General features: G+C 37.6%; 1 protein-coding gene across 2 annotated transcripts; it reads left to right on the top strand.

Annotated features, from left to right (window-relative positions):
- Positions 1–33,852: 33,852 nt before the first annotated feature.
- LOC123322577 (limbic system-associated membrane protein-like) lies at positions 33,853–101,453 on the top strand. 2 transcript variants are annotated; one of them, XM_044910521.1, is made up of 7 exons: positions 33,858–34,108; positions 51,883–52,104; positions 60,926–61,047; positions 61,108–61,249; positions 64,968–65,240; positions 73,538–73,870; positions 101,287–101,453. In XM_044910521.1, exons 1-7 carry the CDS (start codon positions 33,940–33,942, stop codon positions 101,439–101,441), a joined length of 1,416 nt encoding a protein of 471 aa, XP_044766456.1. In that variant the 5' UTR covers positions 33,858–33,939; the 3' UTR covers positions 101,442–101,453. The 2 variants fall into 2 exon arrangements, with proteins under 2 accessions (XP_044766457.1, XP_044766456.1); XM_044910522.1 differs by lacking the exon at positions 51,883–52,104 and having other exon boundaries at positions 33,853–34,108.
- The last annotated feature ends 42,726 nt before the right edge of the window (positions 101,454–144,179 follow it).

Raw genomic sequence — 144,179 nt, 5'->3', positions numbered from 1 at the left:
GCCCTCGTACTGAAAAACACTTTTTATTTTTACACGCATTCAGTGGCTGTGACACGACTTCTGCGCTCTTTAGAAAAAAAAAGACCGTTACTAGAGCGATGGAAAAAATTCCCAATTTGGACTAACTGGTGGAAGTATTTCAACAAGAAAACTGCCCCGTACAAACATCATTTGAAAATGAAGTGCGCATCTTGTTGGCACTATACAGGATGAAAACTATTTAGAGGGGGACTACAGGGATATAGAAAACCGTTAGAAATACAGAGTAGCTTGAATTACAAAAAAGTTGCGTTATTTAGGGATCAGTGGGTTGGTGTAAATAGTTCCAAAATATCTCTGACGGTTCCTGAGATATCTTGAGAAAACTGAAAATCAAGATTATCATTTTTTCTTCATAACTCATTTGTTTTTGGAGATAACTACACGAAATTCTGTGTGTAGTAATAATCCTATATAGCGATTATACTGGTGTACTACTTTTTTGTAATTTAAGCCACCCAACGGTTTTCGATATTCCTATAGTGAGCCTCTAAATAGTTCTAACCCTGTATAATGCTCAAAATCTGAGGACAACATAAATCATCTTTTCCGTTACACACAATTCGTCAAATTAACGAAAAGAAATAAACCTTTATAATTGTCAACACTTCCACCAACAAGTGTAGTGCAGCTCATCAACATATAAATCGTGTGTACTACCAGATTCAAACTTGGTTAGGGAAAAACTTAGAACCTCAAGAATGGGGCTGGATGCTTGAGAATGAAATCCTGGAGTCCATAAGAACTTTATTACCTCCACAACCAGCCGAACTACTGAACATAATTTTTTGCATTTGCAAAAATGGTTGTGGTTCCCGCTGTGGATGCGTAAAATAAGGACTACAATGTTCTTTAGCTCGTGGCTAGTGCAATTGAAAAGCTTGACTCAACGCTCCGTCATGTACCGGTGTGAACCTAGCACACCGGTCCAACATGTACAAGTAATCCCGATGAAAGCACATACGATCCAGATATTCTGGAAGGTTTGGAGATGAATCTGACCGATAATGAGGATGATGACAATGAATTCAATATTTTTGAGCGACAAGAAGAAGAAGGATATGATTATCATCCATTCACAATTCTATTATGAATAAAAACCAACAAAACTTAATAATATACAATAGTATAGTTAAATAGTTAATTGTGAATAATTAATAGTTAGTACATATTGTTTAATAATTATACTTTTTCAGTAAATAATTGACTTTATGCAACGTACTGAAAACCGTATCTCCTGCTTCACCTTGCATTAGCCCATATATTATGACTGTACGCTGCGCACTCTTCGCGCTCTACTCCAAACACGGTTGATCGTCTGAAAAAAATGTTTAAACAAAAGTTGTAGACAATATTTTTCATAATGAAGACAAATCTCATTTAAGCAATAGGAACCGAGATAATTTGCGATAAACCAATTTTATGACCTTTGACCTTCAATATCTTAAGACGCGGACACGATAGCATTGGTGACTTTTGAGACAATATTCAGGACGACTAAACAATAGTTTATACCAATATACAGCTCATTATCTTTCATTCCGAGGTAAAACGTCAATATGACTGGGATGTGTGAGGCAAAACTGTAGAGGTAATCTTTCATCTTGTTATTATTCATAATTTGCAAGGGAATTGAATGAGCAGAAGGAGAGCATGAAAACAAGAATGTTATCGCGAACTTCTTCATCAAAATACTAAAGGTCAAATTCTGGAGAAATATAAGTAGCAGTACCCAATCTTGTTTATAACTTATAACTAACCGAGCAAACCCGACTATTTCGCTGATAAGCTTTACGATGACACTTGAATCCTCCGGGATGATTCATCAAGCGTGGCGACAGGCCGTATTTTGGAACCCACATGTTCCAACGTCTTGGGAAGAACTATTTAACAAAATCAGCTAGAAAAAGTTTCTTCAACTATTTTCATGTTCATAGTTTTTTTGTTCTTTATCGCAAAAGTATTGAGGTTGGAAAGAAATTGCAACATTATAGACTGACCACTCGGCTTGGAAAACTCAAAAATGCACACGGCAAGAAAGGACTGTTATACCTCCACTGCATGGAACAAAAGGAATGGCATACACAAAAAGCCGAAGCAATTGCCGACTCAATCGAGAGAGAAGCTAGAATGAAATAGAGAAATGATGATGACAATAGAGATCTAAAAGAAGAAGTGGAGGCAAACGAAATAATGATGATAGAAACACCGGAAACCGAAACCATTCCGAAACCGACATCACCAAGAGAGATCAAAGAGATCATCATGAAATTGAAAAACAGGAACATATTATATGTTGAAGAAATTGCCTAGAAAAGGAATAGTAACCCTGACAAATATATGGAAAAGTATAACGAATGGAGTGATGAGGATGGAGTACTATGCAAATTCCAAAGAGATGGAAAACTACAGATATGAAAGTTTTCTGCAAGCCTTGGAAGGAACGGAAGTTCCCTCCAGCAGGCCGATCAGCCTGCTATCCGCACTAGGAGAAATCGTCGAGAGAATAATCGCAAGAAGGCTGAATGAGGAAACAGAAGCGCTTAATATAGTACCACCAGAACAATTAGGATTCCGACGAAAATATTCGACTGAACTCCAATTGCTACGGCTCATAGAATACGTCACAGGAGGAATGCAGAATAAACAAGTTACACGGGATTAGTTTTGATGGATATTGAGAGGGCTTTTCGATAGAGTAAGGAAGGAAGGAAGATGAAAAAATCAGGATATTCGATCAGGCTGTGCAAAATAATAAGGAACTATCTGAGAAAAAGAAACTTGTATGTGAAGATAGATGGAGAAACTTCTCAAACTAGTCAATTAGAAGTGGGATTTCCACAAGGATCATTACTTGGACCTCTGCTTCACATCATCTACGTATTTGGTATCAGAAAGATTGTTAGGAATATGCTAACACTATAAGCAGGTGACACAGGAATATCAGTCAGACATCGACGCCCAGAAACCATATACGACAGACTGCTGGAAACCATAGATGAGTTACTCGAATGGTGCATAAAATGGAAAATCCACATAAATGGAAGAAACATTCAAGCAATACTACTGCAAAAGAAGAGATTGAGGATGAAAGGAAACCTTGAAGTGGATGGAGAAGAAGTTGAATGGAAAAATGAAGCCGCCAGGTTGTCTTTATCAACTTGAATTATGCAGTATTGATGACGGCAAATGAGCCAACCAGTCTGCCTGTTACTCTTGCCATCGATGATGACACGTTCCCTGCAACTGACTACTCAATTTAGATTTACACTATTCCATTTTCGTTATTTGTCTAATTGTTTATATCTATTAGTCCAAAAACGTATCCCCAGGAACATATAGGTACTTCCAACGAGGGAGCCTAGGAATGTATAGTAGCCTACAATTCCGAAATGTTTTGATTCAAACGGATCAGATTGTAGGTATATCAGATTATTGGTATCTATTAGAATTCTTCAAAAAAATCTGGACGCTACTTGTATCCAAAAATTTGTGGATCCATGTTCAGCAACCTGATAAAAATTTTCTTGAATCGATATAAATTGAAACGAAAACAAAACGTGAAATTGAATGTAACTGTTAGTTTCATTGACAATAAAATAAGATGTAGGGAATGAATAGATGAATAAACCAAATTACTCCGCGAATGCCGGATATCTGAATTAATGAGTGCACAATAGAAATAGGAAATTATGCGGTCTATTCAGAAGGAGCTCGACTCATTGTGCCAATGAATTGTGTGAACGTTCTTGCTCATCTTGAGATACTAATATAATACTTGTAGGTTTTCATTTTCTTATGATATATATACTCAAAGACGAGATGGGAGAACGCGGTGAACTGAGGAACAGAATGTCCTGTTAATGCGTGTTCATTACATTGCAAAGGAATTGGAACTGAGGGAAAATTAGAATTATAGACAGATACTCACCCAAACCTGGAACGAAGTTAATCCAGAAAAACATTCTTACACGAATCTTTTGGCAAATAGAGTTAAGTGGCTGCTAAACAACGACAAGTCCACTTCCATCAAACTCAACAACATCAGGCTTAGCTGTTACCCTCGAGGTACAGTATGTGACCTGTCTGAACAGCTCACGGTTGAGGATTCAACTCAAGCACCAGAAACGAAGGAAGACAGCACAGGCAAACACTCTAAACTGGAACAAGATTTTCAAAAAAACTTCCTTTCGTATGCAGGAATACCGCCTGAAAACAGACCTAGAATCCCTAGAATGAAAGGGTCAAAAACCATGTTACAAAAGGTACAAGAAGTAATATTCAACTATGTAGTGGCAAAGAGGACAGGGGAAATAAAAATCCTTAATGAGATGCCGACGTTTCGACCTTTATTTCTGGTCTTTTTCAAGGCTGGAAACAGAACGATATTGAAAATATGGGGCGTAACATAGGGCCATAATATAAAAAAACAGTGTAATCTAGTAGGTATAGAAATAAAATACAATGTACAATAAATCACAATACAATATACAATAGAGTAATATAAAAAAAAACAAACTCAAAAACACATACCTATTCATATGGATTATTCCTCATAATATTCTGAGATGGACATAAAACTGTGTAGTCAATTTTTTTAAAAACTCGATATATAGGTCCATTTGTCAATAGATAAAATTATTCAAAATCTTTCATTAGAATTTTAGGGTGTTGAAAGACATTTCCTACAATAAACAACTGAACCAGTTTCCGTATTATCTGACATATACAGAGCATCGAGCTTCATATGGTAATCTAATATCACAGAAAGCAGGTATGTTCCTGAAATTCCTCAAGAACGAATCATCCGTTTATACCTCTCTAAAATGTTGTGATATATTGTGCTCAAATTCTGTACATCAGTCCTCAAATTTACCGTCTCGTTCAAAGAAATATGAACCATCTCACCGATACATCTCCTTTTATAATTTTTTTCCTTTTCTAAGATGGTGACGTTCTCGAAATCGAAATTGTGGTTTTCGTTGAAGTGATGGGCAGCTAGAGCGGTTTTTTCATTTTTATCTTTATTAATGGGTCTACAATCATATCTGTGCTGGTAGACTCTATTTTTAAGATTCTGTTTGGTCATACCTATGTAGCATCTGCTGCAGTCTTTACAAGGGATTTTGTATATTAAATCCGACTGCAAACCATCTGGAGTTTTATCTTTGATTTTCGAGAAGAGGGAACTGACGCATTTCAGTGGATAGAAAGCCAGTCTTGTAGAAGGGTTAGTTTGTTGTAACGCTCTACTCATGTTTTCAGATAAACCCTGTATATAAGGAAAACGGTAATATCTGGTTCGTTCATCACCTCTCGAGCCTGCATTGTCAGTGAGCACTTTTCTTTTATATTGATTAAGGACACGTTTGACCAAGGTTGTTGGGTAATTATTTTTTGTTAGTAACTCCTAAATTCGCAATACCTATTTCCCCAAGAGAATGTCCTATACCTACGCTAATCAAGGACATCGAATTCTGTATTGGTGATCAAGTTGAATTAACCGAAGTGGACAAAAACGTTTTAAGAGGCATAACCACTAACATCTTGACTAACTATTTGGCTCGATCTGCTAATGAAGGTCCATGTATGAAACAGACATACCTAAATTATGTATTAACAAGTAGGTTCCTCAAACAACATCCGGATTGCATTGTTATGCGAGCTGACAAGGGAAACTCCACAGTTATCATGTATAGAGATGAGTATATCTCATATATGGAGAATTTATTGTCTGATACAGGAACATATAAAATAACGCCTAGTGACCCAACAAATAAATTTCAAACTTTGGCCAATGAAATCGTGAAAGAACTTAGGAATGTGGGCGCCATTGATGAAATGAAAGCGAAACATCTAAAATGTCATAACTCGGTTATTCCAAAGTTATATGGCCTCAGAAAAACTCACAAGGAGAATATTTCCATCAGACCTGTGGTCAGTTGTATAGGTGCTCTATCATACAACCTGTCCAAATATATTCATGATATTTTATCTCCTGTCACTACATCATTCGAATACAATACAGGGTGATTCCGGAGGAGACCGTCAGATTTTATGTGAAGTATACACTAGTCAATATAGTTTCAGAACAATGTTGGGTTTATGGTTCGGGGCCTTTATTGAGAGTCTACAGGGTGATTTGTCCGATTCGACCGATTTTTCTTTTATTCATAACTTTGGTATGGCTTGATCAATCATGATGAAATTTTCAGTGTAGAACAATATGATTATCTCCTTTCAATAATTCCAACTCTTGTTCAAAAATACAGGTTGGGAATTATGATAAGTTCAGATTAAGTATGCAGGTTGAAAAAACACCCTGTACATTCCGTTTTCAGAAATTTTCTACTTGCTTCAGATTCTACCATAAGTTTACATTACTGGAGCGTTTTTATTTTTTTTGGCACACGTCCATTTTGCCTAAAAAAATTTTTCAAAGATGAACAATATCGTTTTTTCGCTCCAAGGCATTGAGAATATTCTGAACTAGATGGTAAAGCTGTATCGTCCAATAATACAAAGCTCTTCCTGAGTCCTAAAATAAATTTTCCAAATTCGAAATTCATTTTTGATCGCTCATATTCAGATGTATAAAACCATTTAATTCAAAAAATTTCTTTATACGTACGTGAACCAAAAAAATCTACATACTATTACTACAAATACAGAATAAACATTCGAAACATATGGAAGGCAATATTATGGATTAACATAAAATTGAGTCATTATTCAGGTGATTTTCGGCACACTTTCGGTTTTCTATGAAGCGAATATTCTTAAAACATAGTAGTTTCGTTCAAAAATGTACTCACTTATGGCGGAAATTTAGTTGGCCCTCACATTTTTGCGGAAAGATTAAATGGTGAAATTTACCTAGATTGTTTGGAAAATATTTTACCAAATTTATTGGAAAATGTACATATCCGCTCTATGTACTTTCAGCATGACGGAGCACCACCTCACTTTGCATTGAATGTGAGAAATCACCTGGATGTAAATCATCCGAACAGATGGCAATCCATCTGTTCAGATAATTTACATCCAGGTGATCTCCACGATCACGACCACGACCAATGTCGTGGAAGCCCTATTGCTTGGCCACAAAGATCGCCTGATTTGAACCTTTTAGACTATTTTGTGTGGGGATTTCTGAAAACAAGAGTTTATAAGGTTGAAATTAGAAGTAGAGAACACCTAGTTGAAAGGATTTTCGAGGAATGTAGTATCTTGAAGCAAAATCAATCCCTCATTAGAAGGTCAATTGGAAATTTAATAAAAAGGTCTCGAATATGTATTCAAAAAAGGGAAAATCATTTCGAACATTCTATGTAAATTTTGTGTTAATCCTTAGTTTTGCCGTTCATGATATGTTTCGAATGTTTATTCTGTATAAGTTGTAGATTTTTTGGTTTAAGTAGGTAGGTATAAAGATATTTTCTGGATTAAATGATTTTATACATCAGAATATGAGTGATTAAATATGAATTTCGAATTTGAAAGAACTACTTAAGGACTCAGGAAGATCTTTGTATCATTGGATGACACCGGTTTACATTCCAGTTCAGAATATTCTCAATGCCTTGCAGCGAAATAACGATATTGTTCATCCTTGAAAAATTTTTCTAGGAAAACTGGATGTGTGCCAAAAAAATTAAAAACGCTCCAGTAATGTAAACTTATGATAGAATCTGAAGCATGTAGAAAATTTTTGAAAACGGAATGTACAGGGTGTTTTTTCAACCTGCAAACTTAATCTGAACTTTTCATAATTCCCACCCTGTATTTTTGAGAAAGTGTTGGAATTATTGAAAGAACACAATCATATTGTTCTACACTGAAAATTTCATCAAGATTGATCAAGCCACACCAAAGTTATGAATAAAAGAAAAATCGGTCGAATCGGACAAATCACCCTGTAGACTCTCATTAAAGGCCCCCAACCATAAACCAAACATTGTTTCGAAACTGCCTCAACTAGTGTATACTTCACCTAAAATCTGACGGTCTCCTCCGGAATCACCCTGTATATCGAATTCCAAAGATTTTGTAGACTTCGTCAAGGAAATTAGAGTACCTAAAGAAAGTGAATGGGTGTCACTAGACGTTGTATCGTTATATACCAATATTCCTAAAGCCCTAGTTTTGCACATTATAAAGAAACGATGGCAGTATATATCTGCATATACAACAATACCACAAAATTTATTTTGCAAAATAGTTGAGTACATTTTTGACTCTAGTTACTTCTCCTTTAACGGTGTAATATATGTGCAGATTGATGGCGCAGCCATGGGAAATCCGGCTAGCGGCACACTAGCCGCCTTGGTTATGGATGAAGTAATAACGATAAGCTCAAGAACGCTAACCTTTGATGTCCACTTCATTAAATTATATAAATCTGACGAATTACTCCTCAAATTCAACAACGTTCATCATAAATTGCAATTCACCATTGAACGGGAGTCCGAGGCAACAATACCATTTTTAGATATACTGTTGATTCGGAACGAAGATGGAACTATAAGCACCAATTGGTATACCAAACCCACCTCTGGTAGAGTCTGGTAGAATGTTGAACAACCGATCACAACACCCCACATCCCAAAAGATAGCAACGATAACAAACTTGATGTTCCGTGCTATTCATTTGAGTGATGAAAGATTTCACAGAGAAAATGAACTGAAAATAACTGAGTTACTAACAAACCTTGGTCAAACGTGTCCTTAATCAATATAAAAGAAAAGTGCTCACTGACAATGCAGGCTCGAGAGGTGATGAACGAACCAGATATTACCGTTTTCCTTATGTACAGGGTTTATCTGAAAACATGAGTAGAGCGTTACAACAAACTAACCCTTCTACAAGACTGGCTTTCTTTCCACTGAAATGCGTCAATTCCCTCTTCTCGAAAATCAAAGATAAAACTCCAGATGGTTTGCAGTCGGATTTAATATACAAAATCCCTTGTAAAGACTGCAGCAGATGCTACATAGGTATGACCAAACAGAATCTTAAAAATAGAGTCTACCAGCACAGATATGATTGTAGACCCATTAATAAAGATAAAAATGAAAAAACCGCTCTAGCTGCCCATCACTTCAACGAAAACCACAATTTCGATTTCGAGAACGTCACCATCTTAGAAAAGGAAAAAAATTATAAAAGGAGATGTATCGGTGAGATGGTTCATATTTCTTTGAAAGAGACGGTAAGTTTGAGGACTGATGTACAGAATTTGAGCACAATATATCAGATAATACGGAAACTGGTTCAGTTGTTTATTGTAGGAAATGTCTTTCAACACCCTAAAATTCTAATGAAAGATTTTGAATAATTTTATCTATTGACAAATGGACCTATATATCGAGTTTTTAAAAGAATTGACGACACAGTTTTATGTCCACCTCAGAATGTAATGAGGGATAATCCATATGAATAGGTATGTGTTTTTAAGTTTGTTTTTTTTATATTACTCTATTGTATATTGTATTGTGATTTATTGTATATTGTATTTTATTTCTATACCTACTAGATTACACTGTTTTTTTTTTATATTATGGCACTATGTTACGCCCCATATTTTCAATGTCGTTCTGATTCCAGCCTTGAAAAAGACCGGAAATAAAGATCGAAACGTCGGCATCTCATTAAGGATTTTTATTTCCCCTGTCCTCTTTGCCACTACATAGTTGAATATTTAAAAAGTCAGCACACGAATACCAGTGATGTACAAGAAGTAAACAAAATCATAGAGAAAAACTTACCATCTACAGGGTCCCTGGAACAGATGACAGACCTCGTGTACGCAGGTGCAATTACTGTTTGCACTGATTTGAGAATGAAGATCACAGAGGCACAACAGAGGAAACAAGAAAATACGCCACCTTGGAAACACCGCCTGGAAAGAAAACTTACAGATATTAGAAAAAACATTGGTATAGTGCATACTGACCTTAACATGCCATCACCATCAAGTAGGGTCGCGAAACTGACGCGCCAGAATGTATCCGAATTCAAAATAAAAGCCCGGAACAACTGTTTCAAGGATAGTGTGACCGTAGTACATGATAGGCTGAAACAAAAAAATAAAGTGTTAGGAAGTAGGCTTCAACGTTATAACGAGAGAGTCAAAAGATACAAAAATCAACAACAGTTTTTCCGCCAGCTCGAACATGAAACCTCTGCAGAGGAAAACCCGCCCACCGAAAAAGACATGCACCAGTTCTGGAAGGATATAGGGGAGGAAGAAAAAACCCACGATGACGGTGCACACTGGATTAAAGACGCCGAAAAAGAGTCATCAAAATACCGTATGGATGACGTTAACATCACAGAAGAAGACATCAGGGCCACCTTGAGGAAAACGAACAATTGGTCGGCCCCCGGCGTAGATAAAATCCAAAATTACTGGTGGAAGCACTTTTCAACAACGCATCAACACCTTGCAAAACTGTTCCAGGAGGCCCTTGAAGACCCTACCAAAATCCCAGACTTCTTTACTCTCGGGATCTCACATATGTTACCAAAAAGCAATAATGCAGCAAACCCGAAAAACTACAGACCTATAACCTGTCTACCTACAATCCATAAAGTATTCACCGGAGTATTGACGCGACATATTTGGAAGCATGTTAACAAAAACGATATACTGGCACACGAACAGAAAGGATGTCGACGAGATGCCCGAGGGTGCAAGGAGATGTTGGTCACGGATTTCATTATAACGAAGCAGGCGAAGAAGAAGCAAAGAAATATGTCGGTAGCGTGGGTGGACTATAAGTGGGGTGTAAGGGGGAAGGATGCGTTTTATAGCCTCTCCTCTCAAATGCCAACCTCACCTACTCGCGGTGCACCCTGTTCTTACGAACGAGGCTCTGGCGACCGAACATGAGCGGTATAACTCTGTTTCCCACAATTACGTAGCCTAAACATTGGCATGAGCAGGAAATGGCTCTCTGCGTTGCTCAAGTTACGTCTCAGACCTTGTCGTCTCAGGATACCTGTGCCACAAGATAATCTAGTCGTAGCCGCAACCAAAGTTGCACTGACAGCGTTACCAGTGCAGCTTTTGAACACCTTCTAACGCAGCTCCTACAAAAAGATGGATCAGTCGAACAGGACAAAATTCGTATCCGGAGGTAAAATACCCTCCCATTCGGATCTCCGGGGGAGGGTGCCTGAGCGAGTGAATCATCGAACAAACACCAATGAAAAGCACATAGCTTTTTGGAACGTCAGAACCTTGCTAGACAACCCCAAGGCCGACCGACCAGAGAGGCGTACTGCCCTAATCGATAAGGAATTGCAACGAACATCCATTGCAATAGTTGCTTTAAGCGAAACACGCTTTTCGGACGAAGGTAGCTTGGTAGAACAAGCGTATACTTTTTTTTCTGGAAAGGCTTGCCGGAAGGCGAAATCAGACAACATGGCGTAGGCTTTGCCATTAGAAACGACTTGGCCGCCAAACTTACCGAAAATCCAGTTGGTATCTCAGAACGTTTAATGACCCTACGTTTTCCTGCAGCGAACAACACGTTTGTGAACATCATTGCAGTATACGCACCCACTTTGAACTCCTCTGACAACTTGAAGGACACTTTTGACGAAACACTCGTTGCTACATTAAGAAAAATCCCAAAACGGGAACGAATTATTCTCCTTGGAGACTTCAACGCTAGAGTGGGCAGAGGTCAAGACTCAGAACTATGGCCGGGAATAATAGGGAAACACGGCACAGACAGCATTAATTCGAATGGAGAACGTCTGCTGGCTCTTTGTGCAGAACACAATCTGTGCATAACGAACACCTATTTTATTACGAGACCCAATTCAAGGGGGACCTGGCGCCACCCGCGCTCAGGGCATTGGCATACCCTCGACTATGTGATCGTGAGAAGGAAAGATCTGGAGTGCTGGACTGATCATAGGCTGGTAATCTCGAGAATGAAAATCTCAATGCGCCCAAAATACCAACGCAAGCCGAAGTATCTAAGAGAGCGCCTTCAAATATACAAACTACAAAACCCTTCTACAAAGGACAGATTCACAGCTGCCGTCAAAGATAGCCTAACACCACCGGATTATAACGACGACATTGAGACTCATTGGCTCCGTTTCAAGTCATCCCTTACAAATACAGCGAAAGAAATACTGGTCACAGAACGCTCCCGAAAATCCCCAGACTGGTTTGCCGACAGTGAAACTCATATCGCACCCCTTTTGGACGCAAAACACAAAGCGATGAAAACCGCAATTAACAAGCCTGGCGATGTTGCAGCCCAAATAAGTTTCATAAACATAAAACGCGAGGTCCGTCAAGAAATAAGAAAAATCAAGGACAGCTGGTGGAAAGAAAAAGCTAGGGAAATACAAGCTTACGCCGATAACCATGACTACAGGCGTTTTTTCGAAGCTATTAAAACTGTTTACGGTCCAAGCAGAAAAGCTAGCTTTCCTATAAGAGATGCTCATGGAGCTATTCTAACTGATGATAGAAAAATTCTCGAAAGATGGAAGGAGCACTACTCACAGGTCTTGAATCAAAATAACGACTCGGATTTAACCATTTTAGACCTGCTCCCCGCGTATAGTCCGATGACATCGCTTGATGACGAAATCTCAATGTCGGAAATCATAAGTGCGATTAAAAATATGAAAAATGATAAGTCACCTGGTCTAGACGGCATTCCGGCGGAGATATTCAAAGCCTTGGATGAGGACATTGTCAATAGTCTCCTAATACTACAATTCCGCAAAATCTGGGAACAGGGAGATGTGCCACAAGACTTCAGAGACGCTTTAGTTATCAACCTCTATAAGAACAAAGGCGATACGTCGAATTGCAACAATTACAGGGGCATATCGTTGCTTAATGTGGCCGGGAAAATTCTCTCGAAGATTATGGCTAATCGTCTGGTTCCACTCTTAGAGAAGCTTTTACCTGAATCCCAGTGCGGCTTTCGACCAAATCGAGGTACGGTGGACCTAATTTTTACACTGCGACAGCTACAAGAAAAGGCCCGTGAACAACAATCAAGGATTTATACAGCCTTCATCGATTCAAGCAAGGCATTCGACCCGGTGAATCGGAGAGCGCTATGGAAAATCATGGCACGTCTAGGAGTACCCGAAAAATTCCTAGCAGTGTGTAAAAGCCTTCATACCAACAACACCGCTAGAATACAGCATAATGGCTCTACAACCGACCATTTCTCAACCAACTCTGGAATAAAACAAGGCTGCGTGTTGGCGCCTTTGCTGTTCAATATTTTCGCCATAGCTGTATCGATAATTGCTGACATGAGCATGCCCGTAAGAGGTGTTGGGATAAGATTCAGATTTGATGGAGGCCTGTTTAACCTGAAGCGCCTCAGAGCAAAAACCCGTACCAAGTTTATCACGGAACTTCAATATGCAGAAGACTGTTCACTCATCGCTAGCAGCTCAGAGGATCTACAGATAATGATGGACACCTATAAACATATATACGAAGCTTTAGGCCTTAGAATCAATATTGACAAGACCAAAATCCTGGTGAGTCCGCTAGAAAGCCTTCAAACAGATATCAGCCTGGACAATGAAACTCTAGAACAGGTCGAGCAGTTCAAATACTTGGGAAGCTTCATAAATACTAGGGCTAACCTTGACACGGAAATACACAACCGTATCAATTCGGCATCACGGGAATTCTGGAAGCTGAAGGACAGAGTGTTTCAAAATCAGGACCTCAATCTGAAGACCAAGACAACTATTTACAAAGCAGTGGTCCTCCCAACGCTTCTTTACGGAAGCGAAAGCTGGACGCCCTACAGGCGACATATTAAACAGCTTGAACAAATGCAACAACGTCATCTAAGACAGATAATGCACATCAGATGGTTCCACAAAGTTTCGAATGCAGAAGTCTTGCAGCGCGCGAGTTGTACAACAATTGAGACTCAAGTAACGAGGGCCCGACTCAGATGGAGCGGCCACATTCTGAGGATGCAAGACACAAGACTCCCCAAAATAGCTCTATACGGCGAACTCACTGAGGGAGCCCGGAAACCAGGAGGCCAGTATAAGCGGTTTAAGGATACACTACATCAATCCCTAAAATCAGTAAATGCCAATCATAACTGGGAACAACTAGCGTTAGACAGGTCACAGTGGAGGTCTTTGGTACACAGTTATAATGGAGAATCGAGAAGGATACAGCGGCGGCCAGATCTGGTTGGTGACTATCCATGCCCTGAGTGTGGAAGGATCTGCAGGTCACGGTTGGGTCTCTTTAGTCACAGGAGGGCACACAGTCGCAACTAGCACTGAGAAATTACAAGTCTGTTCGATTTTTTTTTTTTTCTTCTTCTTCTTTTTGTAGAATTATTCCCGGTAACGGGATACAGCAATGAATGAAATGATGATAATGGACTATAAGAAGGCCTTCGATTCGGTACCGCACTCCTGGCTAAAAAAAACACTCCACCTATACGGAATTACAAAACCAGTTATAGCTTTACTAGGGCATATGATGAAGACCTGGCAAACGCAACTGATAGTTAACACAAAAAACAAAAATTATAAGACCAGTCAAATAAAAATCCGAGGAGGTATTTTTCAGGGCGATACGCTCAGTCCGCTCTGGTTCTGCTTAGCATTTAACCCTCTGAGCAAGCTGTTAAAGAACCAAACCTACGGATACATCGTCCACAAAGCACGGAATATAAAAATTAGTCATCAGATATATGTGGACGATCTGAAGCTATATGCTGCGAATGAAGAACAGATGAAGCAACAGCTTAAAATAGTGGCATCATTCAGTGAAACGATAGGAATGGAGATGGGCCTTGAAAAGTGCGCGGTGATACGTGAAAAGGGGGAAAATACAGAAGGGTGCCGGTCTGCGGATGATAGAGGATGTAACTATTCCAGGGCTGGGACCAGAAGAATCCTATAAGTATCTAGGAGTACAACAAGCCCTAGAAATAAAGACCACTGAGATGAAGAGCGTGTTCAAAGAAAAATTCTTAACGAGACTCAAAAAAGTACTCCAAAGCAAGTTGAACTCCAAACCAATGTTTGACGCCATAGATATCTGGGACATACCTTGCATAGAGTACTCCTTCAGAGTAATTAAGTGGTCGAATGCAGATCTAAAAGACCTTGATCGGAAAGCAAGAGCCCTCCTAACCAGACACGGCGTACACCACCCACACGCATCTGTGAACAGATTATACATCCCAAGGAACGAAGGGGGAGGAGGAATGAAAAACCTGGAGATAGTGCACAATGACGCAGTTTCCAACATGAGAGATTATTTTCTATCTTAACACTCACCTTTTATGCAGACTGTGTGTCAGGAAGATGAGAATTTGAGCCCGTTGAACCTGGCAGGCCAGCTGGAACCATCCCGAAACACTCTTTAGAGAATGTTCCAGGAATGGCTAAGTAAGGCATTACATGGGAGATACGCTGGAAACCTAGAAAAGAACGAGGTAAATAAAAAGGAGTCACTTACTTACCTGAGAGCCGAATATTTGTTCCCCGAAACGAGAGGTAGAATGGTCGCAATACAAAATCAAGTGATCCCAACAAGATCTTACATAAGAAATATAACAGGGAGAAATATACCAACAGACAAATGCCGAAAATGCCTATATGCGACCGAGTCTGTGCAGCACATCACCTCATCCTGTCTCGTGTTGGCACCAACGGACTACACACAACGGCACAACGCTATGGCAAGGGTTTATCACCAGGCAATCGCCAAAAAATTTGGCCTAATACAAAAACTAATAAAACCCGTCGAATACCTATACTTCATTCAATTTTATTTTAGCAGTCGGTTGGCCATGGAAATTTGACACATTTCACTCTGTATAGTACGAAAATGTGGGGTTATGAGGCTCGTCAAAACATTTTTGTGTTTTAAATCAACGCTAGGTTGCCCGTTCTACGTAAAAGTTTCTGTTATTACGTATTCCATCACAATGTCGAATCTCTTCGGAAAATATGTGACGAACATAATTGAAGTTTATACAAACTGTTTGAAGCCATACCAAATCCAGTTATTTGCATGGAAAATACAAGATATCAGTATAATATCTTAATATGCACTAGCTTGAGGAGAGTTAATGTTCGTTATCTTCTTTGGCTTACATCATTTGTAGATTTCAAAAATATTAACCCGAAGATGAAATGCATATGATGCAGTGGTTGGGAATGGGTATCTCCCGAAGGAATTAACAGATAATTACAAGAATGTTAAATTCTTCAACAAAATTCATCTTGCATCAATATAAGTAAAAGGAATTGAAGGAAGTTTCAAGTTAAGATGCAACTTCACCGTTGAACAAAAATTTTACATGAATAAATAAGTAACAGGACAACTTGCGCATATTTGTGGCTATTCATCTTAATACATAATAATTAGGTATTTATTAGTACCTTAAGACATTTACATTGTATAGGACAAGTCAAATGAAAAATACAAAAATACATTTTAGGGAACTTATTCTCCGATGACATTTATCGAAAATTCTGTAGTAAACTTTTCGCCCTCTAATACCCAAGTCCGCCTTGAGACTGGTTGCATATAAGTGGATACAAAATTATGTGAGAACAGGTGTTAATGAATATCAGTTAACTATTTGCGAAAAAAAGATTTGGATAACATAAGCTGATTTGAAACTATACGGAAATAATTATAAAAAAGGAAAAAAACTTGGGCATTAGAGGGTTAATTCACTCAAACATGAAATTCTCAAATCACCACTTTTCTGGGTCTCCCAATAGAAGGAAATTCTTTGTCATCCTCTTCATTCACAATCTTTCTGATTGTGGAAATATCCAGCTGAAATATAAGTCGTTTAGATTCAGATGAAACATTATATAAATTCTCTTACATTGAATATGTTCGCTACCGTCTGACGTATTGTGGATTTTAGAATATCAGGGTATAACTATTTGAATGAGCGGACCAGAATTCTAAATAGCACTTCCTGAAACCCTGTCTCTTTTTTCAATCACTTTCGGCATTTTCGAATTTTCGTAATAAAAATTAATATTAGTTGTGGCAACGGCGTTATGACATTAACGACATTTCATGGGTGCCAACATAACTTCGTTCTAGTTACAAATAACTTGAGAAAATTATTTCATGGCCAACCGACTGCTAAAATAAATTTGAATGAAGTATACCAGCCAGTATTCTAGAGAATAACAACTACAAACTCTACTGGGACACATTCATCGACACCGATAGGCCCATTAAACATAATAGACCAGATATGGTGCTCTTTAACAACAAAGAAAGATCGGTCCAAATTCTAGACGTGACAATCTCGGCCGATGACAATCTATACAAAGCATACGTTGAGAAGACGACAAAATATCAGGATCTGGCCTTCGAGTTGAAAACCATACACAGCCTCAAAACAACAACAATAATGCCGCTGATAATCTCTACCAACGGGTTGGTCGAAAAACATCTGGTGGAGAATACCCTCAAATTAGGATTAGATGGGGACCTCATCAGCACAGCACTGAAGGAGGTCATACTCGCGAATGTAAGAACGGTCAGGAAATTTCTTACAACAATCTGACATGCCATGGCAAAACAGTTTGCCCGGCACTAGGAACTGCCAACCCTTCAAGGTGATTTAAAAAAAAAAATCTACAAAAAAACCCAATAATGGCGATTGAAAAAAAATATATATAATTTTTTTTTCTTTATTGAGTACTGCCAAGCTTTCAGCCGGATCGGTTGACACATAATTGTTCTCTATTGCTTTATTGGCTGTCAATATTTTTGACTGATGAATCTGTATTTGTTAGCATTGTCATGTTTCTCGTGGATAATCTGTGTTCTATCTTTCTTTGAAAGATTTTTTATATTTCGTTTCGTGGTTTTAAATTTTGGATTGTTCCCTGATGTAATAAATAGGAATATTGACGAGATATATATGCTTATAGAATATTGGGCTAGGAAATTCTTTCTCGGGCTCTCAACGTCCAAGATAATTGAAAATAAAGGTTTTGATGACAAGCGTATGAATGATAATTTTCCACTCGGAAGATAAGTGTCGAAGAAGTAGAGTTTCATGTTGGACATGAGGCCAATTTTAAGTTAAAAGGAAAACGGTTTAGTTTAGATAATAACTCGCCCATAAGAGCTTATATATCAATTCAATATTCGAAGATAATTGATTCGGCGTTGTAAGAATTAGCAGGCTCTTGAGTTTTAACCGGCTAATTCAATTAGTTCAGAAAAATGCAAGGTTAGCGCGTCGTGGAATAATTGGGGATACATCCACGAGAGGTGGAGAGGAAATTTGGGTTTTTGGTCTAAGAAGGGGAATGATAAAAAGGAACCAAAAAAAGGGAAGGGAGTTAGTTAGTTAGTGGGAAGTTGGTCGAAGAAAATATACGTCGGGAAGACGGAAGTAGAATCCGGGATTCTAATAGGGTAGATTTGGAAGTCCGAGAGTAGATTCGGCAGTTCGAGAAATTTAGAAGTATTTTTCGGAGTTAGGTCTCAAAAAGGGAGACGGGTACAAGCTATTCGGGGAATAGTGTAAGAGAATTAGTACCGTGGTTAAAGTCAGTTCAGGGCGTAACATTGTTTCTATTTGAGGTATAGATCGGATATAGGATTTTAGGAATTTCGTATAGAGTCGAAACGAAGAGCGTTAATCGTTGACGACGGAAAAGTGCGGGTAGTGCGGTTGAGTGTAAAGAATTCGCCGTACTGTGCGAGGAAAGTCTGGTGATCGAAAAGTTCACCAGCAACCCCAGGCGAACGACGGTCGCTGGTCGCAGAAAAAGGTAGAAGGTTCCAATTTTTGTTTGTCCAGAGTCCTGAAAGCTCCTCTGAAATTCATTTGATTTTTGATAATACTCTTATTGTTGTTGTGGTGCAATTGAAAAAAGAGAATTTTAATCCAAGATTTTATTGACGGAATTTTAATGTTTATTGATTTGTGTACTTTGCATGTGTGAAAGTAGTTGAGATTTTATTTTGGTCGTGTCGACCAAATACATGCTTGTAAAGAAGTATTCAAATATCTGGAATAGATTTATTCGTTAAATTTCAACAGAGTTTCATTTAAATTTTCTCCCCAGAAAATATAGAAAAACATCAAAGTCCTGTCCTTCGCGCGACGGGCCGAATCCACCATTTTTGCCTTTAAAAGGGCCTTCAATTTTGTGTGTTAACATCTTAAAAATAATCACCCCTTGTTCAGTGGAAAGCCGCTCTTCCATTGATTCCAGATAAGGGGTGTTTTATTTCACTGGTGACAGCGGTGGGATGATGTTAGTTGATTTTTCTGGGGTGGAATACTAAATTCTATTATATGAGAAGTTTGATTTTCAAAGTTTTGGTTGTTTTTGGAGCGAGTTAAATTGAATCTAATAATTTGCTAGGCGTCATCGTAGAAGTGAAACGTATTGGGAGAATTGCGTTTTTAGAATTTTTTTGTTGTTGATTCATTGAGGGTTTTCGAGAGAATATATGATGTTTTGATTATCAATGAATTTGAGGAGGACTTTCAGATTAAGGAACTGTGAGTTATTTTATTGCCAAGGATAATTTAAGTTTTCGTCGGTTTTAGTTCATTTTAAGAGGAATTTAGGGAAAAGTGAAAGGTACAGTTGCCAACAGGATTTTTTTTTTCTCTCTTTAAAGTTTAGCTGCGGAGATATTAGGGAAAGTTGAGTAGAGTTGGAAAAAGTTATTTACTCTTCTGTGAGTTGGATAAGAATTTTATTTGAAAATCGGAGGTATTTATCAAGTTTTTAATCGGGCTATAATTCAAAATTTTATTTGCGAAAAGCATTGGTGTTCTTTAATTTTGAAAGATTTGATTGATGGAAACCTTAAGAAGATTTAATAGTAGTTGATTATATTGAAGATTGAAATTTAATTTTTCGCAAGAATTTTACTGTTTAAGGGTGCATATTCTTGGCTGATGGTGAAAGATATTTTTTTCTGTTTGTTATTTTCAGGATATTTGCATATTACTGTGTGGTATTGAAATTTTGAATTTGTATTTGTTTGATGGTTTTGAAGTGAATATTTTGAAAAAAAAAAAATTTTTTGTTGTTGAGTATCAAATACGTAGGATTTAGAACGTAGAGTTGATTGATCGGTTATTTTCGTAACAAAAAGCGGAGTCGCAAATTAGTTTGTTTCTTTCAAAAAACTTTTGCGAAATTATGATCAATTTAGTTAACGCGAATATGGAAAATTAAGAATTTTTTTTTTGTGTTGTTTTGTCAGAAGTTGAACACGGAATCAAGAGTGAGATCCTTTCAATTAAATATTTTCATTTTTCCAATTTGGACGTTAGAATATTTCGGAATTTCGGTCATTTTAATTTAATTGTTTAAAATCAAGTGAACGTCGGGATAATTTGGAATTTTAAGTCGGTTTGATTTAATTTTTCTAATTGATTTGATTTAAGGAATAATTCGGAATTTAGGACAAAATAGGGTAGCGACAGGAAAATATGTAAGATTGACCTGTCAGGAGAGTTGAATCGACTCCTGCCCTTTCGCAGATTCCAGGGGCTCTCACTGACCCGGAGAGCCACAACCTGAATAGGGTCCGTTTTTTTGGGTAGTGGCAGGACATTTTTGCTGACAGTCCTGAAAAAGGAATAATCGACCTTTCCCAGTCCACAGATTATAGGTAGAATAACAAGTAGGTCCGCTAATAATGAGTCATAGTGAGGGAACTATGACCGGTATAAAGAAGGGTTTCTTAATTTTTTTTTTTCGTCAGATGGGCGCTAGGGCTGAGTAATCTCCGGAGAAACCCTTAGTCATTATATAGAAGTCAGTTTATTTTCATTCAGATTGAAATCATTCAGGTAGCGGTCTTTGCTCTATTTCAAGAATTGAAGTTTTGGTAGAAATGTTGTAGAATAGATATATTTTGAGTTAAGCTGGACCTAAAGTCATTATGAGGGAATAGATTTCATAGAAGCAATGTACTATGTGTTTCTGTTAGGACATTCATGTTGGAAGTGAAATTAACGATAAGAGGGTAATTTTGATTTGCTTACTAATGATATTGAGTAATAATGAAGTACATATATCGGAAAGAGATAAATTGTCTGATAGAAATAATCCTGGTCGGAAAAGGATTATGAGGAAGCGTTGTGGTCGCCCTTCAATGTGAGCACAACGTTCTGCATGCCATTTAAGATAAGATTTGAGTTTCGCTGAACTAGTTATGATAGGTCTTTTATGATGATTGTTTTCACCATGATTGTATTGTATGCTTATGGGAGAGGGGTCGTTGTTGTATGTTTTTGCATGCGTTTTTTTTGTTGTTGTTATTTCTTGTAATTAGGTTGGTTTGGTTTTCATCCAAACCAAGGAATCTTTGAAGACAATCCAGGGCAGGTTTTCAACTAGAAGGAAGGTAAATCATCAGATCATCATCAGTGGATTAACCTCTGAATGGTGGTTGGCCTTAGTTACCAGGTGGCGACGACGATAGTGAACCAAAGTGCGGCTAATAGATCGGAAATTACGGCAATTTCATTCGCAATGTTGAGAAACTTTAAGAACTCGAAAAGGTTTGCGCCAATCAACTTGAAAGTTCGGAAATTTTTCGTAAGAATGGGACTGACATTCAATTTAATATATGGACTTGTGCCTCCAACGGTACCCTGAACTGATCTAGTGCGGAAAATGGGACGATGTCGGTCCGTATATAAGCCTCGAAGTTCATGACCCTGAGATGGTAATTGTCATTATTAGAACGACGATGGTTCAGCTTAGAAGGAAGGTTCTTCGAGAGATGCGAGTAGAAGGTATCCAGAAGAGACTTCGATAAGGGACGACGGGGCATCAACTGTCCACCATATACCTTGAAGATCAAGAAGCAATGGAGTAAGCTTAGTGTACTGCGAATAATCCAATACATCACTCAGTAGAGAGTTTTACCAAGGGCGAGTAAGTGCGAGCAAATCCATCTTCGAAAGTACGATGCCAAAAACGTTGAAGAATAACCATCTTCAGGGTTACGTCCATTTTACCCATATTGTTACCACACTGAATTGAAACACATAGCCAGTAAACGATGTGCTAAGTAATGTGCCGCGTCAAGAATTTCGAACTGAGCAGAAGAGTGTATGGCCAGATGATCATACGAAACGGACACTAGCACGGGTTGAACACTGGCGTTTCGTGTAAAGAATCTTTTTCCACCTGAGGTAACTTTTGGTTTTACCACCTGAAGAGTTATGCCATATGATTTCAAGGATGTCGATGATTGAATGAAAATGTTCGCGATAGTGAATTTGAAATCCGAATAGTGGACCTAAAAGACTCCATGCTGGAGAAGTGCAGTAGCAGACGAATAATGCATTTTCCAAGAACTTGATTAATGATTTTTGCATTTTGCATGTTTTCATTTCAATGATACTGATGCTTGATTGATTTTGTTTAAGTTAAGTAGATAAGGTATTTCCATAGTTGTAAAGAAAATTTTATTACTATTATTTTATAATGCTGTTTCAGTTTTTTTTTTTGCTTATGAATTATGCTTAAACGCTTGGCACATTTAGTATAGGATGTTTGAGCTTTTTGGTTGGGAGACGATGGACTAGTGGACCAGTGAAAGTCATGATAGGAATTGGGAAAAGTTATGGCATCCAATGCCAAAACTTTTTTTAAGGGGGGAGTATTGTAATAAATAGGAATATTGACGAGATATATATGCTTATAGAATATTGGGCTAGGAAATTCTTTCTCGGGCTCTCAACGTCCAAGATAATTGAAAATAAAGGTTTTGATGACAAGCGTATGAATGATAATTTTCCACTCGGAAGATAAGTGTCGAAGAAGTAGAGTTTCATGTTGGACATGAGGCCAATTTTAAGTTAAAAGGAAAACGGTTTAGTTTAGATAATAACTCGCCCATAAGAGCTTATATATCAATTCAATATTCGAAGATAATTGATTCGGCGTTGTAAGAATTAGCAGGCTCTTGAGTTTTAACCGGCTAATTCAATTAGTTCAGAAAAATGCAAGGTTAGCGCGTCGTGGAATAATTGGGGATACATCCACGAGAGGTGGAGAGGAAATTTGGGTTTTTGGTCTAAGAAGGGGAATGATAAAAAGGAACCAAAAAAAAGGGAAGGGAGTTAGTTAGTTAGTGGGAAGTTGGTCGAAGAAAATATACGTCGGGAAGACGGAAGTAGAATCCGGGATTCTAATAGGGTAGATTTGGAAGTCCGAGAGTAGATTCGGCAGTTCGAGAAATTTAGAAGTATTTTTCGGAGTTAGGTCTCAAAAAGGGAGACGGGTACAAGCTATTCGGGGAATAGTGTAAGAGAATTAGTACCGTGGTTAAAGTCAGTTCAGGGCGTAACATTGTTTCTATTTGAGGTATAGATCGGATATAGGATTTTAGGAATTTCGTATAGAGTCGAAACGAAGAGCGTTAATCGTTGACGACGGAAAAGTGCGGGTAGTGCGGTTGAGTGTAAAGAATTCGCCGTACTGTGCGAGGAAAGTCTGGTGATCGAAAAGTTCACCAGCAACCCCAGGCGAACGACGGTCGCTGGTCGCAGAAAAAGGTAGAAGGTTCCAATTTTTGTTTGTCCAGAGTCCTGAAAGCTCCTCTGAAATTCATTTGATTTTTGATAATACTCTTATTGTTGTTGTGGTGCAATTGAAAAAAGAGAATTTTAATCCAAGATTTTATTGACGGAATTTTAATGTTTATTGATTTGTGTACTTTGCATGTGTGAAAGTAGTTGAGATTTTATTTTGGTCGTGTCGACCAAATACATGCTTGTAAAGAAGTATTCAAATATCTGGAATAGATTTATTCGTTAAATTTCAACAGAGTTTCATTTAAATTTTCTCCCCAGAAAATATAGAAAAACATCAAAGTCCTGTCCTTCGCGCGACGGGCCGAATCCACCATTTTTGCCTTTAAAAGGGCCTTCAATTTTGTGTGTTAACATCTTAAAAATAATCACCCCTTGTTCAGTGGAAAGCCGCTCTTCCATTGATTCCAGATAAGGGGTGTTTTATTTCACTGATACGAGGTTTCGGATGAACAAATGTATTTTCCTTGGCTGCTGTTCCGACTTTCTTGAAAAGGTTTTGTTCAATTTGAATGTAAGATTTTATTGTTTCAATTTATTGAAGTATCGTACATACCTCTGATTTATAGTGCCCTGAGGATGGCCGAAAGCTTGGCAGTACTCAATGAAGAACTCTAACTGAGACCAAAAAGGAGACTTTTCACCCTATATTTTTTCCGATATTCTGAAATAATTAAGTCGAGAGTTTCTTTTCCTTATCTTTAAGCGTTTTAAGCGTAGTTAGATACAAAGCCACCATCGACGACAAAATTAGAAATAGAGTCGGTGCGGCATCGAGAGCTTTTTGGGGCCTAAGAGAAAGAGTATTTGACAATCATCACGACCTGTCAATCAGAACCAAAGCGGTAGTTTACCGAGCTGTGGTAGTCCCGACCATGACATATGCGTGCGAAACCTGGACAAAGTACAGGCGACATCTGAAAACATAAAATCAACTGCAACAAAGGCACCTGAGGCAGATAGCGCACATCGAATGGTTTTATGGAATCTCCAAAAGAGCTGTCCTCGAAAAAAAATTTTTTTTGGTGTAGCAGGGGGAAAATCTGCAAGTCAGACGAACCACCCTCTTCTGAGGGGGAACAAGTGTGGGGAATCTCACTCTCCTGAGCTAGAGACCCACTAAAAACCCTTATCTACTTCTTGAATATTGATTCCGGTCATTTGCCTATAAACCGTTTATATCTTAGTCGGTTTTCTTCTCGCACACTATCGTGCTGGGATTTATGTGTTTATCCCTTATTGGATAACACTTTATTGGATATTTCAATAAGTTTATATTCTTTTTTTAATCTTTCTTAATTGATCTCTTGGTCTCCCTCGGTAAATTCGCATTCTCCTTTTGTCTTCCTCTGTGTCGTAGTCCACTAGTCTTGATTCGGATGGTTTTTCGTTGTTTCGAATTATTTCTCTGCCTTTCTGTTCATGAATTCCGTTATGGTTTCCCATTGTAGGTCCCTCTAAATCTGTCTATTCCTGACAAACCAAGGTGCATCTATTGCACATCGTAGCAGCTTGTTTTCAGTGGCCTGAATTCTTTTGATATGGCTCTTTGCCGCGAAACCCAGGCAACTGATCCATAAGTCAGTTGAGCCCTAGCAACGGCTTTGATTAACTTCAATTTTGTCTCTTTCGACATTTGGCTTCTTCTTCCTATTATAGGGTAAGGTCTATTCATCGCTGCTTTCGTTTTGTCGATTGCTTGTTTGATATGACTTTTCCAAACAAGTCCTTCGTCAAGCATTATACCTAAATATTTGGCTTCATTTTTCCAATCGATTTCTTCGCCGTCAACTTCTAGATTCGTTGTGGGCTGCAGTCTTCCCTTCTGTAGTAATATTGCTTGGCTCTTTTTTCCATTGAGCTTGATTTTCCACTTTATGCACTACTCAGTTGTTTCGTCAATCGTTTCTTGTAGAACTCGTTCTATTACTTCTGGGTTGCGGTGTCGCGTTGCAATGCCTGTGTCGTCAGCATAAAACGTTAGCATAGTTCTTGGATTTTTCGGAATATCGTGAATGTATATGTTGTTTAGAAGTGGCCCAAGTACTGACCCTTGGGGTACTCCAGCCTCTATATCTCTCGTTGTGGAGCATTCTCCTTCTACTTTCACGTAAAATTTCCTATTTTTGAGATAATTCCGGATCAACTTGCATATTTTGATCAAATATTCATCTTGTATATTAATTCTTCATGCCATACTCTGTCGAATGCTCTGGCGACGTCTAGTAAAACAGGACCTGTAGCTTGTTTATTTTGAATCCCTCTGTAATGTTTTCTGTGAGCCTCAATAATTGTTGCTCTGTTGAATGCTCTCTCCTGAATCCGAACTGTTCTGGTGGTATTTGTTTCAGATTTTCGGTTTCCTCATTTAGCCTCGTGGCTATAATTCTTTCTACTACTTTTCCTAATGCCGACAGTAGACTTATCGGTCTGCAGTTTTGTAGGAACTTCTTCTCTTTAAATAGTTTATTGGACACTATGACTTCCGCTGTTTTCCATTTTTCTGGGTAGTGTTCTGTCCTGATAATTCCATTCGCGATATTTGTTAGAGCAGCTATACCTTTTCTAGGTAATTTCTTTAACATGACATTCGTTATTTTATCGCTTCCGGGAGCTTTCCTCTTCTTCAAACTTCTAATTATTTCCCTGATTTCATTTGGCGATGTTGGTTCGTCTATTTCGGCAGACGCTGGTAATTCATCCATCTCTTCATCATTTTCTTCAACCAGTTCTTCCAAATCTTCATTATCGTCGTCTATCTTGTAGTTTATTCTCGATTCTCGTTCGATCGAGTCCGCCAATGCATCTGCCTTATCAGTATTGGTATACGCCATTCCCCTTTCTCCGTGTAAGGGTGGAATTTTAGTCTTTTCTCCTCGTAGGCTTTTTTGCATTCTCCATGCAGAATGATCGATTGTATTCAGTTCTTGAACCCTTTTGTTTCATCTGCTTGTTCTTAGATCTCTCAGGGCATTTTTCAGGCTATGGCGGTTGAGGTTCCTTTTATTCAGATCATTTTTATTCATCCGATATATTCTTCTGAGTCTTCGATTTTCTCGTATAAGTTCTTTTACTTCTTTAGGCGTATCGCCATGCGGATGACTTGGTGCTGGTCTCTTCACTCTTCTCGTGCTTTTTTTTAAGCTTTCATTAAAATCTCTTCCAGTTCATTAACCATACATTCCAGATCCTCTGGAGAGCTTATTGTTGGAATTTCTGTTATTTCTGATTGTATTGAATGGCGTATTTAGCCCAATTGGTATATTCTCTTATTTCCATCAGTTTTTCTCTCGGTTCTTTTCCAATTGTCAATTCCACGGGATTGTGGTTTGAGCTTCCATCTTCCAAAGTTTCAATCGAGAATTCTTGAGTTATATTTTTCAATATCGCGATATCTATTAGGTACATCTGCTAAAAGCAAGTTATGTCGGTAACTCTGGTCCAATCACTATGGCATTTTTTTTTGGCGAAATCCTTGAGTTTTTTGCCATTTCTATTCTCTGTTCTGCTGTTCCATAATGGGGATTCACAGTTCTCCGATGCAGATTTTCGGGTTTTTTCCCGGTTTTTCGGGTTGTTTATCTCTTCTTCCAATACATTGTTTTGTGGTGGCTTGTATGTCGAGGTAATTTCGACTCTTTGACGATTTAATTCGGCAACAATCGTCACTGTTTCTGTTTCTCCTTGTGTTTCGTCGGATCTACTTTTGAAGTAGTGTTTCAGATCTGTTCTCACCAATATTGCTACTCTTCCTCCGGTGTTTGTAATTCTGTCACATCTATAGGTTTCATATTTCACGAAATTCAGTTGTCTGTTCCGGTTTATTCTTGTTTCCTGTAGGGCTATAATTTCAGGTTGTCTCTCTGATATTATTTCTTCTATCTCGGCTTTCCAAGTTTGATCCCGTTTATGTTCCACGAGATTATCTTTAGGGATTTCTTCCTAATATCAGTAATGTCAATTAATTCAGTTTACTGAATATGCTTGAGGTTGTTTCTCCATTTCCCTCTCAATTTTCAACATTATCTTGTTGAAAATTTTTTCCGTGAAGATATCTAAATCATCGGCTGATTCAGATATCTTTTTCTTCTCCTGTTGACTGTTCACAGCCTGTTTCATTGGAGACTTCTTCTGTTCTACTTTTTTCTGAACCGGTTTTGGAGTCTTCCTTTTCTTTTCCTGTTCTGCAGGTTTGGCCTTCACTACGTCCTCAATTTTTCGAACAGTAGTTTTTGTTTTTGTTACCGGCTTTTATTTTCAGCTGGTTTTCGGCAATTCTTTTTTCTGGTCAACAGCTTGAACTCGCTTCATTCTTTGTAGCTAGCTGGATGGCCTTCTTCTCCACATGAAACGCATCTGGCATTTCTCTCTCTTCACCTTTTCTGGTGAGCGTGCAGTCAATGCTGCTATGGCTTCCTGAGCACATCACGCATCTCAAAGGGAAGGAGCATTTGTTCTATGCATGTCCGTACCTTTGGCACCTAAAGGACTGGCTTGGACTTTCAGGCCTCTTTTTGTGTTCAACCACAATACAGAGATTGTAGAGTCGCTTCACTTCGAAGATTTCTTTTTCTGGATTTTAACCAGGTAGAGAGGTATGGGCTCCTTCGTCTTGTTCGATGTCATTCTGGACACCTCAGCGTCTGATATTCCCTGGAATATCAGGTCGTCTTTAATCAACGCAAGATCAGCGTCGATTTGTAAATGCCTGATGACAGCATATATCTTCTTCTTCTCCTCCATTTCGTAGGTAAAAAATTCTTCGGGCACGTTCAGCGTATGCCCGAAAATAGACTTCCTAAATGCGTCTTGTACTGAGAGCTGGTGGTACATTTACAATGTATAGGACAAGTCAAATGAAAAATAATAATAGTTATTTAATCAACAAGGTTATTAATGAAAGCGATTAATGATTGAGATATTTTAACGTGCGACTTTAATGTTCGAGATCATTATTAATCGCTCAATTAAAAAACGAGTTGATTACAAGATTTTTCCGTCGACCACATTTCGAATTGAATGTGAATTCTTGATTTAGGAAGCTCCTGAATACTTCTTTGTTCGATTAGCCATGACAATAATGCATTAATAGGAAATTAACCAATAAAATGATTCATTAGCAGCTAATTTAGTGTACGTTGAACAGTGCTATTATTGAGGGGTCGGCGGGAAAATCAATTTTCGGGAACTTATTCTACGATAAAATTAATCGAAAATCCTGTAGTAACTTTTCGCATTAATCCACAGAAACATAAAATTCTCAAATGCCACTACTTTTTCGTGTCTCCCAATAGAAGGAAATTCTTTGTGATCCCCTTCCTTCATAGTCTCTCTGATTGTGGAAAAATTCAGCTAAAATATAACTCGCTTAGATTCGGATGAAACATTATATTAATTCACTTACAATAAATATGATCGCTACTGTCTAACGTATTGAGGATTTTAGAATATAACTGTTTGAATGAGCGGACCTGAATTCTAAATAGCACTACCTGGAACCCTGTCTTTTCTTTTTTCAATCACTTTCGGCATTTTCGTAATAAAAGTTGATATTAGTTTTGGCAACGGCCTTATGACATTAACGACATTTCATGAGTGCCAACTAAGATGTCTAAAAACATGGTATATGCACTGATTAGATTTTGTTTTTCCCGCTTCGAAAATAAGAGATAAGTTTCTTTTTTCCCACTGTAGGTAGCGCCGTTTAGGAATTGACAGTTGTCAATTGATGTTTGAAAATAATTTGAATGCATTCCTACGACTTGCGAATGTGCTGTATTTATGAGCGATTATTGTTGTCTAAAAATGTAGGTATTACTTTCGAGAAAGGTTGTACAACATTAATTTAATGAACATGTGGTTTAGTTTTCTGTATGGACAATCAAGAACTACTACAGCTAAGAATTTGGTGTTGTTGGACTATCACTCTTTGTTGTTGGAAATTGAGGCAGAGCCAAATCAGATGAACATTCGGGACGGAAGTTTTATGGCAACTTCTGCAACATTTAAGCAATAAAGGAACAGTATTGAAAATACGTAATGTGAATTGTGAGCATGTATTAAGAAACAGAAATATGTTAATCTGTTCGAGTCTGTTCTTCAAAATTTCTTCACAAGTATAGTGAAAATTGCGTTTCAGTCAACCGAATATAGTGAATATTTCGCCAATCAACTGTGCTTTATTCAAATCATATTGAATTACCTTCCTCACGAATACAATTTGTCAAACAAAAATTATCTTGAAGAAAAATAGTAGTACTTCTTCGAATCCTTCGATAGCGTTAAAATATCGGCAGATTCGTTTTTACAACGAAAATTCAAGTGTAAATCACAAATATTCGTTAACAGCTGAGAAAATAGTCCGGTTCATTTGTTTTTTGGATTTTTTGATGGATCAGGAACACAGAAATGACTGTAATCTGTGATCGATATAAACGAAGAACAAAATAAAGCGAGAGAGTATCATTAGATTTTCTAAAAATAAAAACTGTCCAAATTCCTGATAACTTTAATTTTTGAATTTCAATCATGGACGAAAACCAAACTGATTAGATTTTCTTTCATAGAACAAGGAAAGAACATGATGTCGCATGTCGCCGCTACGAAACGAATCTCTTATTTACCATTCAGTCTAATGTCATTCCATTCAAAAATTGACGAGTGCATACACCATGTTTTTAGACATCTTAGTGCCAACCTTACTCCGTTCTATGTAGGGGAGACTGGGGAAGGTTGATACGTTTTTTGGAATTTTTATTTTGGAAACTGAATTATATGAAGAAACAGGACTCTCATAACATTTTATAATTCTTTAATTATTCGTTCAACAAAATAAATACAGAATTCTCCAAACATAAACATGTTAGTCCCTACAAAACGTTGAACACAAAAACATTCAAACTGTCTCAAGTCTCCCCACATATGGGAGGATTGATACGGTGCACTGAGAGGCATGAGACACAAACTGAAAATATAAACCCCATTGGCATCACTTGCAAATGTCACATATAAACATTTTTGTGCCTTTTCTAACATCGGCACATTCTTCGTGACACCATTGCAAGCACGTCTAACACCTGATACAGAATTCGTTTGATCTAGACCCAGCGAGCACAAACATCCCTGGGATGTTTTGGGATGTTTCGAAAATGTTGGCATGAGGGTGTTTCTTTGAAACGTAATATGCACTTCCCAAAGAGGTCTCCAAAGGCTATTGGAAATCTTTATTTGTTCTGATCTGTGCCATCTGTGGCATTTCTTCGTCTACCTACTGAGAGGTACTATCGTGTTGAAAATAATGTAAACGTGTGGATATCTTCTCTTGGCGTCGCATAATTTGCCTTGGGAGGTTTATTCCAAATAAAAAATATACAATTCACCTATTTCATTTTGCCGCCATTTCCACTTTCTTCGTAGTTTGGACTGTGGACTGTTCGGAGTTGAAAGTTGATTGGTGATTTGTATAATATTAACTACTTCTGTGTTGGTTTTGATTGTGAATTTAGGATCGATCTCTTCATAGTAACCAAATACAATTAATAAGTAAGTATTACATGAATTAAATGTATAGTATAATGTCCAGAAACATACATATAACCTCAAAAGACTCCACGCTGCGTGGTTAATATCATTTGTGTATTTGGGAGTAGGTATAAGAGATCATTGTATTTTGGTTGAAATAATCGAATGGTATATGGAAGGTTATTATAATTATTCAAGAAATAACTTTATAAAGTTTAAAGCCATATCATCGAGGTTTTCAACATATTTCGATAATCTATCTCTGCCGATGATAATTCCCAGAATATTTTGTAAGATTACTCTTCCGACGATGATAATAATCATTCATCACTTGTGAATCACAAAATAATTCAAATTGTCCCAGAAAAGCTCTTGTTTTTGAAAAAACCTTTAAATTGTTGTATTGTATCTTTAAATACCAGTACAAATAATTGAATAAATAAAATCGTTTCGCAAATCAACCTGGTCAGGAGCTATACAACTCAAATCTTCCAGATCCTTTCATGCAGCTATTTTCTCTGTTATTTTAATTGGAAAAAATCATCTCAACCTTCATATATTTTGTGAATTAATTGTTTGAATTGTTTTTATTTTGTAGATGTGATCCATAAAAAATTCCAAATCACTAGGAAAGTATTCCAACTCTACGCCAAAGATTGGTTAAGGCATATTAGGCAAAAGAGGAGGGACGATAAAATGAAGGGAAAATAAATTTTTCATAAATTTTTTTTCATTTTCCCTTTCGGTACATCTAAAATTATGATCAGTTTGTTTTCAATTATTTCTGTTTTTTTTATGTTAAATGTGATATTTCTTTTTGGTTATTTATGTTTGTTTTATTGAATGTGATATATTTTTTTGTTTATTCTCCCTTTCTGTAGTATAATATCGAGTATAATATTCATCAATTGTTTTTTGTTGTTCAATTCTTTATGTGAAATGTGATTTTTTTTCCTTTTGTACCTGTTGAAGTATCATTCAAATATTTTTATTCTTATATAGTATTCTGTATTTCATTTAAAAACTTTGTAGTTCATTTAAAATAGAATGGGGTATCCTCAAACATTCAAATGAAAGGAAAAAGGCCTCACAAAAGAATTTCATATAAAGTCTTACAAACAGCGATTTCGTGTGCGCAAAGCGCTTTAGAAATGTTCTATTGTGTACATGAAAAGGCTATCAAAAAAACTTCTGAGTAGTTCTTTTTGTGACATCCCAGGGACACCCATATAATAGCCGCCTGCGGCGGACATTGGCTGTTCTATAAAAGTTCTATTCATGTATAAACAGAACATCGCAGTGGATGTTCAATGTCTCGAAATCTCTTACTTTTAACATCTCTGAGATGTTTTTGTGCTCGCTGGGGAGGATGAATATGAACCATTGCAATATATACAGGCTACATCTTCGCCCTCTCCGTCATATTTTTCAACAGTGTCATCCTCATTCTCCGAAATACCTCGGTCTACATATTCTTTTTTCCGTATACCTCTTTTGTTTTATTTTCTTGGCTCTTGTTCTGTCTCGGCTTGGTATGCAGCTGGATGTACTAGGATTATTTAGCTCAGTAGGTAGGTCAGCAATGATACCGGCTTGCTTTGGTCTCGTAGGAGCAGAAAAATCAGGAAATGGTCAGTTAGTCACTTCCGCACAAGAAAAGTCGGCCTCGTTAAATACATGGGGATTGTACGGATAAATTCCCGTTGTTAAAAATCCCCTAGATACTTCGGATGGTGAAAACGCCTTTATGTAGGTCCAACTAGCTCCGGAATATTTTTTAAAGATGATATATGTATCAAGCCTCTCCATGCGAAATGTCTCAAACGTCCCTGAAAGCAAGTTTTGAAGTGACTTAAGGTTTCATTTTATACCCATACATTTCGACAACCGAACAAAACTGTAAATTAAGTTGTTTTATTCATATTACCCAGTGAAATGTTTGTTTATGGCGAAAAATTAATGCTTGATCATAAAACCGTTAGGTTACATGAGTAAATACTTACAATTTCTCACCTCTAAATACTCTTCGTTGAATATTTCACAAACAAACGACTCTTAGCCTTACAGAAACGTCACGCACTGCCCTCTCCAAGAAAATAGTGTTCACTAGTATATTACTTTTGAAAACGGCTACATACCGCGGATATAAGCCTGTATCAAGCCTCCCCATGCTCCCTAGTCTCCCCTAGTTATAAAAACTTGAGAGAATTATTTTATGGCCAACAGAGTGCTAAAATAAATGTGAATGGAGTATAGATATACAATCACATCAAACCTTCTATTTAAGGATCATTAATATCAAATTATTATTCAATATTCAATAATAATATTGAACTTTTCAAGGTCACATCATTGATATTTGTCAAAATTTCAGATGCGCAAATGGTGCTTCTTCATTGTGAACTTACCTTGTTCCTGCACATGATCATTGATTTACCATCTACCATTCATGGAATTGTTAAAACAATTGAAATATCATTTCATTCAATTTCCTGCTAATTACGAAACATCAAAATCTACGAATAATCTTGAATATTAGTAGCAATTAGAGGTGAGCATAGGTCACTTAATGAAGGGCCAGGCTGACGGAAGACCTTCTTTTAAATCGGATAATCCAATGAATGGTACCTAAGATTAAATGAAACACGACTCCCGTCCCCTACAATTGTCCACTACTTAGACCCAATAAACGAGGAATTGTTACTTCGTGGCCTTTTAGTTCCTATTCATAATATTCAGTGACGCATTCGTGCGATACCTACCATGTTTCCTGGAATTTTAGTTGTAGGTGTTTTTTCTGTGATTGTTTTAGATATTTCGAACGGTGCTCTACCAGTTGTTACTGAATTTTTGAGTGTTCCGACTACTGTGAAAGCTAGAGAGAATAACAGTGTTTTGTTGCCATGTTACCTGAACACCGGATCTAGTGGAGGTAAACTATAAATCTTGTAAAGAATATCCGAAATAGCCGTTTCAAAACAAAGAATGATAAACAAAATATTTTGCACCCAACATGAAAAGCATTTTATTTCCCTAATGAGTATATTGAGACGTTCAATATTCTTCACTCAGAATATTTGAAAAAATAAAATTCTTCCTTGTCCTACTGGAATCCAATTTTTATCAGATCTTCTTGATCTACTGATCTCTTTGAATCTTTTATCGATCTATGATATACAGAGTATGATAAACAGCTGGCCCACTTATTCGATTATCTTCCTTGCTTCCAATGGAACAGCCTCTGTATCATATATCTATAGAAAGCGAAATCAACAGTTTACTATGGTTGAGTTCTCTAGCTCTCTAAAAGTGTTTTTTTTTTTTCGAAAAATGCAAGGATTCGTATTTCTTTTCTATGATTCAAATAAAAAACTTTTTGAAGGGTATGTTTCTCTCGTTAGTATTAAGTATTTTTTCTGTTGAAAACGGTGCGGCGTGGAGTTTTGCATCGTTTTCGAACAGATCTTATGGCGTGATTGGAAATGGTAAGAGTGGGTTTGGGTTTTCATCAATCATATCGACCAATTTCCGGTAAAACATTGTAAGCCTCAATTACCTACTTGGTTTGTTCCCTACAATCAAATATTTTGGTAAAAGTTTGTCGATATATGTATTCCAGAAAAAATTCAATACAGGATTTTTCGAGAATGCAATGTTTGACAATGTAGAAGTGAGTGGATACCTAAACCCGAAAAGGGCATTTGCGAATACTCACCATTTTAGACAGGGCCGCGGCAAAACAAAATGTGGCCCACTTCTGTGATATTGATGAACGATGAACTGTGATGGTATAAAAATAGTATTTTACTGATGACATTCCTTTTCAACATCTCATATTTACCTACTTGTAGTATTGTAGTACCAGTTATGATATTGTCTGGCAGTATAAAAGCAGGAACTTATAACTCGTTTTTTTAGGTTTTGCAGACGCTAGTTCGTTGATTATTTTACAGTAGTCCATTGTAGTACGCAAGTAGTTCCTGATAAATTGCAATTTGAAAAAAGTCCGTTCCGTTCAGTTAGTTGTTGAGAGAAACTTTCATGTAAAGCTTAGTTTGGATTAAAAAATTTAGCACTTTCCTAATGGTAGATTCATTTCAGTTTCTGAACACTTTTGGTTTTGAGATAAACACAAAATTTTTAGATGTTAACGAATATAAATTCTTATCCAATTTTATCGAGGAAAGCCCTTCAACCGACGAGGATAGCAATTTCCGACCGATGTGGTTCGCTGGAATAAAGTAGGAATTAGTTCGTCGGCTTTATTTGTGTGCAGAGAGGTTGGTTTGTTAGTGAAAATAACACGAAAAGAGAAATATTTGAAAATTGGCGTGGCACGCGCCATCCCATGGCTTTCATTTTCAGTCGGTTGAAAATCCAGCAAGGTTTCATCGAGCAATGATGATTAATTCTACCACTTAACTGAAAATTATCATCGAATTCATTCGAAAATGAAAAATACATCACACAATCAATAAAAATATTCAATTAATTTTTCTGGTCATAGTGTGTGTAATATCGTCATATTCAAGGTAATTTAACTCCCAATATATCGTAACAATATAGAATAAGGGGTTATGGAAATGTAAAAACTAATTACTGATCTTCTATTCCTGCAGTCGACGTTTCGGTCCAGGTATGGACCTTCCTCAGGAATCTAAAATTACAATAAAAAAAAGTAACACATCTCACATGGTGAAAAACTCACCGTAAAAACAGAGAGTACTCGGATAACAATCTAACAAAATCAAGTTGACAGAACGAACATCAAAACAAGCAGGTACACAACCAATACGAGAGAAAAAGTCCAAAAAAGTCATCGACACAATTGTTCTTCCATTACAAAATTGTCCAAAAATTAGTCACGTTATCCTATCTTAATTTGTCAAAAAACCACAGAATACAATACAACAAAATACAATTTTTAGGTTGACACAATGACGTCTGAAGTCACAGAGATCGCATCATTCCTCGGCCTCAGTAATCCTCCTTCCTTGGACAGTTTGTCAATACTTAATAAAAATGAGTAAATATTACTAATCCTTTCGATGTCTTTTCTGTAATTCATCGAATTACCATGTCGCTTAATTCTAAAAAGGTCCGTTTCTTGAGATTGTTCTCACATTCCAACACCTTCGCCGCATTGTAATTCATTTGATGGCCACTACTTCTCACATGCTCCGCCAGGGCACATGTCTTGCTTGGATTCTTGACATCACTCCTGTGCTGTGTGAGTCTCTTCTTCACTTGTTGATATGTCCGTCCAACGTAAATTTCACTACATGAGGCACATGAAACGCCTTACACCACCCCACTCATCTTAAGTACATCCAACCTATCCTTGACCCTGCTGAATAATTTCTTGACTTTGAATTCATTCCTTGCCATCACTCTTATTGTGTCTGTTTTAAGTAATTTCACCAATGCCCCAGTAACACCTTCTATCAACGGAATCGACGAAAACTTCAAACTATCTCTCCCAAGTTCTGAAGTGGCGGAGGCGCTCTCCACCATAGGCACAACACTATCAGATACTCCTTCTCTTCCCCTCCGTGGCTGTCCGGAAGGGGATGAGTTATAAATTAAACGTGACAGTAGTCCCTTCGGATATCCATTATTCCTCATTAACTGAAAAGGGACATTCAGGTTGGCCTCCTGTTTCGTTGTGTACTATTTTTTCTATACGGCTTTTTAGTCCCAAAATCAAATTGATCTTTTCTTTGGAAGGGTGATTTGAAAGAAAATGAATATAACGCCCGAACTCGTGGGCTTCCTATACTATACGAATATAGTATAACGTTATTATCATTTGTTCTGATCACCCTGGTGTCCAAGAAGGGAACACTGCCTAATGTTTCCTTTTCAAGGGTGAACTTGAAAAACTTATCACATTCGTTAAATTTCTGGAGGGTGTAAGCCACTTGATTCTTTGGTACAGCAGTAATCAGGTCATCTACATATCCTTTTAAGAAAGGTATATTAAATGGCAAGTTAGCCAGGATCAGCCAACAAGTTGAAACCATAGAAATATTGAGAAAAAAGGTTTTTGACCCTTTTCTATTATTTATATTGATACAAACCATATGATGTTATATATTTTTGAAATCAGTAAATATTAAGCTTTCAAAAAATTGCACAGAAAACTAGTGTTCCCATTTAAAAAAACATAACTTTGGGTCATAGCTCCGTAATTAAAAATCCTGCTAAAAAGGCAAACACGCCACTGGATTCTACGTAAAAAATTGCCTGTATAATGTTTCAATTTCAGAGCTTTATCATCAGTATTAGCGGAGATATAAATTTATTTCGATATCGCCATTTTTCCAATTTTTGCTTAAAACTCGAAAACAAAAGAAAGTGGCCAAAAATCACTACTACTATTGTAAGTTTCCCAGAAAAAGAGAACGAGAATGGGGTATCAGATTTTGTCTATCTCCTCTGGTTTAAAAGCTGTAGTACTAAAACATCGAAATTTGCCCACCCAGTACACATGTACACATGAACCCGTATACGGAGGCAGGCGGAAAAGACTATATATATATAGCAGGAGGGTGAATCATCTTGAATAGATTGACCGTCGGGAAATCTTTAATATCATTAAGGAGCTGTTCGTCGTTCCTGCATTTCAGAATTTCCAGTTGCTCTTGGAGTGTAACCTTATGGAAATCGCTATGCTGATGAAGCAAGGTTAATTTATGAAGAGAAGTAGAGCGTTTGCTCTCATATAGATGGTTACCCATGACAGAAGCGGGTGTTCGTTGATGTGTTCGTTGAATATGATCTTTGAAGCTCTGGTCGTCATACCGATATAGAGGGCAGGACAGTTACCGCAGGTAATAAAACCATTAGTTGGAAAAATGCCAACTAGTTTTTTTCCAAATAATGGTTTTGTGATTAATCGAGCACCTAGAAACCTGTGAAAAATCAACTTATGCCTATTTATATTGAATGAATAATAATAAGACAAGAGTGAGACATGAATGTAATCATTATTTATTCATTTATTTATTCAGAAAATACAGGGTTACAGGGATACAAACAGAAACCAATTCCAAAACAGTATCCAGTATATTTAGTATATTATAATTAATATAGATCTAATTATTAGTTCATTTTCATGGATTTTCTATTCACTATGCTCCAAAATGAAGGAAAAATACCCGTTGATCTAAAAAGTTTGCTTTTGTAGTAGTGAATCATCACTTTTTTGAGAGTTTTCGCTCAGAAAAATAAATTATTGAACAATTATATTATTTTTTGTATAATACCCAAAATATTCAAAGAACCGTTGTAATTATCACAACAACTAATTAGGGATATTAGAATTGTCTTCCTAGATTTAAATATTGAGATCCAGGGCTTCCCAAACTGTGCGCCGCGACGCCTCGGTATTATCAGATGGGCGTCGTGAGGCGATCTAAGTTTGCGAAGCCCTGAACTAGGGCATGAATCGTTGCCATTTTATTCCACTTGAAAGCATTTGAACTTTAAAAGTAAAGGGATTTGAATCTAGAGGAAGTGGATATCGGCTCAGTTTATTACTGCTGTGGGAATAATGTCGATCTCGTGCCTTCACCAGGTAAATATTATTGTAGCAAGGTATAGGAGTATTCAAATATGAAACCCAGATACTCAGTTCGCTCGACATTATTTCTTTTTTACTTTGGAAATGCCTTGAAAAAGAACAAAATATAGTTTTTCGAGTGGGTTTTATTACAATCATATTTCATGCAGAGCTATGCCAAAGCATTGTGCTTAGTGCTTGTGAAAGCACTTGAAGCCTTTTTGTGCTCCCGAACATTGTGCTCCAGAGCACTTTTTAAAACGAGTGCTTAGTGCTTAGTAATTCGAGCACTTCATCGAAAAGCTTAGTGCTTATACTCCATTCACATTTATTTTAGCAGTCGGTTGGCCATGACATCATTTTCTCAAGTTTTTGTAACTAGAATGGAGTAAGGTTGGCACTCATGAAATGTCGTCAATATCATAACGCCGTTGCCACAACTAATATCAATTTTTATTACGAAAATGCCGAAATTATTGAAAAAAGAGACAGTGTTTCAGGAAGTGCTGTTTGGAATTCAGGTCCGCTCATTCAAAAAGTTATACCCTGATATTTTAAAATCCACAATACGTCAGACGGTGGCGAACATATTCAATGTAAGAGAATTTATATAATGTTTCATCTGAATCTAAACGACTTATATTTCAGCTGAATATTTCCACAATAAGAAAGATTGTGAATGAAGAGGATGATATAGAATTTCCTTCTATTGGGAGACCCAAAAAAGTGGTGGCATTTGATAATTTCATGTTTGAGTGAATCAATGCGAAAAGTTTACTACAGGATTTTCGATGAATGTCATCGTAGAATAAGTTCCCGAAAATTTATTTTTCATTTGACTTGTCCTATACATTGTAAATGTCTTAAGGTATCAATAAATATATAATTATTATTATTATATCAATGTATTAAGATGAACAGCCACGAATAAGCGCCAGTTATCCTGTTAATTGTTTATTCATGTGGAATTTTTGTTCAAAGGTGAAGTTCATCTTGACTTGAAACTTCCTTCAATTCCTTTCACCAATATTGATGCAAGATGATTTTTGTTGAAGAATTTAACATTCTTGTAGTTTTCTGTTCATTCCTTCGGGAGATACCCATTCGCAACCACTGCATCATATGCATTTCATCTTCAGGTTAATATTTTTGAAATCTACAACTGATGTCACGTATTCAAACAAAGAAGATAACGAACATTAACTCTCCTCAAGCTAGTGCATATTATGATATTATACTGATCCCTTGTATTTTCCATGCTAATAACTGGATTTGGTATGCCTTCAATCAGTTTGTATAAACTTCAATTATGTTCGTCATATATTTTCCGAAGAGATTCGACATTGTGATAAAATACGTAATAACAGAAACTTTTAGGTAGAAGGGGCAACATATCGTTGATTTAAAACCGAAAAATGTTTTGACAAGCTCCATAACCCCACATTTTCGTACTATACAGAGTGAAATGTGTCAAATTTCCATGACCAACCGAGTGCTAAAATAAAAATGAATGGAGTGTAGTAACCCTTAAAGGGCTCGGGATTATTTCTAGGGATTACTAAGCACTAAGCCCTTCGAAAATCTTGTCGAAACACGAATAAGCGATCGTCACAATAGGTCCTTTCGTTTGCATAAAAAGTGTAGCACTTTTCTACACTCGATTTCAGTATTCGTTTTCTAATTGGATTTACACCAGTGTAGAAGAGGTGTAGTTTATCTACAACTCTTTTTGTCTAGGTGTAGATAAACTACACCTCCTCTACACTGGCGTAAATCAAATCGAGTGTAGAAAAGTGTCCCTTTATGAGCATGCAGTATACCACAGATAAAGGGTTAGACTATTTGATGCGGAATAAGTGATAAAAATGAATTACGTTCGTTAAGAAGAAAAATATATGAGGTAGACTTAGATAATGGTCCATTTTGCATTTTGCTTATATGATCTCATTAGAGTTCAAGGTATCTGAATTTTTCTGATTTGGCAGATGACACCCAAATTCTGCAAAATCAAGTCAAAATAAACGGATGTTATGTTTCTGAATTGATTAGAATTGAATTAGATGTTTCGATTAACTATTCTGATTTTTCGTGAAGTTTTTGTGGATTCTCAACAATACCAACAAACAATTAAGTAACAGACTAATCAAGCTGTTCAAAATTGCTCTTCTCTCCCACTTCAAAATTTTTTCCTGTATGATTTACGTGACATAGACTCAAATACTTACTCAATAAGAAATATGGGTTTTAATTTCAAAATATTGAGTTTTGATCAATTCGCTGATCTTCTTGATCTTCGACGAAAATTGTGACCTTTCTCCCAAATAGCACAGAGACACCTTAAAGAAGTGTTATGGCCGTTTGCACCGTTTGTCTAAACAACGATTATATTCTTAAACAACGTTTAATTCCTTAACCGGGTTGCACCGTTCCTAAACGTTGATTATAAGGCCCTTAAACGTTGTTTAAACTAAACGCAGAAATTTGCTCGATTAAAGCTCGATAAAAACGTTGATTGAAGTAATACTTCAAATTCGATTGACAACTGTGTTTTCTATTTGTGTTGATATAAAATTCGAATTAATAATGGATGATTTGGAAGATGCGATATTACTTGATGATGACCTTGATGCACTTTGGCAATATCGAATTTGGATTTCTTAGATGTTTTCCTCGTAGAAGAAATTATTTCGAAAGAATGGACCTCACTTTTTTCAGAAGATTTCGTTTAACGAAAGAAACCGTGTTATTTTTCTTGCCATATATGGAGAATGATTTGGAATTTCCCAGATGTTTTCCCCGTAGAAGAAATTATTTCGAAAGAATGGACCTCACTTTTTTCAGAAGATTTCGTTTAACGAAAGAAACCGTGTTTTTTTTGACATATATGGAGAATGATTTGGAATTTCCCAGATGTTTTTCCTGTAGAAGAAATTATTTCGAAAGAATGTACCTCACTTTTTTCAGAAGATTTCGTTTATTAACGAAAGAAACCGTGTAATGTTTTTTTGCTATATATGGAGAATGATTTGGAATTTAATAATTAGTTATATTATACAAATATAGATATTTCAGGAATAATAGTGTTGACCCAATAAATCAATTGCTTGATACATTGAGGTTTTATGCTAGTGCTGGTCAGTTGGCTTCTGTTGATAATTTCATAAATGTAGATGTATCGGAAGGATCGAAAATTATTCCCTCAGTTTCATCAGCAATTGGTAAATTATATCCCGAATTCCTTAAAATGACCAAATATTAGGATATAATGCAAATTCAACAGTCCTTTCACAAGAAGGCTTCTTTTCCTAGAGTAATAGGATGTGTTCGCACTTCAAATTCAAAACACAACACCGAAACTCCAGAAAAAATGTTCAAATTTCCCACCTTGACAACAGAAGTTTACTCACAAAACCTTGACTTCTTTTTCTTTTAAATTTATCTTCTATGCTGTGCTTGGCTGAAATTTTGAATTTTTTATGCTGTGAGTGGTCTTGCCAAATCTATCGATGATTAAATTAAACAACGATTATGGTTCCGCGGTGCAAACCGTCAAATTCTAAGGAAAGTTTAAATATTAAACATCGATTAGTTTAACCATGGTTACCAGCGAAACGGTGCAAAAGGGCATTAAAGACGTCTGTTACTGACATTGCGTACGTCTCCTAGACGTCTGTCGACGCCTGGCATATGTCTCCAAGACGTCCAAGTTACAGCCTATGTTAAACTAAAATCGTCTCTAGGACGTCTTCTTGGAAAATTTTTTAGGTCCGAAGCGACCTAGAATGTACATCTTCTAGACGTAACTCTTAGATTTTCTGGAGGTCTAAATTGATTTCAAATAATGATTTTGCATATAAATATATAATCACTCTAATTTTTCAATGTATGAAATGTGTGAAATTCTTCAAAAAAGTAAATACAAATTTCAAGGGTCAATTACAGAAATGAAGGAAATGAATTTTTTGAGGCTTCATTTAGGTAATATTGATACAACTCTATAACTGTATATAATTCGGTATTTAATGAAAAATATGGGAAAAGACACAGCAAAAAATATATATTCATATTACTATATATAAGTTCCCTACCTATCTCTGGCCTTTTCAGTCACATTATTATCCTGATTCTCCGTAGGTACCGAAGTACCCCTCAGAAGCTCTATGAGATTGTACTTGGGAGAACCAGTTGTGTTCTGTGTAGGCTTTGTTACTGTGTCCTAATTATTATTCTTACTATATATTATGCACCTTAGGCACAATACTGATAATTTTAACAGAAGAGTAAATTGTGCCCGCACCCGTATCGACTAGAAAATTTCTACCCTAGCTTTGTTTAGGTATTATAGAGAAAATTGAGGCTCCATAATTTTTTGTTATTTTAGGTTGGTGATGATCATCGATGATCGTTCACTCTCAATTTGTGCCTATATAATACATCTTGAAGATTTAAAAGTACGACGTCTCAAAGACGTCTAAGAACATTTAAGAAGACATCTTAAAGACGGCCCTTTTGAGGCTTAAGACGTCCAGACCAATAAATGGCTCATTTTGAACGTCTCAAAGAAGTGTTGTACTATCTGGGCTGGTTTTCAACATTTTTATCATAAGGATCTCAATAACACATGAACTTTAGACTGTTGGAGTTGTCACCAAATGGGCTTTCTAACGATGCAAAGATATACTGGGTGTGCCATTTGAAATAAGGAACTAGAAATCTATTTCCGGCATATAACCGGAAGTTGCAAAGGTCTGACCATATGTAAGGGATAAAGGATTTCCGAAAACCCAAACATGAAATTTTTCAGCATAATTGATGTTGATTACTTCTCTGAAAACATTTAATTGAACATCGCTGTGAAACAACCTGTTTAATAAACCCAAAAATATAATTATTTTGATCTGCCTCAACCTGTATATGAACATAATATTGATTTGTGTATTTCACGTGAAATGTAATTTTATAATTCAATTCTGCTTTTAATATGATTGATTATAGATGTATGAAATAGTAAGAAGCAAATTCGCAATTTGTGAAAACAGAATTCCCTTCTTTCAATATCCAAATATGGAGAATGGATAGGGAAAATAGCATTCGAATAATATCTTCAGATGACCACCTTCGAACTCATAAAGGCTGTATTCGGGTTCGAATTTCGGACGGTCCGAAAATTGTTCTAGAACTGCGCAAAACTGTTGCGCCGTAGTATCGAATCCTCTGCGCAGTTCTAGAACCATTCTCGGACTGACCGAAAGTCGAACCCGAATACAGTTAATAACACTTGTCGGCTTTCTTCCTATTGAATAAAAACTGCCACAATCTTGACACATGTGAATTACGACAAAATTGCGCTTGCTTTGATAGGAAGTCGCTTCAAACGGTGTCCAAGGAAGCTTGTTTGAAATCTATGCCGGTGTCTCAATGGTTTTCATAGATTGTGAAATTTATATAATATAGAAAATCGTGCATAACTCAGAAATTACTAATGATATGAAACCTACCCCAAAAGAACGAATTGGGTCCTAATGAACTAAAAAAAGTTAAAAATTTTAAACGTTTTCTCTAACTTCATGTATCATCAAAAACCTGACTATGTGATTCTTCGAAGGCGTAGAAGCGCCCCATATCATATTTAGAAAATACATAATCATCATCAATTTATCCTAAATTTGTGAACACCCAGTTTCAAATGAGTATGTTAATTATGAGTATGTTATTATTATTATAATAATATTATTATTGTTATATAATTATTAATTATGCCGTCATATAACACCCTGTAAACGTTAGAAATTAAATAAAATTACTACTAAAGTCGGAATTTCACGAAAAATATTTTCGAAATACTATGTAGCCATCTTCTACGCCTTTGTCGAATCAATATTTCCACTTATTTTCCAATTTTCCAATTATTTTTCTATATTTATGAAATCGTGTACAGTAGAACGAACAACTTATCGTTTCGAAGAAATAGGGGCGGTGTTTTGTCGATCGAATATAGATTTTATAAAGAAAAATCTTATTTTCAACAGTTATTCAGAAAAGTGCTTAGTGCTCGCAAAATCGAATTACTTTCACAAAATGCTTGGCACAGCTCTGATTTCATGATAGGTGTCACACCATATCTAGTAACAAATGATCTGATGCTTCATCCATACGGAGTAGATACCCCCGTCAGTAGGTTCTAACTTGTGGTTTTTAATCAACCGAAGATTCGAGTGGCGAAGTATTCTTTTTGCTCCGGATTTCTCGTTTTCTTCTTCTTCTTCACATAAATACAGACTGCAGTGGCAGCTAAGTTCACAAGTTCCTGATTCATATTCATAGACATACAAACATGGAGTGTGCCTTCCCTTTATTTCTTTGCATGAAAAACGGTCGAAAAAAATGACAGAGAGAAACGCACGTCAGGCATGAAGTTGTCTTTTTCTATAATTTTGATTGGTTCACACTCACCTCTATGTGAACAAAAAGGAGAGAGGTAAATGCCCCATTTCTCTCTATAAAAAAGACATTTTCATGCTGACATTGCTCAGTCCTATGTTCATATTGTTGATCAAGATCAAATCTTGGCTCGATGGCTGCTCACCAGCATCGATCAGTAGTCGGCGTGTGTACCCGGTCCCGTTCCCACACGTGGTTTATTATTGGAATTGGGACGACCGGTATGAAATCGGCCCTACAAAATCGGTTTGTGTGCAACGAGCCTTAGGAGCATTGCTGATTGCTATTTGCTGCTGCAGGATTTAGACAGATTTTGCATCTACTGTAGGGTAAATTTTTTGTTTTTGAATATGGATATGTTGGAGTTATCGTGTTATTTAGGAAATTCTTCTAACACACAAGGGATATAATTAATAACACAATAAACTCCAAGAAACCAAGAAAAGACGAAACCAAATATAAAATTGATAAACGTGCAGAGACAAGAAATATTCAGTCGCACAGAGACACAAATCAAGTGTCAGATGTTCTAGCCTACGCTCTTAGTTTTGTTACCTGCTAGAACGTATTTCCGCTCTTTCCTTATACTACCCGAAGATTGCGACCTCGTTCTTTCTAATTCCTCCCAATCTTTAGCTTTGTTGAGCACTTGATTGATGCATGACATTTCCTTGTTTAGCTTCGAATTTTCTTCCTCTTGCAAATGTTCATGCTCACTCAGCACTTGCTTGTACCTGGCTACTGCGGCTGGACTATAAGGTGCACTGGTGATCAACTCGATATCCACAGCTGACCGTGAGCAAGATTCTTCCTGTTCGACCTGTACAAACAAGGATTACGGATTTACCTCAGATATTGCTTTGAGCTGATCAACGGAGTACCTCTTGCCGTTGATAAACAAGCTTCTCGATCGGATATATGCCTTCTGCTCTTTTTCTTGGGCCATAGACAAGTGCTGCTTCAAGTGTTTTAGATCTTCACGATCCTCTTCACAAAGATCCTCATTAATAAAGATATCTAAGCCCCTCAATTTATGTCGGTTACTGACAACTAGGTTCTTGGTTAGGAACTCTCATAAAAATGAGAGGCTTGTTTTTTCCCAATCTATAGATGTTATTGATGTCTTTAATATTCAGATTGATATTAAGGAGAGCGCTCAGCTGGGAGAGAGAAGAATGAATTAAATCATAATCGTCCACTTTCAGTCCCGAAATTATAATATTGTTCTTCAGAGCTCTTCGCTTTATCAAAATCAACTCACTCTCTACCCTGGATATCCTCTCCTCACACGATTGGACTTGGGTTCTCGTTGTCGCCCTCAGTCGTATGATCTCCTCTTTCACCTTAGATAACTCCTCCTTTAGGATATTTGTCTGTTTAGCAAATTCTCTTTTCATTAACTCGACTATTTCCTCATTGAGGGACATTATTTCGTAGGGGGATGTTCGTCTATGGAACGCTTAATCCTTCCAGTCTTCAAGGCTGACAGATGTGGGTGCGACAACGCGATGAATTCGAACTTATCAATGAGTTATTTCTACCAAAACAGATCACAAAATCAGTTCGTAATCAATGTACTTGTGGTATTATATACAACTGAATTTATTGTCTCTCTTTCCAATTCCAGAATTGCTGAAATTCCGCAGCTTCCAGGAATTTCCGAACCAGAAATCACTAAATAATTCGGAGTAACGGAGAAACACGTCGGTACAATGTGGCTACAACAATAAAAGAAACTATTATTATTGAAAAACTATTATTAATGAAAGGACTATTACTTGGGAAGACCTTGGTAAGGGTAAGTGGTAGTATTCCTATCCGATTGCATAATGTCAACATGTTGCGACAGCATCCAAGAATCGGAAAAGCTTTGAAATTGAAGGCTGAAAGTTCATTTATCACCTAGTCATCAAGCAACATTTCCATCAGGAGCCAACCTATCAGGATCTATGGATGACACTGCATAGCTTGAAAGAAGTCATCCTGAAGAAGTATACCTTGATTAGACATGGTGTACCAGTGTACCATATTTCGGGTGGAATAAGTAATGCAGAAGTCTCAAAGTCACACAAAAACTAGTGTCCTTCCTCACATCAAAGTGTCAAGAGCTCGACCGATACCAACTACACGAAGTAAAAAAATTGGTTCAAACGTTCTCCGACGTTTTTTCCACTGACAGAAGAGCAGGAAAGATCGATGTTGTGGAGCATGAAATCAATACTGGTCATGCACAACCTACCCGACAGCATACTAGACGTCTTTTTCAGGCAAAAAGAGTAGAAGCTGAAGAATCATTGAAGACATGGCGAGAGAAGGTGTAATCGAAGCATCCGATAGCCCCTGGACATCGCTCATGCTATAAGTGAAGAAGAAGGATAGATCCACTAGATTCTGCGTAGCTTATAGGCAGCTCAATCAGGCCACGAAAAAGGACAGCTATTCCTTACCGAGAATTGATGACACCCTGGACACACTCTCGAGATCACGTTGGTTTTCCACAGGGCAAATGGTCTCCTGGCACCTTTTTTCCAGTAATTTTTTTTGCTTGATCCTTTATCCACCGTTCATCCTCCCCTACATTACGGCGCCCCCTAAAATTTGGCGCCCTGGGCAAATGCCCAGTCTGCCCATACTATAGGATGGGGTCTAGTTTTCCACCTTGAGAGTGGATATTAGCAGGTTGGCTTGGATCCAAACGACAAAGAAAAGACTGCCTTCAGTATTGGAACGGGTCTGTGGTAGTTTGAAGTTATGCCTTTCGGTCTATGCAATGCTCCTACCTCATTTGAACGTCTGATGGAGACAATATTGAGAGGGCTCTCCTAGACAACTTGTCTAGTGTATCTAGATGATGTGATAGTAGTGAGAAAATCCTTCCCAGATCACTTCCACAACTTATCCGAGGTTTTCCAGCGACTTCGTGATGCAAACCTAAAGCTAAGTCCTAAGAAATTGTGAGAAATGTAATCTGTTTCGAACTGAAGTGAAATATTTAGGACACGTAGTTTCACGTGGAGGTGTGAAAGTTGATCCGGATAAGATCAAGGCAGTTCAGGAATGGCCCATATCGAAAGACAAGAGTGAGTTGCGAAGTTTCTTCGGCCTCTCCACTTATTATAGAAGATTTGTATCTGGGTTTGCCAAGGTTGACAAGCCTCTGACGAATTTGTCGGAAGACGGGCAGGAGTACGTATGGTCCGATGATTGCGCTGAAGCCTTCGAACGATTGAAAAAGGCTCTGGTCATAGCTCCAGTTCTGAGTTACGCAAGGGCTGAAGGTAAATTTGTGTTCGACGCCGATGCCAGTAATACAGCCATTGGGGGCGTTCTATACAAGTTCAGGATGGAAAGAAAAGAGTCATCGGGTGCTTCAGTGAGGTATTGTCCAAATCAGAACAGAATTATTGCGTGACCAGGAGAGAACATTAAGCAGTCATCAAGTCCGTAGAACATTTCTATAATTATTTGTACGGAAGGAAATTTTTTATTAAGAACGGAGCTTTGAAATGGCTCCTGAGTTAAAAAAAACCTGGAAGGCTAGATGGATTGAGAGGCTGCAAGAGTATGACTTTGACACCGAACATAGAGCGGGGACTAGCCACCGCAATGCAGACGCGTTATGAAGAAGTCCTTGTTCCGAGAATTGAAGCCATTTTTCGCGCTTGAAGAAAAAATCGATTCAAGGCGGACCACCGTAATCGAAGTCGACTCGCTACCTGAAGAAATTCAAGGAGCACAAGAGGAACGACTTGAAAGTGTGTGGATCTTTCGATCGGTGTGTCAGGCTACTCTGTTGTGCGGTATTTTTACGACTTTCAAAGTTGTACACTGATATCTGCTACTGTCTGATGGAAGATAACAGTACTAACGTGAGTTATTGTGTGGTTTTGTGACAATTTTGTCATTACATCACTACCAATCGGCTGATTGAATCAATTCCGATATTTCTTTTTCATCAGTTGGTGGATCGCAATCGCATCCATCTGTAATCGGGTATCAGAGATTCCGATAAGCTGATCATTCTCGCGAGGTTAAGGGAGACCATACACGATTATTTTCCGCGTTATCTTCAAGGAAACTAGTAAAAGTAGTATAAAATATTATTGTTGAATTCCTTTGTATTTTTCTTTTGTGGGGTAACCCTTACCTTCTCCTGGGCCTGCCTGTGTTAGTCTATTCGAAGTCTTTCTGGTCGGCCTCAGAATGTGAAAAGTGTGTTCCTTGTCTCACTTGTCCGTCAGTTGAAATATATTTGAATTGCTCATATTGATCCCAATCGTGTTGGTCTCATCCTCCATAGCTTGAGGTCACCTGTATATAGTCTGCATGTTATTTCTGATATAAAGTCGTCCACACTCTATCACTCCACCATTGAAAATATTATCATGCCGACTTGCTTCAGCTGCACGAAAGCTTTTTATCCTCAAGAGGAGAGCAACGCACTTTGGTGCCCGCAACCCAGGCCTCCCGTTCTTCTTCTCCTTGCGCAGAAGACGCCCCACTAACAATGTGCGAGTTCAGGCTCATGATGGCTAAACTGGATTGTTTCACTGCAGAATTGTCGAGTATGCATGGTGACATATCTTCTATCAGGCTGTGTCCTGAAACAGACCATGGAAACAATCACATTTTGGTAGTGATGGACTATTTCACAAAATGAGTGGAAGCCTACGATATTCCATCAGGGACACTTTTGAGGACATTGGTTGCCTTGCTCAGTTGTCTTGCAACTTCACGTACCTCTTGCCCATTATCAGACTGGAAGCTATTCAGACTCTGAGTAACTTGCATTCTGATGTCCTCAATTATATTAAGAACATCTTAAAATCATCCTCTAACATCCTAAGGTTCTAGTTCAATGGGCATAAGAGGGAAATATCAGGAGTGATATAGAAAATAATAATAACATCTTTTTTGTCCTAAGTTTAAAGAAACTTCTTCCTTGGGACATGCTCTCATTATTTTCTGATGAGCATTCATCACTCACATACTCATCCTTCCATAGAATCTTCATCTGCCATCTATTTCTATTTAATTCACATTTGACATCGATTATATTCACTCAATAAGTACGTCTCTAAAATCATCTAAAACCAGGTTTATGAATATTAATATTTGTTTCGTACTTCTGAATCACTTTGGACGCACAGCAGCCGAATCAATCCGAAACAAGATTTCAAGTCTTCAAGAAGCACCACCTCGCAAATGCACACCTATCTTCAAAGTTTAGTACCACGCACGGCAATGAATACCTGTTGGAATAGGTTGACCAAGCATACGTACGGGATGTAGCCTCGCGTTCTATGAAGTCCCTAGCATTCTAACACACAGTACAGCACAGCATGCAAACACAGCATGCATTGTATGTTGGAAGCCCCGAAATAGTTGTACTCAGATAAAACCATTGTTCACACAAGGTTCAGGTAGAAGTGGTAATATATTCATCTAAAACATCTTATTAATTCATCATAATGATCATCTAGGTTTATTTCTATTCTCATCTAAGCCTCTTAATTTTTAGAAATGTCCATCTAAACCTCTTAATTTGTGAAGATTTTCGTCTAAATTATCTAAATTTGTGAATATTTTTACCTAAAATCATCTAAATTCGTAAAATATTTCATCTTAGATTCTTAATTTGTGAATATACAGGGTCTTTCACGAGGAACCTCACCTATATTTATACGAGAGACTACTGAACGTATTTTCATGAAATTCAGCACTTATAAGTATTTCACGATGCTGATGAAATCTAAAATATTTTCAAGGCATGAGCACCTCCGGTTTTTCCGGAAATGACGTCAACTTCCGTTTTTCAAATTAGAACACAATTTTTTTATTGCAGAAATAGATTCCTTAGAAAATTTCAAGTTATTTTGATGTAACATTTTTCAATTTTGGTTGGAAAATTCTCTCTGAGCGGGAAAATTCGAGAAAAAAATCGAAAATAGAGCTCCGCTGAAACAAGAATAACTTCGAGGTTTTTGGATAGAAAATTTTCATTTTTGGGATTTTTCAAGATGTAAGATTGATGTATACACTTTAAAAATCGAAATCGCGATTCATGATACAGGGGGTGAAAAAATCGCTTTCAAAGTTAGGGATGACAAAATCGTGGAAAATAAATTTTTTCAAATTAGAACCCCATTTTTTTATGGCAGATATTGAATCTACGTTAAAAAATAATGTGAGTGTATGCATCACACCCTTGCCCTAAAGTGGATATTTCCTGAGTTATACACAAAAAACTGTTTTTCGTCTTGAATTTTCAGCTATTTCTTTTCCCTTCACGCCAAAAAGATGAAATTTTCAGGATAAAAGTGAACTTGAATTACAAGTGGATCAAGTTTAGCCTTTTGACGTAAGACGTAAAAGCTGTAGAGCAGTTGGGATTCAGATTATGATTAGCCACTTTATCAATGAAATTCCTCTATGTTCAACTCATTTAAAAGGAAAGTGATTGACGTAATATGCTCATTATCATGTAAATTTTCATGAATCTTTCGAAATAGAATCTCAAAATTTTCAATTCACATGAAAATTTGTCATTACTTATGCCAACCTGCCTAGCCTGCCCGTGCGCCATTGCGGTGGCGCATTCCCAAAAGTTGGTTCATTCAGAAGAAGTACAGAAATTATCAATCATATTGATTGATAGGTACTAATAACCTAGGTATCACTAATTTGAATGCTTGTTTCAGACGGTGCCTATGCAGTTACCATTAAATGGTACAAGAATAGGGAACTTCTGGTAGATAGCTCGGACGTAGAGTTGAATATTCCTGATCGACTTATGCTATGGAGCAATGGTTCCCTGGAAATCATCAAGGCACAGCCTGAAGATACAGGAGAATATGTTTGCGAAATAATCAGACCCTCCCCATGGTCAACTGTCAGACAGACACACGCTATAGAAGTCATGCGTAGGTATCAACTGATATGATATGTAATTTCAGCTTATTCTTTACACAAATTCACTATCAATACACTTATACGGGCAGTCGGAGAGTTTTCTGAGGTTTTAATCTTTCTATAATGGGTAATCTCATCTTGAGGACTGGTGAAACATCAACAGGAAACAAAAAACCTTTGTTGAAATTGCCAACGTTTCGAATCTTTATGGATTCTTCATCAGAACTACAAAAATATAACAATAAGTGATACCTCATTAGAAGAACAGATCAAAACGACAAAACAGCTTCAGAAAATCATCAGCATATAAAGTTTTTTGAAAAAAAAAAGCACAACACAACAATATAAGGAATAAAAACCTCACTAAACCAGATGACAGCCGCCCAAGAAGTCAAAACAATAAAAGACTAAACGTTTATTTAACTTAACATTAATTAAAAATAGTCTTTGATCTTCGATTTTATAGATAACTATGAGACTCACCCATTTATTGGGTTTTGTAAATTTCCTCATCAAATTTCATGCTAGACCCACCCAGATCTCGATTAGGTCCATGCAGGCATTCAAAGGCACTTCCCCAGCATTGGATAACCCAGAAAAAAAACTCACACTCGCCAGTTCACTATTATAACAAAACTGCTATGTCGAATTGTTTTTGGATTAATATGAATTAAAATACACCGAAAGGTAATTTGGGATAATGATTATATATATATATATATATATATATATATATATATATATATATATATATATATATATATATATATATATATGAATTAAAATAAAGTTTACAGGTAAATGCGTTCTCTGAACAATGTAAATTCCAATACAGGCAAAAACGAAATTAAGAAGTGAAAACATAAGGTTTTTGATAATGCCCACCTTCTGCACTGTAGAATGTTCCGAAAAATAGTTCAATATTCTGCCGCAGTTGGTTTTGTATACCAGTTGGTGCAAATCGAACCATTAGAATTTCTCATCACTATCAAGTCCAAAAAATTGATCTTTTGAGCGAATTTCAACTTATGGTGAAAACCATTAAATTTATCCAATAGCTCGATCGTTGCGTTTTTTGGAATAGCTGCAATAGTATCGTCAACATAAAGCTTCCAAATTCCACCGTAAATCTCAAAGTACTCAGCACAACAAAAATCACCTCATTCACAACCACATTAGCTAAAATCGGACTGGCAGGATTAACCATGGCTCTCCCATCAAGTTGTTTATATATTATGCCATCGAAGGTGAAGTAACTAGTCTCAAAAATGTGGACAATAATGTTATCAAACAGCCTAAAGGTAGTGTATGCTTTTTAATTATATCCTGAACTAACTGTTTGGGAACAGTGACACAATGTCGAGTGAAACCAACATATTTATAATCAGGTGGCAACGAGACTGTTCTAGCAAACTGTACGAACTCCAGTGAGTTCTTAATATTATACGTAAAAGTTGAAGTGAGAGGAGCCAAAGTATCATGCACAAAACAGGCTAAGTTATATATGGGCGAATCAACACAACTTACAACAGGTCTATAACAAACATTCGGTTTATGAGTTTTACGTAGTCCATACATTTTAGGAATCGCTGAATTATGCATTTTGAATTTTCTGGCATAACCAGGTTCAATTATCTCTGTGTCCAATAATTCCTGTATTAAGTTATTTGTAGACTTTTGATATTTTTGAGTTGGATCAGAGGGCAAAATGGCGTATGCGGTAGAATCCTCCAGCATCGCTTTCATGTGTTGTACATATAAACATATTCAGTTTTATACGTTATAACTGTGGAATTGCCCTTATCAGAGCGTGTAACCAAGATCTCAGGATGGTCCCGCAAGAACTTTCTAGTAAAGAAGAAACTACACTCCAACGGACTCAACCTGTTAAATCGCGACAGACCAGCATAAAAATTGTTTATTACATTTACCGATCTAGCCCTAATGATATCTTTATCTCTGACTGCCAATGTCGGTTGATTATTTAGACAGAATTCAAGATCTTTTATGAACGGCGCTATAGGAGATTTTACTGATTTGAACGGATTACTGAATTGTGGACCTGCACTCAAAATTTGTCTAACCGGCTCGGGTAATCTAAAATTGTATAATTTAGTAAGAACTGATTATGCGTATCCAATTTTAAACTGGATGTGTCAGCAGATAAATATTCTAGTTTTTTTCGGATAGCTTTGAAAAGCTTGTTGAAATTATTATTTTGATCTTTCAATCAAATTGTCAAAAACATCATTGGGCAACATACATCTGGCCCTCACAATAAGGTCAGCTCTACTACGTTGTAACATATCAAGTTTTCAAATGGTAATCTTAATTTCCAAGCTAAGAATAGTTTTTCTGAACCTATTCAACACCCTATCAATTACTCCATAATATGGGTGCTGCTCTGTTTTAAGTGAGTAAAAACATTTAAAATTGTTCGTTATTTGTTTAGGAATCAGTTGTTTAGCTCTACAATGTAAAAGGAATATTCTACGATTTTTTAAATTAGCTATTTTCTTATCTGTGTTCACAAAAGTTTTCAGAGTTGTCAGTGCATCTGCTCCAAATGCGTCCTTTCAAAATATATGTCATAAAAATCCTTATTACTCAAATATCTCGAAATATATTTTTTTCGAATTTTAACATATTGCATTTTGTCTGTATTCGATTACGAAAATTCTGATTTCAGAAGTGCTCTTGTGAACATTCTACGTCATTTTCACAATCCGGAAACGCCCATTTGTGTCAGTAATGGTCATGATCACCATAGATGTAATAAATATCAAGTTTGATGATCACATTTGACAAGAAAAACACACAATGACACAAAATGTCATCGGTTTAAAGAAGGTAAAGACACAGATTACAGAAACAATTTTTTGTAATCTGTGGATATCTTTTTGATCGGTTCCAGTGTTGTCGAATTAACAAAAATTTAATGAAGGCATTCTACGTCACAAGCTTTTACATAGTCGAAGTTTCGAAGGGTGTATTTCTGAATTGTCTGAATTTTGAAGCGAATCTTTTACGTGTTGGATAACTAGTAGAAAAGGCTTTCCATAAATAATCTCAAATTCGGTTTTGGAGTTATGGGAAACTTGCCCATTGGTCAATAATGGGTAATCTCAGCTTGAGGACTGGTGAAACTTCAACAGGAAACAAAAAACCTTGTTGAAATTGCCAACGTTTCGAATCTTTATTGATTCTTCATCAGGGCTACACTCCGTGCATCGACTTCTTTTAGTGTTCAATGTTTTTACTTGATCCTTTGTTAGAGCACCGCCACGTCATTCATCCATTCATTGCTGTATCCCGTTACCGGGAATTAATCTACAAAAAGACAAAAAGAACAGACTTATAATTTCTTGGGGCTAATTGCGACTGTGTGCCCTCCTGTGACTGAAGAGACCCAACCGTGACCTACAGATCCATCCACACTCCGGGCATGGATAGTCACCAACCAGATCTGGCTGCCGCTGAATTCTTCTCGAGTCTCCACTATAACTGTGCACCATAGATCTCCACTGTGACCTGTCTAACGCTAGTTGCTCCCAGTTATGATTGGCATTAAATTATATATTATATTGGCCTCCTGGTTTCCGGGCTCCCTCTGACAATTTGCCATACAGAGATATTTTGGGGAGTCTTGTGTCTTGCATCCTCAGAATGTGGCCGCTCCATCTGAGTCGGGCCCTCGTTACTTGAGTCTCAATGGTTGTACAACTCGCGCGTTGCAAGACTTCTGCATTCGAAACTTTGTGGAACCATCTGATGTGCATTATCTGTCTTAGATGACGTTGTTGCGTTTGTTCAAGCTTTTTAATATGTCGCCTGTATGGCGTCCAGATTTGGCTTCCGTAAAGAAGCGTTGGGAGGACGACCGCTCTGTAAACTGCTGTCTTGGTCTTCAGATTGAGGTCGTGATCTTGAAATACTCTGTCCTTTAGCTTCCAAAATGCCCGTGATGCCGAATTGATACGGTTGTGTATTTCCGTGTCTAGGTTAACCCTAGTATTTATGAAGCTTCCCAAGTATTTGAACTGCTCGACCTGTTCTAGGGTTACATTCTCCAGGCTGATATGTGTTTGAAGGCTTTCTGGGGGACTTACCAGGATTTTGGTTTTGTCGACATTGAGTCTAAGGCCTAAAGCTTCGTAAATATGTTTATAGGTGTCTAGCATTATCTGTAGATCCTCTGGGCTGCTAGCGATAAGTGCGCAGTCGTCTGCATATTGGAGTTCCGTGATAACCTTTGAACGGGTTTTTGCTCTGAGGCGCTTCAGGTTAGATAGGCCTCCATCAAATCTGAATCTTATTCCAACACCTCTTACAGGCATACTCATATCAGCAATTATCGAGACAGCTATGGCGAAAATATTGAACAGTAAAGGCGCTAACACGCAGCCTTGTTTTATTCTAGAGTTGGTTAAGAAATGGTCGGTTGTAGAGCCATTATGCTGTGTTCTAGCGGTGTTGTTGGTATGGAGGCTTTTACACACTGCTAAGAATTTTTCGGGTACTCCAAGGCGGGCCATGATTTTCCATAGCGCTATCCGATTCACCGAGTCGAATGCCTTACTTAAATCGATGTAGGCTGTATAGATCCTTGATTGTTGTTCACGGGCCTTCTCTTGCAGCTGTCACAGTGTGAAAATTAGGTCCACCGTACCTCGATTTGGTCGGAAGCCGCACTGGGATTCAGGTAGAACCTTTTCGAAGAGTGAAATCAGACGATTAGCCATAATCTTCGAAAGAATTTTGCCGGCCACGCTAAGCAACGATATGCCCCTGTAATTGTCGCAATTTGACGTATCACCTTTGTTCTTATAGAGGTTGATAACTAGAGCGTCTCCTAAGTCTTGTGGCACATCTCCTTGTTCCCAGATCTTGCGGAATAGTGCTAGGAGATTATTGACAATGTCTTCATTCAGGGCTTTGAATACCTCCGCTGGAATGCCGTCTAGACCTGGTGACTTATCATTTTTCATAATTTTTATCGCACTTATTATTTCCGACATTGAGATTTCGTCATCAAGCGATGTCATCGGACTATACGCGGGGAGCAGGTCTAAAATGGATAAATTCGAGTCGTTATTTTGATTCAAGACCTGCGAATAATGCTCTTTCCATCTTTCGAGAATTTTTCTATTATCAGTTATTAGAGCTCCATGAGCATCTCTTATAGGAAAGTGAGCTTTTGTGCATGGACCATAAACAGTTCAAATAGCTTCGAAAAAACGCCTCTAATCATGGTTATCGGCGTAAGCTTGTATTTCCCTAGCTTTTTCTTTCCAGCTATCCTTGATTTTTCTTATTTGTTGACGGACCTCGCGTTTTATGTTTGTAAGACTCTTTTGGGCTGCAACATCGCCAGGCTTGTTAATTGCCGTTTTCATCGCTTTGTGTTTTGCCTCCAAAAGAGGAGCGATATGAGTTTCGCTGTCGGCGAACCAGTCTGGGGATTTTCGGGAGCGTTTTGTGCCCAGTATTTCTTTTGCTGAATTTGTAAGAGATGTCTTGAAGCGGAGCCAACGACTCTCATTGTCGTCATTATAATCCGGTGGTGTTAGGCTATCTTTGACGGCAGATGTGAATCTTTCTTTTGTAGAAGGGTTTTGTAGTTTGGAGATTTGAAGGCGCTCTCTTAGATACTTTGGCTTCCGTTGGTATTTTGGGAGCATTGAGATTTTCATTCTCGAGATTACCAGCCTATGATCAGTCCAGCACTCCAGATCTGCTCTGAGTTTAGTGACCAACACTTCTTTCAGATCTTTTCTTCTCACGATCACATAGTCGAGAGTATGCCAATGCCCTGAGCGCGGGTGGCGCCAGGTCCCCCTTGAATTGGGTCTTGTAATAAAATATGTGTTCGTTATACATAGATTGTGTTCCGCACAAAGAGCCAACAGACGTTCTCCGTTCGAATTGATGCTGTCTGTGCCGTGTTTCCCTATTATTCTCGGCCACAGTTCTGAGTCATGACATCTGCTCACTCTGGCGTTGAAGTCTCCAAGGAGAATAATTCGTTCCCGTTTTGGGATTTTACTCAATGTAGCAACGAGTGTTTCGTAGAAGGTGTCCTTTAAGTTGTCAGAGGAGTTCAAAGTGGGTGCGTATACTGCAATGATGTTCACAAACGTGTTATTCGCTACAGGAAAGCGTAGGGCCATCAAATCTGAGATGCCAACTGGTTTTTCGGTTAGTTTGGCGGGCAGGTCGTTCCTAATGGCAAAGCCTACGCCATGTTGTCTGATTTTGCCTTCCGGCAAGCCTTTCCAGAAAAAAGTATACGCTTGTTCTACCAAGCTACCTTCGTCCGAAAAGCGTGTCTCGCTTAAGGCAACTATTGCAATAGATGTACGTTGCAGTTCCTTATCGATTAGGGCAGTACGTCTCTCTGGTCGGTCGGCCCTGGGGTTGTCTAGCAAGGTTCTGACGTTCCATGCTGCAAAAGCTATGTGCTTTTCGTTGGTGGTTGTTCGATGATTCACTCGTTCGGACACCCTCCCTCGGAGATCCGAATGGGAGGGTATTTTACCTCCGGTTACAAATTTTGTCCTGTTCGAATGATCCATCTTTTTGTAGGAGCTGCGTTAGAAGGTGTTTAAAAGCTGCACTGGTAACGCTGTCAGTGCAACTTTGGTTGCGGTTGCGACTAGATGTAACTTAAGCAACGCAGAGAGCCATTTCCTGCTCAAGCGAGTATTTAGGCTAGGTGATTGTGGGAAAACAGAGTTATACCGCTCATGTTCGGTCGCCAGAGCCTCGTTCGTAAGAACAGGGTGCACCGCGAGTAGGTGAGGTTGGCATTTGAGAGGAGAGGCTATAAAACGCATCCATTCCCCTTACACCGCATGAATATCGCAGGCCCGGATCTACGATTTTTTCTGACCGGGGCAAAAATTCATGATGGCGCCTTCCCCCCTCTAAGGTTCTTAGGAAACATATAATTGCATATTCGTCATCGCGATTTCAACCCGAGTTATTTTTTTCACTAATTCGAGGTCGTTGATTACGAATATGTAATTAGATTTTTTCTATAATGAGTATTTTAGGAAAAAAATCAATCATTTTTTTCGCATTGTTCCATTAAAATTTATTTTTTTCCCAAAGTACTCCTCTTAGGAGAAATCTGATTGCTTATTCGTAATCTTCGACCACGAATTTTGTTTTTACAAGAATGTCGTTTGCAACCCTCGCTCACCTATCGTTTTTACCCGCGCTTTACGAACGAAATCATTCCGAACGAAAATTTTTTCATCGACCCGGGTCATTTTACTTATTAATTCGAGGTCGTAAATCACGAATATGCAATTTGATTTTTTGTAGGATCAGTATTTTGAGAAATAAATCACTCTTAGTGCAAAATTTCGAAGAACTTTGAGGAGGTGTAGCAGCCAGAAAAAAAGCACTAGTCATATGCTGATGTTTTTGTGATAGATTGGTTCTCTGCAAATGGAAAAAAAACCACACTTCATTCATCTACCTCTAACAGTTTAGATTTTATAATTTTTTCCGCGTAGGTCCAAAATTTCCGATATTCAATCGACCATAACTTAAAAACTTAATTTTAAAAAATATCCGTTTGCATATTCGTGTTCTACGCCCTCGTATTAGTGTAAAGTAAGAATTTGGTTTTGATCGGAGACCAAAAATATTTTTTTTAAAATCCATACAGTATGGAAAAGTTGAAAAATTTTCGATCTGTGCGATTTCCACCAATTTTGGTGTTTTTACTAAATCGAGGGCGTAGATTACGAATATGCGAACAGAATTTTGTTGAAAGGATTAGTTTTTAAGTTATATAAAAAATCGGAAATGGCCCTTTGTTCCAGATGAAATGGGGATTAGTCGGTAATTCCCCAGGCAAAGAAATTACTGGCTCTATGCTTGCGACACATTGTAGACAGACATATCCTATCTTTTAACCTATTTCACCCAAGTGTGGCGATCATTCCTAGATGACTACATTTACAGTTATTTGATCCCTCATTGATTTTGAAGTTTTTTGGCATAATGATGGTTTATCATGATTCCATTCTACAGTTTCGATTTTAGCACTAGGAAATTAATTTTTTTTAACCTCTGGTTGATTTTGGCGCCCCCTTAAGCTGACGCCTGGGGCAAGCGCCCCGCTTGCCCCCCCCCTAGATCCGTGCCTGGAATATCGTTATGTTGAACGAAGACTAAATACTTGAGTAATTACAATTATAAAATAATCTATGTTTGAGTTTTAAAACTTTAGTTTTTATTATATGGTATTTCTGTATTGATCGACTACTATTCTATAAATCAATATAATGAATATGTTCCTACAAGTATTTGGTTAGACTCGGTAGCTAGGACGGTTGCAGCGAAAACTCAGTAATGCGATGTCCCCACGTACTTGCGAGTTCGAATCCGGGCCAAGTGTAAAAACTTTCTAGTAAGTATGGATGAAAATGGGCGCAACGCAGGGTAAGACATTGGTTTCTAGGAAATATAAAGGCTAATAGGATGGGATAGGTGGTAACGTCGTGTTAAATTTTTGTACCGTTGAGATCGTTAATGATGGTCCCAACGGGATATCCATTGGACGTCTGCGATGGACGTCCGAATTCGGTTCAAAGTTGTGACATTTGTGAATCCCTCGGATGACCATAGACCGTCCATTGTACCAGAAATGGACGTCCCATGGATGTCCGTAATGTCCGAAGAAAACGTTTTATGGATGTCCATAGGACTACTTTGTGCTATTAGGGTCCAGCAAGAGTTACATAAAGAGTTGATATTTAGTATTCAAATGATGTGATTCTGAAAGTAGTTAATACAGATTTCTATGATTTCTTGCAGATCCTCCTTCTGTTTCGCCTTTTCCACCGACAGGTTTCCTTCAAGTGAAGCTGGGGGAAGAAGTGAGAATATCGTGCACCCCTTCAGGCGTTCCTTATCCAATTATTACTTGGAATTTCCAGGTCAGAATACATCCTTGTATATTTCATTTCATTTTTTTAAAGGTTGAGTTATTATTTCAGAACGAGGAATTGAAGTTACTCGATCACAGGGAAATGTTGAAGTTCACTGCGTCAGACAGGCACCTAGCGGGTATCTACGAATGTATCGCTGTAAATGGTGTGGGTGATCCAGCCACGGCCCAAATTGAATTGAATATTATATGTGAGTATAAAAATCTTCTTTTTCCATATAGATATATGTATAATTTTTGTTTGTCTGTTCAAAAAGTGTTTCTGGACCAGTGGCTTAATTATACAGGGTGTTCAATCTCAGACGAGCTACTCCGTATATTTCTTATTCAATAGTGATTTTAAAAATTTCCCGAAACACGTCGAATGATTTTGTTTGCGGGACTTCTTTTGACGTATATTGAAGGCTTGAACGATCAACCCCTCAAAATTGAATAGGGGAAATCGGTTGAGTGATACTTCATTTGAAAAAGATCTTGGAAGCCTCTTTACAACGGTGTATGAAAAACGTGATACTAAAATGAACCGTTTTCGCCAAAAATAATTTTTTTTAGCTCAAATGAGCCACATTGAATATTTTGGTTATTTTTACAATGTACAAACCCTTTTTACAAACTTAAGGAATCTTAAAAATATCACATTCTTAAAAAAATTTATTGTTTTATCATGCTCACAATAAAAAAAAATTTATCTCTGCGTTTTTAATCAAATTTTGTTCTCATTGACTTCCGTACAATAATATGATATTGAGTGAAAAGCGTCTATAACATGGTTTAGCATAATTGGAGTTATTTGATGGCACTCATTTACAATTCGTTGACGTAGTTCGTCCAAATTTACAAACTGAATCACAGAAATCTTGGACTTAAGATGTCCCCACATCTGTCGGGACAGGCAACTCCATAGGACCTCTCCTCATAAATCGCCATTTGAATAACCAGGAATAAACAGAGGTCCTATCAGGTGGTCTTTCAAAATTCCTACCCGAATGTTTAGCTTTTCCGGATGTTGAGTGTGAGCTTCTCGATATCATCAGGATTTGTTTCGCTCAAAAATCTACAGTTATGCCGCTTAACCTCTTCACTAGGTGAAAAAGTGCATTCATCAGAAAAGCAAACGTTGTACAAGAAATTTGGGTTATTGTTGATACGCTCGGCCATATTTTCGCAACAAAACTCTTGCCTTCGATCCGAATTAATGAATTAATGCGATTTTATATGGATGGAACTTGTGTTTATATGAAATTCCGAAAACGTTAGATTGGCTAACACCGAAAGCTGCAGAAAATTGTGGTACAGATTGCGTGGCAAAGGAAAAAACGAGAAATAAATTTAAAAAGCTTCTGACAATTCATTGACAATTTGCTGATAATTTTAATTCAACAACAATCCAAAATGCTAACTTGACATTTTACATAAAAAATAGTACAGCTGAAGCTAAGAATTAACATGTAGACACGAAATATCGAAGTTCAAAATTCCGTAGCCTACTTGACGACGAATTTTTTCAAACACTCGGTTTTATTCCCATACATTACAATATAATAGAACAGAAGCTTCAATTCCCTCGCTGATCTTTTAGCGAGGGAATAAATTCCGACTTGAACCACTCACGTGTAGGTAATTTTATCACTCATGTACATCCAATTAAGAATTGATGTTATCCATTTTACGCCTTCCTCATTCAGAAGCTTCAAGAACTCTGAATTGATGTTATCAGGGTCACCAGATTTTTATTCTTTTAACGCTTTTATCGCTGATTTAACTTCATCGAGTAGTATATATGGACCTGTATGATAAACCATCTCCGATTGGTTAGATCGTGTGTCGTGAAAAAGTTGTTCCATGTATGCCTTCCAACTATCCATGAGTTCAGCCTGGTCTATTTTTCTCAAAATAATTGAATGTCTGCTTCTGCCTGTCCCGATTAAATGTCCAATCTTCCAGTGTACCTTGAAACTGTCATATTTTCTCCGTAATATTTCAATTTCGTCACAAATCTCCATAATATATGCTTCTTTCATCTCCCAGATTTTACTTCTGATCGATCTATTCAATTCCTATTGTGAGTCGTATCATCCTTCTTCTTTCGTCATTTCCCCAGCAATTGTGAAATTTGGGCCGTAACATCATAACTCTTTCCCACGTTGGAATTAAGTTCATCACATATTTAGTTCTTTATTCAGTATAACTCCAACGCTTTGATCATGCCTTCCTGAATACTCGACGTCCATTGAAAAGGTATATCCCAGGTATCTCATCTCAATGATTCCAAGAATGTTCATCTTCAATCTTCCTTTTTCTTTGATGGCGGTATGAACCTTTCCAGTCTGTGCCAAAGTTCTAACGTCCCAGTGCTTATCCTACATTCGATTCAACTTCGAACTTCTTCTATCATCAATATTCAAAACTGATTGGGGAACATCAAACTCCGAACAATAGTTTAGCCTGGAACATACTGATACTATACTAGAGATACTAATTGTTGGTTAATGCAGTGATTTCTCCTTGACTTTTGCGTTCCCATACCGTTGACTGTTTCTGGTTCGTTCGCCTTTAGAAGCGAGATCTCCTTCTCAGAACAAGAGAGTGCACTTTATTCTTGGAATCTCTTCCACCCGAAAAAGTACTTCTTCAGAATCCAATCATTGCCACGCCGTCAATGGCCAGTTTCGTAATCAAAATAAAAATGACACTAAAACCCGATAGCACCGACTTATTTGAGACGGCATTAACGTTAATTCGGTGATTGCTGTGGTAACTGCTATAGAAATCAGAGAAATAATCTAGTATAGTCCATTCAAGAATGATTGACATCCCAGTAAGACTTGAAAGTCCAGACGCAGCTTAATATCTGATCATAAAAGAGCTTCAATAATTTCTCTGGTTTTAATCACAGAACTGGAATAAATGAATATAATATTAGAAAAGCATTTGAAAAGAATAAATATTCGAATTCAGAGCATATTAATCTGCATTCAGAATTGATAGTATAATGTTTTCAATTTGTACGAAGTACGAATGAGTTAAGGACATAAACAGCAGTACAAAATTCAAATTCTCGTCAATCATTGGTTGAGTGCATAGATTCACTCATAATAATAGATCACTGTTCATTTACAATACCAACCTGAATTACGCAACACAAAATCTTAACTTATGGGCTATTACCAACTTAAATTCATTTTTTTATAGCCACCCAAGATATCGATCATTCTTGAATGGACTATATTGACGTTAATCTCGCCTTAAATAAGTCGGTGCAGACGGCCGTAAAGGAAGCTTAAAGGGACTTATTTCGCAATTTTATATACAGAGTTAGAACTATTTAGAGGGGGGACTACAGGGATATCGAAAACACGTTAGAAATACAGGGTGGCTTGAATTAAGAAAAAGTTGCGTTATTCAAGTCTGAATGGGTGGGTGTAAACAGTTCCCAAATATCTCTGATGGTTCCTGAGATATCTCCAAGAAACTGAATATCAAGATTATCATTTTTTCTCCATTACTCATTTGTTTTTGGAGATAACTACACGAAATTCGGTGTGTAGTCATAATTCTATATAGCGATTATACTGGTCTACTACTTTTTGGCAATTCAAGCCACCCTTTATTTTACGGTTTTCGATATTCCTATAGTCAGCCTCTACATAGTTCTAACCCTTTATATTAAACTCTTATTGGATTTGAATAAAAGTGGAGAAGACTGTGTTCATACTTCACTCAAGAAGCACCCGCTGGCCCTAAAACAGGGATTTTCCATTCAAATTTCAATTAACTCTACGTATCGTTTTGATAAAGCTAAATGTAGAAAAATGTTGTTGAACCATAAGAAGTGTTTGATGGGAGAAAATAAATTTCTACTGTTGAAGAATATGTGTATTAAAAACCAGATACCTACGCTAATTTCAGATCCACCCGAACTGGTAACCTCTAGGTCCTGGATACACACAGCACCATCACATAGGGCGCAGTTGGAATGTAAAGTGTCAGCAGATCCGCAGGCTACAGTGACATGGCTAAAAGGAGAGTTGCCAGTTCCACTCAACTCGAGAGTAATATCTTTGGTAGATGGTGATAAACATGCTCTCTTGATTAGAAATGTTCAAAGAAGTGATTTCGGTATATATACATGCCGGGCGATAAATGAACTTGGTCAAGGAGAAGTAACCATCCAGTTGTCAGGTAATTATTATTACTTTTATCGTTTCAATAAGATCAACAATAAGTCTCATCTCGTACTACTAATTTTGTAGTGGGATAGGTAAGGGGGGAAAATCAGTTGATTTAGAGGTTTGAAAATTCTCTGTTTCTTCGAAAACCGCCGCACGTCCATGTCCGCGAAATATGCAAAACTGAAGACGAATAACCGGAGCGAGATTTTTCAACACGAATGTAAACACATCCAGCTTCACCTGGGGCCTGTTACCGTTCCTTATAGTTTCGGAAGGAGTTTAATAATTTCTGAGAACCTGCCTACTTTTCTATACGAAACCAACCTGAAAACGACAACTAATAACAAGAAAATCATTCTCCATATCCCGTAGCACAATCCGTGACCAAAATTCGGGCGCAAAATATCAATATGAATTGTGAATTAAAAAAAATTAGAGATCAGTTCGTCCCATGCCTTCAAGTCGATAAGGTTCATAGATCCAATAATGGCAATTGGAACTATGAAGATTATGGTCTCATTACTCTTTGTTATTGAAGCATTGATCATATTTATGCACAAAAAAATAGTTATTATTAACAATCATACACGTAATAATGACATTTCACCAATCTTTGAAAGGTGAAAAGTTGACGTTTTTCGAATTTTCGTTGAATATTGATATTTCAAAGAAGGCGTACCATCCTTCTAATGATTGAACGATGACAAGATGGCCGAAACGATGACAAGATGGCCGACGATGTAAACAAGTCAGAAAACAGCGAGACTGTTATCGAACTATATTGTGGTTCCTGTAAGAAGAGAATATCCAAGGAGCCTATTATATACTTATTTTGTGAAAAAACTTTCCATGGAGGTTGTATCACACGCCTGAAAATTGCGTAGATGATAGCAATCGACAAAGTGATCTGTTGTTCATCTGAGGTTACGGTGGATGATGCCTTAATACGTCTCATATACCTTGTGAAGGAAAATGAAGCAGTGAAAACCGAAAACCTCTCATTAAAAACATTAGTTGATGAAATGAAGGACAAAAATAAACTCCTACAGGAAAAAATTTCCAACCTCGATTCAAATAAACAAAACATAACCTATGCTGATGTTCTCAAAAACAGAGGGAATTTTGCCAACCAAAATGCGGAAGTAAATATTCCTCAAATCATCATAAAACCGAAGAGAGAACAATCAAACACCAAAACAAACGAAGATATAACAACTGAAATAAATCCATCAACTGTTGGAATCGGCGTGAAATACATGAAGAATGGCAAGAATGGAATAGTATATATAGGGTGCCACTCCACAATGGACATAAATAAGTTGAAAAATATAATATCAAACAAAAAAAAAACGGCGATTATGATATACTTAGCAGTAAACTGAAAAAACCAAGAGTGAAGACTTCTGGAAATTTCACGAATTTGGACAAAACAGTTTTGGAGAATTCTATAAAATCTCAAAATAACTTCAACGACGCAGAAGATCAAATAAACATAACTTATATCAGAACTCCAACTGAATCCTCAAAATTCACAAAGACGACATTATATGCTGAATGTTCTCCATCCCTGTTTAGAAAACTCATGATTCATAAAAAAATCTGCATTGGCTGGGAGAGTCTATGTGTGATAGAAGATCTTACTATAGCAAGATGTTACAAATGTCAATCCTTTAACCACAAGAGTTCACGCTGCACAAGGGAATACAGGTGTGCATTCTGTCGCAACAATCATGAAACGACAAAATGTCCGAAAGAAGAGAAAAAATGCATGAATTGTCTTAATATCAATCAAAAATACCAACATCTCCAACTAAAAGTAGACCATGAAGCTGGCAGCAAGGATTGTCCCACCTCTAAATACTTTGTGAGTAGACTGGTTAACCAAACTGACTATGGAAATTAACCATTTACTTTTAATTGTGTGAGTGCGATAATGGACCAAGCTGTAACTGATATTTTAGATGAAGTAGAGTCTGAGACGGATTGCGATCCGTGGGACATTATCGATCATGAAAGATTCATGAGTGAAAAGTACTCCTCGGGGGGCAGTAACAGTCTGCAAATCCTTTATCTCAACATACGCAGTGTCAGAAAAAACTTCGATAAGCTTCTGGTACCTATTTCTCGAGTCCTACAATCTTAAAAATGTCGATATTCTGATTCTCGGCGAATGCTGGAAAATTGATGAAGTGACTAATTTAACGATTCCTGAATTTACAGCTATCTATAATGGAAGCAGAATAAATCAAAACGATGGTCTGGTTGTTAATGTACGATCAACAATTTATTACCCAATCAGTCATCAAAAACTGTCACGCTCATTGGCGATAATAAGTGACATACGATTCACATATGAAAGACACTCCTTCTCGATAATGTCTTGTTATAGGTGCCATAAGATTCCAGTGAATTCATTTATTGAGGATCTTGAAGGGTTTCTTCACAGTAGAAACAAGAATGTCAATATAAGCATTATCACATTGATGACATGAATCTAGACATACCTACTTAAAAAAATTGTGAAGTTGCAAACAGTTATTTACTAGCTCTCTCATCTCATGGATTCAAATCATATATCAATTCATATACTCGGGTAACCGAGGAGACCGCCTCTTGTTTAGATCACATATTTATCCGAAATAATCTTAATCATAACGAAACTGGAATAAGAACATGTGTAACAAATTCCGAAGTCACAGATCACTTTCCCGTTTACGCCAAGGTGGGTTTCTCAAACGGAAGGACTAGAATAAAACCAATAAATACTATACATAAACTAGATAACGCAAAAGTTAAATCAATTTTAAGTCAGCAGACCTGGAGTAACGTCATTGGTTCGGGGGACGCAGATACTGCTTGTAACTTATTTATTCAGACGATCAAAGATGCTTTGAATGCTAATACACAGATTACTTCCATGAAAACTAAATATAAAAAAATTAAACCCCGGATAACTAACGGAATTATTAACTCTATAAAGCACAGAGATAAAATTAAGAAAAAAGCGATGCAACAGAATAATCATGACTTATTTATAGAATACAAAATTCATACAAACCGGTTGAATAAAATTATTGATGCAGCTAAACATGATTATTACGGACGAAAAATCAATGACAATAGAAATAACTTGAGGCGCTTATATGAGATAGATAACAGTGCTACAAATGAATACAAAAATTGTGGTAATATCTTCGAGGTTCATGATGACGCTGATCAACCCTTCAAAAATTATAAAGAATTGGCCAACTATTGTAACAACTACTTCATAAACATAGGACATAATTTGTCTACTAAAATAGCAAAACATCCTGATGATTTTTTTATATCTTATCCCAACATTTCAAGTTCTTTTTTCTGGGGCCTGTTAGCGAAAATGAGATTATAGAACATATAAAATCTCCAGTTGAGGATAAAATTAAGGCCCAGTTCTTGAAAGACCACCATGAACTTTTGATAAAGCCAATTACACATATCATCAATCCGATGAACAGTGCCCTCGCATTTGAAGGTATCGGTGATTACTCCAATTTTCAAAAGTGGATTTAGGTCGGACATCTCAAACCATAGACCTATAAGCCTAATTAATACATTGGCCAAAATATTTGAGAAATGCTTAAAACTAAGGCTTACCAGTTTTCTTTCTGAAAATAAAATTTTGAGTAGTAGATAATTTGGCTTTCAAAAGGGGGTGACCGCACATGTGATGCAATGTTTGAGTTGATCAATAACAACAAAACACAACTGGAGTTGGGTCGGAAGAGTATTGCCGTGTTTCTATACTTCGCTAGGGCTTTTGACACGGTACCGCACACATAGCTCCTTGATGTTCTCGAACATTATGGTGTGAGGTTGTCTCATACCATAAGGGGGTCTCTTATGCTGATGACACCGTGCTGGTTTTTGAGGGTGAAAGTTGGGAAGAGGCGAGGAGCAGAGCGACCAGTGGAATAGATATGGTTGTCAGTTGGCTTATGTACAGCAAATTATCGTTGAACTTAAAGAAAGCTACCTATATAGCCTTCTCAGTTAACACCTCAACCTGGCCTAATTTTCAGGAGATAACAGCAAACTCCTCAAATGATCCAATTCGGGAATCGGAATGTGTGAAGTACCTTGGTGTGATTGTGGACAAGCGTCTGAGATAGGATAAACATGTGTTGGAGCTAACAAAGAAAATCAGAAAACTAGTTTATAAATTCTACATTTTGCGTAGTTTTATCAACAGAAAGATACTTATAAACGTATACAAATTACTAGTTGAGTCTATCATTTGCATCAGGTGCATATAACAATGCAATAGATCACTTGAAGGTTGCTCAGAATAACATATTGAAAGTCATCAATTTCAAAACAAAATTGAGTCCTACTGGTTCGCTCTACGACCAAGAAATATTCAATATAAGATCCCTTTATTTACTTGCGAATTGCAACTTCATATACAAAAAAAGGAACCTTATTAAAACAGTGGAACACTTATATCAGACTAGAATCAAGACGAGACATAATGCCATCGCTCTATTTGTCAGCAAGGAAGCCAGCAGAAGATTTCCGACTATAATAACCTCTAAAATATATAATTATCTACCGGAGGACTTGAGGTCGGCTAGGAGTCGTAAAGTTTTCATTAAAGAAAGTAGGCGTTTCATCTGTGACAACTACAGCACACTGTTAGCATGCATTTAGGCACACATTCGATATGGCCTGGAAATTTATAACCAACTGGTTATGACTGTTTTTAATATATATATAATTCTCTTTGTACACATACAGGTACTTGTACCTAGTTGTACTCATTACAATAGTTTGATTCATGATATAAATGCACGGCTCTTCAATGCTATTGTAATATTTAAAATTCAGATAAATAAAATAAATAAATAAATATTAATACTTTCACACTGATAAGGCAAAAACTACCATAAATTTACTTTCATTTTTCGAATGAATTTCAAAGGCACTGCATATTTGAATAAAAAACAATAAACTAACTTATATTTTACTTATTTAAATTAATTACTACATTAGCATTGCTGTAGGCAGCCATTGATATGTTCAGACCTTATTGAAATCCTTTTTTTGAAAGGTTTATTTCATGATTATTTGAAGTAAAAGTACAGTTTGAACTTGGCTTTGAAATCAATTTCGCAGTATCAACTTGAGTAGCGGCAGAACAATCTATGTATCCTATGTTTAATTTGCATGAGGTCGTCACCGTCATCTGCGAGCAAAGTAGCCGCTGTTCTTCTCAAACATGACCAGTAATTTTTTGAATATTGGGCAGCTTCAGAAAAGCTGCAATTTTTTATGGAAACTGACTCACAGCGTTGTGCCGGATACATTGTTTAGTAATTTCTCCATATCACGTCTGTTGTTTTCATATTGTATAATTCATCCGATCGGCAGGCGCCCGAGACACCAATAACCAGTGCTCTTCTCTTGTGAGTGATGGTGCTGGGAGTTGTAATCTAAAATGTGCATTGTATTCTGTTCTTTTCTGTACCATCGGGGCATTAGCGTAAGCTGTAGCCGCACGCAAATGCGTGCCGGATCGAATAAATGCTGCTTGTGACTAAATTCGTAATAAATGTGATGTAATAGAACGAGCAGTTATAAGCCTCATAAAGAGGGCATATAAGTGTATAAAATGTGAAGGGAATCATTTCGAACACCTACCTGACAGAACTAGTTATCCACAGGAAGACGATTAATTATGAAGATCAGTTCCATTTATAAGTTGCAAGATAGCGTAGTTGTTCTTTCCATATTTGTGTATTATCAATTACACAATATTTTATCATTGTGAATGACAATTTTGAATGACCAAATGTGGTATAATTGATGAATACATTCAACAGAATATTTGTTGAAGAAAAAAAATGCAATCGAGAATTTCTAAATCTATTTTCATGGAGTGCTCTATTACTTGAAGGCATCTGTCCACAAAATAATTATGATCCACAAGTGGGACAACCCAATAGTTTATTTATTCCGAAACATGCAGATAACAAAAATGTTATCATACAGGGTTTTTTTCATGAGTTTGAAGTGGAATGAAACTTTACTGAGTCCAGTCCTGATTTTCGTCGAATTTCAATGTTCTGTTTCATTGAAACTAACAACTTTAACCCAAATATAAATTTTCAGGCGAATCTGTCGGGAGTTCATAAACAAACGAAAATTTGAGAAATTTCAGTTATATCGGACTACGTAAGACATATTCTTCATTCAATATTATTTTAGCAGTCGGTTGGCCATGAAAATTTGACACATTTCACTCTGTATAGTACGAAAATGTGGGGTTATGAAGCTTGTCAAAAAATTTTTGGGTTTTAAATCAACGCTATGTTGCCCGTTCTACGTAAAAGTTTCTGTTATTACGTATTTTATCACAATGTCGAATCTCTTCGGAAAATATGTGACGAACATAATTGAAGTTTATACAAAATATTTGAAGGCATACCAAATCCAGTTATTTGCATGTAAAATACAAGAGATCAGTATAATATCATAATATGCACTAGCTTGAGAAGAGTTAATGTTTGTTATCTTCTTTGGCTTACATTATTTGTAGATTTCAAAATAATTAACCCGAAGATGAAATGCATATGATGCAGTGGTTGGGAATGGGTATCTCCCGAAGGAATTAACAGATAATTACAAGAATGTTAAATTCTTCAACAAAAATCATCTTGCATCAATATAAGTAAAAGGAATTGAAGGAAGTTTCAAGTTAATATGCAACTTCACCGTTGAACAAAAATTTCACATGAATAAACAAGTAACAGGGCAACTTGCGCTTATTTGTGGCTATTCATCTTAATACATTGATGTAGTAATAATAATTAGGTATTTATTAGTACCTTAAGACATTTACATTGTGTAGGATAAGTCAAATGAAAAATAGAAAAATCCATTTTAGGGAACTTATTCTCCGATGACATTTATCGAAAATCCTGTAGTAAACTTTTCGCATTAATTCACTCAAATATAAAATTCTCAAATGCCACCACTTTTTTGGGTCGCCCAATAGAAGGAAATTCTTTGTCATCCTCTTCATTCACAAACTTTCTGATTGTGGAAATATTCAGCTGAAATATAATATATTCTCTTACATTGAATATGTTCGCTACCGTTTGTCGTATTGTGGATTTTAGAATATCAGGTTGTAACTATTTGAATGAGCGGACCTGAATTCTAAATAGCACTTCCTAAATCCCTGTCTCTTTTTTCAATCACTTTCGGCATTTTCGTAATAGAAATTGATATTAGTTGTGGCAACAGCGTTATGACATTAACGACATTTCATGAGTGCCAACCTTACTCCGTTCTAGTTACAAAAACTTGAGAAAATTATTTCATGGCCAACCGACTGCTAAAATAAATTTGAATGCAGTATACATATGTGGTGTTTCTGAACTCAACTCAATGCCCTCTATTCGCGGTTTTCATTTGTCCGTTTACTCGTGAAACACCCTGTAGAGTTAATTGATTGTATTTCTAAACTGAAATGTATGTGTTACCGGCAATGTCTATAATCCGGCATTCTATACACAGTGCCAGGGCATTGAAAAAAACGCTTAAAAACGTCAGGCCATGTATGAAATATCATACATTGCCTAGGCATTCTATAGAATACCTAACTACTAGCAGGCAATGTGTTCAAGGTAAGAGCGCATTGGAAAGGAAAGTCTGACGATTTAGAGCGCGTTCGTTCGTTGCGAATTCACTGAAATGGCGGCCGATGAACGAGTTTTTTTTCATTTTAAATAAAAAGTAAATATCAAACATATCATCTAGGATCCGAAAACTTAATGGTTGTTAGTTTTCACCAACTGCTTTAGTATTTACTATCTACTAATATCACTGTGCAAGTGTGTCAACCCTCAATGATTCGGTCCTTCGCGATACGACATAGCCCGTTTCGGACCCCGAAAAGGTTCCGTTCGTTCGGTGAATCCCAGAACGTTTTGCCATATTCGCTGTCAACGGCAAAAAATCGTCGAAATTGAACATTTTCGGAAATTATTTTCAAATACTTCCCGGGCTTCGATCCGGACGTTCTATACAGTTTTGGAAACGGCGATTCTCGTAGGGGCAGTTGCAAGCGACTGCCCGCGGCGCGGTATATCGCGAAACTTCCTACCATTTTTCACCATTTCTATGTTCCATTTTCTTTTAGTATATAGTAGAATAGTGCCAAATAAATGAGGCTGTAGTAAACTGAAGACTTTACCAATTAAAAACGTTGCAATACTTATAAACCTCATTCTTCTGACAAGCTATCAATAATTAATTTTTTCATAGGAGTTCCTAATCCAGGGGTCTTCAAAAAAACCGTCGAAAAGGGAATGGCAGAAAGAAATTCCTACAAACTCATTTGGGAGGTAGATAGCTATACTCCTATCATTGAATATAATTTATGGTTCAGACTGTACAGACCCAGAAGCGGCTCTAGTAAACCAGATTGGACAAAACTGACCATACCTACAGAATACAATGCTGGTCCCGTTTACTCCAAGACATATACAATCAAGGGACTTAAAGAGGGAACCATATATGAAGCTCTGCTTGTATCTCGGAATAGATATGGTTGGTCCAAACCATCGCCTATTTTAAGGTTTGCCACGCTTGGTGCAGGTGAGTCTCATTTTAAGTTTGATAACAGATGATCGACTTGAAAAATAACGTGAAAGAACAGCGACAATATAAACCCGAAAAGATATTTATTTTTTGTAAAATAAGAATCAGAATTATCGCGAAGATAGCATTCATATTTGCCAATAACTGGTGAATGTGAATAATTTCTGAGCGATTCGTAAAGCATGTTTTTATGTTTAATTAGAGAGATTCAGCTTCCATTATTGCTCATTACATCTAAAGTTCGACATCAAAACCACTGACAAGGTCTGTTCTTCCTGGAAATCCATCCTTTATCGCCTGATTCCGGGATGCACTGAAATCAGATCATCCTTTCCCAACACTCATACGTGTTATAAGTTGAAGTTTTGCTCGTTTGTGTACAATTGTGCATTCATCCCATTCGTATTCTATCCACTTCAGAATTTTTTCTGTGGACATGTGGAATTTTGACCGGTTAATCATTTTATTCGAAAAACTACGTTTTCATTACTCCAGACCGCCCACTTCTGAAGAATCACAACACCCTGTATTAAGTAAAAATTATGGGCAACAATTCAGTTGAAAAAAAAATGGTAAGTTTCAACTGGAACATCATTCGTTCTGGGTTCAGAGTATAGAATAACAGGGAGGAGCACAAGACCTGAAATTCAAAGATTATAGAGATTATAGAGAAAGATAGGAAACGAACATTTCAAGTCATTTTCCGAGTCAATCGCTTGACAGGAGAAGACGTGCTACAGTGCTCCTAGTGCTATAAAAGAGAAAGCGGACGAGAAAGTCACAGTGCCGTAAAAGTGAAAGCGGAGGTGAAAGTGCCCACTAACCAAGCTACGGAATATTTGATTCCGTCTGTGAAGTTGTGTAGGTTCTATATTTGTTATCGGAATTTTAATTCGTTAAAATTTTCAAAGTTGGTGTTCATCCTAAGTGTCCAGAGAATTTTCTCGTTGGTACTGCAGAAAACATCAGGTGAGCTTATTTTTCGTATCTTTCCTTCTGATTATTCTCATAGCGTAGAGAATTTTTGATGAGCCGTTTTGTTTTTATGCATGAGATACATTTTTCTTTTGTCTTGAAAAATTTTATTTCCAATTTCTTTGAGTAGCGAAGTAATTATTAATTAGATTCTAAAATGTCTGACCATTCGGACTGCGAGTCCGTAATGGAAGAAGACGCGCCAGAAATCGCTAATGTCGTGTCCGAACACGATATTTTGAGAGAGGAGAACGCAAGTTTGAAAGCGAGGGTGAATGAGTTAGATAGATGCGTATCTAGCTTAGTTGCTGAGATTAAAAATCTCAGGGAGAGGCTCGAGTTGCAGGAGGGAAATAAGGAAAGTCCTTACTCCAAAGCACTCAAGAAGAACATTATTTTGAAAAATGTCCAAGAAGTGAACTTACCGGTTCAAAAACAGAAGATGGAGGTGGTCAAAACCCCTCAAACCAAAATTTCCCCACCCGCCAAAAGAGTGAGAAAGGATAGCTCCTCGTCAAATGAAGAGGCAAACAAGAAAAGAGTCTTGGAAACCCCAGCCCAAGAGAAAACCACTCCAGTGGAGAGAAAAGAAAAAATCCCCCCAGTTACCCTGAGGGGTACGTCCGAATGGACGTCAATTTCCAACGCGTTAATGCGAAACGGAATAAATTACAGCAGAGCGACTACTGTGAAGGACGGAATTAGGGTCGTTCCACAAACCGCGGAAGACCACAGAAGAATGACGGACTTCCTTCATAAAATAAATAGGGAGTTTTACACTCTTCAACGGGAGGAAGAAAAGAAAATCTATGCGGTAGTGAGATATCTACCGCTGGATGCAGATATCCCGACGATCCTTGACGACCTCAAGGATCAAGGGATCGTCGATGCTGAGGTCATAAGAATGACCTCAAATATAACTAAGAGGCCGATGCCCTTATTGCTGGTTAAAACCCAGAATAAGGGTATCTTCGAGGTGAGAAGGCTCTACAACATGAACTGTGTTGTTGAACCTAAGAGAAGGACGACCGGGCCTGGACAATGTTACCGCTGTCAGCGATATGGACATGCCCAAAGTAAGTGCACTTTTCCATGGAGGTGCGTGAAATGCTCCGGTAATCACAGCTCCAAGGAGTGTACGCTCACCAGGGAGAACGAGGAGCGAAATGCCTCTTGTGTTCTCTGTGGAGAGCAAGGACATCCAGCCAGCTACAAGGGATGTAGCGAATGGAAATTGGTCACTAAAAAGACCAAGAGATCGCCAAGATCGAACCAGACCAGCTCGAGGCCAACACAAAATACACCGAGGCCATCCCCAAACTCTTCGGAAGTGAAGAAACCCCAGGAAACTGCAACCGAAGCAGTCAAAGAGACGAAGAAACCAGAGAAAAAGACGGAAAAGGCAAAAACCGTCAAAAAAGCCGAAACCAGAAAAGGAATTTCTGGAATCACTGAGGAACTGGATAAGTTCACGAAAAACCTCCTCAGCACGATGATGCAGAATCTGGAGAAAGAGATTGAGAAGAAGATGCAGCAAATTATTAAGAATATTTAATGGCTGACACGACGATAAAGAACAATCTCATAATCGTCTCTTGGAACGTCGAAGGATTGAGAGCCCGCAGATCAGAATTCGAAGAACTGATTGAAGAGAAGAGACCGGATGTCATAGCTCTTCAAGAAACGAGACTTAACCCCAACGTTCGGATAGCATTTCCCAATTACGATATTTACAGAAATGATAGACCTAACAGCACAGGTGGCGTTGCTATACTGGCTAGAAAGAATATGGATCACCATTTCGACCAAATATTCAATGGACAAGAAGTAGAAGCAATATCGATTATTGTGAATACTAATCGAGGGCAAGTGAAGATTATTTCAACTTATAAATCACCGGATAAGGACATGCTGGAAGAGGATCTAAAAATGCTACTAGAAGGAAGACACCCGAAAATCATAATTGGTGATCTTAACTGCAAATCGCAGGAATGGAACAGTAGGGTGGAAAATACAAACGGGAGAAGACTGAAGATTTATGCTGAAAAACTTAATGCAGTTGTGATAGGACCTGATATACCGACCTACATACCAAGAGTAAATGGACTACCCGATGTACTGGACATTGTCGTAATGAAAGACATCACTGAAGAAATCAGCATTGATACAATAGAAGACGGAACTTCAGACCACAATCCCATAGAATTCATAGTGGGACATGGCCCAAGAAACGAAGAAGAGACACAAACCAAGGAACGCACAGACTGGGAGAAATATAAGAATTTACTTCAGGAGAAAATCAGGGAAATTCCCCAAATAAACACCCAGGATGAATTAGATGAAGCAGTTGAAAAATTGGAAAATCATATAAAAGAAGCCTATGAAGAAAGCACCAAGAGAATAAGGAAACCAATTCCGAAACATTCACATGGAGATACGCCAAGGGATATAAAGGAACTTATAAAAAAGAACAGAAGACTCAGGAAAATCTACAGAACAACAAAAAGAGAAGAAGACAAGAAGAAACTGAATAAGCATAGTCAGATATTGAAAAATGCTTTAACAGAACTGCGTAATAACAGATGGCACCAGAGATTAAGGGAACTGAATACAATAGATCACTCGGCTTGGAAAATGCAAAAACGCTTACGACGAGAACAGACAGTTATACCTCCACTGCATGGAGCAAACGGAATGGTATATACGAGACTTGAAAAAGCCGAAGCACTTGCCGACACAATTGAGAGAGAAGCCAGAATAAATTACAGAAATGATGATGACAATGAAGATCTAGAAGAAGAAGTGGAGGCAAACGAAGAACTGATGATGGAACCACCGGAAACCGAAATCATTCCAAAAAAGGGTTCACCAACAGAAATCAAAGAGATCATAATGAAACTGAAAAACCGGAAAGCACCGGGAGAAGATAGGATAACGAATTATATGTTGAAGAAATTGCCTAGAAAAGGAATAGCAGCCTTGACGAATATAACAAACGGAGTGATGAGGACCGAATACTACCCAAAGAGATGGAAAACTGCAGAAATGATAGTTTTCAACAAGCCTGGAAAGGAACGGAAATTTCCTCAAAATTATAGACCAATCAGCCTACTATCAGCACTAGGAAAAGTCGTCGAGAGGGTTATCGCCAAAAGGCTGAATGAGGAAACAGAAATGTTGAAGATAATCCCACCCGAACAATTTGGATTTCGACGAGAACACTCGACTGAACTCCAATTACTACGGCTCATAGAATACGTCACCGAAGGAATGCAGACCAAACAGGCCACAGGATTAGTTCTGATGGATATCGAGAGAGCTTTTGATAGAGTATGGCACGAAGGCCTAATCTACAAGATGAAAAGAGCAGGATATTCGACCAAGCTATGCAAGATTATAAGGAATTATCTGAGGAATAGAAACTTTTATGTGAAGATAGATGGAGCAACCTCTCAAACCAGACAATTGGAAGCGGGAGTGCCTCAAGGATCGGTACTTGGACCTCTGCTTTACGTAATATACGTTTATGATATCCCGAAGAATGCTAGGAATATGCTCACCTTGTACGCAGATGACACAGAAATAGCGTTCAGACATCGACGCCCAGAGATCATACACCGGAGACTGCAGGAAGCCATAGATGAATTACTCAAATGGTGCATCAAATGGAAAATCCAAATCAATGGAAGAAAGACTCAAGCAATATTACTGCAAAAGAGAAGATTGAGGATGGAAGAAAACCTTGAAGTTGATGGACAAGAGGTTGAATGGAAAAATGAAGCAACATACCTAGGAGTGACGCTTGACAGAGGACTTACATGGAAAAACCACATCAAATGTGCTGTTGATAAAACAAAAGCCGCAATGAGTAAACTTTATCCACTCATAGGCAGAAGAAGTCATATGAATAAGAACATCAAGTTGACGATGATTAAAACTATTGCGCGACCACAACTCACATATGGATCGGCGGCATGGGGCTTCGCAGCCAAGACCCACATCAAGAGAATACAGGCCACTGAGAATAAACTCCTTAGAATGGCGATGGACGTACCCTGGTTTGTTAGGAACAAACAAATCTACAAGGACTTGGAATGGGAACCAGTTACAGAATTTATGAAGAGAAAGGCGGAAAGGATATTCGACAAAGCCAAACAACATCCAAATGAGGAACTACGAAGATTAGTCGACTACGATCCAACAGAAGAAGCTAGAAGGTCAAGAACCTACCACCGAAGACCGAGAGATCAGTTAAGGATTTAAATGTAACCAAAGAAGAGCTTAACCTATAAAAGCTATAGGCAGCATACAACTATCAACACGACTATGATCGTGTGAGAGTCCAGAAACCATAAGAGTCAACTGGTTAATAGGCAAAATGCCCGGAACCTATGAAGAAGCAGTTAAGGGTTTTTAGTGGGTCTCGAGCTCAGAGAGTGAGAATCCCCACACTGTTCCCCCTCAGCAGAGGGTGTGTTCGTCTGTTTGCAGATTTTCCCCCTGCTACACCAAAAAAAAAAAAAAGGAAACGAAGCGACTAAACACAGTGCTCCTAGTGCTATAAAAGAGAAAGCGGACGAGAAAGTCGAAGCGTCACAGTGCCGTGAAAGTGAAAGCGGAGGTGAAAGTGTACACTGGCGAAGCTGCAGAATTTATGATTCCGTCTACGAAACTTCCGAAGTTTTTTGTAAGTTCTATAAGTGTATGTGTTATAGAGCGGAAATTCGTTCAAATTCAGTGTATTCAGTGTCGAGTGCAGATCCCAAGATCGCTGGTTCCACGGATATCACTGGTGAGTCGATTTATTTTTCTGATAGTATAGAAAATATTTAATTTAGCCACATAACTTAATAGTAACATAGTAGTAAGGATTTCCAATATTCATTATTATTCCGAAATACCTCATATAATTCAATACGGACAAAAAGCCATGTCGGAGGTCTCAGACAATGAGAGCTCCTACATGGAAGCTACGGACACCGAAGAATTCAGCGATGAAGATGCAGAGGAGCTTGTAAGGCTCAAAGAAGAGAATGGGCAGTTGAAGGCTCAAATAAATAAACTGACTGAAACCGTATCTCAGTTGGTCGGGGAGATACGCCTCTTGAGAGAGGAAGTTAACAAGAATAAAGCGCCTCAATCCCCCACATTTGCAGAAATTGCAAAGCCGGTAGCGGTCCCCAAAAATTCCTCCAAACAGGAAGTAGCTCCAGAACCGGAAAGGAAGAGAAATTTTGCAACTCAAGTTGCTAAAACCCAGAACGCGCCGCCCACAAAACGCGCGCGTAAAGAAAGTTCATCTACAGACGAAGAGACCGCAAAAAAAGCAACGGAGTTACCTAAAAAAGATAAAATTCCACCCATCACGACGATGGGTACAGCCGATTGGGTAGAGATCTCAAAAGCTCTCTACTTGAAGAAATTCAGCTACAACAGAGCAACCGTCGTAAAAGACGGGATCAGGATCGTAGCCTCGACTGTGGACGACTACAGGAACATAACAAAATATTTTGACCAGATTGGTAAGGAGTACTTCACGTACCAGATGGAGGAAGAGAAAAAGATATATGCAGTTATAAGACATCTCCCAATAGATGCTGACCTAGATATAATAAAAAATGATCTAAAGGTCCAAGGAATCCATGACGCCGAGGTGTCCAGAATGACATCCAATAAAACCAAAAAGTTTATACCCTTATACCTGGTAAAAACTCAGAGAAAGGAGATTTTCGAAATAAGACGCCTCTACAATCTCTGCATTGTAGTGGAATCAAAAAGAAGGGCAGAAAATCCAAGCCAATGCTTCAGATGTAAGAGGTACGGACATGCCCAAAACAAGTGCTCTTTTCCATACAGGTGCGTCAAATGTTTGGGCAATCATTGCACAAAAGATTGCGAACTTACCAGAAAAGGTGAGGAGAGAAATGCCACATGCGTTCTGTGCGGCGAAGAAGGCCATCCAGCAAGCTACAAAGGATGTAGCGAATTCAAATAAGTTACAAGGAAGAGGAAAACGGGCCAGAAATCGGCTCAGCAGAGCACGATTCCTCAAAAAGTCCAGGAGAAAAAGAAGCCCACCCCCTCCAAAGTAGACGACGAAAAAAAGAAGTATCCAAACCAGTACAGAAGAAGGACCCACCGAAAATGCCCCAAGCTAAACCTACGATCAACAAAACAAAAGAAAACAGAAAAGTCTCTGAATCCGCCGACGATTTAGACACTTTTACTGAAAAAATTTTCAACAAAATCATGTTGAAAATTGAAAGAGAGATGGAGAAAAAACTCCAAGGAATGTTCAGTAAACTGAAATAATGGAACATACAACTAGGAAAAATTCCCTTAAAATAGTCTCCTGGAACATAAACGGGGTCAGAACTCGAAAACCCGAGATAGAAGAAATAATATCAGAGAGAAAACCTGATATTATAGCCTTACAGGAAACAAGAATACAACCAAATACGCGATTGAATATAATGAATTATGAGATATATAGATGTGACAGAATCGCAAACACTGGGGGAGGTGTTGCCTTACTGGTTAGACGAGATCTAAAACACTATTAGGAAGATCTGACGAGTCACAAATAGAAATAGTGACGATTGTTGCTGAAATAAATGGACAAGGAGTCGATGTCACATCGGCATATAATAACCCCCAAATAACTTATTGGAAGAAGAAATCAACAACCTACTAGATGGAACAAACCCGAAAATCTGCATCGGAGATTTTAATTGCAAATCTCCAGAATGGAACAGCAAGATGGAAAACATAAATGGCAGAAAACTGAAGGATCTCGCTGAAAAACATGAAGCTATCGTTATTGGACCTGAAGAACCAACGTACCTAGCCTTCGGAAATGGATTACCAGATATAATTGATATCGCAATTATGAAAAATATCACTAGAGAATTCTCGATAGAGACCTTGTGGGACGGAACCTCTAACCACAACCCCATCGAATTAACAATAGGAGAAGGGCCAAGAAGAGAACTAATGCAAACAAGAGAATACACCGATTTGACGAAATATAGCCATCTGATACAATCGGAGGTAACAGAAATACCAACAATCAACACACCGGAAGACCTAGAAAGAGCAGTTGATAAACTAGAAAAGAATATAGTAGATGCCTACAAAAAGAGCACAAAGAAAATAACGAGATCAGCACCGATACATCCACACGGTGATACACCCAGAGAAATCAAAGATCTCATCAGGGAAAATCGGAGACTAAGAAAAACATACAGGCTCAACAAAACAGATATAAATAAGAGAAATCTAAACCGACACAGCCAAGTTCTAAAAAATGCCCTGAAGGACATGAGAACAAATAGATGGAACAAAAGAGTTCAAGAACTAAATACTATCGATCATTCTGCATGGAAAATGCAAAAATGTCTGAGAAGAGGAAAGACTAAAATACCACCTCTCCACGGAGAAAGAGGAATGGCATATACGAATATCGATAAAGCAGAAGCACTGCCAGACTCGATAGAAAGAGAATCGAGAATAAATTACAGACCTGATGACGATAATGATGATCTGGAAGAACTCGTTGAGAACAACGAAGAAGAAATGGACGAACCACCAGTAGACGACAAAATAGAAAAACCAACATCTCCATTCGAAATAAAGAGGATAATCAGAAGATTGAAAAATAGAAAAGCTCCCGGAAGTGATAAAATAACGAATGTTATGTTGAAGAAACTACCTAGAAAAGGTATAGCTGCTCTCACAAATATTGCAAACGGTATAATGAGGACTGAACACCATCCGGAAAAGTGGAAAACTGCAGAAGTCATAGTGTTCAACAAACCAGGCAAAGATAAAAAATTCCCCCAAAACTACAGGCCGATAAGTTTATTGTCCGCCCTAGGAAAAGTAGTAGGAAGGGTAATCGCTAGGAGGCTCACAGAAGAAACTGAAAATCTGAATCTCATTCCAGCAGAGCAATTCGGATTCAGAAGAGACCACTCAACTGAACAGCAATTACTGAGACTCACAGAATACATAATAGAAGGATTCAAAAATAAACAAGCAACCGGTCTTGTACTACTAGATGTCGTCAGAGCATTCGACAGAGTATGGCATGAAGTATTGATTTACAAAATGAGATATGCTGGATATTCAATGAAACTGTGCAAGTTGATTAGGAATTATTTGAGGAACAGAAGATTCTACGTGAAAGTGGAAGGAGAAAACTCCACAACCAGATATATGGAAGCAGGGGTGCCTCAAGGGTCAGTACTTGGGCCGTTATATATTATATACAGTCCCTGGCCAGTTTATTAGACGCACTGAGGATTTTTTTTTATATTTACTGGTATTGCTCGAGGAAAAAGCAAAATATTTGAATTTCATTTCCACAGAATGTTAGTTTCATCTACGACTCTCATTAAATTGTTCTATTTGGCATTTATTTTTGATGTTGTAGTATTAGTACTTAAGTATGAATCAGTACTATGTCTTCCAGTGGACTTCTTGCATTCTGCAGGTTCGGACGTTATTTCGATAATCCACATATGAAATCATTATCTTCGAATGCAGCAAACCGAACAATCCTGCATTGATAGTATGAAGCACTCATAGCTACACAGGGTGGCTCAGCAAAATATTAGAATTTCATGTTTAATCATCAATAAATCAATATTTTTTATTGAATATGATATATTATATGTGAAAATCATTTACAGATGAAGTATATGTAACATATACGTTCAATTTAATAATTCAATATCGAGATTTTGCATCGAATCAATGCGTCTAATAATATGGCCAGGGACTGTATGTGTCGTCTGGTTGCAAAACCGGCCAACTCCTCAATTTTCGGAGAAAATTTCTGTTTATTTTACTATGTCCTTGACTAACATTTCCACCCATTGGCAATGAGAAACTATAACAAAACCGGTCAACTCCGTGCGTTTTGGGGGTTAGAACACTCCAATGTGCTGCAAAAGCGGCCACATCCACTCATCAGTGTTTTTCAAAACCGGTCATCACCAAATTCAACAGGTAGGCAGGTGGCGCTAGTGTTCCCACTTATCATACCACGTCTTACGAATCCTTGGAGAATAATGACGTCATCATGTGCGAGCCTAGTTGACGATTTAGCCCCTCGAGTGTAAAGTTTCGTTTCAACTATGTTATATACATAATTATATATATTTTTTATGAGTTTACTCAACCTAACATAAAGTTCAGTTACACAGAAACATTGTGGATGATTTTTCTTGGCTAAAACCCCGCTATTTGATGTCAATTTTATAGATATTTTAAGCTTTAGTTTGTTGCAAAACCGGCCAACTCCAAAGTGGGTTGCAAAACCAGCCAAATCCTAACTATAATTTTGAATTTCCTCCTCCCAGCACCTTCCCCCAGATTCTCTTATGGTGCTCTAAAACCTACTATCCTAGTGACACATTAATAACAAGAGATTTGGATCCTATCTCCAATTCCCTAGTTTTGACAAAAAATCGTCTCTCCTGAAAAATTTTCTGTTATGGAGATGACCGGTTTTGCAACCAGACGACACATATATTATATTATAACATATATATTCACGATAAACCAAAATCTCCAAGGACTATGCTGACACTATATGCCGACGACACAGGAATCGCAATGCGACATCGCAAGCCAGAAATCATAGAAGGAATATTACAAGAAGCTATAGATGAAATAAATGACTGGTGTATTAAATGGAAAATAAAGCTCAACGGACAAAAGAGCCAAGCGATATTACTGCAGAAGAGGAGACTAATAACTACAACAAATCTAGAGGTAGATGGAGAAGAAATCGAATGGAAAAACGAAGCGAAATATCTAGGTATCACCCTAGACAAAGGTCTAACATATAGAAGCCATATCAAACAAGCCGTTGACAAAACCAAGGCAGCGATGAATATGCTCTACCCGCTGATAGGTAGAAAGAGTCACATGTCAAATGAGACAAAATTGAAAATAATCAAAACCGTTGCTAGACCGCAACTGACTTATGGATCAGGTGCTTGGGGATTCGCGGCAAAGAGCCATATACAAAGAATTCAGGTAACAGAAAACAAGCTACTACGATGTGCCATAGATGCGCCCTGGTTTGTCAGGAACAAACAGATATATCGAGATTTGAAGTGGGAAACCATCACCGAATTTATGAAGAGAAAAGCTGAAAAGTTATTCGAAACAGCGAAGGAACATCCAAACGGAGAACTCAGGAGACTGGCGGACTACGATCCGGAGGAAGACAGAAGAAGAATGAGAATTTACAAAAGGAGACCGCGAGATCAATTGAGGAGAGATTAAACTGAGTTCGAAAACTTATTAAAACTATACTAAGAAGAGATATCCGAAATGGACGAACATGAAAACCCTAGCACGACAATGTGCAAGAAGAAATTAACCGATTAAGGGATAAATGGTTTATAGGCAAATGCCCGGAACCAATTAAAAGCAGGTTAGGTTTAGTGGGTCGCGAACTCAGGAGAGTGAGTAACCCCACAGTGTTCCCTAGAAATGGGTTCCTCTGGGCGAGAGATAGAGCCCCGTGTTTTCACGGTCGCAGATTCCCCCTGCTATAAAAAAAAAATAGAAGCGACTAAAGTGATGTGAGCGCCATCTGTGTTTCAAATGTGTTTTTAAGACCCAAAGAAGAATTTCAATTCGAGGGACATATGACATTCTGCGATATGTCAGAGTTATATGGCCATTTTGATCAAACAGGTTCTTAATGTTTTGATTCTCGTATCCATAGACAACCTCGTATCGCTTTTTCTTTTTCGATCCCGTTCTAGTTGCTGATTATTGAAATTTTTGTCTAATTTCTTGGCAAAAATTTCAGAATATCTTTTGAAAATCATTGTATGGTGAAGAACTGTGGATCAAATAAAACGAATTTTACTGTGAAAAACGGGAATGTGAGTATTAACTGGTAACATGTGACTCGGTCATTTATTGATTTTTATTTTTAGTGCTACGAAGTGCATAAAATTTTCGGGGCGTAAAGGTGAAAAACACTACTGACTACACCATGTGCAATGAACGTTTTACTGCAAGTCGATTGAGAACTGTTCATCCACGTAAATTGTTGCATGCAGGAAGCATCCCTTACATGAAGGGCTCATTTAGGGAAAATTATGACTTTTATACGTCCATTCAAAGATTTTCAATTGCCTTCAGTATATTCAGAAATACAAAAATTTTATGGATTTCGATATGGAAATCGGGTGACTGTCAAATTAAACCAGCTCATCCAAATCTTCATTATCGTCGTCTGTCCTCGATTCTCGTTCGATCGAGTCCGCCAATGCATCTGCTTTATCAGTATTGGTATACGCCATTCCCCTTTCTCCGTGTAGGGGTGGAATTTTAGTCTTCTCTCCTCGTAGTCTCTTTTGCATTCTCCATGCAGAATGATCTATTGTATTCAGTTCTTGAACTCTTTTGTTCCATCTGCTTGCTCTTAGATCTTTCAGGACATTTTTCAGAACTTGACTATGGCGGTTGAGGTCCCTTCTATTCAGATCATTTTTATTCATCCGATATATTCTTCTGAGTCTTCGATTTTCCCGTATAAGGTCTTTTACTTCTTTAGGCGTATCGCCATGCGAATGACTTGGTGCTGGTCTCTTCACTCTTCTCGTGCTTTTTTCGTAAGCTTTCAATATTGTTGCTTATTGTTGGAATTTCTGTTATTTCCGATTGTATTAAATGGCTGTATTTAGCCCAATGGGTATAATCTCTTATTTCCATCAGTTTTTCTCTTGGTTCTTCTCCAATTGTCAATTCCACGGGATTGTGGTTTGAGTTTCCATTTTCCAAAGTTTCAATCGAGAATTCTTGAGTTATTTTTTTCAATATCTATTACATTTGGTATTTCTATACCAAAAGCAAGATATGTCGGTAACTCTGGTCCAATCACTAGGGCATTTTGTTTTTCGGCGAAATCCTTGAGTTTTTTGCCATTTCTATTCTCTGTTCTGCTGTTTCACAATGGGGATTTACAGTTGAAATCTCCGATGCATTTTTTCGGGTTTGTTCCTTCCAACATGTTGTTTATCTCCTCTTCCAATAAATTGTTTGGTGGTCGCTTATATGTCGAGGTAATTTCGACTCTTTGACGATTCAATTCGGCAACAATCGTCACTGTTTCTGTTTCTCCTTGTGTTTCGTCAGATCTGCTTTTGAAGTAGTATTTCAGATCTGTTCTCACCAATATTGCTAATCCTCCTCCGGTGTTTGTAGTTCTGTCACATCTATATGTTTCATAATTCATGAAATTCAGTCGTCTGTTCCGGTTTATTCTTGTTTCCTGTAGGGCTATAATATCAGGTTGTCTCTCTGATATTATTTCTTCTATCTCGGCTTTCCGAGTGTTGATCCCGTTTATGTTCCACGACATTATCTTTAGGGATTTCGTCCTAATATCCGTAAAGTCCCATAATTCAGTTTACTGAATAATGCTTGGAGTTTTTTCTCCATTTCTTTTTCAAATTTTAACATTATCTTGTTGAACATTTTTTCTGTGAAGATATCTAGATCATCGGCTGGTTCAGATATTTCTCTTCTTTCTGGTTGACTATTTACAGTCGGTTTTAATTGAGTCTTCTTTTGTTCTTCTTTCTCCTGCACCACATAAAACGTATGTAGCGTTTCTTCTTCACCTTTCTTGGTAAGTTCACAATCTTTGCTGCTATGGTTTCCTGATCACTTCACACATCTCCACGGGAAGGAGCATTTATTTTCTGCGTGTCCGTACCTTTGGCATCTGAAGCATTGGCTTGGACTTTCTGCCTTCTTTTTTGGTTCGACTGTAATACAAAGGTTATAGAGTCGTTGGATGTCGAATATCTCCTTCTTTTGCGTTTCAACCAGATATAATGGTATCGGCTTTTTCGTTTTGTTTGATGTCATTTTAGACACCTCAGCATCATCGATTCCCTGGAACCTCAGGTCATTTTTAATCAATTCCAGATCTGCGTCTATAGGAAGATTTTTTTTTCCTCTTCCATCTGGAATGTGAAATACTCTTTTCCAAGTTGATCGAAGAATTAAGATATTTTTCTGTAGTCATCTTCAGTTGTGGCTATAATCTTGATTCCGTCTTTTTTTTATATAGCAGGGGGAATCTGCGACCGTGAAAAAAACACGGGGCTCTATCTCTCGCCCAGAGCAACCCATTTCTAGGGAACACTGTGGGGTTACTCACTCTTCCGAGTTTGCGACCTACTAAACCTAACCTGCTTTTTTTTGGTTCCGGGCATTTGCCTATAAACCATTTATCCCTTGATCGGTTAATTTCTTCTTGCACATTGTCGTGCTAGGGTTTTCATGTTCGTCCATTTCGGATATCTCTTCTTAGTATAGTTTTAATAAGTTTCCGTTCTCATTTTAATCTCTCCTCAATTGATCTCGTGGTCTCCTTTTGTAAATTCTCATTCTTCCTCTGTCTTCCTCCGGATCGTAGTCCACTAGTCCCCTGAGTTCTTCGTTTGGATGTTCCTTCGCTGTTTCGAATAACTTTTCAGCTTTCCCCTCCATAAATTCGGTGATGGTTTCCCACTTCAAATCTCGATATATTTGTTTGTTCCTGACAAACCTAGGCACATCGTAGTAGCTTGTTTTCTGTTGCCTGAATTCTTTGTATATGGCTCTTTGCCGCGAATCCCCAAGCACCTGATCCATAAGTCAGTTGTGGTCTAGCAACGGCTTTGATTATTTTCAATTTTGTCTCATTTGACCTGTGGCTCTTTCCACCTATCAGCGGGTAGAGCATATTCATCGCTGCCTTGGTTTTTTCAACGGCTTGTTTGATATGGCTTCTTCAAGTTAGACCTTTGGTAGGGTGATACCTAAATATTTCGCTTCATTTTTTCATTCGATTTCTTCTCCATCTACCTCTAGATTTGTTGTAGTTCTTAGTCTCCTCTTCTGCAGTAATATCGCTTGGCTCTTTTGTCCGTTGAGCTTTATTTTCCATTTAATACACCAGTCATTTATTTCATCTATAGCTTCTTGTAGTATTCCTTCTATGATTTCTGGCTTGCGATGTCGCATTGCGATTTCCGTGTCATCGGCGTATAGTGTCAGCATAGTCCTTGGAGATTTTGGTATATCGTGAATATATATGTTATACAGTAACGGCCCAAGTACTAACCCTTGAGGCACCCCTGCTTCCATATATCTGGTTGTGGAGTTTTCTCCTTCCACTCTCACGTAGAATCTTCCTCAAATAATTCATAATCAACTTGCACAGTTTGATCAGTTTGATTGAATATCCAGCATATCTCATTTTGTAAATCAATCCTTCATGCCATACTCTGTCGAATGCTCTGGCGATATCTAGTAGTACAAGACCAGTTGCTTGTATATTTTGGAATCCTTCTGTTATGTATTCTGTGAGTCTCAGTAATTGTTGTTCTGTTGAGTGATCTCTTCTGAATCCGAATTGCTCTGCTGGAATGAGATTCAGATTTTCAGTTTCTTCTGTAAGCCTCCTAGCGATTACTCTTTCTACTACTTTTCCTAGGGCGGACAATAAACTTATCGGCCTGTAGTTTTGGGGGAATTTTTTATCTTTGCCTGGTTTGTTGAACACTATGATTTCTGCAGTTTTCCACTTTTTCGGATAGTGTTCAGTCCTCATTTTACCATTTGCAATATTTGTGAGAGCAGCTATACTTTTTCTAGGTAGTTTCTTCAACATAACATTCGTTATTTTATCACTTCCGGGAGCTTTTCTATTTTTCAATCTTCTGATTATCTCCTTTATTTCGAATGGAGATGTTGGTTTTTCTATTTTTTCGTCTACTGGTGGTTCGTCCATTTCTTCTTCGTTGTTCTCAACTAGTTCTTCCAGATCATCATTATCGTCATCAGGTCTGTAATTTATTCTCGATTCTCTTTCGATCGAGTCCGCCAGTGCTTTTGCTTTATCGATATTCGTTTATGCCATTCCTCTTTCTCCGTGGAGAGGTGGTATTTTAGTCTTTTCTCTTCTCAGACATTTTTGCATTTTCCATTCAGAATGATCGATAGTATTTAGTTCTTGCACTCTTTTGTTCCATCTATTTGTTCTCATGTCCTTCAGCGCATTTTTAAGAACTTTGCTGTGTCGGTTTAGATTTCTCTTATTTATATCTCTTTTGTTAAACCTGTATGTTTTTCTTAGTCTCTGCTTTTCCCTGATGAGATCTTTGATTTCTCTGGGTGTATCACCGTGTGGATGTATCGGTGCTGGTCTCGTTATTTTCTTTGTGCTCTTTTTGTAGGCATCTAGTATATTCTTTTCTAGTTTATCAACTGCTCTTTTTAGGTCTTCCGGTGTGTTGATTGTTGGTATTTCTGTTACCTCCGATTGTATCAGATGGCTATATTTAGTCCAATCGGTGTATTCTCTTGTTTGCATTAGTTCTCTTGTTGGCCCTTCTTCTATTGTTAATTCTATGGGGTTGTGGTTAGAGGTTCTGTCCCACAAGGTCTCTCTATCGAGAATTTTTTAGAGATATTTTTCATAATTTCGATATCAATTATATCTGGTAATCCATTTACGAATGCTACGTTGGTTCTTCAGGTCCAATAACGATAGCTTCATGTTTTTCAGCGAGATCTTTAAGTTTTCTGCCATTTATGTTTTCCATCTTGCTGTTCCATTCTGGAGATTTGCAATTAAAATCTCCGATGCAGATTTTCGGGTTTGTTCCATCTAGTAGGTTGTTGATTTCTTCTTCCAATAAGTTATTTGGGGGTTATTATATGCCGATGTGACATCGACTCCTTGTCCATTTATTTCAGCAACAATCGTCACTATTTCTATTTGTGACTCGTCAGATCTTCCTAATAGTGTTTTAGATCTCGTCTAACCAGTAAGGCAACACCTCCCCCAGTGTTTGCGATTCTGTCACATCTATATATCTCATAATTCATGATGTGCAATCGCGTATTTGGTTTTATTCTTGTTTCCTGTAAGGCTATAATATCAGGTTTTCTCTCTGATATTATTTCTTCTATCTCGGATTTTCGAGTTCTGACCCCGTTTATGTTCCAGGAGACTATTTTAAGGGAATTTTCCTAGTTGTATGTTCCATTATTTCAGTTTACTGAATATTCCTCGGAGTTTTTTCTCCATCTCTCTTTCAATTTTCAACATGATTTTGTTGAGAATTTTTTCAGTAAAAGTGTCTAAATCGTCGACGGATTCAGAGACTTTTCTGTTTTCTTTTGTTTTGTTGATCGTAGGTTTAGCTTGGGGCATTTTCAGTTGCTCCTTCTTCTGTACTGGTTTGGGTACTTCTTTTTTATTGTCGTCTACTTTGGAGAGGGTGGGCTTCTTTTTCTCCTGGAATTTTTGAAGAATCGTGCTCTGCTAAGCCGATTTCTTGCCTGTTTTTCCCTTCCTTGTCACTAATTTGAATTCGCTACATCCTTTGTAGCTTGCTGGATGGCCTTCTTCACCGCACAGATCGCATGTGGCATTTCTCTGCTCACCTTTTCTGGTAAGTTTGCAATCTTTTGTGCAATGATTGCCCAAACATTTGACGCATCTGTATGCAAAAGAGCACTTGTTTTGGGCATGTCCGTACCTCTGGCATCTGAAGCATTGGCTTGGATTTTCTGCCCTTCTTTTTGATTCCACTACAATGCAGATATTGTAGAGGCGTCTTATTTCGAAAATCTCTTTTCTCTGAGTTTTGATCAGGTATAAGGGTATAAACTTTTTGGTTTTATTGGATGTCATTCTGGACACCTCGGCGTCATGGATTCCTTGGACCTTTAGTTCATTTTTGATTATATCTAGGTCAGCATCTATTGGGAGATGCCTTATGACTGCGTAGATCTTTTTCTCTTCCTCCATCTGGTAGGTGAAGTACTCCTTACCAATCTGGTCAAAATATTTCCTAATGTTCCTGTAGTCGTCAACAGTCGAGGCTACGTTCCTAATTCCGTCTTTCACGACAGTTGCTCTGTTGCAGCTGAATTTCTTCATGTAGAGAGCTTTTGAGATCTCTACCTAATCGGCTGTACCCATCGTCGTGATGGGTGGAATTTTTTTTTTTAGGCAACTCCGTAGCTTTTTTTGCGGTCTCTTTGTCTGAAGATGAACTTTCTTTACGCGCGCGTTTTGTGGGCGGCGCGTTCTGGGTTTTCGCAACTTGAGTTGCAAAATTTTTCTTCATTTCCGGTTCTGGAGCTACTACCTGTTTGGAGGTATTTTTGGGGACCGCTGCCTGCTTTGCAATTTCTGCAAATGTGGGGGATTTCTGTGCCGCAATCTGTTTTGCAATTTCCGCAAAACTAGGGGATTGAGGGGCTTTGTTTTTATTAACTTCCTCTCTCAAGAGGCGTATCCCCCCGACCAAATAAGCCACGGTTTCAATTAGTTTATTTATTTGATCCTTCAACTGTCTTTTCTCTTCTTTGAGCCTTACAAGCTCCTCTGCTTCTCCATCGCTGAATTCTTCGGTGTCCGTAGCTTCCATGTAGGAGCTCTCATTGTCTGAGACCTCCTACATGGCTTTTTGTCCGTATTGAACTATATGAGGTATTTCTGAATAATAATGAAATATTGGAAATCCTCACTACTATGTTACAATTAAGCTATGTGGCTAAGTTATATATTTCCTATACTATCAGAAAAATAAATCGACTCACCAGTGATATCCGTGGAACCATCGATCAATGATCTGGACTCAGACACTGAATACACTGAATTTGAACGAATTTCCGCTCTATAACACATACACTTATAGAACTTACAAAAAACTTCGGAAGTTTCATAGACTGAATCAAAAATTCCGTAGCTTCGCTAGTGTACACATTCACTTCGACTTTCTCTTTTACAACACGTCCGCTCTTGTCGAGTTCTCATACAACAATGTTTGACCTTGTTACTGGAGGGTCACAACCATAGACATATTAAATACATGGACACGGCGTAGAGAGAGTGGGTGCAGCCGAAATAAGATAGAGCTAGTATGGGCAAAACATTCGTTTGCACTTTGTATTTATCGAAATTTTCACAGTTTTCTCATCAATTTTAGATAAACTTTGAATGTCGTATTGTTTTCCTGTTCTGAAAGTAATAATGGTGTCCACGTAGAGTGCAATTAATAGAACGAAATGGGTTGAAAGGACAGATAAAGTGAAATTTAACAGGTAAAGTACCTTCGAATGTATTAATCGATTTATCATAGTTGAATTATTCATTTCAAATCAATAAATGTTTGTCAATTCTTTTCGTACTAGATTTCCGAAAAGCGAGGTCATGGGGAATAACTGGATTATGGCTGTGAAAAGAAAGGACTTAAATCTGAATGAGACGGCATTAAAGGCAATGATATTTGGTCATCATTCTCCAGAAAAACATTGAAAAACCCATTTTTGCGGTAGTTGATGTTGAAAAAAGAAACTGTCGCATTGATTTTCAATTTCATGGTGCATTCGATTGTAAAAAAATCACCTCGAACAATATTGCTGTGAACAAAACCAATATCGGATACCTAAATGGATATCAAATATAAATTTATTTCTTCACTGATCACAGATGTAACACAGGTATGCTGGAAGTTTCAAAAGTAATCATATATAAATAGCATTCACATCAAATACAGAAATAGTTAATATGGTGAAAACCTTTTCTGGATTCATTGGGGGAGTTTGATACATGTAACTTAGTCAACCCGTAATACTACAATGATGTTTGTAGAAATAATTAATGACATTCATTTCCAAGCTCCCATTATCCATAGTTGATTGATCATCCCATACCTTTTTGATAATCGGTTAATCAATCTTCATTTGCTATCAGCGGATGTCTCCTAGCCATATTTACATATTTATTCAGATTCCAATTAACTCACCTACTTTGAACATGCAAGTATGAATTTGCTTCAAAACTTAGTTGGTCTGACCTAGCTGATGGATGTCAACGATCAAATCCTGTTGAGGTAACTTATCGACTAATCCTGGCCTTCCTCTGCTCCAACAAAGTAATGTGAATTTGCCCTGATCTCATAATAGGAAAAGGGTGATTTAAAAAAAAATTGCGACGATACAGTGAGTAAATATTGTAATAATACTCAAGAAGCACATGAGTTTGGAAGAAGAAATGAATGCCCAAAATGCGAGCTTTTCCATTGAGACAAAATACAAGGTATCCGAAAGCAAGTGAATAAAACGTCACACCACGTTAAAGTAGACCAAATACTATTGAATAACACCAACATTAGTTGAGCGAAAATGTACTGTATGCTTTCTAAAAATTATCCAATTACATAGTATGCCGATTGTAATGTCTATTTTTCAACTTTTCGATCAATATTGATGAATAAGAAGAATAAATTAGGTTGCTAATAATTATGATTGTTTCATTATTTTCATCCAATCTTAAAATGTGAAGCGATGTAAAAGAAATATCATCCGCGGGAACTTATTTTTAGTCAAAAGTGATATTACACACGTAAAAAATCTTTTCAGATATTGAACCAACAAGAAATCAGAATATCATGTTGGCTAAAAAAGTGCTCAATTGTTTGGGTTGAAGAAAAATGTGAAATTTTGACCATAACATCATTCATTTGGGTATGTGTAGGTATTCAAAAAATTACGATTTTCAGGGTTAAATATTTCATCACAACAGACCGCCTGTTACTGAATGGTCACAACACGTAATATGTAATATTTGTGATGACCAGCGATTTGGTTTGCAAAAAAATCTGAAACTTTTACTCGATCATCATTCGTTTAAGAGTAGGTATTCGAAAAACTAAAGCTATATTTTGGCGATGAACAGTTGAAATATATTCAAACATTTTTGTGTGTGACGTCAGCGCAACGCCAAACTACGTTGTCTTTCAAAACCTACGACATATTTTCGAAAAATGTTTAGGTTTTTCAAAATTGAAAAACTGAACAAAAACAGACTGAAAAAGGTTACGACATAGGCATTTGACATTTGAAGAAATATATAGAAAAACTCTACATTTAGGAGATTCTACTTAGTCTTACTGATGACTGTAGCTTATTTTTCATGACTATTGGCTGTGAGTTCTTCTGTTATTATGTTTGTTCGTTTGTTTACGTAATTCTTTCTGACTGATAACTTTTTCAGATCCTGAAGATGACACAATTGGTGTCGAAGTATAGGTATTAGCCAAAAAGTTCTTTCAATTACCATTTGCCTACGCCACACACACTTATTTTGCTGTAGCAGATATATAAATGAAGTTTTATTTATTGAACTTATTTGTTATTCATAGACAATGTGTTGAGATGGTTGAGTAGAAAGTTTGAAGATCCGCTAATAATACAACATCAACATCTTCAAATGAATAATAATCAATGTTTTGAGCAACTGCCATTCGAAGTGACACACTTAATGAGAGTCAACAGTGTTAAAAGGGATTGTTTACGTGGAAGCGTGTTAATAGTTATAACCAACTACTAGTTTATTAATGATTGAGATATTTCAACGTGCAAGCGAAGCAAGCACGTTAATGTTCGAGATCATTAATCGCTAAATTAATAAACAAGTTGATTAGATTTTTCCGTCGACCTCATTTTGAATTAAAAAAGGGAATTCTTGATTCCAAACATTTTTTATCGATAACTAAACGAATTTTCCATGTTCATATCGGAATGTTGATATCGGAATGTTGATATTTATGCGCCCGATCGAACAATTCGAGAAGTTCATTGACGTATGACATTTGGAGTAAATCACATTGTTATCGTTCCCTACAACAATATCTCTTAGAATGTGTGGAGCTGGTGGAAGCTGAAGTTTTAGTACATACATATAGGTATAGTTTACGATAATAATACATAATTTGAAACTGTTGAGAGGGTTTTTGTTGGTCTGGGTTGAAGAGACTCAAATTAACAAAATGCCGACGTTTCGATTTATTTAAAATCGTCTTCAGGGCTCTATCTATTGTAGAGCTAAAGAAGGTAGCATTACAAATCAACAAGAAAATGTCAGAACAATTGGGAAGGAATCATATATAGAAAGTTTTGTATACGAACAAACCACTAAAGCAAGCAAACATTAATGAAGGGTAAGGGAAAAAAAAGATCGAACACATTAACAACTTGGTTACATATATATAAATATAAAAAGAGAATTTATTATTGACCCTTCAATGAAATAAATTGAAGCTACTCACATTGTCAGTTGGTCTCTATTGTCTTCAGTAATAAATAATTGAGGGATGTTATGATGACAGGCATACTACGGAATTTGACTCGAATGAGAAATGAAAATGAAATATATTCAACGTGAATAATCATCTGTCAAGAAGGGAAGGAAACAATATGTAGACACACGAACATGACTGATGTTACGTTAAGATGTGAGATTTCTTATTCTTTAGATTATATTGAAATAGGCTGTGTTCAAATTCTCCATCCACGTTTACAGTTTACTTTATAGACGGAAAGGAATAATTCATTGCCTTTTCTTGATGTTCGTGTCCTCAGGTCATCGGGTTGTTTAAGAACTGATTAGTACCATAAACCAACCTTGTTTCGTCCCGACACTGAGGATATCACTTTCAGCCCATCCTTTATTTTTCGTTGTTTTTTGATTCCTCTGCAAGTTTGAAAAAAACTGGACACATGAGGCTGAACAGATGTCACCGTATCATTATTGAGATAAACTCGCTTCGCAAACGATCTCGTTAAAAATTCGCTCGTTAAACCCCATACTATCTCGCTTAATAAACCCCAAAACTCAGTAAAAACTCTCCAGATATTACTTCCAAATTTAAGTTTAGTGTAAAGTGCTCGCCGAAGTCTAAGACGAACATTTTCGGACGATAAGTGATAGTGGCCAGGACCTACATCAGAAACCATTCCCGAGGTGCAAGTGACCGTGAGGGTCGGTAAGTTCAGCCTCTCAACAAAAAATACAGTCCACTAACATCGAACATAAAATTTGATCCTTGCAGAGCCGGATATAATTGTGTTAATTTGCCGATGTTCATTAATTTACTTTCATTTTGCGGAAATTGGTTTCCTCAGTGTTCGCCATTTTTGCTAACGTCATCATTTCCATTTCGGTAAACTCGCGCATTGTATATATACACCTCTCTTTCTTTTGCTCTCTCTCTTTCATAATTTGAATTATTTCATTTCGAAAAAGCCCCACTCTAAAACAACTCGATTACGCTTAGTGGCATCTCACTCTGGCTTTGATACCTCTCTCTCACGCTCATTGCGTATAGTTTAAATTTTCATTCAGGTTTTCTGTTCGAATAGTTATTATTTGTTTACATTTCTCTCAGTGAAATTCTTAACTTCTAATTCTCGAAATGGGAGATCGCAAACTGAAGAACCTTTTAGCACAAAGGGATTTAGAATGTACAAAATTAGAAGATCTAAAAAGGATCGCAGATTATGCATTATCAGATATAGAGGTACATCGAAATTTTAAATGCAGGTACAAACATATCGAAGATATTTTGAAAAGTTTTGAGACATTTAACAGTGCTATAGTTTCAATTGTTTCGGGAACTGAAGGTGGGGATCTCAAGCCGCATTATGATGCTTTGTCTACATTTAGGGATAAATATTACAGAGTTCAGGCTATTTACTCTCAATTATTCGAAGATAAATTGGAAACTTCCAAATCAGAGGAAGAAAATTCATCACATAGTAAGGTTAGATTGCCAAAGTTGGAGTTGCCGACGTTTGATGGCGATATAAGAAATTGGCAAACGTTTTGTGACGTTTTCGAATCTTTAATTCATAACAACCCAACCCTATCAAATGTTGATAAGTACAGCTATTTGCTATCTTGTCTGAAGGGAAATGCGCTTTCAGTTGTGAAATGTACCCCCTTAACTGGTAATAATTATATTATCGCCTTTAACGCTCTCAAAAAACGTTATGAAAATAAGAGATTGATAGCAACGGCTCATTGGCACACTATTACCAAATCTAAACCTATTAATGTTAGTGAAAATCCTCGCGCACTACGAAATTTAATTGACACTTTTTCTGAAAATTTGAAGGCTTTGGAAAATCTCAAGTTTTCCGTCAAGGAGTGGGATTTTGTAATGTTTAATATGCTCATTGAACGTATAGATTCCACGACGCAAACAAAATTTGAATTAGAATGTGGTTCGAACATAATTGTTCATAATTATTACCAAACCTTGTTTACCTTTTTGGAAAATCAGTGTAACGCTTTGAATAATGTCGCCTTGTGTAGTTCACATCCTAACAAGTCATTTACTCATATCCCTAAGGCTCCTAAAACAGGAACTAGCTCCAGTTTTCTTGTGAATTCCTCATTTTCACTGAGTTGTAATCTATGCTCAAAACCTCATCGTATATATACGTGTCCCGATTTTCTTGCACTTTCGGCTAGGGAAAGATATGCCCTAGTTCGAGATAAAAAGTGGTGTATAAATTGTTTGGGTTCTAAGCACTTAGCTTCGAATTGTAACTCGAAATCGGTTTGTAAAAGGTGTTCTCGATCACATCACTCTTTGCTTCATTTTGATGAATCCAATCCATCTAAGAGCGTTAATAAAATTCACCCAACTAAGACAGAATCGAATCATTCTGAAAATATGATTAGTTCACCCATTATTGATGCCTCTACAAATTTATTAGCAAATTCTAAAGGTACTGTTCTCTTGTCAACAGCAATTGTTGATATTTTGGATTTTTCTGGTGAATGTAGGCCCGTACGTGTTTTGCTCGACAGCGCTAGCCAGTCTTCGTTTATCACCAAGAAATGTTGTGATAGATTGGAACTGCCTGCATTTTCCCTCTCTATAAATATAAAGGGCGTGGGTCAAACAAGTGCCTCAGCAGATCAGGGTGTTTCGTGTACTTTGAAACCTCATGGTTTTGACACTCCCATATTAAATGTTGATTTAATTGTTATTCCTCAAATTTGCTCGAACATGCCATGCTCAACAATTCCCATAGAGAAATTCACAAAATTTTGTAACCTCAAATTAGCTGATCCTGAATTTAATGTGTCGGGTCCAGTAGATTTGTTGTTAGGTGCAGATACTTTCGCTCATATTGTAAGAGGTACAACGATTAAAGGTTCGCTCAATGAACCAGTTGCTCTCGATACCATTTTTGGGTTCGTCATAATGGGCAAAGTTGATTTTCCTCTTCCAACGGTCAACTCATTCGTCAGTTATACAGATAATTCTCTTGAAGATTTCGTAAGGAAATTTTGGGAACTCGAACAGATTCCACCTCGCATCGTCTCCTCTACCGAAGATTTGTTAGCAGAAAAAATGTTTTGTGATACTCTTACTGGCAGTCCCTCCGGTCGATTCAAACCTTCTCTGAGAGATTTTTGAATTTCAACTCTCAGCATCCTTTCACTCATAAGATTAATCTCATAGAAAATCTGAAGTTTAGAGCTACTCATTTAGCCAGCACAGAGTTTCACGTTGATAATATGAACAAAATTAAAAGTTTTTTGATTAAGAATAATTATCCGGTATCATTGATTAGAAGAATTTCAAACAGAAATGATTCAACATACCTAAAACCACTACTAACCACAGCTAAAAGATATTTTAAGATTCCCTATATACAGGGTTTATCTGAAAGGGTGAGTCAACTCTTAAGAGATCAAATAGTTGAAATTGCCTTCGAACCAGCCAATACCGTCGGGGGATTTTATTCCAAGTTGAAGTCGAAAACTGCTCTTGACTTGAAATCTGGTGTTATCTATAGTATCCCTCGCAGAGAGTGTAACAAAGTATATATAGGACAAACTAACAGGTATCTGAGAACTAGATCGACTGAACACAAAAGAGACTGTGTCAATATACACAATCCAGCTAAAATGAAAGATAACAACACTGCATTAGCTAATCATTCTTTCAATGAATTACACTCGTTCGATTTCGATAGCGTTAAGATACTTGATTGCCAAACTAATTTAAGTAAAAGGTTGTTTTGTGAAATGCTGGAAAAAAAAAGAAGTAAATTCTCTCAATAAGAGAAGTGACATTGAGAATTTGAACACGGCCTATTTCAATATAATCTAAAGAATAAGAAATCTCACATCTTAACGTAACATTAGTCATGTTCGTGTGTCTACATATTGTTTCCTTCCCTTCTTGACAGATGATTATTCACGTTGAATATATTTCATTTTCATTTCTGATTCGAGTCAAATTCCGTAGTATGCCTGTCATCATAACATCCCTCAATTATTTATTACTGAAGACAATAGAGACCAACTGACAATGTGAGTAGCTTCAATTTATTTCATTGAAGGGTCAATAATTATCTTTTTATATTTATATATATATGTAACCAAGTTGTTAATGTGTTCGATCTTTTTTTTCCCTTACCCTTCATTAATGTTTGCTTGCTTTAGTGGTTTGTTCGTATACAAAACTTTCTATATATGTTTCCTTCCCAATTGTTCTGATATTTTCTTGTTGATTTGTAATGCTACCTTCTTTAAATAGCGTCTTAATGTGTACCATCTATTGTAGAGCCCTGAAGACGATTTTAAATAAATCGAAACGTCGCCATTTTGTTAAATTGAGTCTCTTTAACCCAGACCAACAAGAACCCTCTCAAAAGTTTCAAATTAAAATAAGGTCTTTAAAAATACGTCAAATAATATAATACATAATAATTATTTGGGTAGCTGGTGAATACTTCTATTTTCGATTGCTCACGACAATTATGCATTAATAGGAAATTAACCATTTAAAGGGTTCATTATAGGCTAATTCCGTGTACATTAAAAAGAGTTCGGCAGAAATACTTATTCTCCTAACAAGTGAGGAAAGTGATACTTGCCCGCACGATGCGAAGCAGAGTTCGGGTAAGCAGTTGAGTGCGGGTAAGGCACTTTCCGCAAGAGTTAGGAACAAAATTTTTTCAACAAGCGCTTGAAATATATAAATATTATATCCATTTCATGAAACAGATCATATCTTATTTGATTAACCCATAATAACCTAGTGTTACACATATGTAACGCAAATTTCACTGGCAAATCTATTTTATTTCTCAGTAACTGTAGCTATTAGCGTTACATATATGTAAGTAACACCATTTTTTTCAAACAAAAACTATACAATTTTCAAACAGAAATTGAGTTGTTTTTGTCTTGTACACTCTATAAAGAATATTTATTCAATTAGAATAGTGATCATAACTCAGGTTATTAAGGGTTAATTCATCTATAATGACAGACGTTCTGTATGTCGTTACCATGGATTTCTCATCGTTGGCGTTCGCGGTGCATAGAGACATGATAGCATTTAATTTACTCTATAATATTTGCGTGCGGAAAAACCCCTGCTAATCCATTCCCGCGGGAAAGAAATAGCAGGCGCACCTTTTGGGAACGCGCAAGCTTGTAGGAAAAATATATTTTTCTGCCCAAAAATTCAAAAAAATTATTGATAGTAGAAAACTATGTTCTGATTCAATTTTTATTTCAGATGTTTCCAATGACCTGGTTTCTCCAATTCAGACACAAGAAGATAGCAACATTATTCCTATGGATTTGACTGGTAGTTCGAACGTTCCTCTGAAAAGTGCTATGATATTGAACCTAGTCCTAATTTTAAATATTTGTTATAAGAATATAAGTTGATTGACAGGAAAATATTCCCAATTTCTAACAGATAACCCACAAAAATAACTTGTTGAATCTCAACTTCTGTTATACTTCGTTATACAGTTATACCGAGTGTTTCATCATAAATTGGACAAACTTATATGGTCGGTGAATGGTACCGGGAGAATCATTTTTGCTTTATGACATATACCCCGTTTTCTACCCATTAGCGAGATACGGGATGTTCAACGTCGTATTTGAGCAATATTCTAATGAGTACGGTCAGTTATGTATAAACCTCAAAGTAACGACTTCTGGTCACATCTGAGTATTTTTGAGTGCTCAATTCAGAAAAGATGAAATTATGTTCGCTACCGTCTGATAAATTGTATATATTAGAATATCAGGATTATCTATTATTTGAATGAGGGGACCTGAATAGCACTTCCTGAAACCACGTCTCCTCTCTTTTTCAATAATTTTCGGCATTTTTGTAATATTAATTGATATTAGTTGTGGCAACGGCGTTATGACATTAACGACATTTCAGGAGTGCCAACGTTATTCCCTTATAGTTACAAAAACTTGAGAAAATTATTTCAGGGCTAACCGACTGCTAAAATGAAAGTGAATGGAGTATACATAGAATGGATATTCAGTGCTACGAATGAATGTTTTATGGTACACACATTCGATGTTTCTCTGTCTAGCGCGACTCTAAAGCAATGGCGTCATATTGAAAAATTTACATACTTCGTATCTATTCGTACTGAAAATTTATGTGACAATGATGTCCGAGTCAACTGTCTTAATTGTGATTGGTGACACTAAACCACTATCTCATTCCAGTCTTTGGAATGTTTATTTTCCATTCCATGTATCTATGTATGTAAGGCCATAGCCTTAATTATGGAGAGTAGAGAGAAGGAGAACGATCGTTGTACCAAAAATGTTTCTCCAAAAACAGAGAAAATAGAAGTTCGATGAGGGCTGGGGATTTAAGCATCAATTTGAAATGAACAGCATTCATTTTATTTTAGGTTATGTGTCATCGTAGTTTCTTCTGATGATTTTTCAAATATGTTTCTTCAAATCTATATCAAATATGAGTTTTCTGAATTATATGCAATAAAATAACAGTCACATTATAAAGTGGGCTAAGTGATCAGCTTAATGCTTTATTCGTTCATAATAAATGACGAAATCAATGAAATTCAAAAGAAATCACTCATCAATAAAATTGTACCTACGTTTGTTTATCATTATTTATTGAAAACAGGTATGTTAGTTGGTGAACTGTAATCTTCAAAATTATAAACATTCGCAGTGAGGAGTATAGAACGAATCAAGACAACAAAAGGTACCAATCAGGTACCAATGATTTATCACTTTTAGAGTAGATTCTGTTTCCAATACTAGGCTGAGGACCGTTATAAACCATATGTTATGTTATGCCAACAAAATTCTTCAAAAATATCCAGTTCTGAACAATGTAGTTTCATTGGTTAGATATTCTTACTCAAAAGAGTCCAAGAGGGATGACAATTTCGATTTCGTTCATAATGAATTCATCATCTTTTTGATATCTTCATCGCAAAAGTGCTCTTGACACACAAATTGATTCCGAGTCGATTCTGGAGGTAAGGTTTTTTTACAATTTTCTCCCAAAAATGCACTCCGAAATTTCATCTCTTCTCCTTTCTGTCCGATGCCAAAACACACTCACACTAGCGCACGGCACCCAGCACCCAGCACATGGCAAGGATGTTGACCAAAGCATCTACGGAGCATCCATCCATGAAATCTTTCCGATATCGAATCATTTTTTATTGTCATTATAAAAAAGGTTCAGGGCCACTAATTAATCAGTTGTAACGTGGTTATCTCGGAGAAAACTTATCTCGAGCGCCAGCTATTCTTTTCACTAGGAAGAATAGCAAACCTACCAGAGTAGCTGCTAGTCGGAGACAGAGTTCGCTGTTATTTAGGGTGGTAGCGATAACGAAGTAGTCAAAATCAAATTATGTACTAGTTTATCCAAACCTTCGGAAACTGATTATATGAACAACGGAGATATGTGTAGGTATGAAATATGAGCGAATCTATCAGCAAACATAATCCGGTCACGAGCACTTTGTAAAGTTTATACCGGGTACAGTGAAAAATCAAAGGTTGTTCAATACAATGCGCCAACCAGAACTGACGAAATGGATAGTAAGGATGACCTCGCGAAGTGAAATGACTTGCTATACGGTATCGGGATGTAATTAATTGTATTTCTCCAATGAAAAGAAACACAACTAGGGCGGATCTATTCGAGACTTTTATTCGCTACCCCAAGGGCTAACGCTCCATGACTGATAGCGAAGAAAAGGTCTATTTTTAGCGCAACTACGGGATTTCACTGACGGCGAGCGGTATCTCTTATTCTATGCCCCAAGGGCTCGCGCGCCATGACTGATAGAAAAGAAGAGATTTCGAATTCAACACTCATGACGCGGAACGCGGACAGGGGAGTTGACGGGACTTTTCCTTCAGTACCCCAAAGGCTTACGCGCCATGAGTGATAGCGAAGGGAAAAGTCAGACTCGCGAAACAGGGTAAAGTACGACAAAATATAACAGAAAGCGTTACAGTACAGCAGTGTCGAAGAAGTAACCGGTGTAGGTCTAATTAAGAAACTGAACGGTAAAGACGGGAACCTACCTCCTTCATTTCAGGCACTCGCGGAAAACAAACGCAAACTAAAAATTAATTCCTAAGAGCACTAATACTCGCAACACAAAATTATTTATAAATTTGTTGAACGGCTTGTCGTGCACACAATTAAAGTCGAATCGCAGAACAGTACGGAGCGTAAAAGAGTCAAAGTGAAAGAGCAGAAATCAAAAAGTAAAATAGTCGAAAGTAAAAGAGCAGAAATCAAAAAGTGACCGTCGCGGGGGAAAATCTGCTTTTATAGGCAAATCCCCCACACGTTAAAATCTGAAAATTCCAGAATGCGACAAGAATGAAAAATGCCGTCAGCTCCGGTTTATCGCATATCAACATCAGAAAAACGCATGCAGGAAAATCAACGTTCAACACAGATAAACGCTTTTTTTACATTTACTGTGCCTATCGGAATGAATATACTGAATATTTGAGAATTAAATCCGGTGTGTAAACAATTATTTAAGGAAATAGATGAAGGTGTGGTCTTTGCACTAGCATCAAACACAATTCGTACAGGAGTGGACACACTATCTTTAAAAATTGGATGATGTGCAATTATATAATGAGGTTTATTTTTTATATGTTGAAAAAGTTCATCATCTAATTTACACACTTTACTCATGTGACCTTGTTGAAGGTAATCTGAAATAATGGCATTATATTGTTCCTTAAGAACTGGTGCTGAATCAAATCTTTTTTCTAAGCAAAAAAATCTTCTCAATGCGGTAGAATATGAATCACCCAAATTATGGGGATCTATCTTGAAAGGTAGACACACTGTATATCGACCAGAAGTAGATCTAGAAAAAGTAGCCTGAAAATGGTCTTCACAAGTTAACTCGTCAGTTGATTCGAAAATGTGATCGAGCGGATGTATGCAAGCACCATACAGGTGGTGTCACGAAACAAATTTTTCTCTACTACAATCGTAGTGCAATATCGAATGTAATAAAATATAGAAACTGTAATAATAGTTACCATCGTTCATGCTGTGAAAAACGAAATTTCATAATTTCACAGGATGGTGATTTTGAGTGTTGTAAAATTGATGAACAATTCATGGATAGTGTCTCATACGAATCTGGGATGGAAATTCTGAAAACTAAAATCGAATATTGTAACCCACAGTTGTACTAGGCCTATCGGCTGCTCAGATGGATACGGTGAGGGGTGAGTCCCCAAAATTTTCTTCACAGAACCTAACTTTAGTTGGGCGCCAGGTTTACCACGTAAACCAAGAGAAATCCTGCTTCAGGGAAAGTTGAAGAAAAGGGTTTTTTACAATTCTATTAAAATTAAAAATTAAAAAAAAAAAAAAAAGTTATGATTGCTGAAGGCTGATTATATAAAAAAAAATACAAATAAGCCGTTGTAGAAAGCTAATTGGGCTCCAGACAGAATTTTGATAAATATATACTGATCGAGTTAAAGTTATAAAAAAACAGAAATTTTGAGACCTCACTTGTTCTATTCTGGGTATTTCCCGTTGGATGGTAATTGGCAGAAAATTTCAGTTCTCACTGGTTCAATCCAGATGCCTTTGATTTGCAGTTCAGTTATTGGAGGCTCGCTGGGTGTATATCAACCAAAAGAATTCAATCCACGAGATTCTGATCTTAAGACTCAGCTTCCCATACAGCACATGACGTCCAATGGACGTCCATTTTATATCCAAATGATGTACAAACGTCCACGGACCTTATATGGAAGTCCAATGGATGTACATTTCTGGACATTTACTGTACGTTCATAAATGGACGTTTTATGGATGTCCATTGTACTTTAAATAAGGGATGTTGGACAAACATCCATATACGTCCCATATTGGACATCCTCTGGATATACAAATCTGGATCTTAATTGTACAATCAGAAATTGTACGTTAGTGTACGTCCATTCAACGTACAATTTTGGATTAACGTCAATTATCCATGAAAGTACATCTTTTGGATGTTCGGATCTGGATACAAATATGTACTCCCAGAAATTGTACTTTTCTATACGACAACTGGATGTTTCATTTTCTAGTATCTATAATTATTCATTTCTCAACATTCGTAGGATGTACATTTCTGGACATTTACTGTACGTTCAAAAATGGACGTTTTATGGATGTCCATTGTACTTTAAATAAGGGATGTTGGACAAACATCCATATACGTCCCTTATTGGACATCCTCTGGATATACAAATTTGGATCTTAATTGTACTATCAGAAATTGTACGTTAGTGTACGTCCATTCAACGTACAATTTTGGATCAACGTGAATTATCCATGAATGTACATCTTTTGGATGTTCGGATCTGGATATAAATATGTACTTTCAGAAATTGTACTTTTCTGTACGACAACTGGATGTATCATTTTCTAGTATCTATAATTATACACTTCTCAACATTTGTAGGATGTACATTTCTGGACATTTACTGTACGTTCAAAAATGGACGTTTTATGGATGTCCATTGTACTTTAAATAAGGAATGTTGGACATACATCCATTAACGTCCCTTATTGGACATCCTCTGGATATACAAATCTGGATCTTAATTGTACAATCAGAAATTGTACGTTAGTGTACGTCCATTCAACGTACAATTTTGGATCAACGTGAATTATCCATGAATGCACATCTTTTGGATGTTCGGATCTGGATATAAATATGTACTTCCAGAAATTGTACTTTTCTGTACAACAACTGGATGTATCATTTTCTAGTATCTATAATTATTCATTTCACAACATTCGTAGGATGTACATTTCTGGACTTTCAAAAATGGACGTTTTATGGATGTCCATTGTACTTTAAATAAGGGATGTTGGAAATAACAGGAATGTGTATGCAAGGATATACCCTTGTATGGCTGCCATGTTGGTCTCGGCTCTTATTGAGAGTAGGTACATACTGACTGTGTTGAAACCCAGATGTTCCGCCTTCTCATAATTATTCGTTTTTTTACTCTGGAGCTTTCGTCCCAAAGACCAAAACATTTATTTTTCGAGTTTCATTTGAGTGACACACAGCGAAATATTGAATCAGAACAGAATATCTAAGAGAAACTCATTAATCTGTAATCAGTGGATTTTGAAGTGGACTTGACATATTTTGTAAATTTGTGAATATTTTGGCTTTAGCTTGTTGAACTACATTTGAGGTATAGTGTCTAGTTCTAGTTCCAGTGTGTGCTGCATATATTGGATAGTAACGAGGTGAGTCGAAATTTTTATTTTTGAGGGAAGTGGCAAATTCACGTGTAGATAGAGAAATATAATCTAATCGGTAGATATGTTGAAGGAATTGAATGTTGAATGCTTATACGAACCACGAATGTTCATCCCTGTTTCATGTTAATTTGATTATTTCATTAGTTATAATTATATTCATACTATCGTAAAAAATATATTTTTGTCTTTTCACAACCATGAATATCTATTATTTGGTAGGGGGACAACAATATAAGAATATGAAAGGGAATTACGAGAAAACATCCAGAAATTCAATTTTCAATAGATATTATCACCATTCTATTATAATTATAGTATGGTGATGTACTGATATATAATATGACAACAGCAAAATTTCAATGAAATAAATTTACAGAAACGACCATACACTCCAGTAAAGGGGACAGGAAGGAGATAGAAGAGGCTATTTCTAAATGGGTTCGAGGAGCCAACGATAGAAAATATATCATAAGTGTTTCCTGTTCAGTGTATATATACCTATATATCTGCTTCTTTGATATTCAGTTTTTTATAGTTTAGTTTTTTTTTGCTTAGGGGCAGTAGTCCAATGTTCAAATTATACTTACTTGTTATTTATTTTATTTTAATTTTTTACATAAAGATGTGGAACATTTCCAGGCATTTCATTCTTCAATAATCCCAATTTCCTTATAATTATCAATAAATATATGTATTGATAGGTGGGATTTTAAAATACCTTTTTCGAATCAAACTTAAAAAATGCTAACCCCAATAAAATGGGCATTTGAGACTCCCAAATAACGTCCACTTATGTACAATGAATGGTCGAGAAAATGTCCGAACCCCACTGGTTTAACATCCTATGGACGTACATACAGGATGTACAATGGACGAACATACAGGTATGTCCATAGGATGTTAAATCCAGTGAGGTTCGGATGTACAATGGACGTACCTGTATGTTCGTCCATTGTACATCCTGTATGTACGTCCAATGTACATCCTATATGTACGTCCACTGGACATCCTGTATGTACGTCCATTGTATATCTTGTATGTACGTCCAATGTATATCCTGTATGTACGTCCAATGTACATCCTGTATTTACGTCCAATGTACATCCTGTATGTACGTCCAATGTACATCCTGTCTGTACATCCATTGTACATCCTATATGTACGTCCATAGGATGTTAAATCCAGTGAGGGTCGGACGTTTTCTGGACCAAACATTGTACATAACTGGACGTACAATGGATGTCCGTCATGTCCATTTTGTACGTCCAATGGACATTCAATGGATGTACATGTGCTGTATGGGTTCAGACGGTGTTGCTTCCCTTCAATGTCAACTGATACTCCAACGTGCAGTGCAGAATAGACAAAAATTAGTAGATGTCAAAATGGTGGTCGATTTAATTCTGTTACAACTAACTCCTTCGACAGTAATATAATAATTGGAATCAGTACAAAACGCCTTTTAAGTGTTAAGTGAAATAATTCACAGAATAACGAACTTTAAGTGATTGAATAGATAAAAAACTATGATCAAGTTCAACAAAATATAACAAAATTCTAGCTATATCTTTCCGGAAAGAGAAAACAAATTCAACAAATTGGTCAAACTAGAATTAACCAAATAGAAGTACAACAACTTTTCAATAAATCATCCGAAAGAATTATATCAAGAAATTAAAGAAAAATGATGACAAAAAAAGGAGCATGTACTCTCTGGCAGGTGAAGAAATGAAAGGAAAAAAGGAATTAATAAATAAAGTCCCAACCCACTGATGGTGAGCAGGATGAAAATTACGAAATTCAGCAAATTAAATTTCTGAACAAAGAAAATGAAGTAAAATTAATATGATTGAAATTAATCAATAAAGGTATTTTATCACCAGATATAACGTACTCACTTTCCGTCACCTGTTAACAACGTCAAGTTCAAAATCTAATTGATTTGAAGGTCAATTCAAATGGAATTGAAAATGAACTAAGAAAAATCCTCCTAAGAAAAATCCGGTTAATTATTCCGTATATTACGGAAGCAGTAGCGTCACGGCGATGAGGATTAGGGTTGTAACGAGATCGTTACAATTTTTGATGGAGTTCCTACGCGAAAAGGAGAGAATAATTCAAGATAAGTCCACGATTATAGCTGACAAGGAGGGAATTATTGCATTGCTAAGCAAGGATAATAAAAGGCCGCAGATTGTTGATGTTTCTGACAGGTATGATAAGAAGGTTGAAAAACCTAAAACTGATAGTGGACGTAAACAATCTGAGGAATCTGGAAATATGCTCTCATTGGGACCCCCTTTGGTGGCGGATGGCGTGGGTGTGGTCGCCCTCCCTGGGGAATCCCTTTCAGCTGGCGGTTCCACAAATGATTTCAAATTGGTACGGAATAAGCGTCATGCGCATATTGTTGTGGACGATGTGAATACTAATCATGGAAATGGTAGGGCGTCATCGTCAACGTCAAGTAGCGGCAGTGGCAGGGGCAGTTAAGCTTCAGACCGCAAGGTATTAAGAAATGAGTTCAAGGAGTCATCAGCGAGTCTGGCTGTACGGAAACGTAACAATTCTCGTTTGTCAATCATTGGTGCTTCAAAGGAAAATCCTGTGAAGGCAATTTTTAAAAAAATATCGCTCTTTGTCTCAAAGATCTCCACTGATACTGAAACTGAAGTATTCAATAAAATGGTAAAGATGAGTTTTCCTGATATACGGTGTGAGCTCTTTGAATCCAAATTTCCAAATTTTTATAATCTTTTAGAGTAACTATAAATGCAAATAATTTTAATGAAGCAAAAAATAGTAGTAAATGGCCTGATGGTGCTCTTGTAACTCAGTTTTCTCCGCGAAAACCGACAATAACTTCGAAAGAAGTTTGTTAGAGAACAGGAGATCTGTGACAATTTCGAAACCTGTAAATTTTTCGCTGATGCACCTCAATATACAGGGCTTTGGCAAAAAGTGTAATATACTTGAAGCATATCTTTTGAGTAATCACAGTCCTGATTTGATTTGTATAACTGAGCATTTTGTTGGCTATGATTGTGAAAATATTCTTAATGTTGATGGGTGGTTGACTGCATCCACTTTCTGTAGAAAAATTTACAAACATGGCGGTGTTGCTATTCTGACCAAGAATAGAGATTATGTTGTTCTCAATGAAATAAATGTCAAGTCGGTTGAGCTTCACTGTGAGTTAACTGCTATTCGTCTCAATAGACTTAATATTACAATGATTACCTGCTACCGTTCACCTTATGGTGATTTTGATAATTTTTTGACAATCATTGAGGATGTTCTTAGAACTCTTGTGAAGTCTAATGTTTTAATTTGTGGCGATTTCAATGTCTTGTTCAATGTTTTGGATAATAGGTCTGGACGGTTGTGCGACCTGCTCAGTAGTTTTGGTTATCGTCACACTGTGCTGGAGCCCACTAGGGGTCGTAATTGCCTGGATAACATATTTTTAAATTTTTTTCTTCACAATGAAAAAATAACCAGGGTTGTTGACAGTAATTTTTCAGATCATAGAGCTCAATTTTTCGATGGAACTCTCTGTGTTGTGGCATCTCCTGTGGTGAGTCGGAAGTGTAGACCTGTAACCTTGAAGGGTTTGTATAGAATGCATTCAATTTTGGAGGATACCGATTGGGATTTTGTCAGGGGTTATGATATTGATATCAACGATGCGTTCAATCAATTTCATGCGTATATCGTTGAGGTTTATATGCGGGCGTTTCCGAAACATACATTCAAGGATTCGAAGGCATCTGAGAAACTGAATTGGTTTGATGGTGAACTCAGGGAGCTGAGGAATCAACTTAGTCTTGTATCCGATATGTATAGTAGATACAGGTCTGAGGAACTCAGATTGTTGAGGAATACGTGTCGATTGAAATATAGATATAGATGAAATAGATGAATAGATGAAAACAAGAATAACTTCGAGGTTTTTGGATGGAAAATTTTCATTTTTGGGATTTTTCAAGATGTAAGATTGATGTATCCACTTTAAAAATCGAAATCGCGATTCATGATACAGGGGGTGAAAAAATCACTTTCAAAGTTAGGGATGACAAAATCGTGAAAAATCAATTTTTTCAAATTAGAACCCCATTTTTTATGGCAGATTTTGAATCTACGTTACAAAATAATGTGAGTGTATGCATCACACCCTTGCCCTAAAGTGGATATTTTCTGAGTTATTCACAAAAAACTATTTTTCGTCTTGAATTTTCAGCTATTTCTTTTCCCTTCACGCCAAAAATATGAAATTTTCAGGAACTATTACTTAAACCATGTTTTGGATTTTACTACCCTAATATGCAAGAGAAAAAAGTTACAGGTTGTTCCTAAATAGATGGCGAATTTTGATTCGAATTTGTATCGGAAACCTCTTTATTTCAACTAATCGGCCATCGGTTTTCTCTACAGTGATAAATAAATAATTCCTTATGAACCATATGCAAAAACTTACCATGTTTTACATTCTTTTTTTTTAATGATAGATATCATCAATTATATCTGCCAAATTCCTCTTTATTCGGTAGCATTTTGTGTTTACTATTAATTTGGTGATAATTCGTATTAATTTATAAAATCGATTACTATGCCTAATTTTAACAATGAAAATTATTTAAATCTCATTTTACTTCATGGAGAATGTAATGAAGTTGTAGATAGAACGATTCGACTGTTCATTGAGAGGTTTCCTGACCGACCCAAACCAACGAGAGATACCATTAACAGAACCATGACACACTTGAGAAATGTCGGATCTTTCGTTAAGAAAACTATACACAGAGAAAAAAGTGTAGTAGAAGATGAGAACAACGAAATTACAGTTCTTGCATATTTTCGTATGAATCCTCAAAATTCTCTCAAAGATGCCGAGATTGATCTGGGATTATCTCAATCGAGTGTTTGGAGAATATTAAAGAAACATAAAATGCCCCATATAAATTCAATAGGGTACAGCATTTGAAGGAAACTGATTTCGTCAGGAGAACAGAGTTTTGCGAAGCTATGATGATTCGATTTCAAGAGAATGAAAACTTTTTGGACTGTATAATTTGGACAGATGAATCTAAATTCACAAAGAATGATTCTTTCAATAGGCATAACAGTGATTATTGGGATGAAGAGAACAACCACCACTTCAGACAATGGAACTTTCAAGAGAGCTGGAGTTTCAATGTTTTTTGCGCCATCAAAAATAATGCAATTCTCGATGTTCACATTTATGATGGGAATTCAACTGGTAAGATAGAACACTACACATGTTTGCATTATTTAAAGAATGTTCTCCCTTAGGAGATAGATATTCTGACATATTGACTCAAATAATTGAGCCGCTAGTACAGAACCATAATGACTTATGGTATCAACAAGATGGCGCGCCTCCACACAATTCACTCAATGTGTCAAATATCCTCTACAGGCTATTTGAAGATCGATGGTTGGCGAACAATGGTCCACATCTTTGGCCACCACGTTCTCCCGATTCAACTCCTTTACACTATTAGGTTTGGGGTAGGATATAAAATATTGTCTACTCAACTCCCCTGACTGATAAAGAGGACTACATAGAACGAGTCAGAAATGCGTTCAGGTTTGTTTAGATTTTTAGATTCATAGTTTTGAAACTCAATTTGGTTTTTAAACACTTTTGCAGATCTCTTCCTCCCGATGAAATAAGAAGAGCAACGCACGAAGCATTCCTGAGACGTATAAATAAATGTCTAGAAATTAACGGTCAAAACTTTGAGCATCTTCTCTAGTTATAACTACGAGAGTTTGCCATGGTTCTCCTAATAGTAACTTGAAGTCGGTTTCAAGAAGGGGTGAAAAATCTACAGCATGGTTCGAATAATAGTTCTTGAAAATTTCATCTTTTTGACGTGAAGGGAAAAGAAATAGCTGAAAATTCAAGTTTTTTGTGAATAACTCAGAAAATATCCATTTTAGGGCTCAGAGAGAATCTTCCAACCAAAACTGGAAAATGTTACATCAAAATAACTTGAAATTTTCTAAGGAATCTATTTCTGCAATAAAAAAATGGTGTTTTAATTTGAAAAACGGAAGTTGACGTCATTTCCGGAAAAACCGGAGGTGCTCATGCCTTGAAAATATTTTAGATTTCATCAGCATCGTGAAATAGGTACTTATAAGTGCTGAATTTCATGAAAATACGTTCAGTAGTTTCCCGTATAAATATGGGTGAGGTTCCTCGTGAAAGACCCTGTATATCGACTCTAGTTCCTAACATTAAGTGCAACAGACAAGCTACTAATTCTCTGAAGGGTTTTGATGTCTTATTTGTGTTATATTTCCTGTAGCTTGTCGTGAAGGTCGTGGAAATATAATTAAATTACGACTACTTTGTGATGACTTTATTCTTGTGGAAAGCTTCTACAGCTGATTTACAATATTTGAGTAATGTTCTCCCCTAGAGTTCTACGGTACGACTGCCTGTGCAGTGTCTAATGAACAGTAAATCTGCGCCTGACATGCGCAACATTTTAATATTACAACATCTCCCTTTCAATTTTTTGAAGGTTTGTGCTAACATTCTATACACAATTTATTATATTATGTAAACTAAAATAATTTCTCCTAACTTATCTAACTAACTCTGGCAGTAGAAGTTTAGTCGATAACTATCGCGGTATTAGTAAGTTGTCAATTTTTTGCAAGGTTTTTGAGAGTATGGTTCACGATGCATTGTTCGGTAATTTGAAAGCCTCAATTATTGACTGCCAGCATGGCTTTTTCTCAAAACGCTCAATCGAAACGAATCTGTTCGTATACTCACAGTATGTTGCTTCGGCACTGGACGAACGAACCCAGGCTGATTCGATATACACGGATTTCACCAGAGCGTTTGACAGAATTGATCATAACCTTTTGATGACTAAACTTGCCAGGATCGGTATTCATGGGGATCTTCTGAAATGGTTTTCTTCATATCTGTATAACAGGTCTCAGTTGGTTACGGTTAACGGTTATAAATCCGCGCCATTCGTGGTAAGATCTGGAGTTCTCCAGGGCTCTAATCTAGGCCCATTATTGTTTATTCTTTTCATAAACGATTTGAAATCCTGCTTTAAATTTTGTCATATTCTTTTGTATGCGGACGATTTGAAGGTATTTATGAAGATTGCGACAATCCTTGACTGCATAAGAATTGAACAAGATCTCGATGAATTCACTGACTATTGTCGGACCAATATGTTGGAGCTCAATATTAGAAAGTGTATGTGTATTTCATTCTCTCGAAGCACTGAACCTTTGCACTTCGATTATCATTTGAACGACTTTATACTTAACCGTGAGACTAGAGTGAGAGACTTAGGCGTGATATTTGACTCAAAGATGTCTTTCAATCTGCATATAGATTATTTGATTGATTCCTGTAGCAAATTACTCGGTTTTCTCTGCAGGACATGTAAAAATTTTAATGATGAGTCGGCCATAAAATCAATTTTTTATTCACTTATTTATAGTAGGCTGAACTGCCAGTGTTATTTGGAGCCCACAATATAATATACATAAAATCAGGCTCGAGAGACTTCAAAATGAATTTATCAGATTTCTAAATTATAAAATCACAAAAGTTTACGTGAACGAGGGAATGGGGGAGCTCCGAATTAAATATAATATACGATTATTGGAAATAAATAGACTTATTAATGATTTAATTTTTCTCTTCAAAATATTGAACGGTTTCTATGATTCCTCTGAATTGATATCAATGGTCTTATATCATGTCCCTCCAAGAAATACTAGAAATAGGCAGCTCCTTGCAATACCACCTTATAGTACAAATCTCGGTAGAAATTCACCTTTAATTAGAATGTGTATTGAGTTTAATACGTACTGTGGAAGCTTTGATGTGATTACAATGAGTTTGTTTAGATTTAGAAGAACATTGCGAAATATTATTAAACTGAGTTTGAATAAGGGTATCTTTAGAACTGTTCAACTGTTTATACTGAGAATTATGTTGTTTTTTTTGGACTTGTATTCTGAACACCGTTTTGTTTACTTAAGGTTTCATGTGATGCATTTGTGGGTACTGTTGTGGGATTCATCCTGTTTGTATCCTAAATTGATAAATAAATAAATAAATAAATAAATATTGTAACATACAAACTGCTAGCAGTTTGTCTGGTTTCTTAACTAATCTCCCTGACAATAATAATAATAATAATAATAATAATGTCTGGCCTGCCTGGCAGCTATCTGGTAGATGGCCTGCCGGGTAGCCATCGTAACGACGTAGACGGTGCAGCCAGCCACGCCTGCTGTCCGCAGTCCCATTCCTTTTTCCTCTCTCTTTCACATCCTTTATAGGGGTGCTCTTTCTGCTCCCATTTCTCTACCCCTCACCCAAACCGAGAAAGGGGAGCACAAACCCATGGAAATGGTGATTACGAGAAGCCTCGGAAACAAGTCGCTGCCTGGGGATCGTCAGGGCATGTCTGGAGCCGGCGCTGGACATGACAGCATGCGGGACGTCGGTGGCAGGATGTTGAGGAAGCGGGCTCCTGCTGCAAAAGAAGCTACAGCTCCAAAGCAACAACAGCAACCAACGAGTCCAATTCAATTGCCCACTCGAACCGCTGAAGGTGCTGCGCAGGATATTCAGCCAGTGCTCACCCAAGCGGGGTTAGTTAGAAAGCGCATGAAGTGGACAACGTCCATGAATGAAACTATTGTGCGCATATATAACTCCATCACGGGACTAGGGCAGAACACGAACAACTATAGGAAAAGGCTCCATGAGGAATTCTGCAACGCCTACCCAAATCTCAATGTCACTGAACAACGAGTGGCAGACCAGTACCGCGTAATTCTGAGAAATCAACTAATACCAACGGCCCGAATCGACGCAATTAAACGGGAACTTCAGCGTCCGCTAGCAATAGAGAATAACACCAACACCTCTGATGAAATTCACATGCCTGGGCAACAACACCTAGAAGACATTGATACTGAAAGTCCATCTTGCAACCCAAGTGAGCCTGAACTCCAGGACGATAGGGAAGAGCTCCACCGACAAGTTCACTCTGACATGAGGAGATACTTCGCCGAACTGGAAGGGACAGACCCTCTTCATCGAATAACACCTCCCCGACTCAATACATCCAAGAAGCTGTCACTTATAATCGACATCTTGAATGAGGACGTTTTACCTGAATACCTACAGAACGGAAGTTCATTGGAATATCTGCACCTAGTTTTTTACTGTGCAGCGCTGACGACAGCCAAAACCAAAGGGGCAAAAATTCGCGGAACGAACAACAATGGTCCAAAATTACACAAATTACACGCGCCAGCATGGCAGAAACGTCTTCAACACAAAACAGAAAGGCTAAGAAGAGACATTGGACGACTGACGGAGTACTTGAACGGGAATCGAGGAAGAAAGGTTGTGAAAGCTGTCAAAGAGATCATGGATAGAAACAGGACACATACAGAACGAGAGACGGAGAATGCTACAGCTCACCATTGCCTCGACACTCTGAAGCAAAAATTAAGTCTGTATGCAGAACGCCTGAGGAGATATAAAAGCAATTATAGCAGGAAAAAAGACAATAATTCATTCGAAAAGTCGGAAGAATCTTTCTACCGGTCACTCACATCGTCGGATGGAGAAAATGGAAAGTTACCACCAAAGGAAGCCATTGAACAATTCTGGACCGAACAATTATCAACGAAACCTCACTTCAATGGAGATACCGGATGGATTGAAGATGAAAAATCTGAAGCTATAAAATATGAGCCGATGCAGCATGACATGATCACAATTGAAGAAGTAAAATCAGCTATCAGAGGACTGCACAACTGGAAAGCACCTGGGCCTGATGGATTACAGAACTTCTGGATCAAGAAACTTTGGATCATGCATGACAAATTGACCTCCGCAATAAATGATGTCATTGAAAATCCTGAAAGAATGCCAGTATTCCTCACACATGGCACAACATACTTGTTACCTAACGACCAAAGGAATACAGAAGACCCATCCAAGTACCGACCAATCACATGTCTTAAAACGATGTACAAATTAATCACATCGTGCATTTCAAACCGAATTCACAACCATTGCGAAAGGAATAACATCATCGCCATGCAACAGAAAGGATGCACCAAAGACAGCCGAGGGTGCAAAGAACAACTAATAATAGATTCAGTTATCTGCAATCAAGCGTTCTCCAAGCGAAGGAATCTTTACGCTGCGTACATAGACTACAAAAAAGCATTCGATTCTATACCTCACGAATGGCTCTTGACGATCTTGAAGATTTACAAGGTGGATCCCAATATTGTTAAGTTCCTGAAAAACGCCATGTCAACCTGGCGTACTAGTCTTCAAATGAAAGCAGCAGATTGCTCCATTACAACAGGACCTATTCCAATAAGACGCGGAATTTTCCAAGGAGACTCGCTGAGCCCTCTGTGGTTCTGCATGGCCCTGAATCCCTTGTCTCATAGATTGAATTCTACGGACTACGGATTTTCCATCAAGAACGGCAGTAGAACTATGATGAAACTGAATCATCTCCTTTACATAGACGACTTGAAACTCTTCGCATCTACCAAAAAACAAATGCAACTGATGCTGAAAATGGTGGAAGGATTCTCGGAAGACATCAAAATGAAGTTTGGACTAGAAAAATGTCGACTGCTTAACATAACGAGAGGGAAAATAGAAGATGGTACGTTCAAACTCAAGGAAGGTGCAGAAATTGAAGCATTAAAGGAAGGAGACACATACAAGTATCTAGGCATAAAACAGGCAAGAAAAATCAATCAGACCCAGATGAAGAAAGAATTAACGGAGGAGTTCACCCGAAGATTGAGGAGGATAATGAGAACTGGTCTTAACAGCAAGAATCTGATAAAAGCGATTAACACCTACGCTTGCTCGGCGCTGAGCTATTCATTTGGTATTATCTCTTGGACGACCACCGATTTAGCAGCTTTACAGAGAAAAATAAGGACGATGCTGACTAAACACAATAAACATCACCCCAAAAGCTCAATAGAACGGACAGAGCTGCCACGACATCTTGGGGGTAGAGGAATTGTTGATTTGTCCAACCGTATGTCCCAGGAAATTGAAGGACTTCGAAAATATTTCTTGAGCAAGGCAGCTTCGTCAGAACTCCATCGAGTAGTTTGTGTTGCTGATAGTTCTACAGCATTAAAGCTACAACAGGATCACTTGGAAACCGTCGAACACTCTGCAGAAAGTAAAATGCAGAAACTGATTGGCAAACCTTTGCATGGGAGGCACCAGAACGAGGTCAAGCATGATTACGTCGACATATCTGCGTCGAACTACTGGTTGACTTCCGAAAGGTTGTTTCCTGAGACAGAGGGCTTCATGCTCGCCATCCAGGATCAGGTGATTCCAACAAGAAATTACATGAAGTACATCGCCAAGGATGCCTCAGTGGCGGACGATAGCTGTCGTTATGGCTGTGCGACACATGAAACTATCCAGCACATCACCGGCGGATGTCAGAAGTTCGCGGGCACGGAGTACAAAAATAGACATGATGCTGTTGCCAAGATTCTTCACCAAGAATTGGCACTAAAACACCAACTTCTAGCTTCGAAAAAGGTGCCTTATTACAATTACCATCCGGATGCTGTGCTGGAAAACGAACATCACAAGCTCTACTGGGATCGCACGGTTCTAACAGACCGAAAAATAACCCACAATAGACCAGACCTCATATTGCTCAATAAGGATGAGGACAGAGCACTATTCATAGACGTGGCAATTCCGAATAATACCAATCTCCTAGATAGGCACACTGAAAAAATTTCAAAATACAGAGATCTCGAGGAACAAACCAGAAGACAGTGGAAGCTGAAAGATATCAAGACCATCCCTATTGTCATTTCATCTACAGGCCTGATACCGAAGAAACTACTAGAGAACTTGAGGAAACTTCAGTTGGACGAAAATATCTATAGAGTCATGCAGAAAGCGGTACTGCTCGGAACGGCGAGAACTGTACGCAAGTACATGGGGAATGCAGAGGAACACTGTCTGCTCCGACAGGAAGTGCGGGTGGAGCAGGAATCCAACCTACAGCAGGGAGGCGAGGAGCGACCCGGACCCGACCACCACCACGAGCCCGAAAACCTGGAAAGGGCTCCAACAGAGCTTAATCCTTTTGATATCTGAGATATCTGGGATAAGTGAATTTTCCTCTGGAGAGGAGTGTGAAAGCCGCAAGGCTAAAGTCATAATAATAATAATAATAATATTATTATTATTAGCGTAGACTTGAAACTCTACGCTCCCTCCAGGACCGCACTGCAGCAACTATTGAATATCGTTTCCGAGTACACCTCTGCAGTGGGAATGTCATTTGGTTTGGACAAGTGTCTGTTTTTCATCTCCGCAGGGGAAGGGTTGATGATCCAGGAGAAGATATCCAACTGGAAGATGGAATGACTTTTCGACGTCTGGAAGACGGAGAAACTTATAAGTTTCTCGGGATGAAACAGAGGGGAGTACTGGAGACAACCCAGATAAAGGACGCCTTATCAGCCAGCTACAAGAAGAAGCTGAGAGACATCTGGACATCACAGCTGTCAGGAAAGAACAAAGTATCAGCTACAAATATGCTAGCCATCCCGATACTTACCTACTCTTTCGGGGTGGTAAATTGGACGGTGAACGAACTCCTCGATCTTGATAGGTCAACAAGAAAAACGTGAACATGAATCGTAGCCTTCACCCAAATAGCTCGATTCAGAGGATATATCTTCCTCGAAGCCAGGGGGGTAGAGGATTGCAATGTTTGGAATATCAACACTATCAACAAACATTGGAAACAGCAGTAAGGGTCCTAAGAAGTGAAGATCCGCTTCTGAAGTTTGTAGCTCAGCATGAACTCGCGAACCACGGAGCCTTCCTATTCCGAGCTGCACAGAGAGCCTTGGAGAAGCTCGGTATAACCGGCGTGTCGATCGATCCTGAGCGTGCTGGAGCACCGACCACTCAAGCGGACCAAAGAAGGCTAGCAAGACTGATCCGGAAGTCTCAGTCGAATACACTACTCGAACATCATATGAGTAAGAGCCTGCACTCCATATTTTTCAGGAGTTTAAAAGACCAAGATCTGTCGGAAGAATTGTCTTTCGCCTTTCTAAAGTCGGCTAGCCTTAAGTCAGAGACGGAGGGATTTGTGATGGCGTGTCAGGATGGAGTAATAAATACCAGATGGTATAAAAAGAACATCATGAAAATGGACACCCCAACAACGTGCAGAGCGTGCCATAGTCAACAAGAAACGATTATGCACATTCTTTCCGCCTGCAGAGTCCATGCTCCATCGGGGTATATAGAGAGACACAACGCGGCACTCCGAGTTCTCTACTTCCATCTGAGGGCGGCATATGAGATAGACAAAGAACCGGTGCTACCATATGTGCCTCTGGAGATTGAAGCGGTGGTCCAGAACGAGAAAGCTCGAATATACTGGAACTATCCTGTCTCAACAACACGGCAGATCAATGCAATAAAGCCAGACATACTTCTTTTGGACAAAGAGCTGAAGGAATTGTTCGTCGTGGAATTCTCATCCCCTGCAGAAAACAACATGGTGATGAAGGAAGAGCAGAAAAGGCAAAAATACAAAGATCTTGTTTTCGAGCTTGGAACTATGTACCCGGGTCATAAAGTTAGGATGGTTGTACTGATCATAGGATGTCTCGGAGGAATGAGAGCCAACTACGTGGAAGAATTGAAGATTATTCCGGCCTGCAGATCTTGGGCCGAGATACTAGCGCACAGAATGCAGAAGGCGGTGTTGCTTGGGTCACTGCATATCATCAGATCCCATGAACTCTAGATGCCACTTGCAGCTCATCTCTTTTGTTAAGGGACGCTGCAAGGGCCGGACGAAGAACTTCTCCGTCGAAAGTGTGAGGGGTTTTTAGTGAGTAGCCAAACAAGATCTCGGAGTCTCACACTACCTAGAGTGCGGACCCTCTGGGCGCCCATAAAGGGTTTTCCCCTCACACGAAGGAAAAAAAAAATAATAATAATAATAATAATAATAATAATAAGTACTTTATTTCCTACAGGTTAAAACCCCCAATTACAGGAAATCACAATGAGAAAAAAACTTTGATACAATTATGATACACTGGTATGGTGTACAATGTTTAGACATGAAAAGTAAAACAAAAATAAAATATCCAAAACAAATCCCTACAAAGAAAGCAAACAGCGGTGCGAATTATAGGCCCTCACTATGGACCGAGGAGAATCGTGGAAAATGTCAAGTACACTGGCGAACAAATTGACAAGTCCACATGCATATTTAATAGGTGATCTCAAGCTCGCATTTGTTCTCCCCGCTTCACAGTAAAAAACCATTTCATTCCTAGAAGCCAAACGGGGAACCAGAAACGGCAAACAAGACAATAGCCCGGAACAATCGATCTTATGATTGACAATTTTGTAAATGAACAATAATGCACATATGTTCACCCTATCCACAGTAGAATCAGCACAGTATTTTGAAAGTAAAACACCATGATCACAACCTATGGGAGGATACACACCTTCCTGCCTCCACATCAGAAACTTATAGAACCTTCTCTGCACCGACTCAACGCTCTTCCTATGACAGTCATATATAGGTCTCCAAACTATGTTACAGTATTCCAATCTACTACGTATTAAACTATTGAAAAGGGCTATCAATGTGCTCGAATTGTGAAAGCATTTAGTATTCCGGACTATGAATCCATAAGTTCTATTGGAGGCAAGTAACAATTGATTAATATGCGGTACAAAAGAGCAACCACTATCACACAAAATTCCCAGATCCCTTATTTCAGTCACCCGAGACAGTATTGTGCCACGGATATTATAATTGAAATTTACAACTTTATTCTTCCTGGTGTATGTCATAACATTACATTTAGATATATTAAGGTTCAATCTATTACCTTTGCACCATGTAGAGAGGCTGTCAAGTGCCGCCTGCAGCCTGAGACAATCAAGGGTATTGTGTATTCTAAGAAAAATCTTCAAATCATCTGCGAACAATAATACTGCCACATCAATAAAGTCCACTACATCATTTATAAATAGAAGAAACAGTAAAGGCCCAAGGTTTGAGCCTTGACAATGTTCTGTACTGACTTGTACTTGATTTGAAACTATTATTACGGTCCCTTAATGGGATGCTACAAGGTTTCGAGTTTGTACAGTTTTGAATCTGTGATTTATTTTTGTCTGTTACATTTTCGTCAACTGGATTCTGTAACCTATTTTCTCTATTCTCTATTGGAGGTTCAGCACTTCCATCTTCCTGTTGCTGTGGCATATCATTCCACTTTTCAACTAGCTTTCTGTGAAAATGCAAATTGCCTTCCCTCTCCTCAGAAGTATCATACTTCTTAATATTCTCTCGATAAACAAATTCGCTCTTATGCCTCACACTATCAGTAGCTTCGTCATATCTCACTTTTAAGAATCGTCTATTTCTAACTACAATTGCTCCACTATGAAGCTTAACTCTATACCCTCTCAAACTTACTTTTCCCAGAATATCACCTTTTTCCCATATTCTTATTCTGAGATTCTGCACAAATACACTTTCCTCAGCCTTCAATTTTCGCAGATCTCTAACACCTTTTCGGTTATAATACCTTTCTTGACTTACTTGACTCCCATTCAATTTTCTACCTAATTTTCTATTATTACTACTGTTTACAAATTTTCTAGGTAACAAGTCTCGCAGATTCCGATTCATTAAAACATTGGCTGGTGTTAAATTAGAGTTCTTTATAGGTGTATTCCTCAATGCTAACAGAGCCAGGTACGGATCTGTATTACTCATCTTACACTTTTTCAGTGTGTTCTTTACTATTTTGCAGAAACACTCTATCTGACCATTCGATTGACTATATAATGGTGTTGACTTTATGTGTTTAAATTCATAATTTTTTGAAAACATTTCAAATTCAGGTCCTCCGTCACTACACAAAACAACTGGTATACCTTGTCTGGCAAAAATTTTTTTCAACTCTAAAACTACAATCTGGCTTGTTTTACCATACCTAACTCGGCCAGCACAAAAAACTTAGTGAAATAATCTACACACAACAAATAAGTCCTACCATATACATAAAATAAATCTACGCCCACCTTGTACCAAGGGCGATTTACAATTTCATGAGAAATCATGGCCTCGGCTCGCTGAGAAGGAGCCACCGCTTGACATGCTGCACAACTAGCTACAAAATTCTTGATTTGATCGTTCATTCCCGGCCAATAAAAGGAATTATTCGCGACTGAAATTGATTTTGAGATTCCTTGATGTCCTACATGCAATTTTGTCAATATTTCTTTTCTATGACTTTCCGGTATAATTACTTTCTGAGCTTTATACAGCAAACCATCTATATATGTTATCTTATTTTGAAATTTACTGTAGAATTTTAGATGCTCTGGTATTCTCCTACTATCCTTAGGCCAACCCTCAATAACAAACCCTGCTAGGTCCCTTAGAACTCGGTCATCTCTAGTGCCTTTTTAATTCTTCACGCTTTCTATCTGATACATCGAGATATAATTTAACTAAACATATCTGCGCTCCTATTTCCACATCAATATTCTCGTCAAAACTGTGTTCTTCAAAAACTCTTGACAACGCATCCGCAATTAATAACTTTTTTCCCGGTACATATGTCAATGTGAAATCGTATTTTCTTAATTGCATAAGAATTCTTTGCAGTGTTGGAGGACATTGGTCCAAACGCTTTTTAAATATAGAAATCAGAGGCTTATGATCCGTCTGACATTCAAACCTCTTTCCGAATACATATTGTTTAAACCGATCAATTCCAAAAAAAAATCGCCAACAACTCGCGTTCAATTTGGGAGTACCGCTTCTGAGTTTCAGTCAGGGCCTTGGATGCGTACGCGCACGGTCTGTTCTGTTGTAAAATACAGGCACCCATGCCCTTTGATGAGCTATCTACTGAAATGACACAGGGTTCATTAACGTTATAAAACTTCAGTACCGGTGTACTGGTTAACTCGTGTTAAGGTTTAAAGGTTTAAGGAAATGATCGTTGGAATAAAATTGAATCAGTATTTTTGAGGATTAACTATAATAAGAAACTTAAACTTCTGCAACGCGTTCAGCTTACAACATAACCTACTCAGCTACTGTTTCTATGACTGACATAAGAGACCATAGACTTACATACTACCAATATACCAAATTGCATCATTGTTGCCAATAGTACATCAACACACCCCCTCAATGATACAATTTGAACATAAAATAAAAAATATCATTCACATAATATATGGTTGTTCACTAAACCTAACAATTTTATGAACTTCAAAAATTTGATCTTGGTTAATAGTTTAGTAAACACATCAGCAAATTGCTCTTCAGTTTTTACATGTATTATATTAACTAAACCTGTATCAATTTTCTCCTTCATAAAATAATATTTAATATCAATATGTTTCAATCTTCTATTATTCTCAGGATTATTAGCAATTTTTATAGCAGACTGATTATCTTCAAATATTGGTATTGGATCATTCATGGAGAACAATTGAAAATCCATTAAAATATTCTTCAACCAACATGCTTCACCAATAGCTACCGTTAGAGCAATATATTCTGATTCGTTAAAAGAAATTGATACTGTATGCTGTTTCTCACTAGCCCAGCATATTGTGCAATTAAATAATTTGAAAACATAACCAGTAGTTGACTTCCTATCTACAACATCTCCACCCCAATCGGAATCGACATAACCAACAAGAACGTCAGAATTACCATTAGGCCTGAGAATTAATTTTAGATACAATGTTCCTTTGACATAACGGAGAACTCTTTTTAAAGCTTTATACAAATAATCATTTGCCTTATCCTGAAATCTACTAAATACATTTACACTTTCACATAAATCTGGTCTAGTACCTGACACTGCATAAAGAAGACTTCCTATTATCTTTCTGCACTGTTCATTTGAATTGTGTAAATTTTCATTTTTCAACAAAGCAAAATCAAAATTTTGATCCATAGGTGTACTTACAGGGTTACAATCACTCATCTTATATTTTTCCAAAACTTGTTTCAAGAAGTCAGACTGATCAATTTCTATACAACCATGTTCTAAGTCATGTCTAACATTTATACCCAAATAATTAGAGACAAACCCCAAATCTTTCATTGAAAAATTATTGTTTAGAACAATTTTCAACTTTTCAACATCAGAATCATTTGTATCCATAATGAGTATATCATCAACATATAACAGAATATACAACTTACTCATGTTTGAAATTTTGTAATAGAGACAAAAATCACTCTGAGATCTAGCAAATCCTTCATTTTTTATGAAAATATCAAATTTATTCCAACATTTCGGAGATTTCTAAGACCATAGATTGATTTATTCAATTTGCAAACAGTTGAGGAATTTTCTCTGTTTTTACGAGGTAAAGACATATATACCTCTTCTGTTATATTACCATGTAAGAAGGCACTTTGAACATCCATGTGTGATACACTTAAACCTAACTTAGCTGCTATAACCAACATTATTCTAAAAGTAGACAATTTGGCCACCGGAGCATAAATGTCATAAAGTTCATTTGCGCTGTCTTGCTGAAAACCACGAGCAACTAAACGAGCTTTATATTCGCCATCACTTTTGATTTTAAACACCCATTTACTTTCTAACACTTTTTATCAACAGGCCATGACGCTTCACCCCACACGTCATTTTTACGTAACACATTGAGTTCATCTTCGATTGCTGCTTCCCATTTGTGTGCTTCTGTACCAGAGACTGCCTCTTCCAATGACAATGGTTCTTTCAGTGCGGTGAAAAGACTGATTTCATAATCGTTCATCCAGGCAGGTTTCTTTAACATTCTGCCACTTCTTCCTACAATAGGGTTACTAGTTTCTGGAGTATCTTCTCCCTCTACCAAACTTTCTTCCTCTGAAGAAGCATATCGTTCTTCTACAGATTCAATCGCATGTTGAATGCTTTGTGAATTAGGCATTTCTTCATTTTCTTGATTAGATTCTTCAACTATAGGTTTTTCTTCAGAATCTAAGTCCAATATAATGACTTTTTCACTGGCTTTTCCACTTGTTTTCCAATTTTCTGGTATAATGATCAAATCTCGATGGATCTCAACTTTATTGATATCAGGAAAGTAAACTCTATATCCCTTAACTTCTTCACCATAGCCTACTAATATCCCTTTCTTACTCTTTGGATCCAATTTTTGTCCCTTTTCCTTGGGAATATGTGTAGCAACTTGGGTACCAAATATTTTTAGTAATGAAATATCAAAATCTTCTCCATACCATAGTTTATAAGGGGTTTTATTAGTATTTCTTCCTAGTCCTACTCTATTCATGACAAATGCAGTGGTGTTGATTGCTTCAGCCCAATATTTCTTGTCCAAGTTCTTACAATGAAGCATAGTGCGAGCTGCTTCGACTAGAGTTCTATTTTCCCTCTCTGCACGACCATTTTGTTGTGGGGTGTAAACACAAGATTTTTCATGTCTGATTCCATGTTTCATCAACATTTCATCCAATTCTCTGTTGACAAATTCTAGGCCATTGTCTGTTCTCAAAGTTCTGACTTTAAAACCAGTTTGATTTTGTACAAATTTCAAATAAATCTCAATTTTATGTTTTGTTTCAGACTTGTTTTTCAAGAAATAAATTGTTCTGAAGTTTGAGAAATCATCTTTCAACAGCAAAAAATACCTTGCTCCTCCTATTGATTCTGTCTCAAACGGTCCGCACAAGTCAGCATGGATAAGCATTCCTATTTTTGAAGCTTTAGATTCACTTTTATTAAACTTCAATCTATGTTGTTTACCAACAATGCAGCCATGACAAAAATTTTCTTTTTCTATAAATTCTATATTATTAGTTTTCAATATCTTTTTCACGAGATCGAAATTCATCTGTGCCAATTTATAATGCCAATCAGTTAAGCTTTCAGCAACATTACAATATGACTTATCATCTGTAGGTTTCGATCTGAACTGCATTTTGAAAAATTTGTTTTGTCTGGTGGCTACTGCCAAAATTGAACCTTTTTGGTCAATAATTTTGCTCTTATTCATGTCTGATTTGAGAATATAACCTTTATCTAATGCTTTTCCTACAGAAAATAAGTTAATTTTAAATTCTGGAATGTACAGTACCTTATTGAGCTCAGTTGTAATCCATTCTTTTTCATTCCAGGCTTCAAGTATTATTCTTCCTATTCCTTCAACCTTGACAAGTGAACCATCTCCCATTTCCACCATTTTGGAGTCTGAAGTCTCTATGTGTTCGAATTGTGTTATGTCGAAACACATATGGTCGCTCGCCCCACTTTCCATGCACCAGTCGGTACTCTTGAATTGAGCATTAACTGCCAATGGACCCATTTTCGTTGTCATAAAGGCATTTGATGATCTCTCCCCAGAACGTGAATTATTTTCTTCCTTCCTTTTCTTGAACCAGCAAGCAGTTAAAGTATGTCCATATTTTTTTGCAGTAATTACAGAATTTTCTTTTTTTTTCACTGTTACCTGCATCAGGACAAAATTTTCGAATGTGGCCAACCTTGTTACAAGTGAAACATTTCATTGGTTTTTGAGTGGTCTTTCCTGCAGCTATGGCTACTGATTGTTCGCTTTGTTTGATTCTCTCTTCTTCTATTAGCAGTCTCGAAGTGAGTTCTTTTAGATTTTGCTTGTCAACGGGTGCTGACTCCCAAACACTGACGAAGTGTTCAAGATTTTCTGGCAAAGTCATCAATATTTTGGTTATAACCATTTTGTCGCTTAGTATTTCTCCCAAATGCTTCAGGTTTACTTTGATTTCCTCAAGTTGCGACATGAATTGGGATACACTGCCATTTTTATATTCGAGATTGAAAAACCTTTGTTGCAGCAAATGAACGCTCACTTGGGATTTATGTTCGTAGACAGACATCAATTTTTCCCACATTTCTGCTGAGGTTTGACATGAAAGAATGTGAGTCAAACAATTTTCTTCCATTCGGGTAGCCATGATTTCTTGGGCTTTTGCATCCTGCTTTTCCCAGTCGGCGAATGCGGTCTGGGGTTTTGGGGTTAGGCCTGTGGCTATTTCAAAGAGTCCTTTGGATTTCAATATTATCTGGGTTTGGAATTTCCAGGTGGTCCAATTTTCTCCGGAAAACTTGATTGTAGACACTGCATGTGCATCCTGATCCATGACTGTATTTAACAATTTTACCTCAACCAGTCTTGGAAATATTCCAATTAATCAATCCTAGGAAGGTTCTGGGCCCATAACCTGTTAAGGTTTAAAGGTTTAAGGAAATGATTATTGGAATAAAATTGAATCAGTATTTTTGAGGATTAACCATAATAATACTACCAATATACCAAATTGCATCATTGTTGCCAATAGTACATCAACAACTCGGCTTTCAACTTGTCGAAATCATTTTCGTGTTCTTTCGTCCAAATAAATTCCACGTCTTTGCGTAACAACTGCCTAAGACACCCGGGTTATGGTGAAGAAACGGAATCCTCTGAAGCCTTGGATTAACGATCACTCATTTCAGCTGATAAGAAAGAAAAAATCTCTATGGCAAAGATACTTGCGTACTCGATCCACAGCGGACTTCACTACGCATCGTAACTACTCCAATTATGTCTGTACCTCCTTGCGAAATTCGAAGAAGAACTTTGAGAATGGACTGGCCTCATCCAAGAACAAGAAAATTTTTTTCAAATATGTAAGATCATCTTTAAGCACCAATGTGAGTGTTCCGATCGTCAAGGATGACTTTGACAATCTAAGTTGCGGCTTTGAAGAGACGGCGGACATTGTGGCTGAATCTTTTTTTCAATCCTTTTCCCCTGAGCCGCCCGGTCCCAGTCCAACCCCACAGTTTCCCCGATGCTGCTCCGAAATACTGAATGTTGAAATCAATGAAGCAATGGTGGAGCATCACCTATCTAAGCTCAATATTTCCAGGCAGCGATGGAATTACACCTTTCCTTCTTAAGCGTTGTGCCAGTGCCCTATCTATCCCCCTCACCATCATGTTTCGTAAGTCCATGATTACAGGTTCACTTTCCTCGGATTGGCTTTTTGCTACTGTGACCCCCATCTACAAGAAAGGAGACAAGCTTTCCCCCGAAAACTATCGCCCTATAAGCCTGCTGTCAGCCGTTGCAAAGGTAATGGAGAGGATAATTAGTGAAAAGCTTCTTGAATTTTCTCTTTCCAATGGTTTGATTTCTGACGAGCAGCACGGTTTTTTTCCTGGACGCTCCACAACAACAAACCTCCTATCATGCATATCCGACTGGACAAAAACAATGGACTCCGGTCAGCCAACGGACGTCATATATCTTGATTTCTCCAAAGCTTTTGACAGGGTCCCGCACAACCGTTTACTTGCAAAGTTGGAGCACATTGGTGTTCGGGGAGAGCTGCTCGTTTGGATTAAAGCTTTCCTGACTGGCCGTTCGTACCGCGTGCGTGTTGGCAGTTCACTCTCCTCATCCGCTTAGCCGGTACTATCTGGCGTCCCTCAAGGCTCCGTTTTGGGGCCTCTGCTCTTTCTTCTTTACGCCTCCGATCTTCCATTCCGGTTTAAATCCACCCTGCCACAGTTTGCCGACGACATCAAACTTTACAATAACCCCATAGTAAATCACTCTGATCTTCAGACTGACTTGAACATCTTGAATAAATGGTGCGAAGAATGGTTGCTTCCCCTTAACACAAGTAAATGCTTTGTACTTCACATAGGCAAAAACAACCCTCGTTTGCGTTACACTATCAATGCTGAATACCTTACTCCCGTATCCCAAATTGAAGACCTTGGCGTTACCATTTCGGAAGATCTTAGTTGGTTAGCCCATATAGAACGTATCTCAGCCAAAGCAAAACAGCTTACCTTGTAACGTGGTCACCTCGGAGAAAACTTATCTCGAGCGCCAGCTATTCTTTTCAATAGGAAGAACCCAGGAAACCACCTTTCGTTTATTAAACATATATAAGTCAACTTATTCCGACGTATGAATACGGTTTCATTAGACCAAAATCAGAAGGACAAATGTCCGCGTGGTAGACGTATAAAATCAATCCTGGATATACGTCTCCTATTCGTATTTTATATACGTCTGATACTCGTATTTCATATACGTCTATTAGACTACTTAAGTAATTCAGAAATTACGTCGAAAACCAGTCGTCTATAAACGTTCACAACTTATATATTATAGACTATATTTCAACGACTTCAATGTACCAAAAATAGATGTTTAATAATCGTATTTTGTACTACAATTAAGTATCAGTAATAGACGTCTCTGAACAACGTTAGACCTACTGTTCATGTATACGATATCCGACGATACGATGATCCGAAATTGCATTAATATGTTTTGATCGATGATTTCGAAGATAATAAATTAAAAGAACAATAAATGCACTTTCGGATCATCGTTTATATTGTCGAATATCGTATAAATGAACATTAGGCTTATTTGTTGTTAGATATTACTGTTCTGAATATAGTCAATCTTCAACATTTATTATAACAATCTTACCCTCTTCCATACTTACATATCCTTTTCATGGTTTCGAATAAGACATAACGTAGTATTTTAGGAAAACTAAATTTTAAACTATTTGGGTCTCAAACCAATTTATTCAGAAAATAATAAAATAGTAGTTTTCAAAATTTAGGTATATACATTGAGCACACCTCTTCAAATAAATATAAAGGTCTATTCCTATATTTTTGGATTGCTTCAATCAGATGTACCCACATCAGCACTACGGCCTCTGTAAAATATTATTTCAGTTAGTTTTAGGAGAAAAAAACATGTCGAACCAAACAAACCAAATATCTTTTTCATCATATTAGTAGACTTGAAAGTGGAGAGCTTTCTTCGAAATCGGTTATGTCATTTTGTTTTTTACCAGATGTTTAAACATGTCCATCACTATGTTGAATCAGAATCCATTTCAATCACTCATGACAAAGTACAATTAATTTCCTCCAGACAAAACAAACACAGTAAACACACACAGCTTACGAAACTATTTCAAGATGGACGACAAGGCGTTCTTCTTGTCGTATATTAGTCGTTCTAACTACGAACAGCGCATGCCGCATAGCATAGAAACACGGCCGTGACTGCCACATGCGTGTATTGTAACGATAACTAATTGCCTATTGGCCGGTCGGGCCTGCGTAGATCCTCAATCCTCTGCCTACGTAAACATGGCACCAACGTTGCCAGGCTATTAAAAATGTAGTAGATCTTGAACATTCTCATAAATCTGCTAGGCTTGTTTGAATTAGAACTAGTAGACTACAATTATATCAAGTGAATAGTAATTGAAGAGGGCTCATTCAGTTTTCCAGATCACAAGTATAGACAGCAGAATCTTTGATGGTTGAAGCAATCAGTGTGTGGACAGGACATTATTTCATTTCATGTGACAACGCTGTGAATTGTCGAATTGGGGGACTTTTTTGATCAAAGATATTATATGTGTAATATCACTTATATCTGAATCGCTTTTTCAACTTCAAAAAACTTGAATGTTTGGAACTATATGTACTAGGTGTATAAAACTCAGAAATATCGATATGACAATAATGAATAAAGGACCAGTATTTTGTTTTTTCTCCCTGATAACTAGAAGTAATGTAGTAAGTATCTACATATGGCTTATAATAATAGTCATATTTGAAAACTTTCATATATTTGTCCAGTGTAGACCTCAATGATGAGTGTTAAAAAAATTCGCTAATAGACAGATTGAATCCCACCATATAACCGTTTAATATACCTAAGTTCATGGAGTAGGAAGGTGGGTTGAAATATGTACGACTTATAGTCGTATAATTTGTGGAACTTTATAGACCTATTTTATAAATTATGAAAAATTATTAAAGCTGGGAAATAAGCGATATATATTGTAGGATGCATATTACTCCAATCGTAAAAACACAACTGGGAGACAAAATAGACCTCATTATGTATATATGACTTCCACTTATAGACATTTCAAAAACCTATCACATATTCGTTTAATATAGGTGTAGGAAGTACGTCGAAAAGTACAATATATTCGACGTATAATTCGGAGATCTTGTAGACTTCGTTAATAACTGATGAATATGACGAAGAGTTCAAAATAATTGAAGTATATAAACAAAAAATAATCTTCAGTTCTTGAAAAAACTATTGATAAGCAAAAAACATATAGTGTGGTATATATAGCTAACGCTAAAAGACGTTTTATAAACCTACTACAGAAAAAATGGTATAATATAGACGTAAAATACTTGTACTGTGATAGACCAAAACGAAAAATATACCATCAGGATGAATATTAGACGTATACTAAACCAAGGTGTGTTTCCTGGGAATAGCAAACCTACCAGAGTAGCTGCTAGTCGAAGACAGAGTTCGCTGTTATCTAGGGTGGTAGCGATAACGAAGTAGTCAAAATCAAATTGTGTAAAAGTTTATTCACACCTTCGGAAACTGATTATATGTATGTACAAGGGAGATATGTGTGATATAAAATATGAGCGAATCTATAAGCGAAACTACATTCGGGGAATTCTATCCGGTCACGAGCACTTTATAAAGTTTATACCGGATGCAGTGAAAACTCAAAGGTTCAATAAAATGCGCCAACCAGAACTGACGGAGTGAATACTAAGGACTTGCTATACGGTATCGGGATGTAATTGTATTTCTCCGGAAATGAAACACAACCAGGGCGGATCTATTCGAGACTTCTATTCGCTACCCCAAGGGCTATAACGCACCATTACTGATAGCGAAGAAAAGGTCTATTGTTAGCGCAACTACGGGATTTCACTGACAACGAGCGGTATCTCTCATTCTCTACCCCAAGGGCTATAACGCGCCATGACTGATAGAAAAGAAGGGATTTCGGATTCAACACTTATGACGCGGACAGGGGTTGACGGGACTTTCCCTTCAGTACCCCAAAGGCTTGCGCACCATGACTGATAGCGAAGGGAAAAGTCAGACTCGCGAAACAGGGTGAAGAACGATAAAATACAACAGAAAACGATACAGTACAGCAGTGTCAAAGTCAAAGAAGCAACCGGTGTAGGTCTAACAAAGAAACTGAACGGTACAGACGGGGACCTACCTCCTTTGTTTCAGGCACTCGCGAAAAATCAAAGGAAAGAAAAAAAACTAAAAATTAATTCTTAAACGCACTGATGCAACACAAAATTCTTCTTAAACGGCGAATCTCAGAAAATACGGAAAACTAACTGAATTAATAGAAGAGAATCTAAAGCAGAAGTAAAAACTGAAATCTAAGAGCGAAAAGTCAAAAGTCGAAGTACTGAAGTAAACGAGCAAAAGTTAAAAAGGGACCGTCGAGGGGAAAATTTGCTTTTATAGGCAAATCCCCCCTCACGGTAAAAATCTGAAAATTCCAGAATGCGACAAGAATGAAAAACGTCGTCAGCTCCGGTTTATCGCATATCGACAGATGAAAAACGTCAAAATCTTCAACGGCAGGCAAGAAAAACAACGTTAAACACAGATAAACGGTTTTTTACATTTACTCTGCCTATCGGAATGAACGTACTGAATATTCGAGAATTAAAATATTTTCAAAGACGGAAATATGAAAACGGAAGGAATGCACTGAAATGAATTTCAATTTTCCTCAGAAGACTGGGATTCATTACAACCTACATGTTCAATAAATCCTTCAGAGGCTGTGATGACCGAACTTTCGGGATTATTTTCAAGACATACGTCCGACCAACACTTGAGTACGCTGGTCCAGTTTGGTGATGCTCCACGAAGGCCGCCAGCGATATTCTTGAGTCCACACAGCGATGGGCCACTCGCGCTCATTATGGTCCAATGCGACCCTCATATGAACAGCGACTTTCTGCCATGGATTTGTCACTCTTCGAGGAGAGACGTGTACGCGGTGACCTGATCTTCTCGTTTCGAGCCATGCAGGGCCACTTCGGTGAGAGGGTCCGCAGTATGTTTCCTCTGGATAGGAATAACTTGCGAGGGCACATTTTCAAGTTGAAACGTAAAAATTTCAGGTCCTCCCAACGTCAAGACTTTCTCCCTAACCGGATATTCCACAATTGGAACCGTCTGCCTCAATGCGTAGTGCGATCGACCTCGGTAAACGGTTTCAAAAACAGTTATGACAGGTGGAAGTCCTCTCAATGAGGAACTGTGGTGTTATATCTAATTTTTGTTTTTGTATATGATATTTCAGTTTTGTATTTTTCGCTTTCATTTTTATCCTCATCAGTTTATGTATGTATGTAGTTTGTAGGCTTGTCCTCTACTAGAAACAATTATGTAATAAATAAATAAATAAATAAATAAAAAAGCTTTGTTCTTATACTAAACTTTTCGGTCTCCTGTAGTTTTGTCGTATCTACCCAACGATTTCGAGAAAAAAAATTTTGAACGATTCTCTCGAAATTCTCGTAACTATGATAGGAAGGCCAGTTTGTAATCTGTGGTGAATGAATTCAGTGTCAGTTTTTATGGAAATTTTCCTGGTCTGTAGCGATGATTCATAAAGATTCGATAAAGGGTGAAAGAGGCCTAACTATCAAATATAAAAAAGGAGTTCCATCCATCGTGAATACTTCAGTTACTGTAACAAAAAACTAACACAGACAGTGAATGAGTGGAAATTTATTTACACCAATACCCAGTCCCTAATTTCGAAACTTCCTGAATTATTGGTCTTCGTACAGTCTTACAAACCCTCTATGTATAATTTTTATTTCCGAATCCTGGCACCGACCCTCTGTAGCAGATTCCATCGTTAATATTCCGAATTATCAGCTTTATAGAGCTGATAGTACTACTACACTGTATGGCATGGCGGAGTTTGCATTTATCTGGGGGATGATATATTTCTCTCTTCTACAGTCTCTATACATCACGTTGATGTTCCTGGAATTGATAACATTTTTCTTGATATCATGATTGGTAATTTCCAGTTGACTGTGGGGTGTGTCTACCGTCCGAGAGCTAGTCAATTTGACAGTATGTTTTCTGCCCATCTGGACTCTCTATCTAAGGAGAAAAAAAATCTGCTTATTACAGGAGACTTCAACCTTCCTGATATTGATTGGCCTCTTAGCAGCTGCCCGTCTATCCAATCGGCTTCATCTTTTTATGCGGAAATGGTTCTCAACACGAGTCTTGTTCAACTTGTGACCAGCCCAACTAGATTCCGTGCCGGTCAGATTCCGTCTCTGTTGGATTTGATATTAGTTAATGATGAGGACCTCATCTCGGATACTAACTACCTACCACCATTTGGAAAATCTGACCATTCAACACTTGAATCTAAAATACAGTTCACTGTATCGAAGAAAACCAACATTGACAGGAGGACGATTGAATCCATTGATTATGAGTCTGTGTCACAGTGCTTGTCTGATGTTGAATGGGAGAATGAATTGGGGGACCTGGATGTGGATTCGATGTGGGTCAGGTTCCTGGAAGTTGTTGGACATGCCGTTTCGACGAACACCTCACGCAAGGAAATTGTATATAATGTCTGCAAACCATGAATTGACTTTGGCTTGGTGAAGAGAATCCGTCAAAAGAAAACTCTTTGGCACGATTCCTACGCAGTGGACTCGATTGTGACTACCGTATCCACCGTTCTTACTCTAATGTCCTGGATCAAGAGATAAGGAAGGCTAAGAGGTAATATGAGTCCAAAATTGGATTGAGCAGTGACCGAAAAAAATTCTTCAAATATGTGCGATCATCCCTCAATTCTAAAGTTTCAACTTCACTAGTGAGAGATGCTTCTGGTTCGATGTGCGGAAGCCTTCGAGAGAACTCTGAAGTTCTGGCTGATGTTTTTTCGGCTTCTTTCTTCGATGAACCTGATGGTCCTATACCAGATATAAATTCTTCCTATACAGGTCAATCCTTGTGCGAGGTTGAATTCGACCGGGAGACTGTTCAGAGGCAGCTTGAGGGTCTCAGCACATCATCGGCACCAGGCCCTGACGGCTTGACGGACCAACTTTTGAGGACTTGTGCAGCATCGTTTTCAGGACCACTAACTCTTATTTTCGCGGAGTCCTTCCGGTCAGGCACTTAACCATCTTCCTGGTTGAAGGCGTCAGTCACACCTGTATTCAAGAAGGGTGATAAATTTTCTCCATAGAACTATCGACCAATGAGCTTGACGTCACTCGCATGCAAAACTATGGAGAGAATTACTGCGAATCAAATGAGGGAATTTTCTCTCACCAATAACTTAATTCCGGACTGCCAGCATGAGTTTCTGCCCGGTAGATCGGTCGTTACCAACCTTCTGCAGTGCCTAGATAACTGGACCAAGAGTAATGATGCGGGTATCCCTGTTGATGTTGTTTACCTAGACTTCTCGAGGGCATTTGACAAGGTGCCGTTGAGGAGACTCATTGCAAAGCTGAGAAGGTTCGGGATAAGAGGTGCACTTCTGGAATGGATTCGAGCTTTCCTGAGTGGAATAGAGTTCTTTGTGAGGGTTTCTGGATCTGCTTCCACTACTAGACATGTAGCTAGTGGGGTACCTCAGGGGTCCGTTTTGGGACCCCTGCAAAGGACTGAACTACAGCAAATGTTGAAAATGTCCTCCCCCAACTCTTATACAAGCTTCTGTTCTTCGTCTCATAGACGATCGAACTCTTTCAAACACACCCGGAGTATTCCTAAATGTATCAAATGCGCCTATTATACGATTTCTCAGTTCTTCTACGGCGTTCACGGGTGTCGAGTATACTAGAGATTTCAGGTGGCCCCATAAAAAGAAATCTAAACTATTCAAGTCTGGGGATCTGGCGGGCCATGACTAAGGACCCCCCCGTCCAATCCACCTGTTTTCATAATTTTCGTCCAAATACTCCCTTGCCAAAACTGAAAAATGAGCAGGAGCACCGTCATGCATGAACCACATTTCTCGTCGTAGGAAAAAGATCCAGCTTCTGAAAGACGCCTATGAATATCAGAAAACAATCGATGATTTGGTATCACTCTATTGGGATAGCGTTCCATGTAAAGACGCCTAGCTCTTCTTGAATTTCCATTTGCAAGACCATACATGAAATGCATATGTCATTTCGTGAATTCGTGAAATTCGGCATGTTTTGATATTGAAATGTGTAGAGGTTCTAATTTCTGATCAAATATTACTGTGACAGTCATAAAAATCGTAATGAAAATAGTAGTCTAACTACATTCAAAAAGATAAATAGCCACAAATGCACCCACCTTCACTTTTTGAAAAAACAAACGTTCAATAATTTGATGTGTCAAAACTGGCACTGAATTCATTCACCACAGATTACAAACTGGCCTTCCTATCATAGTTACGAGAATTTCGAGAGAATCGTTCAAAATTTAATTTCTCGAAATCGTTGGTAGATACGACAAAACTACCGAAAAGTTTAGTATAAGAACAAAGCTTCTTTTTCCATTTTTTCAAATTAACAATTGCTCACCAAAAAAAAGTTCTGCAGAAGAACAGGTGGCAGTGTTCCAGAAAAAATAACACCCTGTAGATCTTCTATCGAAATTGCCATGTCACGTGGTGAGAACTCTAAAATGTAATATCAATGCCAAATTTCAGTTGAATATCTTGTGAAGTGTAGATACTATGAGAAAAAAACTTGAACAAAATTCAAACTTCAACACTCTGTATCTCGAAAACGAAACGTTTGCGACCCCATGTTTATGGGACATTTTTTTCTTGAACTCACTTAAGGAATCTCCCCTTTTCGTTTGTACGTTCAATTTAGGAACACCCTGTAGACATAAACATATATACACACATCTATGTAGGTACAGGGAGCACACAAATTGAACGCATATAGGCAAATGCAAAATACACGACATTGAGAAATCATTCAATTCAGAAATTCATCAAAACTATAAATCGACTTTTCCACTAAAAATTCATAGAGAGAACTCTTAAAATTCCTGGCACTCTTAACATGGTCCGGTGGACGATTGTAAAATTTAATTCCCCAGTAGTTGAAACCCTTCCTGGTCAGATCCAATCTCTGGTACGGCACATTCAATTTATTTCGATTTCGTGTAGAATACGAGTTTAAATGACAATTACCCCGAGTACGATATTCACATTCATTCTCGTGTACATACGTACTACAGGTGTAAATATACTCCGAAAAAAATGTGAATCTTTTGAAATAATCTCCGCAGGATGTTCGATTCCCAATACCTGCCATAATCCTTTAATCCGTATTGCCTTTTTTGTTTGAGGAAGATCTCGCCACAATACGGACTGTCGCCCCAGATTATAATTCCGTAGAACATTCTACTGCGAAACAATGCGTGATAGGCAGAAACCATAATTCCCTCATTTACGATGTTTTTCAAGCTATTTAAAACGAATAATATACTGATGATAATTTTTTTACCATTACTTCGACATGTGAATTGAATCTGAAACTATCCTGTATCATTATTCCTAGGAATTTTGCTTCGTCTGTATTTTCTGAATTTTTTCTTGTTGATTCTATTTTCAAGGTATTCGTCTTTGATCTGTTGAGGTACAATCCGTTGTCAGAAAGCCAAACACACCAATGCTGTTAGGGGCGTTTTCAGTTTTTGTTCTCAATGACTCTTTACCTATACTCAAAAATGACGTATCATCAGCATAATTCCAAATATCATCACATGAAATGTTACCGGGTAGATCGTTAAGGTATACTATAAACATAATAGGTCCTAGAATAGAACCCTGCGGAACTCCTTTTTTGACACATCGCAGTTAAGACCGCCTTCCTCCTGAATCCACATACTGTTTTCTATCGTGTAGATAAGATGCTAACAATTTCAGTGGATGCCCTCTTATTCCATAGTGTTCAAATTTTTTCAACAGAATCGAATGTACCACAGTATCCAATGCTCTCGACAAGTCAATGTAAGCTCGACCTTTTTTCCTTCATTTAATGCGTCGGATATTTTCTCAACAACGTCTATTAAAGCGGTCACAGTTGATCTGCTGCTTCTGTATCCATGCTGTTTCTCGGTTAAAATCTCATTTTGTTCCAGATATTTAATAATTTTTTTTTTAATGAGGCTCTCAAATATTTTCGACAAAACTGGTATTACCGAAAATGGCCTATAATTGTTTGATTTCGTCTGTCACCCTTGTTCTTAAAAATGGGAATTACCCGAGCTATCTTCTGAGATAACGGGAAAACACCTTCCTCGAAACACCTGTTGATAGCCATCGATGATAAAAGGGGTCCGCGATAACATGAATAATTTTCTTGATTATCTTAACAGATAAACCATACGCATCGACAGCTGACTTGTTCTTCATCGACTTAATTAGTGCAATCAATTCATGCGATGTTGTCGGTTGTAAGAAAAATGACCCACTTTTCCTTATATTCACCTTTTTTAATCCTTCCTCGAAATTGCCCCCACTTTCAGGTACGTTACTACAATTTTTTTGTAGAAAATCACTGTAGGCCTCTGCGTCTATTCGTACCACATCCTCATCTTTTTTTTTCCTGAATGCATTTATAATTCTCCAAGCTCCCCTCTGCATATCTCCCGACAAATCAATCTTGTTCGAGTAGAAGGTTCTTCTACCTTTATCTATTTCTTCCTTGTACAGTTCCTTATATTTCTTATACAGCCTCACATCATCTTCACTTCTTCTTTTTTCCAATCTTATTTCTATGGCGTCTAAAATATTCTAAATTTTTCCATATCTTTGGTATACCACGGTTTATTTCTTTTTTTGTCTTTATTACTCTTCTTTCAAATGGCCAGAATTTGTTAATAACCTCCACTAACTGTGTGTGAAAAGCTTCGAAAAATTCTTCCGCTGACCTATCAGCTAGTTCCGTAATACAGTTTTTTTTGCAATAAATAGTCCACAAGCTGATCTGTATTAGACTGCGTTATGTTTCTGAAATAATCGACCTTTTCATTTTTACTTTTGGCATCTGTATAGGATTGAAATTGGATCTTCCTTGCAAGATGATCTGATACATGAGGATTAAATGTAACCTTGTATGCAACCTGGTCAGGGTTGTTTGTCAGTATGTTGTCTATACAAGTTGCGCTTGATGAAGTTATTCGTTATGGTGAATTGAAAAGATACCTGAAACCGTACTCTTCAATTTCATTCAACCAATGCTCAAGAGAGACATCTTTGTCTCTTCCAAGATATCTATATTGAAATCTCCGGCTATGATGATAATATATTGTGAATGAAATTGCTGCAATATTTCCAGACAGGAAGCAAATTTCTCAGAGTATTATTCATAATTTGATTTAGGAGGCCAGTAAATGCCGACTATTATCGTTCTTGAGCTTCTGATTTTAATTGCGGTCATTTCAAAAATGCCTTCCACTGTCAACTCGTTCAGTATGGTCAACTCGTCTACTCCATAATTTTTTCTTACAACAATAGCCACCCCTCCATAACCGTTTTCTGTTGCGTAGCCTGATGCAACCTTCAGATCGCTAATAGGTAAATGTTTGTATAAATAAATTATTGTATTCCGAGCTTGAATATGCCTCTCTTTATCAGCAAGAATTTGACCAGATGCTTCTAGTTAAGCGCTCATGACGGCCAGGTTAGATTTCAAACATGGAATGTTGTTCTCACCTTTTAGGTTAGTACTCGTCCAATACTCGCCAGTATCCAATAGGCCATCAACATTGTCACTTTGTATATGCCTTCTCAAGTTCTCACATTTATAGAATTTGGCACTCTCTTCAATAAAATAATTTTTGACTTTTGTCAAACATTTTTTAGACATTTTACTCTTATTTTCTTCCTTCATTACCGTATTCGGTTTGTTCGAAAAATTTTCGTCCATTTGTATCGGACTTTCTTACAAAGGTATATTATGTAGATCACTGTGAAATATTATTTTATTTTATAGAGCGTCGAGCCCCGTTTTCAGGAATTAATTTTCTCTTGTTACAAATACAGTAATTGAAATTCAAACCCTTCAAAAGGCATTTAAATAGGTAATCTATTGTTTACAAAATCTTATTATTCTATTGATGAATATATGGGTAATACCTTTAGCATTTTGAGCTTCCTCTAGTATATTTGTAATCATTACAACGCAAGCCGAAGTAGCTAAGAGAGCGCCTTCAAATATCCAAACTACAAAACCCTTCTACAAAGGACAGATTCACAGCTGTCGTCAAAGATAGCCTAACACCACCGGATTATAACGACGACATTGAGACTCATTGGCTCCGTTTCAAGTCATCCCTTACAAATACAGCGAAAGAAATACTGGGCACAGAACGCTCCCGAAAATCCCCAGACTGGTTTGCCGACAGCGAAACTCATATCGCACCCCTTTTGGACGCAAAACACAAAGCGATGAAAACCGCAATTAACAAGCCTGGCGATGTTGCAGCCCAAATAGGTTTCATAAACATAAAACGCGAGGTCCGTCAAGAAATAAGAAAAATCAAGGACAGCTGGTGGAAAAAAAAAAGCTAGGGAAATACAAGCTTACGCCGATAACCATGACTACAGGCGTTTTTTCGAAGCTATTAAAACTGTTTACGGTCCAACCAGAAAAGCTAGCTTTTCTATAAGAGATGCTCATGGAGCTATTCTAACTGATGATAGAAAAATTCTCGAAAGATGGAAGGAGCATTACTCACAGGTCTTGAATCAAAATAACGACTCGGATTTATCCATTTTAGACCTGCTTCCCGCGTATAGTCCGATGACATCGCTAGATGACGAAATTTCAATGTCGGAAATCATAAGCGCGATTAAAAATATGAAAAATGATAAGTCACCTGGTCTAGACGGCATTCCGGCGGAGATATTCAAAGCCTTGGATGAGGACATTGTCAATAGTCTCCTAATACTATTCCGCAAGATCTGGGAACAGGGAGATGTGCCACAAGACTTCAGAGACGCTTTAGTTATCAACCTCTATAAGAACAAAGGCGATACGTCGAATTGCAACAATTACAGGGGCATATCGTTGCTTAATGTGGCCGGTAAAATTCTCTCGAAGATTATGGCTAATCGTCTGGTTCCACTCTTAGAGAAGCTTTTACCTGAATCCCAGTGCGGCTTTCGACCAAATCGAGGTACGGTGGACCTAATTTTTACACTGCGACAGCTACAAGAAAAGGCCCGTGAACAACAATCAAGGATTTATACAGCCTTCATCGATTTAAGCAAGGCATTCGACTCGGTGCATCGGAGAGCGCTCTGGAAAATCATGGCACGTCTAGGAGTACCCGAAAAATTCATGGCAGTGTGTAAAAGCCTTCATACCAACAACACCGCTGGAATACAGCATAATGGCTCTACAACCGACCATTTCTCAACCAACTCTGGAATAAAACAAGGCTGCGTATTAGCGCCTTTACTGTTCAATATTTTCGCCATAGCTGTATCGATAATTGCTGAGCATGCCCGTAAGAGGTGTTGGGATAAGATTCAGATTTGATGGAGGCCTGTTTAACCTGAAGCGCCTCAGAGCAAAAACCCGTACCAAGTTTATCACGGAACTTCAATATGCAGACGACTGTTCACTCATCGCTAGCAGCTCAGAGGATCTACAGATAATGATGGACACCTATAAACATATATACGAAGCTTTAGGCCTTAGACTCAATATTGACAAGACCAAAATCCTGGTAAGTCCACCAGAAAGCCTTCAAACAGATATCAGCCTGGACAATGAAACTCTAGAACAGGTCGAGCAGTTCAAATACTTGGGAGCTTCATAAATACTAGGGCTAACCTTGACACGGAAATACACAACCGTATCAATTCGGCATCACGGGCATTCTGGAAGCTGAAGGACAGAGTGTTCCAAAATCACGACCTCAATCTGAAAACCAAGACAGCTGTTTACAGAGCAGTGGTCCTCCCAACGCTTCTTTACGGAAGCGAAAGCTGGACTCCCTACAGGCGACATATTAAACAGCTTGAACAGACGCAGCAACGTCATCTAAGACAGATAATGCACATCAGATGGTTCCACAAAGTTTCGAATGCAGAAGTCTTGCAGCGGGCGAGTTGTACAACAATTGAGACTCAAGTAACGAGGGCCCGACTCAGATGGAGTGGCCACATTCTGAGGATGCAAGACACAAGACTCCCCAAAATAGCTCTATACGGCGAACTCACTGAGGGAGCCCGGAAACCAGGAGGCCAGTATAAGCGGTTTAAGGATACACTACATCAATCCCTAAAATCAGTTAATGCTAATCATAACTGGGAACAACTAGCGTTAGACAGGTCACAGTGGAGGTCTTTGGTCCACAGTTATAATGGAGAATCGAGAAGGATACAGCGGCGGCCAGATCTGGTTGGAGACTATCCATGCCCTGAGTGTGGAAGGATCTGCAGGTCACGGTTGGGTCTCTTTAGTCACAGGAGGGCACACAGTCGCAACTAGCACTAAGAAGTTACAAGTCTGTTCGAATTTTTTTTTTTCTTTTTTTTTGTAGATTTATTCCCGGTAACGGGATACAGCAATGAATCAATACAATCAAGTTCTTTTGAACCTATTTGTGTTTTTGTCTTTATGTATAATATTTCCGTAAAGAGTTGTATCATACTATGTCAATTCGAATGTTTGTATCAATTGCTGCATGACTTGTCCTACTTACTTGTAATGATTGTATCTTTTGGATCAATAAACACTCTCAACATTGTATAAAGACCACTTGGTCTTTATTC

Source organism: Coccinella septempunctata, chromosome 1, assembly GCF_907165205.1.
Source record: "Coccinella septempunctata chromosome 1, icCocSept1.1, whole genome shotgun sequence".
Classification (NCBI taxonomy): Eukaryota; Metazoa; Arthropoda; class Insecta; order Coleoptera; family Coccinellidae; genus Coccinella; species Coccinella septempunctata.
Note: the sequence above shows the minus strand (reverse complement) of the source record. Positions and strands in the feature narration are given on the sequence as shown.

Excerpts from the sequence above, each read along its gene's own strand:
- LOC123322577 (XM_044910521.1), top strand. The coding sequence starts at position 33,940 with ATGTTTCCTGGAATTTTAGTTGTAGGTGTTTTTTCTGTGATTGTTTTA. Across the intron at positions 61,048-61,107 it reads TTATTACTTGGAATTTCCAG|AACGAGGAATTGAAGTTACT; the intron begins GTCAGAATACAT and ends TTATTATTTCAG. Across the intron at positions 73,871-101,286 it reads GTTTGCCACGCTTGGTGCAG|ATGTTTCCAATGACCTGGTT; the intron begins GTGAGTCTCATT and ends TTTTTATTTCAG.